Consider the following 144,179-nt stretch of genomic DNA (forward strand, 5'->3'; position numbering starts at 1 on the left):
ACTGACGATACTGACGAGTCATGTGACTAACGACTAACGACAAAATAAGTCAACATTACTTTTAGTTTGGGACACAAACACTGGCCCCCTCGTTGAAAGTCTATCTGACTCACGCTATTAGTACTACGTCACTTGCTCCGGCCATAAAACAACGCCGGGGGTGGGTTTACATTGGACTTAGTTGAAATGTTGGTTTGTCACTAGTGTTGCTAAAGTGTGCCTCCGTGCCTCGGTTTCAGATGTGGAGGGGCGCTGACCAAATTATGGTATTTGACGAGTTGGGAGTGAGAACAGGTTCTCAATAGCGACCGCAATTTTTTTATTCACTCGACTAAGGTTTAAAAAAAATGACAACCCGCAAAACTACGCCGTACAGTTGACAAAGTGCAGATGTTCCTCTGTCTGGGTGCCGATGAAAGAATTCAGCGATTGTTGGGTTGAAGATTTTGTCACAGCTGTTTCCCGCGGCAATGCTACGCCAATCGTATTAGAATCCCGTCTACACTGAGGAGGTACTATCCACAGTGGAAAACAACATAGAGAAAGGACCTGGTACCAAAAGTGAGTTGAGTCCAGTCGAGCTGAACCATGCAGAGGAAATAAGGCATAACTGGCCTAATCATGGTTCTTTACGAATGGTGGAAAAACAAAGTCAGAAAAGGAAACTTTTCATTTAGGATTTTATCTCTCAGTTTCTTAGGTTCCTGGAACTATTTGGTAGAAAAGACACTGATATTTCTAATTTTTATGAAAAGGTAATAATTAGTCAATAAAGTCTTCTATTTAAGACACACTGGTAGTGACAGGTGCGATGCTACAGCGTTATCAGTGTATATATTTTGTATGCTAAATAGGAAACAGCTTGATATATAATAGGCTAATGTATTCAGTGTTTGAAAGGTGAGACAGGAAGAGAAGGGGAGGATGGTATTTTAGGATCTACAAGAAGGTGAAATAGCTTCGACCCCAGTCATTTATTGCACTATACCTTTCTGCTTCCAGTACATCTGCGTTCCCAGCAGTGACAGCTGGAGCACTGGGAGGACTGGTGTAGATGTGTGTCTGTCGTTTCCTCTACTACTGTACTCCGCAGGCCACTGCTGCACTGAAAATGAACTGAAAATAAGTCCACTTTAACAAAGCAAACATCTTCAGTGTCCCTGCATTAAATACGCTTTATTTCCTTAGTCTGGGTTCCTGGTCTTACCATGTTCTAACTTAATTCATCTCTTATACCCGAGGCTACCGTATTTGATAGCTGTGTGCAGCTGCACTAGAAGAGATTGGCCCGGTAACATATGTGTTATTTTCAGCTCCTTATGTGTGCTGCAGCGAGAAATGATTCTCAGCATATGCCAATTGTTAACTTTACTATTTATGAATAAAACTGTAATCAGTACAATGCCACTTTGTATCTTGCTCCTGATGTTTGCCTTAGGGCTCCACAGTACTGTTTACACACTCCGTTGTATGTGTGTGTGTGTGTGTGTGTGTGTGTGTGTGTGTGTGTGACTTTATCAATGACATTGCAGGGAGAACAATCGGTTCATACAGTCACATTATGGGGACTCATCTTCCATTTGGGGAAAAACAGCAGTTTCCCACATGTTAAACCACTATAGGGCTAAATGAAAACCATGGTTTATTATACCTTCACTTATATTCATAATTACTGAGATGTCAGACAGGTTGCAAACAGCCGGCAGTTTCGTGCAGTGATTCTCAAAGTGGGGTCCGGGAACCCCCAGGGGTTCCGTGGCACTCTGTCAGGGGGTCTGGAAAATAATTTGCTGGAAATTATAAAATTGTGCTGTAGCATTAAAAAGTGCATATCTACGGAAGGGGACCATTTGCGCCAATAATACTAGCATATTGTGTCCATTACTCCCACCCACGTTAGCTTTGGGCCAATAGAGACTATGATATGAGTTGGTCTGGGCAGATTGTAAAACTGAATTGTCCTTCTGGGATGAATAAAGTTGTCGGAATGATAGTGACACACAGCAATAAATTCATTATTTTGAAGTTGAAGCACTTACTGAAAGTCAGCTTTAGACTGGTACGTTTAAATATCTGGATTTATTAGGACTATGCCATTCTTGCTACTGTTCATTTTAATAAAGCTTTTAAAGGTCCCATATTAAACTGATTTACAGGTTCATACTTGTATTTTGTGTTTCTAATACAACATATTTACATGCTGTAATGTTAAAAAAATGTTTTTCCTCATTCTGTCTGTCTGAATAAACCTGTATTTACCCTCTGTCTGAAACGCTCCGTTATAGTGCATTTCAACGGAATTGCAACGGAATTGCGTTGCTAAGCAACAGTTTGGGTCCATGTTTACTTCCTGTAAGCTGATGTCATTTGCCTACACTGCAACAGGAAATAAACTGGGACACATTTAGAATGTTTACATTTAAAACTGTGTAATGGTCTAAGTATTGTATATTTGTGACATCACAAATAGACAGAAATCCTGACAGCTTGTTTCAAACGCACAATTTCTGAAAACAAGTTGTGTGTATTTCTCTATATATTGAGCATTTCGATACTTTCACAGTATTTATATAGTACTAAAACCTGCTTTATAATATAAAAGATATTAAAATCTTACTTTTTACAATATGGGACCTTTAAGATCAATTGAAAAAGTACAAATGCTGTCAAGTTGAGTCAATTTCAATGAAATGACCCTCTGTTTAAAAGTATACAAGTGGTATTAATATGACTCAAGTTGAAATGTGTTTCTGTTTATCACTATGAAACTGGTATTAGGTTTCATGGTGATTTTGGTTGAAAAGTTTTACAATACAAATAATTAAAATGGCATCTAAGAGTACAAATGTTTATTTGGTGTTATGATTATGAGGGGGTCCTTGGACGGAGGCCTGGTGTGCTTATATAATTAGACCTTTTACTGTATGTAGTTTATCCACAGTAATCTTCTGGAGTTTTAGTTTCACAAACTAATTTCCAGCCAGAGCTCTGGAGGCAGAAATGTTCTCATTGGTTGTGTTGCACCTCAGCAGGGGGGCCAAGGAATCACAGTTTCTCCAAGTACAAATTAGGCAAACTTGCATGGGATAAAAGAAACTCTGGTCATCGAATAAAGAGGAAAATACATTAAAAAAGACATCAGTGGTGCAAGACTAAACATTATTTATTAACTCTCCCTTCCCACTACTTCTCTCCTCTTCCGCTTTCCCTTTCTGCCTCCATCTTTACCCACTGCCCTCACTCACACCCTCCTTACGTTCTCCTTCCCATCTTTCTCTCCCTGCTGCCCTCATTATTTCATCTCAGGATTCACTTCTCTTACTCTTCCTTCACAACTTACTCTTCCAGACCCGCCACCATCTATCTTTTCTTCGCCCGTATCGCTCCAACCTCTCCGCCTTCCATTTCCAACCGCTGCTCTCCCCCATCCTCGGCCTCACCCATTCATCTCCACCATAGCTTTTTTTCTTGGAACCTCCAGTCCACTTCTCTCCCCCACCCATGATCCACTTTTGTGTAGCGCTCTTATTTCTTTGCCACCAATTTTCATCACCCACCCAAAAATCATTCATTTCCTCCTTCTCCTTATTCATCTCCCTCATTTCTCTCTCTCTCTTTTCTTTTCACGATCTGGGTCATACGCCCCTACACTTTTCTTTTTGTATGACAGAAAGGCAGACAGACAGACAGACAAGCCACACTAGCACATACAAAAAAAATTTTTTTCTCTATCTTCAAGTTTAATTCACACTTTAAAGCACTTTCCATCAGTATAAAAGCAGAGCAAACGTGGGATTGAGGACCTTGAAAATAAAATAAAGCCTGATACATCACTGAAGGCTGAGAAAAAAAGAAACTGTAATACAAAGAGTCTTTGGGCAGACTTAACTGCTTAAAAACATGATAACCAGACTGGCCCACACTTTTCTAGTCCGCCTCCACCATGGCACTCTGCAAAACTTTGGTTACATCCAACAGGATCCAGAAGAACCCAAGAAAGAGTTTGATAACATGAACAACTGGTGCCAGTTACAAACCTTTAAACAAATGGGAACTACAAATCTAACATATACAAATGCAATGCAATTTATCTTAACCTTTAGCCTATAAATGTCAATCAAAAAATTATGTAATTACAGTCACAAACTAGAATTACCGCCTCAGGGTTGTACGCCTCAGCCAACCAGTCGAGTTGCAGTTTACATCCATGTGTGTCCAAAATGTCATCACTTCACCATTTTATCTTGTTAGACATTTGTGTGAAATTGCCATAATTAGCATAGGAATTCTTGAGTTATGGCCAAAAAACTGTTTTGTTAGGTCACAGTGACCTTGACCTCCAAAATCGAATCAGTTCATTTGAGTCCAAATGGACGGTTGTGCCAATTTTGAAGAAATTTGCTAATGGTGTACCTGAGATACTGCATTCATGAGAATGGGATGGAAGTGAGGTCACAATGACCTTGACCTACCACCACCAAAATCAAATCAGTTCATCCCTGAATCTAGGTGGACATTGGTACCAAATTTGAAGAAATTCCCTCCAGGTGTTCCTGAGATATCAAGTTCATGAAAATGGTACGGACGGTCAGGCAACCAGAAATCATAATACCTCCGGCCACAGATGACGCCGGCGCAAAGGCATAAAACGTTCTTTCCAAGGACTTATTTTTGGCAAGCAAGGTAGTAGCCAAACGTTGCATCTAATGTATGACTTTGAAGTTACAACTGCTGAAGTTCAACATGAAAATATGTGGAAAACTAAATAAAGTAAAAGTAAGATATAAAGACTTTGACCCAGTGTGCACCTGACTGGCTGCTAAACACTTGGGTGATGCTGCCTGAGTTGCTTGAAGAACACACAAGGTCATGTTTTTGGCCTCATGGATTTCTAAAGAACATGTTCGCAATTACTTTTGCTGATTCATCACTTAACTTTCTCTATCTGGAGAATTGACATAAATATATAAACATGGGCGCTTGATTATCAAGAAACAGTAAGGCATTAAAAGAAAATCATGTTTATGTTCTGTTTATCAGTTTCTATAAAGCATTCCTTCAGAGAGTTAGAAGTACAGCATCTCCTACATGTGACGTCAGTCTGCGCAAACTTCGAACAAGTTGGCAAAGTTTATAAAAAGTAGAAATATATGTAGCCTCAAACCCTCATAGACCCTCACTAACACATGAGGCGGGATGGTGATATAAGAACAACTGAGTATTTAGGATTGCCTGACAACAAGGCGCCCCGAGCGATAGAAAGTTAATCAGCCTATAGCGGGGCTTCAGGGTTCGACGGCCACCACCGGTGTTCCTGTCAACGTGGCATTTCACACTGGCGGGCCTTGATTAGCAGTTCATATTTAGACACAGAAACTCAAAACAAAAACGTGAAACTGACAGAGAGAGCTGGTAACTTCAGACCTCTGCAGCATCTTTTTTTTTTTTCATATGGACAATCAGTAAGCTCCATAAGCCCGCACCTGGTGCCACCTATGCTGGATAAGGCTTGTACTTAATTTGTATGTAGTTCAGAATAACCAAGACAAATTGCCAAAAGATCTGATTGGTGATCTGGCCAATGGAGCAGGGTTATTATCAGTGGGCTACCTCCGGGTCTGAGAAGTGAAGCTACTGGGGAAGTACCATAAAATTTGCATTCTTTCTAATAGCCATCAGGGGGCGACTGCTCTGGTTGCAAAAAGAAGTCAGATTGTCAATGTTTTCATCGTAGAACTTTAACCCTTTCACAGTATGTTTTCAGTTCATGAAAGTTAATTATAACCTTTTTGGTCGCCTGAAAATGTCTTATTCAGAATTCAATCGTGCTTAGCTCCATCCACTCGTGTCACTTCTGGTTGCAAAAGACCAAGACGGCGACGGCCAAATACCAAGATGGCAAAGGACGAAATGCTGAACTCGAGGCTTCAAAATGCAGTCCCCAAACCAATGCGTGATGTCACAGTGACTACGTCCACTTCTTCTATAAAGTCTGTGATTGTTTTATTTAACTTAAACTGAAACGAAAACAAAAAATAAGTAGTGGAAAAAAAACCTGAAACTAAATAAAAAACTATATCCTTTAAGAAAACTTACAACTAAACAGAAACAATATTGCCTGGTTTTAAAAACGAATAGAAGTAGAATTAAAACAAAAATGATGTAAATTAATTCTGGTTTTAGTTTTTTTAGCAGTAATATAGCACTTCCGAAAAAAGGAGCCAGCATGAATTTCCATCAACTCTTGTGACATTGAACCACAGAAGCTGAATGAATGTTCAAGAAAAAAGTTGTATTTCTCTGTATGGTCATTCACATGATGTTGTCAGACACTTCTAATAACAATCTGAGTCAGTGGCAAAAACAAGCACTTTTAGAGGGCATAAACTGAGGGTGCCAGGTTGCCCCAAAGGATTACATTACAGCTTGTTTAGCGACTGACGGCTGCAGCGTTCTCCCTCAATACTGGACCAATTTCAAAAAGTGTTGTCCCCTTTAGTCACTTAGACACAAAACATAGGAAAATAGGGTCCAGGTTGAAAAATACAATATAATAACTAGAGGTGCACTCGGAATTATTACGGAAAAGCTCAATTCAAAGACCATAAACCACGACAAAAGATGATTATATACTTCATAAAATTAAGTTACAACTTGATCTGTGAATATTACACAAAGAAAGTCATAATATCATAATGAGTTCCATTAAAAAAAGATAATGAGAATTCAAATTGGAATGAAAGAGCGGTGGATGTGACATTTGGTGCAAGTGTGCGTGTCATATGTGTGTATATGCGTGTATTGGTGTGTCCGTGTGCATCCAGAGGGTGAGACAAGAAAGGAGACAAGGAGAACATTTGTGAAAGACTTCTCTTTTAAATGGATGATTACTTCAGTAGGTTGTAACGGTATGTCCTCTGTGCGTCATGCAACGTTTACTATCACTGAATAGGAAAAGGAAAAGAAAGAAAACGACCTTACTCTTCAAAATATTTTCCTTTTGTGTTGACTCTTTGCTTAAATGGGCTTTCACTATTTGGATGTCACCATCACACAGAACTATTCATTTTCTCTTGCAGCAAAACTTTGTTAAATTTCTGTGCAAACACATATCTCTTTTTCAAGGACACCATAACCACACAGAAAGTTTTATTGTAGATCGTCAACACAACTCATGGCACAGAAGCACAGAGTACTGCGGTGCAGTGAGGAGGCGGGTGGGATAGATCAGTAGCTTACATTGACAGACAGCTAGCCTGATGTTGTCTGTCAATTCAGATGGCTCTTTTACAAAGAAGTATTCATCTTTGCTCAAGGTTTTAAAACAAGGTTGGCCTATGAAACTTACAACTTCAATGAAAAGGCCGCAACATTAGATAAATGGTTGACTTAGTTCCACTCAAGGATAGCTCTCCCACACTACTGTGTTTTTTGTGCCAGTATGTGATTTCTTTTAAAGGGAGTAGGTTCCTCTGAGATCGGCTCAGTTTATCAATCCAAACTTCTGAACCATGGGAACAGGGGAAGTTGAAATTGTGAAAATGTGGCTAAAATGAGGATAGCTGTGTGTTTTCCAGTTTGAAACCTTGATTTAGCCACAAGAAACAGCTTTAAACAAGCCTAAAGCCCCACACACACCAGGAACGTCAGGAGCGTGTGGCAGCTGCGTGGCGTGGTGCCTGCGTGATTCACGCATCGGGCGTTCACACTGGCTGCATTTCAGCTGCGTGTCTGCTGCGTTTCTGCTGCTGTCAGCCCTTTCTTTCTACATAGAGTTTGCCTTTTAATGGCCATTTCATTTAATTATAATTTATTTTAGACCAAGAAAGGTTAAGAAACGTGTGGTAATTTGTAAATAATAGTAATAATCCACAATTAAAACTCCGTACTATATTCATTCATGAAGCTCTCCAAGTCACTGCATGTTCTAGAACACTGTCCGCCACATATTTCAGTATAATAGCCTTGTGGTAACAAATGAAGGAATTATGTCCACAGAAAAAAAGGTTGAGGGCTTTTATTTTGAAATGAAAGCAGAAAGTGTTGATTTAAAAATAAGTCTTTACTTTTTTTTCATCTCCCTAACATATTCTACAGATAGACATCGAAACTGTAGTAATGTAGCGGGTATGATGTTAATATACAGTCAATAGATCACCTTCACTGTCTGTGACATATTCTACAGATGTCTAGCCATTGAAACTGTAGTAATCTTACAGGTATGATGTCAATATACATTCAATAGATCACTTTCACTGTCTGTTGTTGCTGTGAACCGCGCGCGGCACGCGTCAAAAATAGGCGAGACCTCTATTCTCTAGTACAGACGCAGCTGAGACGCTGCTCTAACCTGTTAACACGGACGCCGAAATAAAAATCAACAGGTAACGCAGCCGCCACGCGCTCCTGACGTAAGAGTCTACAGCTACGTAAGCTAGCTGCTCTGTGAGGCTGTACTCAGGCACAACGCTGCTTTGAGCTAAATGCTAATGCTAGCATTGCAACATGTTCACAATAACAATGCGTACATGCTGATCAAAGAGTACAGAAGCAAAGAGACGAAACTCTGGTGTTTTTTTGACAACAGCCGCTGCCGCCATTTTGGATCAAAAACTCTTACTATATTTACAATATTTTATTGTTCAACAAAGGTTATTTTGATAGAACAAGACAATAGAACAGAAATACATTTGTTTTACGTTTGTACCGCACTTTTTAGATGGACGTTTTTGGCATCCGGTAGTCGCGTTCAGTCCAAAATGGCAGAAGCGTAGCTTTCGTGCTGGGCGCTGACGTTGCAGTGGAACAAACAATTAACTTTCTCTTCTTGGCAATATACGTTCTTTGTACTGATGTTTGCTGTGCAGCAGGTATAATGTTTACCACGTTCACCATCTTGGCATGCTAAAATGAGCAAATTGGCACTAAACATGATATACACCCGAGGCTGATGGAAATCTCATTAGTTTGGCATGTGTTTGGCATAGACTGTATATAAGAAGTCGACGTAGTCACCGTGATGTCACCCATTGGTTTGTGGACTGCCATTTTTAAGCCTTGATTGCAGCATCTTGGCCGTCGCCATCTTGGTTTTAGGTGCCATGTTGGCTTTTTGCAACCAGAAGTGACATGAGAGGGTGGAGCTAAGTTCAATCGAATGCTGAATAAGACATTTTCAGGCGACCAAAAAGGTTATAATTAACTTTCATGAACTGGAAACACACTGTGAAAGGGTTAAATTACTAAGAAGAAAACAGAAAAAACTCCCAGACCAGACAACACCGTGATAGCGACCTGTCAATCACAAGGTATAGCCACAAGCTAAAACATACCCTGCTTTATCGTCTATTCTACTCCAAATGGGACCATAATATACTAAATGAACATCATGCTGTATTGAAGAAGACTTGAAACTAGAGATTGAGACCATAAACTCATGTTTACAATGTTTACTGAGGTAATTAATCAAGTGAGAAGAAGGCTCATTTTCCCAGAGACTTCTATACATTCAGATTTCTTTTTGCAACCAGAGGAGTTGCCCCCTACTGGCTGTTAGATAGAACGCAAGATTAAGGCACTTCCGCATTGGCTTCACTTCTCAAACCTGGATGTTGTCCACTGGTATTTGGTCATACATGTTGACCTAATGGTGGCATTAGATGAAAAAGTTAAGGGATCACTAAAATTACAATTTGCACCAAGTTCCATTTTCAATCCATCCAATGGTTGTCAGGATGAAGACCAAAAATGTCAACCTCATGGTGGCATTAAAGGAAAAGTCAGTAGGATTCATCCTCTGGGGACCATGACTGTCTGTAGACAATTTCATGGGAATCCATCCAATTGTTGTAGAGATATTTCAGTCCCGACTAAAGCGGCGGACGGACTGACAGACCGACATTGCCAGCAGAGAGCTGCGCCATATCATGACTAAAAAGATAAGCATTATCGGCATTAGTTTACAGGTTAAAAGAACGATTAAGTTGGCCACGGAAAGAACACCATTACAGTATTACAGATTTGAAACCTCTATCAATAACTTCATCCTACATTCTCTGAGACTGGTGCAACTTTCTGACCACTTCCTTTGTCCAAATTGGTGCAGTGAAAGCTGACATGGCTCAGGGAGTTACAGTGTACCCCACACAATACATAGTACACAGTATACACACACACATGCAACCAGAAAAGCTTAAGATTTAAACCCACAAGCAGTTTTGCACCCTCTGAAAATATTGTTAGGAAAAAGTAAAACCAAATATAATTTAGTCTCCATTCAGTCGGTTTGTATTGGCTCAATTATAGATATCCCGAGGGAAATATGCAGATGCTGTGCAGGCCTGGAGTGTGTACATTTATGAATAGTTATTAAGAACACTTTGTTAAGAAAATAATTTGAAAATGTATTGCACGAGAAGTACTTCCTACCCTTATTTAAAGCAGAAGGTTCCGGCTATGCAAAGCACTCCCCACCTTCTCCTGATAAGTTTGTTGCTATGCCAACTACTGAAAAGACATTTCTGAATCATCCGTTTTTATTGTGGTACTGTACGCTCCATTATGCTGAAAAAGACTGACGGCACATTTTGAAGGCCATATTACTTAAGGGCGGCTCTCAGTGCAAATCAGTAATGATTTTGTACTCTTAGACACAAACAAACAGTCTCACATATTGCCGGTCTATTTGTGTTAAAAGCACATTTATATTGCATCTATAGTGTACAACAGTGTACACACTAAGATTGCATTTTATAGGTACAGGTTAGGATTACTGTCAAGAAGCTCAAGACTTATGTTGCCTCAGTCCATACTGAACCTTTATCTCTACATATATCAAACTTTGGTTTGTGACTTTTAGGCATTGCACACCTTTGACGCAGCAGGGCATGGGATGCTGTATGTTGCACAATGGCAGTAGTAGTAATAAGAAATTACCTGGAAATGATTTAAGTATTTAAAAAAATATGAAAAACATTTTTTAACACTAACACCCACCTCAAGTAGTCAAACTTTTAATCAAAGTGCAGCGGTGAGTCTTTTCAAACGGCAAACAAAAGCTGAGTTGCCTGAGAAGGTGAGAGCTTTTGTCAGCGTCTGACTCAGAGGCTGTGACTAATTCCTGGAAGCAGAACATACCAGTGTAGCGAGGTACATACCCAAATTTGAAAAAAAGTCTCAGAAGAAAAGATTTGTTAATAACTTTTTTGCCAGCACTATTTACCATCTTTTTTTTTATGGGCCAGTCGACATTTATTCATGCCAACAACTAGGGAGGCAAATTATTACATCATTTTATTATCATGAACACAATGCATACGAACAGCATCCAATTTTTGAGTAATATTTGTCCCCCCCACAAAAATGTGTTACCCCAGTGTGTGTGTGTGTGTGTGTGTGTGTGTTGTTTGTGAACATATGTTTCAATAAATATTAGGGCTGTCAAAGGTAACACGATAAAAACGCGTTAACGCAAATTTGTTTTCACGCCGCTAATTTCTGTAACGCATTCACGCAACTTCCAATTTTTAGGCTGTAGTGGGCTCAGTTTTAAAGCTATTGTGAAGATACTGGCATCATAATAAACTAGAAAGGAATCTATTGGTACCAACCATGCCATACTAGCTTGTCGCGAAGGAGGCTAAATAACACTCCAAATTACGCCAAATTTTGGTGAGGAAAAACTGGCATTTTCAAAGGGGTCCCTTGACCTCTGACCTCAAGATATGTGAATGGAAATGGGTTCTATGGGTATCCACGAGTCTCCCCTTTACAGACATGCCCACTTTATGATAATCACATGCAGTTTGTGGCAAGTCATAGTCAAGTCAGCACACTGACACACTGACAGCTGTTGTTGCCTGTTGGGCTGCAGTTTGACATGTTATGATTTGAGCACATTTGTTACGCTAAATGCAGTACCTGTGAGGGTTTCTGGACAATATTTGTCATTGTTTTGTGTTGTTAATTGATTTCCAATAATAAATATATACATACATTTACATGAAGCAGCACATTTGCCCACTCCCATGTTGATAAGAGTGTTAAATAATTGACAAATCTCTGTTTAAATCAATTGACAGCCCTAATAAATATAGAATTTTGAATTTGAAAACCTTTATGGACAACAAAAAAATCCCCTTACAGCGCAGTAACTGAGCTTAAACAACATAGAGATGAGCACATGCACACCCATGGTGAAAAGTGTTTAAGTAAGTAAATTTGCAAACTTCTCAAGAGACATAATTAGACTACTGTTTGACTATCAGACAACACCGTTGTCTCATGAATTAGTCTCATGTTCCAAAACAAATCCAAAATCAAATTGATTGATTACGTTGTGGTTATGACAGTATTAGTCTTTTCTAATATTATCTTAGCATAAAGAAAATGAAACTATCAGGGGCTAACGTTAACGTTAAGTTAGTTGGCTCAGATGACTTTGGCTGAGGAGCTCAATCGTCTGCAAAATGGTAACGTTGGTAACGAGTAGTCCCAGACCGCTAACGTCAGTATGGAATTTGAATTAACAAGAACGCTTGTATCATAACACTACTGTAAGAGATTCTTACCTTAAGGTATGCAGGCAGTCAAAAACTAACCTCCCCGCCAAATATCAAAAACTCATCGTAAGTGCACGAATCGCTAAGGTGACCTATTTTGGATTCAAAACGGCACATTTTGCCCAAAGGTGGCAAGTTTGCATACCTGAATTACTTTTCACTAGGGCTGTCAGTCGATTAAAATATTTAATCACGATTAATCACGATTGTCCATAGTTAATCGTGATAAATCGCAAATTAATCACACATATTTTATCTGTTCAATGTGTACCTTAAAGGGAGATTTGTCAAGTATTTAATACTCTTATCAACATGGGAGTGGGCAGATACTTACACTTTCTTTATGCAAATGCATGTATAAATGGTATTTTTGTGACACAATCAGATACAGATAGTAGCTTTGTGTCAAATGACTCCTCTGATATCAATAAAATAACTTCTAACGTCCATTTTAGCCTTTTTTTTGTTTATTTCAAGACTCAACGTTCGATTAGATCCAGTCATGAATCCAGAAAGCTATCAGACCTAGCAGCCAACCCAGCAGTCCCAGTCAGTCTGTCTGAAGTTCAGTATAACTGTCTCTCTCTTGTGTGGCGTGCTATCATGTATTCCGCATCTTGCCGTTATCTCACCACATGCAGCAGCGCACAGAGGCTGCTCCCTGCTACGAGCAGACATTCATCGGAGGGGTACTTCGGGGTGAACGCCAGAGATTTAGCTTTTGCGAATATGCATAAAATCACTTCAATAGACATAAAGGGAAAGAGGGGGGGAGACAAAGACATTGTCTGCATAGCTGGCATAGATTTCCTCGGATAAGTCCGTCTGTGGACTTTTGTTTGAAGGTTTAGACTGTGGGTGTTTGGGGAAGCAATCATACCAATTACTCTCTGTGTGTGTCTTTGTGTGTGTGTGTGTGTGTGTGTGTGTTATAATGAACCCGTTTGTTTTAAATCTTTTGCTCGTTCATAAAATATAGATGCTACAGATTCCCATTAGAATTGCAATGGTTATTTATTATTTCTGCGGGATGAATAATTCAGTTTTCGTTTTTTGCAAATGCAGCACTCAAAAAGATGAGAAGATAATAGTCGTCATTAACAGCCACTCTCTCTCCCTCTCTTTCTAACTCTCACTCTTGTTGCTGATGTGACACAAAATACTATCACTACCACTGGCCTGTGCCCAGTTTTGTATCGCCCAGTGAAAATTTTGCAAATGAGAAAAAAAAAATTGACCATTTTCCAATAGACGTTAATTACATACATTTTTTAACATTTTGCTGGGACTGCACTTGTTTGGCAATTTGCAAGAATTTTGTCCACAGAAAATTTCAAGTAAAGTATAAGAGGAAGTGACAAGTTAACCCACAAAACATAAATTTGTTATAGATGAGATCAATTTTCATTCCCTTATCCAGTTCAGAGTTCTGGGTTATGGACCTTATCACGTACACTCATATTAGAGTTTCAACTGACTTGCATAAGTTTATTTCTACCAAAATCAAGATGGTGGATGTTGGAAAGAATAATCAAGACGATTATGGTGAGTTTCTTTTTGTTTCTGTCAAGTTTGAATGAAGTGTGTTTCTTGACACCAGCTGTATTTTGCTAGAGTTAAAGCAGCAGTGGGTAGAAATGGAGCAAATATGATAAAAAAAAAAGTTATTTTTATAAAACGGTCACTATATCCTGACAGTAGTGCATGAAACAGGTAATCTGAAAAAAAAACAAAAAAAAACATGTGCCTCTGTATCCTCTGTATTCTCCTGCAAGATTTCACAGACCGGAGGAAAACAACCAGTCAGAGCTGATCTGGATTCTGTCGTCCAGCTGATGTCTGTGAGAGCCACGAGTCAATCACTCGTAAACTCCGATCAAGCGTTCAAACTCGGCCGCGCTGATCAAATATGAATCAATGTTCTGTTACTGTAATGCCTATTTCTTGCCTCAAATGTTTTCAGAAACATCTTGTAGTGTACTGTTTAGCTGTAAAATGAGAACGTTTGTGACCCGGCAGCCATGTTGAGATCTGCTGAGGAAATACCAAGCACCGCCCACCAGCCAGAGCACAGCCAACCGAACTGAAATTACCTGTAATTGATCAAAGTCTCCCGTCACGGGCTAGATTTTTTTAAATCCTGGAAACAGAGCCATGAGGAGGTGCAGAAGTCTAGTTTTCTCTCAGAACACTTGAATTACAATATGCTGAAATGTTATTTTTGCCCAATAATGCCAAAAACGTGTTGCCTACTGAAGCTTTAAAAGGCCTTTTTCTTGTGTTGAATGAAATCATGTGACAATGCCAAGAGCTTCTTTTTGGTTTCTTTTTTGCTACTGGACACAGGGTTGTGTAAAGCGCTCTGTACTGGGGAAAGTAAGTAGTAATAAAATGAATGAGCTACCCACACATTGTTATTAAATTATGTTAATTTAAAGCAGCAGTAGGCAGTATATTGTTGGACTCATTGGGCAAAAATTGCATGATAACCTTTCAGCATATTGTAATTCAAGTGTTCTGAGAGATAACTACTTCTGCTCCTCCTCATGGCTCTGTTTTCAGGCTTTCGAACATCTAGCCCGTGACGAGAGACTTTGACCAATTACAGGTCATTTTATTGAGAGAGCGTTCCTATTGGCTGTGCTCCGGTCATGTGACTGGAACTTGGCGTTCCTTCACCAGATTTCACAATGGCGTCACAAACTTTCTAATTTTACAGCCAAACTTTGCACTACAAGATGATTCTGAAAACATTTGAGGCAAGAAATAGGCATTAACGTAACAGAATATTGATTCATATTTGATCAGCGCTGCCTAGTTTGACCGTTTGGTCGGAGTTCGTGAGTGATTGACAGCCGGCTCTCATAGACGGCAGCTGGTCATCGGATCTCAGATCAGCTCTTACTGCTTGTATGTGAAATCTTACAGATGCCGTTAGGAGCACCGAAGGACACCGGAGGACACAGAAGCACATGGTTTTTTTCAGGTTACCTGTTTCATGTACTACTGTCATGATATAGCGTTTATACCGTTTTATAAAAATAACTTTTTTTTAAATCATATTTGCTCCAATCTCGCCTACTTCAGCTTTAATAAGAGAGTTCATACTGGCGGGGAATTGGGGAACATGTTCGCTGATAAAATTTATTTGCGATACGCTAATATTGGCCGATAAAATCGTCTGACCGATAAATTGGTGGGGCTCCAACGGTCACAGTTCTTCTAGCAATGGTACACATAAAAATGGCCGCCACTCTGCCCATCCTGCTATGCTGATTTGAATGGGAATATCCATTCTATTCTGATTCTATTTCTTTGGTTATGACCTTTCAAAGTGTGTGTGGGCTTTTGATATCCACTGTATGTCACAATCCTCAACACCTTTCCTTTCTCTCACCGGTGTTAATGAAAAACAGAAATTCAAAATGCCACAAAAATCACCCTTTAAAAAGAGAGATGAAAGGCTATTGCAAGTGTTACCTGTGATGCTGTGACAGTTGCAGAGACAGACGCTTCATTCATACTTCTAACAAGGAGCGCCAACAAAGACAGATCAGAGATTCTAACGCGGCATCAGTAACTGTGATTTTTCCTTTTGTTATTCTTCTCCTGTCTATCCAAGTCTCACTCACCTCTTAGTTGTTTTGTTTTTTTGACACTCTCTCTATTCTTCATTCTCTGTCGTACTTCCCTCACTCTCTTTGCGTCGGTATACGACCGGTGAGTGGGGAATTGGAAATGGGATATCTCAAAGAGGCCACTCTGACACTGGAGGTTGAATACTAACAACACAACCCTGAATCTCTGCCGCTCTGATCTTAACATTTTTGCTATCCCATCTCACTTTTTTCCTATTTATTCTTCTCAGACTGCCACTCATGTAGCTACTAAATGTATGTATGGTGTATGGCTGTAATCATATACTAAGGTGCCAGCATAGGCACCCATTGGTCAATTTGCTCTAATAATGGCTCAATGCAGAAAAAATAATGGCACAATACTTGACAACAAAGTAATGCTATAGTGTGGGTCAATTTGATAGGTAAAATGGAAAAATTGGAGGTATATTTGTTCATAAATTGAATTAACTGCAAGTCTGTAGACTGTTGTGTCGTCAGCTTTTGTTTCTACCTGTTGGGGACTGTAAATAAAGACACTCAGGAACCATGAAATAATGCACAAAATACATAGTTAAAGCATAAAGATGTGCGCTTACTTTCACATTCCCTACCTTTATCTTTTTTTTTTTCAGCATTACGTGTGAAATAAATTACTTATTCACATGCCTAAAAGCTCTGTCCTACGTCACTTAAAGGTCCCATATTGTAAATAGTGACATTTTCATGACTTTTATATTATAAAGCAGGTTTAAGTTCTATATAAATACTGTGAAAGTATCGAAACGCTTAATCCACAGATAAATACACACAGCCCGTATTCAGAAACCGAGCTTTTGAAACAAGCCATCAGGATTTCTGTCCATTTGTGATGTCACAAATCTACAATATTTAGAGCATTTCAAATTTTAAACTTAAACATTCTAAATGGGTCCCAGTTTATTTCCTGTTGCAGTGTATGTGAATGACATCAGCTGACAGGACGTAAACATGGACCCAAGCTGTTGCCTAGCAACGCAATTCTGTTGCAATTCCATTGAAATGTACTAAAACGGAGCATTTCAGGCAGAGGATAAATACAGGTATATTCAATCAGCACGAGGAAAATAAAGTTTTTTTTAAACATGTTCAAGTAGAAACCCAAAATACAAGTAATAACCTGGAAATTAGCATGATATGGGACCGTTAAGAAAAGACTACATAAGGTTAAAACACTTTTCACCAGATGAAGGCTGTGTACAGATAAGGGACTCATCGAATTGGTGAGATCTCTTACAGAGGTCAAAAACAAGCACATTGAGCCAAACATCCCATTTGTATTTAGCTGAAAGGTGAAAATGGGTGGACGTTACACCAGTAACTGTTTGGCTAGAAAGACACAACAACTAACGATGGATCATGATTTGTGTTTCAGAAACGCTATCTGCGTGTCTGCCAAACTTCCGTTCCAGTATGAACACAAGCAATGGTCCGACAGCACTGGCTAAACTTATGGTCAGTGGAAAAGTTGCTAAGCTATCTAGCGACATGTTCAGTGACTGTATGAACCATAGACATATAAAAGATCTTTATAGAGTTAGTCTGTATATAAAGATGTTTAAATGCAGTAAATGTTTGAAATAGACAATCACTGTTATGAAAAGTTATCTCCTCTCGATGTTCCTACTCTACGTACAATTTCTGAGCCTCCAGCTCCACACTCAGAGCAGCTGTCAATCACAGCTGTCAATCATGACATCACACCCCCTTTTGATAGCATAAAAAAAATAATAAAACCAAAGTTATTAGAAAAATTAACACTTGGAACATACACTGATCAGCCGTAACATTAAGACCACTGAGAGGTAAAGTGAATAACATGGATTATCTCGTTACAATGGCACCTGGCAGTGGGTGGGATATACTGTATTAGGCAGAGAGTGAACATTTTGTCCTTGAAGTTGACATGTTGGAAACAGAAAAAATGGGATAGCGTAAGGATGTAAGCGACTTTGACGAGGACCAAATAGTGCTGGCTAGACGACTGGGTCAGAGCATCTCCAGAACTGCAGCTCTTGTGGGATGTTCCCGGTCTGCAGGGGTCAGGACCTACCAAAAGTGGTCCAAGGAAGGAAAACCGGTGAACCGGGCTGCGTAGCCGCAGACCGGTCAGGGTGCCCGTGCTGACCCGTGTCCAGCGGCCAAAAGCACCTACAATGGGCACGTGAGCATCAGAACTGGACCACGGAGCAATGGAAGAAGGTGGCCTGGTCTGATAAATCACGTTCCATGTGGATGGCAACGAGTTGGAGGTGTTGACTCGGCCTCCAAATTCTCCAGATCTCAATCCAATGGAGCATCTGTGGGATGTGCTGGACAAACAAGTCTGATCCACGGAGGCCCCACCTCGCAACTTACAGGACTTAAAGGATCTGCTACTGACGGCTTGGTGCCAGATACCACAGCAGACCTTCAGAGGTCTAGTGGAGTCCATGCCTCAACGGGTCAGGGCTGTTTTGGCGGCAAAATGGGGAACTTCCCAATATTAGGCAGGTGGTCATAATGTAATGGCTGATCGGTGTACATCAGCGTGATAAGATCTAGGCCTACCTAAAATGACATAATGTTTCTGACGAGTACTTAGATTTTTTAGTTTGGTCCCATCAACTAACATGGAGGAGATGGGCTTTATGACATATACAGGAGCCAGCCACCAGGGGTCAATCAAGACTTTTTTTCATGTCGTTCAGCTTTCCATACAGTCGATTATTATTACCTAGAGGAGTAACGTAGCATTACCTCCAAGGTATAGAGTCAGCATACAATGAGCTAAGTTATAATATTCTCATGTATGTAAACATCAAATCCATATGTTTTGTAGTGATCTCATTTATACAAGACAATGACAAGAAATATTAAAAAGCCAGCCAGAGGCAGTCTTCAACCAACTCACAGAGTTACTGTTAATTAGCTAGCTAGCTGCAGCTAATCAAATCTGCCAGCAAAAGTTGTCATTTCGGCCTGAAACATCCACTATATTGAAATGAGAAGTCTGCTACTGTCTACATCTTTGTGCTGTCAGGGACCAGGGACCTTAATCACTTATCAAACCCTCTTTATTTCCCCCATGTTAACAGGAAGTTCCACAAAATATTCTTCCTTTATTTATCTTTAATCTTTTTTCTTCTCCAAGGCAAGGCAAGGCAAGGCAGCTTTATTTGTATAGCACATTTCAACAACAGGGCAATTCAAAGTGCTTTACAGAAACATTCAAGAAATAATTAAAACAGTTATAAAAACATTAAAACATTAAAGATTAGAAAATAAAAACAAGCTAAAAATAAAAGCTAGGATAAAAGCTAAAATTGCATAAAACTCAAAAGAGTAAAAGTTATAGTGCAGTGTCAGAATAAAAGGCACCCGCAAACAGGAAAGTTTTAAGCTTTGTTTTAAAAGAAGTGAGAGTTGGAGCGGTCCTGCAGGTTTCTGGGAGCTTGTTCCAGATATTTGGTGCATAAAAACTGAACGCTGCTTCTGCATGTTTAGTTCTGACTCTGGGGACACTAAGCAGACCTGATCCAGATGACCTGAGAGGTCTGGAAGGTTCATAACACAGCAGAAGATCAGAAATGTATTTTGGCCCTAAACCATTTAGTGCTTTGTAAACCAGCAGCAGTATTTTGAAATCAATTCTCTGAGAGACAGGCAGCCAGTGTAGAGACTTCAGAACTGGACTGATGTGATCCACTTTCTTGGTCTTAGTGAGGACTCTAGCAGCAGCGTTCTGAATCAGCTGCAGCTGTCTGATCGATTTTTTAGGAAGACCGGTAAAGACGCCGTTACAGTAGTCAAGTCGGCTGAAGATAAATGCATGGACTAGTTTTTCCAAATCCTGCTGAGACATCAGTCCTCTAATTCTTCTTATATTCTTCAGGTGATAGAAGCGTTGTGTATTCAGCCTTTATTTGTGTGAAGCCGGATCTCCGCTGGCCTTGATGATGAGTCGTCCACTGCGGTTGCTATGAAATCACTGATGTATCTTTAAAGCCTCGATACAGACTATGTGAGTTCTGCTCTTCTTTCAGCTGCCAGATATTGTAAGGGGCTTTTGAGTTTTGTTCTGTACTGCATTGCATTCGAGAGGGAATTGTCTGCAGTGGTACTGTAGGACAAATGTACGGGCAGAAATTGGAAAAAGATACCAGCATCCTTCATGCTATGTTTCTTTAGCCCTTTCAATTTCTTTCTTAAAGTGTTCAGATGGAATACAAAGTGAGTTTTAGAAACAGTGTGACTGCACCATAGGTCGACGGAAAGTTGCAAGTGGACCCAACCAGTGATTGTCCAATCACAGCTAAGAAACCTTAAAGGCACAGTTCACCCCAAAATCAAAAATGCATACTATTGTATATTTCCTCTTAAAGGTCTCATATTTTGCTCATTTCCAGGTTCATAGATGTATTTTAATGTTGCACTAGAACATGTTTACATGCTGCAATGTTCAAAAACCCCTTTATTCTTCTCATACTGTCAGCCTGAATATACCAGCTCAGAGGCTCTGTTTGACAGAGGCTGATTCAGAGCCTGTCTCCTCCCACTCTGCTCTGATTGGTCAGCGTTTCTGTCAATCAAACGTCCTCAACAACACAGCACTCTCTCGCCCTCCCCTCACAGAGAGGGAGAGAGCGACCTGTAGCTCTGCAGGTAAAGGGAAGCAGCTAGGAAAAGTTTATAAAACCACTTTAAAGTTTATAAACCAGAAACTTCACCCAGCGCAAGTTCCCGGAGGAATCTGATCAGAAATCGGCAACAAATGATGAACATCTGCGGTCCAGACTCCAGGTTTTCCTGACGGTTTCTCTCAGGTAAATAATGCTATTTATATCTCTGTTAGTTAACTCAGTGTTTACCTCATGCATCAACTCTGTAAACCGTAAACATACACTCTGTTTTACGTGTGTCTTTACAGATCCATCTGTGAGAAATGACCGACAGAATCATCCCAGAGGAGAGCAGACAGCTGAGAGCAGACAGCTGAGAGCAGATAGCTGTGAGCAGATGGTTCTGTTTGGAGATACAGAGCTAACCCGTTAGCATGTAGCTACATGCTAACGGGTTAGCTACATGCTACCGTTATGAGACGGTGTGTAAACACAGCGACCATCAGGGTGGAAAATAGAAGATGTGAAACAGTAGTCAGTTCATTATTTCTGGTAAAAGACACCTGATAAATGTATGGAAGATCAGAGTAATGGTATATTATTTACTGTAGAAGCTGTCTCTGTGTTACCATGACTACAGACCACCGGAGCTTAGCTTACCGGAGTTTACCGGAGCTGAAAGACTTTCAACATAATATTTTCATAATACTTTCATAATAACATATGACTGTCAACATAACTGCAGGTGGGATGATTACAAATGCTGTGTATAATTAATATTGTCATCTGTCTACTCAAACAAAGTTTGACTGTGAAACAGAAATGTGTTGTGTTGCTTACAGTCACTATTTACTACCTGTACTCTTCTACATGCATGACATCAAATATATATAATATATAAATATCAGCTGTTTAAACAGTGTAATTACATAAAGCCTTTGTGAAAGAACATGTTATATTTAGATGATGGGAGTAGATGAAGCCTGTTCTGCTGGTTCTTGCAGACTAACAGAAGGAGCTACTTTGGTCAAGTTCGGTTGTGGATTACACAGAGTGACGCGCTGTGGGGCGGGGTCACCTAGCTGCGCGTTCTCTGGTTCAACCAACCCATGGCTTGCAATTCTCTAATGACATCAGAAGAGAAAGGAAAAGCTGCAAAGTCATTTTCGACACCCATTTCCGGACAAACGGAGCAGGAGAAAAAGAGAGAGGATGGTCTTTTATGACACTATGGTGACCTGTAGACACACTGGGGACAGATATTGATGTTTAAAAGACATGTAAAAGTGCATTTTGCATAATAGGTGACCTTTAATAAATCTAGATTGTTTTTGTGTGAGTGGCCGAGTGTTAGAGATATTGACCATAGAGCGGTGTTAATTTTGGCATCTTTTTTAAATTTTTGACTTAGTCTTGAGACGAAAATGCTTAATATTAGTCACATTTTAGTCATTTTTATCTTTCATAGTTTTAATCGATGACAACTCAAAACATTTTAGTCTAATTTTAGTCACCGGAAAGTCATCACATTTTAGTCAAAATGTTTTCTCTCTTAATTGTGTCAGCTTTTTTTTATTTTTATTTAATCTTAGTCCTGTTAAATCATCAGATTATATTGAACATTCTGTCATTATAGTCATTCTTATTTCACATAAAATTGTTTCTTATCATTATCTGATGAAAAACACAGGTTGAATAAATAAGAATGCAGCTTTGCAGTAAGTTTGAGTCCTCCTGACTGAGCTCTTTAACGATGCTCGGTCAGTCGCACCCACCGGTCCGTTATGAGAGCCAATCTGCCTGCCCGACATAAAAATATGCATTACTCAACCACCTGAACCCGACCCACAAACCAACAACTTTATGTATTATAGTAGCACAATCATCAGGATGGAGGACTGAGACGAGAAGGACAGAGACGGACTGAGCGCAGCTTTCGCAGCGTGTTATGTGTGTGTTTGATAGAGAGAGACAGAGACAGAGACAGAGAGAGGGGAAGAGAAGGTGGAAGGTGACAAAAATAAAGAGAGATTTTGTTAAAGTTGTTTTATCTTTTTAAAATACTTTTAGTCTCGTCTTTTTTCGTCAACGATATTGAATGTTTGATATCGTCACCGTTAGTGTTTAATGACGTCGGTGCCGTCTCGTTCTCGTCATCGTTTCGTCTTAGTCATGGAAAAAAGGTCGTCGACGAAGATATTTCATCACAGTTTTCGTTAACAAAATTAACACTGCCGTAGAAATGTCTGCCTTCTCTTGAATATAATGGAACTAGATGACACTCAGCAATCCAAAAACTCAACAGCAATGTCTCTTTCCAGAAATTATGACCCGGTTACTCAAGATAATCCACAGACCTTGTTGTGAGCAGTTTCATGTAGGAGCTATTTTCTTTCTACCTCGGTGATACAGTTGGAGGTTGTAGTTTGTACTCCAAAGCCAAGGATCATGTCATCACTGTGGAGTATTTCCCCACTGCGTGGAAGCCCGTCCTGAATGATATCAGAGTCCAACTCATGGAGCAAACTCTTTAACTTTTAAATTAAGCTTTATTTAAGTTGTACTAACTGTCAGTTAATAACTCATTTAGTGACTAAGCTAGTTGGTCAGAGAGAGGCTTTACTCACTGACATTAAGAGGCGTGAGGGTTTGTTGGTTCCTTTCCCTTCCGGCCACTTGGTCTGTTTCTCCCACTCTTTCGTTGAAGATCGTGAAACTGTATCTCTCTCTCACGAGGACAATGATAAGAAAGGACACAAGGCTTCCAGTGGCATGAGTGAGTGCTGAATGATACATATTGTTGCATGTTAAAGGTTAATAGACCAAGGAGGGATCCACTGCTGCACATCATAAAAAAAAACAATCAGATCATCATTGTGAAGGGCAAGTTGATCACATGGGACACCATGTGAGAGGTAAACTTTATCATAAAGTCACATAATCTTCAGAATATTATAGTAATTCTTTTAAACACACAACTGTTTTTGATAATTACCCATAATCATCTGTGAAAAGGGGGTATGAACCACATAAATACATGTATAGAGCAATGAAAACCAGCCACAAAATTCCTTTTATGTCAACACATACTTGGCCAATAAAGCTGATTCTGATACCTATGAACACACTACAGTATAGGAGTGTGCACACTGTGCACAATGTGTTTGTGTGTGAGATAGAGAGAGACAGACAGAGAGAGAGCATGAAAATACCCTGTAAGTTTCACTCCAGCGCCTCTCATCCTGTCAGCCCTCTTGCAATGCCGGGTCACTTCAGGGTCAGCCCGTTTCTGATTATCCCAGATGATTGGCGGCTCTGTCTGCGGCCATGGGTGAGTGCCTCGCTGTGACATCAAGCCTTATTGGAGGAGACCTGAGTTCAGGGGCGGGGGTCAGAGGTGACTGAAGACCAGAGGAGGGAGATGTTAGCTTATGATTGGTTTATGAGTGACGGCCTAACGCAGCCAGGTAGGCTGAGAAGAAGAGCGGAACAAGGGGGGTCAAGGTATCACTCGTATGTTGTATTGGATTAGTTGCCTTGGCAACTGTAATAAGGTTACTTTAAATAAGTATTAGCATCATCAATTTGTGTACATGGAATAATATGACATGCTCAATGCTGCTGCTTTATTTGAAAAAGTACAATTGGATAAACTTTACATGCTCATGGTGATGTACAACATGGAAATCCAATTACTATTCAACAAGGTAGAGTTCGTTATATCACAACAAACCGACTGCTTTCATTTCAAATCTACTTTCAAGTTGCCATCATTGAAGTTAATGTGCTTCAGAAAATAGTCTTTTTCTGCTTTGATTGAGTGCTAGTAGTCAAAGAAACAATTGGTCAATCAAAAGTGAAAAAATCCCCCCCCCCCGCACACACACACACATACACACACACATACACACACATACACACACATGCTGTTTGGATTTCTGTCCATTTGTGATGTCACAAATGTACAATATTTTGACCATTACACAGTTTTAAACATAAACATTCTAAATGTGTCCCAGTTTATTTCCTGTTGCAGTGTATGTAAATAAAAACAGCTGACAGGAAGTAAACATGGACCCAAGCTGTTTCCTAGCAATGCAATTCCGTTGCAATTTCGTTAAAATGCACTAAAATGGAGCATTTCAGACTGAGGGTGAATACAGGCATATTCAGGCAGACAGTATGAGGAAAATAACGTTTTTTTTTAACATTATAGCATGTAAACATGTTTTAGTAGAAACGCAAAATACAAGTATGAACCTGAAAATTAGCATAATATGGAACCTTTAATAAATTAAGGCTGATCGCCGCCATGTCCCTTCAGTCATCCCCAGTCCATCACAGTGGCCGGATATTGCTTATCCAGACATTTCTACATATTTGATTGAATCCCGTTAGGCTAAGTGTTGTCTGTAAATAGATAACGTGTTAATAGCCAACTGTTTGATCTATAGGATGAGATTTAGTTGAAGACGACAGTCTGATGCTGCAATAACGTTAATGTATGACGAATTACTGCAGCAGCCTCCGACTCAAGCTAATGTTAGCTAGCCATGCTAGTCACTGTCACCAGCATCATTTAGCCATTTAGCACACTGACAGTGAATATTCATTTATCGTATGTTTCTCAAACCTCAGTGAGAAACCTTGGTTAACCCGCTACACAACAGCTTTTCATCATTTTCTCTCCTGTGACAGCGAGTTTCTTTCCCCCCAAAAGGGAGCGCAGCCTCAGTGATGACGCCATGCTGGTCTGGTCTATAGCTTGGAGCCACAAAACCCCTCTATTATATGTTTATTAGGACATGACAGGAGAACAAATCAGAGATCAACGTTTTTGGTATTTATTGTTGGTGCAACCAACTACACAGCAACTCTTCAGCAACTCTTCAGCAAAGCATTATTACTATCAGCGGTTTGTATAAAGTAGAAGTTTGGAGACAACTTCTTCTCTTTACTCGATTACCGTCTACGAGGGACACGGGATTGTTTAATCGCATAAGGGGTTGGTGGTCATGCGAGCCTACTCTGGATGACGTATTGCCGGTCTGATGCATAGTCAACAACCTTTGGGTAAATAACAGTTATATAAAGTGTTATGTACATTTCAGACGTGCGAGCTTCTACAGTGTCAAGAACAAGTGGTGCAGCTGCCTCTCCTCACTCACCTCCCTCTCTCATACTCTTAACTGCCGCTCTTAATTTATCCTCTCTTTCTTAATCATTCCTGCACTTCAGCCCTACTTTGATACGCTGCCTCAGATCTCCACCTCCGCCCACGCTCCTCTTCTTTAAAGCCTTCATCCTCGCGTTCCTCTCTCTCCGTCTCCGCTCAGACTTGTCCCTCTTTCCGCCTCTGTCTCTTCGTCTCGCCCTCTCCCTCTCTCTCTGTCCATCTTCATCTCTGTACACTATCTCTCTTTCCACCCTAGCTCTCAACCTCTCACTAATCAGTGTCTCATTCTTAAAAGCTTCTTGTTACAGCTGGAAAAAAAAGAAAAAAGGCTGAGCTGCAGACTGGAGAGTGAGCATGAGGCCAATCATCTCCACTCTCTCTCGATGGTCCATCTCAGGTAAGAGATCAAGTGCTGCTAAGGGCTGTTCACATCACATCAAGTCCACATCTAACTTCACCCCAGAGACTGGTTGAAATAGTAAGACTCTTATTAAAACTGCCTGAGCACACAGTCAAATGTCAGAGCCCTGAGTCTGCAAAACTTTGGCAACACATTCTCCATGAGTCCATATTATAGGCTGACAAGAGAATGTCAGGTGAAAGATTAGATGGATTATTGAGCTGACCAACAGCAGCCAATTCAGACAGAATAAATGTCATGTAGGTGATATGAGATGAATGAAGCAGTCTTAGGAACCTCTTCCACTCCTTGAGGGCGCCGTCGCCTACGGCCGACTTTACTTTTTTTCAGAGTCTGTAGCAGGCTCAGTCTTAGAGCTAGAGGGAAGTTACTGTTATCATATGAAACTAAAAAAGAAATCCATTGCCCTACCAGCATGTCTGGAAAAATGCGAAATAATGCTTCGAAGTTACGCAAAATTTTGGCGAGGAAAAACTGGCATAGCGATATTTAAAGGGGTCCCTTGACCTCTGACCTCCAGATATGTGAATGAAAATGGGTTCTATGGGTACCCGTGAGTCTCCCCTTTACAGACATGCCCACTTTATAATAATCACATGCAGTTTGGGGCAAAAACCATGACGTTTTTTGAATGCAGTATAATGTGTTATTTTTTCGCCTATTCTAAAAATGGTGTGTTTGAATATTTCTGCATACGGGGGTCCCTTAACAGTCTTGGAATTACATAAATTGGGTATCGCTATAAAGCTGAGACTCTTGCGGATTCAATGAGCCCAATTGTATTCATGTGTGATGATGTTAGTCCTCATAGTAGCCATTTCATTGTAGTGAGCATATCTTTTGAAATTTTACATCACTGTATAAAATGACCTGCTGTGACCTCTAGGATAATCACAGCCTCATGAAACTTTACAGCCACAAAGTAGAGACCTAGAGCATTCAGAAGATGGATGGCTTCTCTAGGTAGATTGACAATAAGGGGGTTTCTGAGCAGTTTCCAGAACAGAAGTGCTCACCATCCAATCACTGAAAAAATTAAATTCTTGCAGAAATCTCCAGATGTCAAAAGTTTTTTAAATCAAATCACAGCATGGCTTTTTTCTATGGTGTTCCTCAAGGTCTTGGTGTCTTAATGTGGTATTTTGGAGGGATTAATGATCGGATTTTTTATCAGATTTTAGATTTAGATTTTTATCAATTCTCGAGTGTTAAAAAATGGTTAAATTTAGCACCAAATCTGTGTAACAAATGGTATCAACCCAAAATATTGCTGCAGCCAAATGCATTATGTTGTAAATTGATTTCTTTGAGATTGTCCACCCTTTTTCGTAAAGAAGCTTTGTAGTTCATAGAAAGACGGCACCGGAGAGAGCACAGGTTTCAGAAATCTAACATCTACTGAATTGATAATATATCACTACGCTATACTATTAGAATAATGATGGTCATTTGAGATTCCCTTTTTACTTTTGAGAGCAGCGCAGCAGCAGTATGAAATGTGTTGCTACATTCATTCATGGTCCCAGTCGCCATTGATGAGCACTTGCAATGTCAGTAAGTGGGCAGGAGATTTTAAACCTCAATAGGTGGGTAGCTCCGTTTCATAACAGACAATTTAGTCCAAAAAATGAATGTTGGGGGGGAAAAAAGAAAAAAAAGAAGGTAATAATCTCAGTTCCCGGCCTTTCAGAAACATGTTGTATTGTACTGTTTAGCTGTTAAATGAGAAAGTTTGTGACCCGGCAGCCATGTTGAGATCAGTTGAGGAAATACCAAGCACCGCCCACCAGCCGGAGAAAAGTCCGCCTCTAAAGTGCCGTACAAAAATAAAACAAAACGTTCTATTCTTTTGTCATATATTTCATGTGTCTACCAAAATGGCCTATGTTGCACAATACAGATATTATAAATATGCATTCTATTATAACTATTTACTTACTTGCTTATTTATTTATTAAACTTTTTGCCCGGCTGCTTCCCAGAGGAGCATAAAATGAGCAATGGACATAAATTGAAGTTAGAAAAATCAAACACACAGATTTTTAGAACAATCTCAAACTATTTCCTGTCAAGGACCTACAAAATCAACAATAGACCACAGACCATGGATGTAGAAGAGGTTGTGTCCTGTGCTTTCGTCCTGCGTGTTAGTAAATAGCCTACAACTAAATTCTGTTTATGTCATGCTTCTAGCACTACTAGCTACTGGCCGATAGCCGGTTGTTTTGGAACAGGGATGTTTGAATACATCCACCGTGGTACAGGCTTACAGCATACAGCCCATGGGTGTATTATAAGATAATAAAAGTGATGAATTACAGCCAATATATCCATTATTACAGCCGCATACAGCTAGCAGGAAGCTGGCAGAACCGGATATGTCATATTGAGCGTGCAGGGCGGTGCAGTCCCGTGGGTCGGATGCACGTTCATCGAGGCGAGGAAAATAACTCTGGATTCAGCTATTAGTGAACTTCACAACATTTAGGACATAACAATTTAAATGAGGGTTATTTAAGTGTTCGTACTGGAAAGTTGATTTACCTAAAAAAAAAAATGATCCTCTGATTTACAGACGTCTCTTTATATATTCATGGCCACAGACTCATTGGCGTTTTCAGTCCAAAATGGTGACAGCGCTACTGCAGCGCCATCTAGCGGCTGTTGTCAAAAAAGCACCAGAGTTTTTGTCTCTTTGCTTCTATGCCCTTTGCTAGAGGCATGCCTTATGTTCTGCTAGATCTGATGTAAGCGAGGGAAATAGAGGAAAAGTCAGCCGTGTTTGTGCCTATCCACGCTGCTTCAGTAATAAAAAATATTGTGATAAATTAAAGAGCAACAGGCTGAGACCGAAATAGACGCTAAGTCTCAATTACATTACTTATTGTTATTCTGTACTTGCGAAATGATTGACAGCAGCCGACTTTACCTTGTTGCCTGGCAACAACAACAAAAAGACACTTGGAGCACCTCTGCCTGTGGCTTTTCAAAATCAAGGCCTTAAAAAGCGTTTATTGTGCCTAGTTCCAGGACACTGGATGAAACTGCACTGAAACAAAGCAAATGAGATGTTGTTGTGGCATGAATGCGAGGCTTGAATATGAGCGCCAACCTTCGCTCCACATGCTCCCATCTCACTTTAAATATTGAGTATTTCTAATAAATATGCTGCTGGTCTCTCACACATTCACACACTGCAGGGCTTTACCGGAGAAATGTCAGCTCACAGGACGGTCAATATCTGATAACCTTTTTATGCTTGATCAGAATATTTAACAGCGACTACCAGGTTAGGCGGTGCTTAAAGCAACACTCCAAAATCTCTTTTAAAATATCAAACGAAGGGTGGCTTTTAAAAGGTTTGTGACTTGAGGAGGGCAGTGGCTGTAGTCGGTGCCGGTGACCCAGTTTTACGCTGATAAGAAAGTATCACATCATAGAAAGTTCTCAAACAGTCCTGAAGCATAATTCACTTCTCATCTGTCCATATATGCTCTGTCAGCCCCTTCTCATTCCCAAGTCGTCAAAATATGGCAGCTTGGTCAGTGGTCCTATGCTTCAAACTATGATCCTCTACGTGGCCATAGTTATGGTGGAAGTAAAGGCCTTTACACAGCGGGGGGGTGACGAATAAACAACATGAAAATGGGATATACTCGCCTGCTAATATTAAGGAGCCCTTTTTCTGTTGGTAAACCTGATGACATATTTTGTGGACGAAGTGCTAAGTGTTAGTGTTAGTGTGAGAAAAGTTAGCATTAACCAATGGGACCAGATTAGCCGACCCCTACACCTCTGGCAGACTACTGTTACTTCAGGAGGAGAGGACGACTGGCTAGTTAGCTAGCTAGCTAGCTAGCTTGTCCAGAGACAGACAAGAAAGCTAGCAAATGCCTGCTCTCCCAGGGAAGTAGTCTCCTGGCAGTTAAGAGTGACGCACTGCTGCTGCCACCAGTCCGCTGCTGGGTTCATTTTCTGTAACTAGTGTTGCACGAAGGCATGGCGGAATTAACAAGCTAGCTAAGTAGCCGGCCGTCCGACCAGCAAGCTGGTGGCCAGCGGCAGCACTGTCAAGATAGATTGAGGGCGTATAAATCTTTGAATGTCTATAGATATCTATGCTGCAGTAAAGTCAGTCAAAAAGAGAGTCGTACAATATAATATAAAGTTTCAGTGATGGAGAGAAAAAGCTGCTAATTAGCCTTCTGCTAACAGCTGCCCTGTGGTCAGCAGAAGGCTAAACTATTAGCAACATTTTTTGTAGCTTGCTAGATCTCTATTGTACGTGATATTGATTCTGGCACCCAACCACACAGCAAGATGACATTTTCTATGTGCAACTTTAGTCCACTGCTAGTGTTTGCCTCCAGTCTTTCCTTTGTTTCACCTCTAGCTAATCATCATTGTATAAACTGTCATGGCCATTTTCAAAGGGGTCCCTTGACCTCTGACCTCTGACCTCTGTTCTATGGGTACCCATGAGTCTCCCCTTTACAGACATGCCTACTATATGATAATCACATGCAGTTCGGGGCAAGTCATAGTCAAGTCAGCACACTGACACACTGACAGCGGTTGTTGCCTGTTGGGCTGCAGTTTGCCATGTTATGATTTGAGCATATTTCTGGACAATATTTGTCATTGTTTTGCATTGTTAATTGAGTTCCAATAATAAATATATACATATATTTGCATAACGCAAGCATATTTGCCCACTCCCATGTTGATAAGAGTATTAAATACTGCATTTTGAACAGAAAAAATGTATATAATCAGTCCAGCAGAGAGACAATGAAGAGGGAGAGGTAAGGTGAGTGTCTCGAGTGAACCAGACAATTTGCGCCAATAAAACAAGGATATTGTGTCAATTACTCCCACCCAGGTTAGCTTTGGGCCAATGGAAACTCATGAATCAGTCACTTCACTCAGGGTGCAACAAACCATTCCTGCTGCTGCTTAGCTTAGCTTATTAGCCAGCTAGCTAATTGGCGAGCATGGAGAAATATTTGAGTCAGTCCATATTGTCAAGTGACACTAAGACTAAACTAACTAAATTGAGAAAAAATGACGACAGTTATATTAAACGACAGCGGTGGGAGACTAAAATCCTTATTTAGGTTGAAAAGCTTTAGAATACAAATAGTTCCAATGGCATTTAAGAGTAGAAATGGTAGTGAGCATTATGCTTAATCGGTGTTACGATTATGAAGGTGTCCTTTGGAAAATGTTCTCCCCTTAAAGGGGTCCCTGGCCCCAAAAAGTTTGAGAACCCCTGCCCTAGAGGGTCCGAGGTCCACCCACCACAGTCTCACACAATCCTGTGGGAAGCACTATAGTTGCCGAGCACATTCATGACTCCACATCCAAGAAAATCCGTTAACCTGTAGTTCCTTTCATCCAACATTGCCATATTATTGGGTAGAATGAGCATTGGAGGCTGTCTGAAGTAAATGGTAAATGGACTTGCATTTACGGTATATAGCGCTTTTCTAGTCTTCCGACCACTCAAAGTGCTTTACACTACATATCAGCATTCATTCATTCACACACACACATTCATACACTGATGGCAGAGGCTTTGCCCATCAGGATCTAATAAATACTCATTGACACACCGATGGCACAGCCTTCAGGAGCAGTTTGGGGTTAAGTGTCTTGCTCAAGGACACTTCGACCTGTGAATGGAGGAACATGGGTATCAAACCGCCGATCTTCTGATTGGTGGATTGTGGCTCTACCTCTGAGCCACAGCTGGCCCAGTCTAGTGTGGCTTCAAACTTTTAGTCACCACCAGTCTGAGACAAGAAAAAATAATCCAAATACCTACTTTAATCTTCTTTTACATGCATATTACATTATTTTCCATTGTCCTGACTTAGCATTAAAGGTCCCATATCGTGCTAATTTTCAGGTTCATACTTGTATTCTTTGTTTCGTCTAGTACATATTTACATGCTGTAATGTTAAAAAAAAACGTTATTTTCCCCATACTATCTGCCTGAATATACCTGTATTTATGCTCTGTCTGAAACGCTCCGTTTTAGTACATTTCAATGGAATTGCAACGGAATTGCGTTGCTAGGCAACAGTTTGGGTCCATGTTTACTTCCTTTCAGCTGATGTTATTTACATACACTGCAACAGGAAATAAACTGGGAATCATTTAGAATGTTTATGTTTAAAGCTGTGTAATGGTCTAAATATTGTATATTTGTGACATCTCAAATGGACAGAAATCCTAATGGCTTGTTTCAAACGCACAATTTCTGAATACGGGCTGTATGTATTTCTCCGTATATTGAGCGTTTTGATAGTTTAACAGTATTTTTATAGCACTTAAACCTGCTTCATAATATAAAAGACATGAGAATCTCACTTTTTACAATATGGGACCTTTAACAGTTTATTTGTATCAATCAGAATGAACATCAACACTGTGATTTCATAATTAAGGTCATGCAGAAGCCAATATGGCAGCAGTAACCGCAAACTCATGCCCGCCTACTGTACAGTCGTATCTAATACATAAAACACACACGTGAAAATAAGCATTTAAAGGCATTAACTGTCCCTCCCTCCATCCATCCATCTATAGCTCTCTCTCATGCAAACACACACACAAGTGAAACACACTTTCCTGTCCACTAACTAATGCATGCTTTGAGGGCTGCTCCTCTCCCTCTCCATCATTAATGCTCATCTGATGTCTGATGTTCAGTGACTGATCAATCTCAGCGTGTCAGAAGCCCCATGTCTGATTAGCACAGACGCGCACACGGTCTCACATACTGTGATTGACATTTCACTGAGGCTAATGAAGGAGACATCTCAGTGGCGGGGGCTAATAAACTCATTGACAGAGGGTAGCAGGATGAGTTATTTAACACCTCTGATCCTTCCATTTGGGCCTACAGCACTGCTGGATCAAGATGATGATTATTTTGGATACACGTCGAGATCACTTTCAAGCAATGGTGGTTAATTTATCCAAAATGGGATCAAATGTGTTTGTAGTAGGGTCGTCAAAGTTAACGCTTTAACGCAAATTTGTTTTAATTTCTTTAATGCATTGACGCAACTTGTGATTTTTATGTTGTAGCAGGCTCAGTTTTAAAGCTAGAGTGAAGATACTGGCATTATATGAAACTAGAAAAACCTAAGGAATCCATTTGTACCAGCCATGCTTGTCACGTGTTTGCCATGTTATGATTTGAGCATATTTTTTACGCTAAATGCAGTATCTCTGAGGGTTTCTGGACAATATGTGTCATTGTTTTGTATTGTTAATTGATTTCCAATAATAAATATATACATACATTTACATAATGCAGCATATTTGCACACTCACATGTTGATGAGGGTATTAAAAACTTGAAAATCTCCATTTAAGGTACATTTTGAACTAATACAAATAAATGTGTGATTAACTTGCAATCAATCAAAATAAAATATTTCGATCGATTGACAGCTTTAATTTGTTGGGTTAAAAAAACAAAAATGGCAGACCTGCACATGCATCCATGTGTGTACAATACTTATGGAGGCAAGAAAAAAGTCTGATGAAAACAGGGTTTTAACTCTAGAACCCGCTCATTTTTGGGCACACTTTTTACACCCTTTATTTATAAGCTTTTGTCACTACATGTCTTAGCAAGGAATTCCAGATATTAATATTTTCAGGATAAAATGGGCAACCCAGAAATGTCACCAATTTACTTGTGAGTTGTACTATACATGTTATAGGACAGCTTTAAGGTAAAAATATGATTAAAAACAGTTATTTTTATGAAATAGTCACTTTATCCTGACAGTATTGCATGAGACAGGTAATCTGAAAAAAATGTGCATCTGTGTCCTCCGGTGCATCTGTGTCCTCCGGTGCTCCTAATGGCATCTGCAAGATTTCACAGACCGGAGGAAAACAACCAATCAGAGCCGAGCTGGCGCCTTGCCGTCTCTGAGCAGCTGTCAATCACTCACAAACTCCGATCAAACGGTCAAACTAGGCAGCCCTGATTAAATATGAATCAATATTCTGTTACTGTAATACCTATTTCTCGACTCAAATGTTTTCAGAATCATCTTGTAGTGTACTGTTTAGCTTTAAAATGAAAAAGTTTGAGACCCCGGAAGCCATGTTGAGATCAGTTGAGGAAATACCAAGCACCGCCCACCAGCAGGAGCAAACTTTCTCATTTTAAAGCTAAACAGTACAGTACAAGATGTTTCTGAAAACATTTTATGCAAGCATTTGAGTTTTTTGCGAGTGATTGACAGCTGCCTCCGTTGAATGAACAGCCAATAGGAATACTCTCTCTCTGAAATGATCTGTGATTGGCCAAAGTCTACCATCACGGGCCATGAGGAGGTGCAGAAATCTACTTTTCTCTCAGAACACTTGAATTACAATATGTTGAAAGGTTATTATGGAATTTTTGCCCAATGATGACAAAAACAGTCTGCCTAGCCGCGCTTTAAGCGACGTGTTAGCGGTAAAGTTAAGTTGGGTTACTACCCTAACTTGTCAACTGAGCCAGACTGAGGGAGAGAACTTCATTAGCCTGTTTAAGCCGAGAGGAAGAGGAGAGTTAAAAGTTGAGATAGTGTGGGAGGAAGAGTTGGGGAGGAGGAGGTGAGAGATGAGGAGGAAAGAAATGGTACATATTAAAAATGAATAGCCCACCATCCGTCCCCTCCTCTTACTCTGTCCATCCATGAATCCATTTCACATCCAGTCCACCATACTGCTCTCACTCGACAAGCCCTAAACACCCGATGCATAATTCCCTTCCCTCCCTCCTACACACACACACTCTCAAAATGTACAAAATGTCGATAATGTGCAACTTTAATTTCAACAGTCTGTATTTTTTTTTTGACATGACATAAACTTGGATGCGATTCTCTGATATTTACCTTGAAGATGCTGTAAAAAAACAACAGAATCCATCCTTCTGGAGGGCTTTTGATCTGCTTGTTATGCATCATATCACACTTCAAGGAACGTGTGACTGAAGTGTGTGTTCAATTTATGCGCTAAGAACAACACGCATCATTAGAACAATGAGAGCTTATATGGTAATATCATGTTGGGAGAAGTTTTTTTATGAAAAGAGCTCGACAAGCCGCTGATGGAAAGAGAGAGAAATGATAAAGAGAGCATGTAAAAGAGGCGGAAGGACGGAGAGCGTCAGAGAAAAAGGCAGAAATAGAGAGAAAGAGAGGGCAGATCAAAGCTGTTTTTCTCGCTCGTTGCAGCTCTTGATTCGGAGCAGCGGGAGGTTGTGCGAAGCGAGCGGCTTCATCCCCCAGTCGTAGCTCTCTGGCTTTGGTGTCGTTCAGGGAGCTTCACTGTCCCCCCTGGGCTGCATACATGCCAGCCAGCCAGGCAGCCAGGCAGCCTGCACAACCAGGCCAAGCAAGGAGAGAGAAAAGTTTCTCCTCGTACAGTATCTCGTTTGCTCTCTCACACGCTCAAGTCGTTTTTTTTTTTTTTTTTCTTCCTCTATTTCTCTGCTGTCTCTAATAGTTTATCCTTCTGCTCTCCTCTCCTCTGTCTCTGAACTTTCTTATCTTGAAATCAATGTTTTCTTTTTTTTTCTTATCAGGAGAACTTTTTGTCCTCCAAGGACAAGTGCACAGCACACTTGCAAAACTTTATTCGCAGCCAGACAGTTTGCAGCACAGCGGAGGTGGTAGCACTTGTTATAAAACTTTTAGGTGTGAGTTTGTGAGTGTGTGTGTGTGTGTGTGTGTGTGTGTGTGTGTGTGTGTGTGTGGGGTGATTAAAGCTACGTTTGCTTTTATGCTTCGCTGAGCCTCTCTTGCTTTTGTCTTTTTTTTTTACTCTTCCTCACCTTTTATTCCCCCTCTCTTTTTCTCTTCATGCCACACCATACAGCGGGCCGGGAGTTTTTTTTCTTTTTTTTCTTGTGTTCTTCAAAAAGAGCAATTGGGGGCAACCAACAAAAGGCGCCTCTCTAATAAGCTGCCTACGTATCACAGCGGAGGGTGAGTCCCGCGTTGCGTTGGCAGGATGATTAAAAGTTACCTGTGCCAAATGATTACTGCTGCGGTGCCCCGGGTTCAGCTGCGCTGAATGCGAGGCGGCCTTTTACTTAGCCGGCGCTGTTTAATTAAAACAGTCAAATGAGATTTTGCCACAATAAGAGACGATAATGGGTCAGCTAACTGATAGGGAGCGCTTTATCCGTTCTCATTAACCACTCCCTTGATAGCATTCATGTAATGGAGGAGTCCATCACCGCATCTCATTTGGGAGGGAAGAAAGGAAGGAGCAGAGGAGGGGGGGAAGGGAGGGCAGTATGTTGGAAATAATACAATTAAGAAAATGCTAACACGTTTGAGAGTTATTATCCCTGTAGGCAGACGTCATGGGGGTGCAGCATGGTAGTTTTGAACAGAATACATCACCAGAGCTCTAATTGCTATCATATATTTCGCTGGACTCCCAATCCGCTGACACTGACAGGCCCCAGAGTCATTGCCTGTCCAGTTGACACTTAACATAACCCAATTGGACCCAATGACTACACACAGTAATTGAGAGAAATACAATGTCATAGGGAGTAGAGAGTGTGACTTTCCTCCCCCCAACGTCGATACCGCAGCCCGATATCATATTAGACGAATCACACCTCATAATTTCTATCCCAATTTAAGTCAGCGCCAACGTAGGATGTAACATGGCATAAATGTGGTGGTAAAGAGAGAAGCTAAAGCTCACAGATCACAGTGTAAAAGTGAACCATCACATCACCTGGCGATTGAGACAGAAGACAACGAAATTGAAAAGCAACACTGTTCCTGTAATGCCGGGTCGGTTTTCATTCACTGTTACAATCATTACAAAGCAAAAGAAGCACATTCAGTATACCTTTAATAGCTAGCATAGCATAGTGCTAACACTATGTGCTAACACACTAGTAGCTCCACAGGTTTTTAAGTCAAAACTAGGGATGCACTGATACCGATACCAGTATCGGGTATCGGGTCCGATACTATGCTCATGTACTCGTACTCGTACTCGCAAACAGCACCGATACCACTTTACGGTGGTGCGCCCGACCCCGCTGGGCCGGCAGCCCACCTCAGCTGGCGCGCACCAGCCCTCACTTTCATTGCGCCACAGGGTTTTGCTTGCACCCTCTGCTCTGACTCGCGCGTACGTTAGACTCCTTGGTCCGTGTTTCAAGACGGGTCAGGTGGGTTGCCCACATCGCCGCAGACTCCTGGCGCCTTTTACGCGGGCCGAGCCCCGATCTGGCAGCACGACGCGGTTAGGGCGCTGTAAAGCTGCGGCTGCGTGCCACCTTCTTCCCGAGCCTTTCCAAGTCGACTTATAGCCGGTCGCGGCGCACCGCCTCATATGCGGGACTCCCCAGCCTGCCGTGTGTCGCTCACACCCTCCAGCTGGCTGTTAACGAGGGTCTTTTGGCACGGAGAAGTACTTGTATCGGTACTCGTATCGGTGAGTACCCAAATGTAAGTACTTGTACTTGTACTCGGTCTGTAAAAAAGTGGTATCGGTGCATCCCTAGTTAAAATACTTCGTAGTAAAACACAGTTTGGACAACATACAGTTTGTTCATAGATTCTGAAAGCTGGACACCTCAGCTTTTCAAAACGGTATGGCATGAATATGGTCTATAAATAGATCATCATCCATCGCGACTTCTTTGTAACTACGCAACACAGTACTACTCGTTTCAACCCGGTACCGAGTCCGTCGGGCTTAAGAGGTTCATTAAAGTTTATGGAGCAGAGCCGGATAGTTCTGGGACCCCGGTTGAAGCTGGCCGACATTACGATATGATTGGCCAGTCTGCGTTCGAGGGGCGGGACTTAGCAAAGGGTCAATAGGTCCCTGATAGCAGAAAGGTAAGGTAGCATGTATTGAAATGCTTTCCTATAGGTTTACAATAACTTTTACAATGAGAGCGGAATAAAAACCTTGCAACTCGGAGCATTTGGTCTTGAGTGAAGTTAGAACTTCAGATAACTCACGTTGAAAACACTTTTTTGAATCAACCCAAAACATCACAAGTCCTTGGCACTTTAACAGCCGACACAGAACAAAACACTTTGTCTTTTCAGAACATCATGTGATCCTTGAGACTGCACTTGGTGTTGGCCTTCGAACGCCTCTCATTCACGAAACCGCTCATTGTGTACACATGGAGGGTCACTTATGACACTGACCTTGGGCAAATGCTTTGAACAGGGACAAATGAATGATAAGGAGGTTCGGCAGATTTGTAATTGGCAAACACTGAAAGGGGATGGGGAGGTTGGAAGGAGAGTGGAGTGAGTGGAGGCGGCGGCCTTGGGCACGAATCCTTGAAAGAAACAGAAAAATCGACGCTGTAAAAACCCCACAGGAATTATTTAGCCGTACATTAAGTGTTAACTTTTTTTGAAAAGTGCCTTTTAACTTTTTACCAGTAATATCTTGAAATAAAGCAGATCTCCGGTAGTTTGAATTCGTAAATAATATGTTTCTTTCTCTATATTCCTGTAAATAACTCACCAAAACTCAGACAACGTAATATTGCACTGAGATATTGATAGTAGGAGCTTGATAGTGGAAAATGTTTCATAAACACTATTCAGTCTGTCTGAATACACCCAGACTCACCATTTTACATCAGTGTTTAACAATCACACAGGAGGAAATCCATTATTTATTTTGTTTATTTTGTTTTTGCTGTTATTTGTTCCCCCTTTGTGCCAGGGAAACAAAGGCATCTTCATTATAAAAAAAGAACTGAGCTGTTTTAAAGTCATTCAGCATTTCATTACACGGTCTTTGAATGAGCACAAATTCATTCATACAAATTTATGAAACAACCTTTAATATAACCGTCCTTCACTTCAAAAATATTATTTTTTATAATATTATTTTTAGCTGCTATACAACTACCTCCTCAATGAGAAGAATGTTTAAGTACACAAAAAAATGTAAATGTAAAAATGATTAGAAACATGGGCAGTCTTTTTTATTTATCGCATTACGCACACACGAGGTTCGTGAGGTCGAAATTGACTCAACTTGACAGCATTTGTACTTTTTCAATTGATCTTAAAGGTCCCATATTGTAGAAAGTAAGATTTTCATATCTTTTATATTATAAAGCAGGTTTTAGTACTATATAAATACTGTGAAAGTATCGAAATGCTCAATATACAGAGAAATACACACAACTCGTTTTCAGAAATTGTGCGTTTGAAACAAGCCATTAGGATTTCTGTCCATTTGTGATGTCACAAATATAAAATTTTTAGACCATTTCGCGGTTTTAAACGTAAACATTTTAAATGTGTCCCAGTTTGTTTCCTGTTGCAGTGTATGTGAATAACATCTGCTGACAGGAAGCAAACATTGATCCAAGCTGTTGACTAGCAACGCAATTCCGCTGCAATTCTGTTGAAATGCACTAAAACGGAGCGTTTCAGACAGAGTATAAATACAGGTATATTCAGACAGACAGTATGAGGAAAAAATGTTTTAGAACATTACAGCATGTAAACACGTTCTAGTAGAAAACCCAAAATACAAGTATGAACCTGAAAATGAGCATGATATGGGACCTTTAAGCTGTTGTTTACTGCTTAATTCGTCATTGAACACAACAACGTTCTTGTCGCAGATTTTTCTCCGAGACAGTGTGATACTCCCACACGGACGACTTTTTCTTTCACTTTTATTTGTAAACAAACCAAACGTGTGCACAGTGCACGGCACCCGCTGTCATGCCAGACTCATGTCCAGCCATTGGCTTCTTCTCTGAATCAGCAGCTGGTTACGGTTGTCAGAGACCAACCGCAAATAAACAACACAACATTTAGCCGGCGCAAAACTGATGCAACACAATGGATAAACATTGGCGAATGTCGTCTTATTTGCCGATAGGCCGATGGCGGTCAACAAGGCCAATAATGGCCGATACCGATGTTCGGCCGATAAATCAGTTCATCCCTACAATTTGAATGTGATCACAATTGGTCTTATCATTGACACATTGCGACATGTTGAAATATGTACGTCATGACTATGTAAAGCAGCAACACATAGCGCTCCACATTACACAAAACAAATCTGGATCTGTCTGATACAGTTCAGGTGCCAATGTTTGATCACATCATCTGCTTGCTTGTTGGTAATTAATCAAAGCAGTATGTTGTGAGGTCAAGTAAAATAATCCAAAAGTTATTGAAGTAATCAGTCATATTTAGGCAGGTATGCATGAGGAGAAACCCATCACACAAGCAGAGGAACACAAACATCACAAACAAACGTTTTTTAAAAAAGTATCAAAGCCTAACGCAGAATTTTCAGTGCAATCTGCAAAATAAATTGATTAACATGGTTCTTGGGTCGAGGCTCCGCACTGTTGTTTTAGTTTATTCTACCTGAGAATATGAGAAAAAGGGAAAAGAACAACTGTTACATGAGCGCACATCATTGTATCTGTGAGCGTCGGTATTTCAGAGCTAATTGTTTGTACTAATTCTCTTTCTAATTCACCACCCCCTGCCTGTTATTATCAGAATCATTAAGCAGAATCATTTAACATTCGCGAACAGCATGCCTACCTTTGTGTGAAACAACTGCACTGAACTGCACTGAAATCTACCCACTCGTCTTGATTGAGTGTCAGTGAAGTGATTTTCAAATTAAAGGACAAAAAGTTGATGTGATGAAGGTTCCGGGTGTTTGTATGCCGACTGATTATTATCCTCTGCTCACTTCTCTCCTTGAAAAATCCAGTGTTTATCCTACTAATGATGAACAGGCATTGTGTTGTCAATTAAATAAGATCATTTCACTTGTTTACACTGCAGTTTAATTCCTTTTATTTTCCACTGCAGTTGTGGTATAACTTATAAATTAATTATATTTCTTACTATCGTGGTGAAAAAATCCTGAAAAGGTATCAATTTTGAGCTTTATGTAAATATTTTGCGCTGTCCTGGTTCCGAGACATCCACAAGAAAAATTGCTCTTTGTACAGTATTTGCTCCCCTTGTCTTTCTGTGTGAGGCAGATTCCCTGTGCTAGACTACATATAATGATCTCTGTGGGGAGATTTCTTTGATGGAGCAAAGACAAAAAGATATAAATAAAACCACACTGGAAAACTAGTGCAGTCTTCTTTAAGGTTACAGACATACAGTATATGGGGTGTTCCACAACTAAACATGCGCGACAAGGCTCGACATTAACGCTTGCCCGGGGCAAGTAAAAACTCTGTGTTCTGGCAAGTGGAAAGGCTCATGCAGATGTACGATCCGGCAAGCGATCTTTATTAGGGATCAGCCGATATTCGGTAAAAATACGCAATCTGGAATCCACGTTGAAATCGGCAGAAGGAAATCTAGTTAACGTCAGCTGTTAGAAGCCGTCGGTTAGCACAGTCCTGCTCGGCCAAATAACAGAGCTTAAAAGCTAACGTTAACGGAGGTTGCATTGAGTTACATCATGATGCGCTCACGCTCTATTCGGTAAAAATGATTATTGGGCGACGGTAAATTATAACGTTATCATGACGTGTTCATATATAATCTTGTAAAATGTAGTTTTTGGCAAGAAACTTGAAGAAATCCAGTTGTTTGTAGGAGATGTTTTCACAAAAGTATAGAATAGAAACTAGAAGTGCACTCGGAGAGCGCAGACCTCCGCCAAGGCAGGTTTCATGTACGTCGCTGCCCCCCGCCGTTCAGCTTGTGCCATCATCCACATGTGTTTTTGTTTATGTTGAGATCAGCTGTACGTCGCGGAGCAGTGGAGCATTGTAAAATCACTTCAGTGGAAGTGGACAGAAACAACATAAAACTCACCTAAAGTGTCGTCGTCACTCTTTGCAACAGTCACCAAGTGTGCCTTGGTCGAAGTAAACTGTAATGTCACCTGGCAGAAGGAGAGAGCTGGGTGACGCGTTGTGTGTTAAAGCCTGTGGTGTAAATGCACAGGCTGAGCGGAGTTATTAAAAAAAAATCCCGAAGCCGGATCATGATCCGGATCACTACCAAAATCTAATGTATTGTTCATTGTGCCACACCCCACCCCTCCAAAAATGTAATTCAAATCCATCACGGACTTTTGGAGTAATCCTCCAAACGGACAAACCAACAAACAAACCAACAAACCAACAAACCAACGCCGGTGAAAACATAACCTCCTTCCTAGGCCTTCGGCCTTGGCGGATGTAATTAGAGAAGGAATTATGACCTGTTTATCTTCCTAACAATCTAAGCAGCACACTAAGTAGCTTATACAGTGGAAACCGCTTAGAGAGATCACGTCTGTCCAGGTGAAATAGATTACTATATATGCATGAATATTATAACCGAATGTTTGTTGTTGTGCATCATCGCAGACTAGCACCAGTGTGTGTGTGTGTGCCGCAGAGCCGGTTAAGGATCGGTAAAGTTTCACTTTGGGGGCATTACGTGACCAGGCATTATCAATCCACTTGACGAGGACGGCCTCAACCACAGAGCTTTCCCAGTGCACATTTGTTTTTGCAGAAAAGATGATTTTCTTTTTCCTGTTATGATATCAATGTGCACGCAGCATCAGCTTCAGGTATCGAGCCGGAAAGGCTCGAGGTAAAGGATCAAGAGACAAGTAAAAAAACAAATCAAAAATTCAACTAATAGCAGTCTCATATAGTTTTAAAATGTTCTTCCATATGTCGTCATGTATGAAAAGATCCACAATGAACACTGTAAGCGAACTACTTGATTACTATAAGCAAATTACTTAAACAGCATTTGTACAGGAATGATTCTGTCCCAAGCTTTTTGATCCATCTAAGCAGTTGATGACCGTAACCGTGATCACTATACGCGGTTTCCAATATACTAAATAATTAAAACTACTAATGTCAAGCTTCTCTACAAATTAACCAGAGTTGGTGAATGTTGAAACAGTATATAGACTAACGCAGACAGTTTTGATGAGTTTTATTCTGTTTCTGTCAAGTTTGAATGAAGTGTTTTACAGAGTTCAGCGAGGTAAAATTACTGTTTCTGTCAATGGAGTCTGGTGGCTTTGAGGAAAGCAAAATAATTGTATGTTTTGTAGGTTAATAAATTATAATAATTGTCCAAATCACTGTTGATTTTACTACATTTTTCATTTCAGAAAAGTTAATTTGGCTCTCAGGCAAGTAAAACGTGTCAAGTCCTGCACTATATGTCACTATACAGTATGTGTTTGTAGGGTTAGTTCAACCAAAGTAAAAAAAAAACATTTTCAACTTCTTTCTACTGGTAATGCTCAACAAGCCCCAATGTGTGTGAACATAATGTAACTTGTATTTGGTTAGTAAAGTTGTAGCATTTATGCTGTGTACTCTCCAAGTAGTATAGTAAGTATTTTTATGTCTGAGAAGTCATTCAGTCAGCAGTCAATTTCGAAATTATGGAAACGTGACATCTGCTAACAAAATCTGATCCATGAATATAGGCCCTCTTCGATATAATGATAAAACACAGTTTTATAATTAGTTATAGTTTGACTGTACAGCCAGTTGATGGGTTAAGTAGTAAATGGAGCAGACTCATTAGTGGTCCTCTCCCCACAGTGGCTGTCTCATCAAGTCAATTAACACTGAAGGCTCAGGCCTGGACGCCCCAGTTAGGTGTCTGCAGACGCCTTCCACAGGGAGCTATTGTAACACACACACGCATGTACACACGCACACACACACACACACACACACACACACACACACACACACACACACACACACACACACACCAGTATGCATACTCACACACAGGCAGGCCTGTACGCAAACACCCATATCACACAAAAACATACATTCTCTCCGACAAAAGTATCGTCATACATGCAGTACCTTAAAGCAAAATATGGCATATTCAACATACTCACATACTCTGAATGAAAAACAATGTGATGACTAGCTTATATAGTTTATAGTAGTCTCAGTAGTTACTTGTGAATTTAGTAGGTTAACTAATATGTAAGTGCAGTAACATGGAATTAAGAGTAGTTATTAGTGCTGTGCTGCTCGACAGCAAGAACGTCAACAGTTCATACATTCACAGTTATCTAAACAATAGTCATTATACACTGTTTCATTAATATATCATTTTGATGTTCTCTTATTTTTATACGGCTTTTAGTCCTCGATTAAGAAATAATCAACAACTACTGTACCTGACAGTGATTCATTAGTTCAGTTACTGTTAGTTAGTTGCTGAATTCTTTCTTACTTTGTAAAATGTTGCGCACTGTATGGGGAAGTTTAACAAATGCAAAGACTTTGCTTCAGGGTGCCTCTAGGTCCAATGGCAACATTAAGTCAAGTCAATTTTATTTGTATAGCCCAAAATCACAAATCACAAATTTGCCTCAGGGGGCTTTACAATCTGTACAGGATACGACACCCTCTGACCTTTACGGTGTGACCCTCTCATCTGATAAGGACAAACATGTGCGAGTATGTCCGGTTTACAAATAAAGATGTTAACAAAAGGAACTGTTTATACAAAATACATATATGGAAATATGACTGATTGGATTATATTCACCAGAAGTATAAACGTTATTTGTTGTTTTATAAATTAAAAAGTCTAATTTGTGAGGGAAATGTCTTTATTCTTTGATTTTGAAAAGTAATTCCTGACAATGACTGATACATTTGACTTCAGGACATCTCTGACTACATACATGCTGAAAATCAAACACTCTTAATGTATTAATTTAGATATATTCCAAAGTAAAAGTCACTAGAAGTGTATGATTCAACTTTTTCCCATGGTCTAGTGTTGAAAAAAGTTAGCAATAAATCGCAATATCGAATCGCAATACATATTGAATCGGCACCCAAGTATCGTGATAGTGTTGAATCGGGAGGTAGGTGTATCAGCCCTAGTAGATAGTGTACGTGGTGGGACGGCACTGTGGTCCTGGTAAAAAATAACCTCACTGTCACACTCCCTACTTTCCAGACCAGGTTTCATCATCAGAACCTTAAAAACCACAATAGGAGCGTTACATCAGATCCTGTGTGCGGGGAAATGTCACATCAGCAACAGATTTGTCATACAGTACGTTTAAGATGAGCCATATGTAGAACGACTGTAAATAAGCCTTATCAAGCTGACAGGGCTGGCTGCTGCCACTGCTGCTTATTACATTCACATTAATTAGATTTTTAATTAACTGTACCTCTGACTGTAATTCACTACCAAGGCTTACACATTGACGTTGTCAGGCGAAAACCACGTATCTCCAGAAAGTCTGCATCCAGGGAGCTGTTAAAAGCTTGATGACAACACACTTTTGCAACGGCTTTATGAGAGACCAAGACCAGATCTGAAAACACGGTAATTACTAAACTTGGAGATACAAAGTTTTTTTTTACTGACGAGAGACGGGCATTCACACATACATGTACTCAAATATTACGCCCACATAGTCATAGTAACAAAAGCCTCTGACGCACACTCGCACTCACCCTTTGCCAGCTGGGTGAGTTACATCACAAGTTTTACGCTCCCTCACAAAAAGTTGCCCTATAACTTCGATGTTACACTGTCAGCACATTTCTTTATAGCAGAAGATGACAGGACAGCCAGAGGGCCGTCAGCTGCTTCATTAAGGATCTCGGCATATCCAATTACAGAGTTACGACTGTTTGGTTAAGGGACAGAAAGCTTGGGAGAAAGAGAGAGAACCATAAAATGAGGGAAAGGAAGTGAAGGTCAGAGAATGTGTTGGATACAAAGAAAGTGAAGAAGAAAGAAGATAATGTGACAAGTAGAGAAAATAACAGAATCCAATAGGGGGTGGTAAAAAAAAATTTATTCATCTATGCGTCGCAATTTCTTTTTTACAATTTTGGAATTGATTTTTTAATGACAGAATCAATATATTTGCTTCATTTGAGTCTATGCGAAGGTAGAAGGAAGTTACCGCTTTTATTGCTGTAGTCTGAGTAACGTGACGTCATATCCGTTCCGTATCCGTCAACCAAAACAAACCGCAGCGAGCCGAAACGACAAAGTAGAAAATGGCGGAGGGTCTGCGTGGATACGACCTGCACCCTCACATGTTAAATCCAGCGTGGTAAACACTACACATCCAGTAAAGGATGGGAACACTTTGGGTTTCACACATTGCTAGGAAAAGCAGAGCTAGACATCACGGCTAAAGCTGCATGCTAACTCTGTCACGGTCAGGTAATGTTATCGTATTGCGGTAACGTGCGGTCAAGCCAGCCGTCACTCTCATCTCCGTGATCAAATGGGCCGACGCTACAACAGCAGTGCACCCATATACTGACATTTATGTTCTCTGCATTCAATCGGCCCCGATGGAGCTGACCATCCATGGTCAGCTCCATCGGGGCCGATTGAATGCGAGAAGCGACGGACTTGGCGAAGTTAGAGGAAGTATACACGTGTGACTACATCCGATTTTCAAATAAGGTTTTAACAGAGGGAACAACATAGGGAAAATACATATATGAAAATAAGATTGATTGGATTATATTCATCAGAAGTATAAAACATCACATGTCCCTTATAAATTAAAAAAAAAATAGCACTAATTTGTGAGGGAAATGTCTTTATGCTTTGATTTTTGGGTTGCTGGAAAAAAATGTAATAAGTAATTCCTGACAACAACTGATATATTTGACTTCAGGACATCTCTGACTACATACATGCTGAAAATCTAATATTTTTACTTTATCAATTTAGATATTTTCCAAAGTAACAGTCCCTAGAAGTGTATGATTCAATTTGTTCCCATTGTCTAGTGTTAAAAAAGTTAATAAAAATCACAATCATTCGTAAAATTGAATCGCAATACTTATCGAATCGACACCCAAGTACCGTGATAGTATTGAATCGGGAGATAGGTGTATCGTCCCAGCCCTAGAATCCAATATTAAATCATACAATCTAATAGTCCTGTAATGATAAAACACACTGATTTTCAAACAGTTTTAATAACTCAAAATATAACCAACTGTTTGATGTCTTGGTGTTTGTGGAATAACAATAGCCCATTTACTGCTTCTTATCTCCAGTTTGCTGCACGCTTCATTTCGCCCACATGGATTTCAACGATGAAGAGCAAAGCCAGTAAGGGACATTCAGTACTCTCTGCATGTCTGGCAGAAAAACTGCTTCCACTATCACAGCTGATACTAGAGAAAGTGATCTCAACCATGATAGCACGTTTAATAGTTTTCAGTCAGGTTTTTAGAACTTGCCACAGCACTGAGAGAGGCCCTCAAGGTTGCCAATGACCTTTTGAAAGCTGACAGAGGTGACTGTTCGGCAGTGTAGTGCAAGTTCACACTTCACAAGAGCTATAGCTCAAAGTCCACTTCACACAGATTCAAATGAACTAGTTCACGTTCACAGTTCACAATTTTGAACAAGGTCCCAAAATTATTTTTTTTTCCAATTTTTGCTATTTTTGAAACTGGTCAGATGCTACGGCGTTTAATTAGTCTCAAAACCCTGCGCACATAAAAACTAGGAGTGATACAAGCACGCAGAACAGTATCCGTGAGTAGAAAAGCATCCTCGCCATGGATGTATAAAGAGAACATTCCTCGCGAGGGAGCATTGTGCACAAATTCAGACCCACAAGCTCAACGCTCGCAACTGCTCAACACTCTCTCGCTTGTCAAGTTGATTAAATAGGCATTATCGGCCGCTTTAAGCCCCATAGATGTGGGTCTTTATGGGACTACTACACCCACTCGTAGGTTTTATCATCTGTTCACATAGTAAATCACTGAAAGAAGGTATAAAACAACACGACAGTGACCTCTAGCGGCCATAGTAATTACGACAGGAGCAGAAGCGGAAGTGAGGCGCTGTAGTATACACGCTGTATATACACGCTGTATATACACGCTGTATATACAACTCCATATAGGGTGGAGGTCGAGGACGAAAAATGGATGTGGCCGGGTTTCACATCCCGTGTGAAATGAACACTGTGTTGTTGTCTTTGGGTTCACAAGCGCTAAATTTCACTTTCACTTTTGAAACGTGGTGATTTTAAGCCAAAACACAATGTTTTCTTTAGTTGTAGTTTTAAAGAAGCCCTTTTGTTTGTGTTCAAAAAGTAATGTTTCATTCAGTTTTACACTGTGTTACAATGTGTTGCTTTTAAGTTTCGCTTTCACTTATATACAGTAGGCTATATGGTGTTTTTTACAATGGATAATGCCTATGTACTGGCCTGACAACCGTTGAATTAGGTGATTTTTGATGCTTTGGAGCCGGGGATGAAATAGACAGTGGCTGATGTCTCTACTCCTTTGATTGCACTAGCCATGGAGTCCCTTGACCTCTGACCTCCAGATATGTGAATGTAAATGGGTTCTCTGGGTACCCATGAGTCTCCCCTTTACAGACATGCCCACTTTATGATAATCACATGCAGTTTGGGGCAAGTCATATTCAAGTCAGCACACTGACACACTGACAGCTGTTGTTGCCTGTTGGACTGCAGTTTGCCATGTTATGATTTGAGCATATTTGTTATGCTAAATGCAGTACCTGTGAGGGTTTCTGGACAATAATTTGTCATTGTTTTGTGTTGTTAATTGATTTCCAATAATAAATATATACATACATTTGCATAAAGTAAGCATATTTGCCCACTCCAATGTTGATAAGAGGATTAAATACTTGACAAATCTCCCTTTAAGGTACATTTTGAACAGATAATGAACAGTGTGAATCACTCAACCAGGCCCCCAAAACTCAGAATCAGAATTAAGAAAATAAAAAAATGCACAGACTCAATACATTTCATCTGCAACAAACTGCAGTATCCAAACCGAATGTGGCGAAAGCTGCAATTTAGTTAAATCACACTGTACAACATGAGGTAATATTTAGAGGCTTTCGCAAAGCAAACATGAATTCAGAGTCCATGGAAACATCCTTTCAGGGAGGCAAAAGGATGCAGGTCTGCATGAGGTGGCACAATTTTAGGAAATGTAATTTTCACTTCAGATGAAAATGTTTCAACTTGAACAAAAAAGTTTCACTTTCTCCCCACAGTGTACAACAATGAATGTCATAGCAGAAAAAAGTAGGTCTGGAGAAAGCAAAGTTAGGAGTTCCTGCTGACTTTTACAGCTTTTTATATTATGTTGTTTCACTCCCACTGCTCTCTTCCACCATGTCACAGCTTGGGAGTACATGCACGGTGGTCTCTCACAGCCCTCCACCTCAGACCTCAGCTTCAATCACACCTACATGAAGTTTCCTTAGGTCATGAGGTCATCATGTGTCTGAACTCTCCTGGTAATACAGTGGTGGAGAAAGCTAATAAGACTCCAGGACCTGTCAAGGAGGGAATGAGCCTTAGGCCCTGTCTACATGTATACAGATATTTTTAAAAACTGATATTTTCCAGTGTTTTGGCCTCTCGTCCACACGCAAACAGAGTTTTGGGTCACAAAAATAGATTTTTTTGAAAACGCCTTCTAAGATGCAGATTTTTAAAAACTCTGGTTACTTTGTATCGTTGTGGACCATGGATGTATTAAGAGAACTGGATACAGCGTTGGCGGCGGGGCCCCGTTCATATCTATGAGAGTTGCTCAGTGCTTTGTGTAATGTGCATGCGGCAAAAACAAGAACAAAGATAGCGGACTACTGGCCTTATTACGTTTTGTTAGCACTTCTCGTACTAATTACTACTTTACATTTGAAAAATGTTCCAGTCACAGGAGGCCAAAGCAGGGAGGGAACACATTAAACACCAAATGGTGATTGAATGTGCTTTTGGGCGATTGAAGGAGAGGTTTGGAACACTCAGAAGGGCTATGGACATAAACCTAAAGGACCTAACGTAACATAATATTGATTCATATTTGATCAGTGCTGCCTAGTTTGATCGTTTGGTTCGGAGTGATTGACAGCTGGCTCTCATAGACAGCAGTTGGACAGCAGAACTCAGATCAGCTCTTACTGCTCGTTTTCCTCCGGTCTGCGAAATCTTGCAGATGCCGTTAGGCCCACCGGAGGACACGGAGGCACATGAATTTTTTCAGGTTACCTGTTTCATCATATTTGCTCCAATCTCACCTACTACAGCTTTAACTTGTGATCTCACTTGTGGTGACGGCGAGCGTTTGGATTCACTTTTGCATTTGAGTGTGGATGGAGATATTTTGTAAAACGAAGGTTGTATGGAGAGATTTCTTTTATTCAACAGAGAAGACGATATCTGTTTTTAAAAATATCTATACAGGAGTAAACAGGGCCTTAATTGTCACTATTGTCTTTTGTTTTCTGTTCACAACATTCTCTCTCTCCCTATATTTCTGTATATATATATATATATAGTTCGTTATAGGCTTGAGCTTTGATTTGAATTTGTTGTTATTTTGGCACATACCTGTATATTGTGTGTTCTTTCAAAGTAGCATCCACAGGTTAATGTGGTGACTGGAGCCGGCGGCCAGTGCCAGTAAGCTGGCAGCGCATTTCCAATCCAGCTTGGCAGAGAGCCTGGCATTGGCAGCGTGCCTTACCTGGCCTGCACAGCAGAGCAATGCGGTCCAAATACCCACATAGCCCCCGAGCAGCTGAACCTCATATTACCAGCCAGCTGATTAGCATAGACGCTTTGATATAAAGAAGCACATACTGTCGTCCCTCCGTCCCAGTCACTTCGCTATACTTGCTTTTAGTCATTCCAAATTCTCCATTTGGCACAACAGAAGAAAACTGTGAGAGTAACATGGTGAAAACAGAGTATTATTATTATTAAGTATTTGATCATTTGTAGCCATAGATTATTTAAAATACTGAATCTGCTTTTAATTATTGTACTGATTCACTGGATATTTTATGGTGGGGAAAATACAGCAATATTCAAATAATCATTGTGGAGAATTGGCAGCATTAACACTTCACATTTGTCATTTAATTTCATTCGTCTTAATTTTAATGTCATTTGAATCTCCTTCAAAAACTAAATATTTTACCTGATTAGAAGATTAATCTTGTTTGCACTCGTGGATAAGCATAGAGAGTTTCACATCTATGTTAGGCCGTGGTTATACTTGACTTTTCATTGCAAATTTTGTCATCCAATCATGCCTTGATTAACTGTTAAGTCTGTACGCTCCAAGATCAGATCAGAGAAACATACACACATACATTTCCATAACAATTGTAGTATAAGTAAATAGATTATTCTGTATTGTTGATGCACTTACCCTGTTTAATTCTAGTGTCTTTTTAGGAGAATATTTAACTGAAAATATAAATATATTTTTTTGGTTTTGTTCATTCTTTTGGCCTGTAACTTTTTCTCCTGAAGCAATGTCTGCAGGTATTCCTCTGAAGCTGCGATCTTCATCAGTAAGGTAAGGTGGCCTGTATGTAGCATTAGAGGCTGTAAGTGTGTAAAGCCCTCGCTGCTGCTTGTTAGTCCTATTGCTTTGAGTGCATGGTAATAACTGAAGGTGACTCAGACTGGCTCAACATTTTGTCAACTCTACTTCTCTCCTATGTGGACTACAGTGGCTGGACTGGATAACAGGTTCAACATTCCCCATGTAAAAGACACGATAAAATAATAATCTGTTATGTTGTAATGATTTTAAATGGCTACACTTTGATCAGTAAATATGATCTTTATTGTAACTCAATATAAAATGGGAGAGGGGATTTTTTTCCTGGACTGGCATTTACTGAACCACATCACACCATAAACCAGGGGTCAGTAACCTTTACTATCAAAAGAGACATTTTATGCAAAAGAAAACGGTCCGGAGCTGCAAAACATTTGATCATTGTGATGAAGGTAACACAGCCTATAGTCTAAGTGTATACAGTAGTATATAAGTCTAATGTAGTGAGGGCCAAAGTGCAAATGTACTACAGAGTATTAGGGCCACATTGAGGAAATAATCTTAATATTACGAGAAAAAAGTCATAACTTTACGAGAAAAAAAATCGCAATATTACGAGAATAAAATCATAACTTAACGAGAAAAAAAGGTCGTAATATTACGAGAAAAAAGTCATAATTTTACGAGAAAAGAAAGTTGTAATATGACGAGAAAAAAAAGTAATAACTTTACAGGAAAAAGAAGTCGCAATATTACGAGAATAAAATCATAACTTAACGAGAAAAAAAGTTGTAATAATACGAGAAAAAAAGTCATAACTTTACGAGAAAAAAAAGTCGCAATATTACGAGAATAAAATCATAACTTTACGGGAAAAAAGAAAATAACTACTAAATTACTACTTTATAATATGACTTTATTCTCATAATATTACAACTTTTCTCTCTTAAACTTCTGACATTATTTTCATAATATCACGACTTTATTCTTTGAAATCTCAGATTTTTTTTTTCCTCAATGTGGCCCTAATACTCCGTCATACCGTCATACCATAGACCTACAACAATGATAAATAAAAATGAAAATGTAAACAAAAAACAGTTATTCATTTCCATTTTTAAACCGCAGGTTGCTGACCCCTGCCATAAACAGTAAGAAAGCATGTATCGTGCTCTTCCAATCTCACCCAGTATATTCAGATCACATGGGAGGCATTAAAACCTTTCCTGTAATGACAGCACTTCCTGGCCGTGTCGGTGCCTCTGATTCTCTGTGAGAGATAAAATCTGCATGAGTGACAGAATCAACAGCGCAGCCGTCAGCGTCATTATACAACTCTTTCTGCCTGTCTGTGTTCCCCCTCTTTAAATCGCAGCTCTGCCGTAGACTGATGTCTCCTTAATTATTTGGCAAACAAACAAGTTGCTTGTCATCCCGTTTTAGTCTATCTCTTCATCTACCTCTTCTTCATTCCCTGCTCCGTTGGCAGATTGCTGAATAATGGAGCGGCTCAGTCTAGTAGCCTGAGTGTGGCGGAGTGTGTGGGGTTTGTGATCATGCTAACATTTATATGATGTGTTTGTGTGTGTATGTGGTAGATGCCTGAGGGTTGTCTTGGAGCTAATCTCTAGCGACCTGCTCACAGGCCCCCAATAACACGCACGCACGCACGCGCACACACACACACACACACACACACACACACACACACACACACACACACACACGTGGGGGCAGAGAGAGGCAGGTGAGAAAAAAAGGGAAAGAGAAAGTAAATGAGAGACACCAACTCCCAAAGGATCCCCCAATACATTATTTAGCTACAGTGTCAAAATATCACCAATACACACTGGATTTTCAGCATCAGTTACCATAGCAACATGAGCTGATGAGACACAACAAAATGTTCAAAAGAATAGGGCACGTTCTTCATTTAAATCAATGAAGTCCCCTATATTTGTGGCTCTAAAGTCTAGTATGCCTCTCACTTAAAGAGTGCTTCCTTACAGCACCCCCTTGTCATGCAGGACCACCTTTTCCAGTCACACTGAATATGGTGATTTAGGGTGCTTTCACTTCAGGGACCCGGGCCCGGATCCGAGTACACTTGTCCCCAAAGTCCAGTTTGATTAATTAGTGTGAACGCTCCGTACCGTACTCGGGCACGGTTCGTCGATCCGTATTCCAGTCCACTTGAAAAGGTGGTCTGGAGTACGGATCATGTGTACTCGGGTACGGTTCGCATCAGGTGTGAAAGCCAACCGTACTAACACACAGAAGTGGACCGCTATTTAACACGAGTAACGTTAGCAGTTAGCGAGTAGTTTTGAAAGGGCAGGCTTTTTTCAACACCGCCGGTCTCCTCAGAAATCTGTATACATAAAACTGTTTAATATCTATGTCTGTATCTGCGGCAGCATGCGCCGATATCATCCTCTGGACTACATGGATGATACAGCAGGAAGGCCGGCGAGAGGTTTCATTAAAATATAAACAATAGTGGGCGATGAGGTTGAGGGATGTTTGTTATTTAATTTAGCTGATTTAATGGTCTGTCTGCGAAGAACGAGAGACGCTCAGCTGCTCAGCGGGCAGAGAGAGGGAGAGACGGGGTGGGGGGAGAGACAACTTGTAGAATCGGCCTATTTTCACATTAAACTCTGTAAAATAAGAGTTTATTTCGACCAAACCAGAGTTGGTGATTGTTGGAAATACTAACGACGACAATATTGGTGAGTTTTATTTAGTTTCTGTCCAGTTTGAATTTGAAAAAAGTGTTTTACGATGCTCCGCCACTAGAACAGCTGATCTCAACATAAACAAATACACGTGGATGATGACGCAAGCGTACTCAGGTACGGAACAACTTTACTAACGTGAAAGCTGAGCAGAGAGGAGGGGCAATCGTACTCGGGCACGGTTCAGATCAATCGTACCTAATGTGAAAACGCCCTTTGATCTATTGGTTTATCACAACTATAGTTCCTCCTTCCGGCGCCAACGCGAGTGACAGCCTTTCCAGTAGCTCTGTCTGTATGGTTTGCTTTTTCTTCTTTTTTAAACTTTTTCTTAACTTTTAACTTTTTCCCTGCACATCTTATTTTTTATTTTATTTTACTTTATTATATTCAATTTTATCTCATTTTAATGTGTATTGTTGTTGGATGTGTTGTTTAAGCTACTGGATGCCTAAATTATCCATCTGTCTATCGATCTATCTATCTATCACCAGACATGAACATCAATACTGGATGAATCTGAAAAACCCCTGATTCTGTTCAATGGCAACATTTTTCAAATTCTCTTTCTATAAAGTCTGCAGCCCTGGCAGCTATGGTATGGTTGGGGGGAAATTGGGGGGGTGACTTGTGGCAAATAAAGTGTGGTTGTATTGTTAGGTTTAGGTAACTGAAATACTTGTTTAAGGTTAGAGAAAGATTCTGTTAGCAGTTTGTTTAAGAGTAACTAAATCCCCAAACCACTCAATGTATATGGGTATTTAGTAGTGCTGTTGATGGATCCAGGTCCAAATCTTTACATTTTAGTGCAATGTATTCTACATATTGTGTTAGAAATATGCATAGTGAGTGCCCTCTACTGGTTGAAACCCAACTATTGCAATTTTACCATTGGTTGATCTGGAGGCAGGTGACGTATATGGAGGCAGCTTTCGTCTCCAACAAACTAACCAACCAACCAACCCACCAACCCCCTTTATCCGTTCAAAATGGACCTAACAGGGAGATTCGTCAAGTATTCAATACTCTTGGGAGTATCGTAACATGGGAGTGAGCAAATATGCTGCTTTATGCAAATGTATATGTATTATTGGAAATCAATTAACAACAAAACAATGACAAATATTGTCCAGAAATCCTCACAGGTACTGCATTTAGCATAAAACAATATGCTCAAATCATAACATGGCAAACTGCAGCCCAACGGGCAACAACAGCTGTCAGTGTGTCAGTGTGCTGACTTGATTTTGACTTTTCCAAATCTGCTTGAGATTATCATAAAGTGGGCATGTCTATAAAGGGGAGACTCGTGGGTACCCATAGAACCCATTTTCAATTACATATCTGGAGGTCAGAGGTCAGGGGACCCCTTTGAAAATGGCCATGCCAGTTTTTCCTCGCCGAAATTTAGCGTAAGTTTGAAACGTTATTCAGCCTCCTTCGCAACAAAGTAGACATGGTTGGTAACAATGGATTCTTTAGGTTTTTCTAGTTTCATATGATACCAGTAATCTTTGCTCTAGCTTTAAAACTGAGCCCGCTACAACCTGAAAATCACAGGTTGCCTTAATGCCTTAAAGAAATTAATGGCATTAAAATGAATTTGCGTATCTCGTTATCATCATGTTTACTTTGACAGTCCAAAAAAGTATACAAGCCTAATAACTGACCAATGCCAAATTGATGCCTGACATGCATCAATATTCAATGCAATACTCAAAATAATACATATCAGCCGGAGACATATGAATTAGTCTTGTAATGTCTTTAAGCCATTCCTTTTTGTTGTTGTTGACCTCTTGGCTTCATTTACATATAATAGAACGGCCCCTTCCACCCTTGTGCCTATGGTGTTTTGTGTTATATCAGAAGCTTTGCACTTTGAACATCACTTGTGTGACTCAAAGTTTTCTATCGATTTATTTTCTCATATTATGTCAGCATAAAGAAAGGTTATTTCTTGCCACATTTTCATTTTATAATGCAAATCCAGCGGATTTTTGCATCATGATTGCGATTAAATAGTTGCTTAATGTTGCATCGGCTCTTCAGGAAGGAAAGGAGCCGTACTGAATGATGACAGTGTTGGCCTGTAACAGGCCAGATTCTCTGATGCATCCCATCACCGTGGCAGATCTTTTGTTTTGGCCCCTACTCGGTACTGTGTGTGGGCTATGCAGATTCTGCTGCAACAAGCCTTCCTTTTAATGACCAGGAGCCACCAAACACGCATAATTTTCTTGGTTTCATATGCAAATGATCGGTTGACTCACGTGGTTCTCGTTCCACAGCTGCCAGTGATTCATCATCGCGTTTCATCATTGAAGTCAGGGGTGAAATTTCACTTCAGTGGTGGGAGAAAATGAATCAGACATGTTAAGCGTCTGAGCAGCATTTCCACAGTAGATTATGTGCTCTTTTGCACAATACAGTAGCTTAATGAGGGCAACTGATTTGATGCTATTGAAGTGAAAAGTGATAGCTGTAAAGGGCAAATGAGGTTATTATGTGATATGAGTCATTTCGTGGCTCTAGAATATTTTTCTTTCTCTTCTTAACCACCCACAATGTAGCCTTGGAAAAAGTTGAAGCATGTCAGGTGCTTCGTCACCAACAACATACACATGTGATACAAGCTGCGCTGTTTTATTGGGAAAGTAGGGCTGTCAATCAATTACAAAATGTAATCGTGATTATCGCATGATTGTCCATAGTTAAAGGGACTGTTTGTAAGAATCAGATATTGCTTGTTAACAGCGACACGTGTCAACGAAAGTCAGTGTCCTGTTGCTCGCGCTTGTGCTCGCTCTACATAGACATGAACGAGCATCGCTCAAAACAGTGAGGCGACACACGTCAGCTAAAACCCCAATATCACTCTATATTTCAGCTGCTTGGCAGTAATGTTAGCTGACCAGACGAAGGTCTCTCCATGAATCAGTGCTGATCCTAGTGTTGGCTTTTCCTGCCTCAGCCTCCCGACCGCGGCCGGAGGGAACAGGGGAGACACTGGAGTTTTGGTCGGAGACGATAACGTTTCTCTCTGCGGAGCCCCGTCACTTCACAAGACACGGGAAACCTCTGTTGGTCTGGAGGAGCTGCAGCAGTTATTTCCACTGTACATTCACTAGATATTCTCAGAGCTACTAACTCTACTGCAGTGTGTAGTACCAGTAACTTTGCGGATTTGGATCTTCCGTGTAGTTTGTGTTGGAGTGTTGTCTGAACAGCGTAGCCACACGCGAGCGTGCATGGGACACCGACCCACAATGATTTATACGTGTAAGAAGTTACAAACATTTTTTATTCACATATCTTGAGGTCAGAGGTCAAGGGACCCCTTGGAAAATGGCCATGCCAGTTTTTCCTCGCCAAAATTTAGCCCGTTTGGAGTGTTATTTAGCCTCCTTCGTGACGAGCGAAGTTTGACATGGTTGGTACCAATGGATTCCTTAGGTTTTTTTAGTTTCATATGATACCAGTATCTTCACTCTATAGCTTTTAAACTGAGCCCGCTACAACCTGAAATTCGAAAAGTTGCATTAATGCTTTATATTAGTGGCGTTACAACGAATTTGTGTTAAAGCGTTATTGTCGTGTTAACATCAACAGCCCTACTCACAACATTAGTTACAAGTTACTTTGTAGATTCAGATTATGAATACAAAATATACATCAACCGACACATTTTTTGAGCATTATTTAACGTCCTTGGCGACAAGCTAGCTCCACTCTAGCTTTAAAATTGAGCCTAAAAATCACAATTTGCATTAATGCATTATAGAAATGAATGGCGTTAAAACAAATTTGTGTTAACACATTATTATCGCGTTAACTCTGACAGCCCTAATTGGAAACCTCCTTCAGTGAATACAAAATTTTTTTTTTTGCCTTTACCTATTTTCTTTTCTTTTTTTTTGCTGGTTTCTACTTTGGATCTCCAAAGAGCTGCCCTCAAGACATCAGGCATCATGTTACTGTTTACTACTTCAGAGGAAAAGCAGCGTTTCAGCCGCTCCATGCATGCTGTTGATTATTCATATCAGCTCTGTGGAACGAAGAAAGAAGAAGTCAAGTGAGATGGCGTAGTGATGAAAGAGGACGAAATAACGAGATTAGAGGAGGGAAATATTGGTAGAGAGAGAAAATAAAGTTCAGAGAAAAAAGAGAAATATGAAGGGAATATGAGGAATATTAGATGGAAGGAAAAACAGAATAGAAGGAGAGAGAAAAAAAGAGAGGAAATGTATACAGAAAGTGAAAGAGGAGTGTACCTGTCAGCCCTGTGCTGCTCATCCTCAGGCCATCTGCTCCACTACATCAAGGGCTTTGCATTGATTAGCATGCCATTACACCCTTCACTTGGTGTGTGTTTGTGTGTTCATCCATACAAACTATAGTGTTTCTGTGTGTGCCTTCATATGCTTGAGTGAGTGTGATGTATTAATGTGCATGCATCTGTGAGCTTGTGTTCATTCACGGATTCTAGCTTGTGTGTGTGTGTGTGCTCATTTGTGTCTGACTGTGTTGGTCCTGTGTGTACATATGGGACTTGTTTGGCCATAATTACACCAGTGCATTGAGGTTTCCAGTTGAATGCTAGTGGGAGGTGGGTGACGGCCTGAGTGGAATAACCAGGGTTACAGATCAACAGGGTTTCCCCCAGGGCCTTCACCCTGATTATGGCTAGACGTGTGAAAGAATGGCAAGCTGGGGCTGCCTGAGACTGTTCTCACTGTAGCTTTAAAATAAAAGATTCCTGCCAATTGAGACACTTGCAGAATCTCACTGCCTTCCTAGAAACCAGTCATGGTCAAGGCTGGGTATTGAACATCGAAATGTTTTTGGGCATGGCTTGCATTCAAGTACTCACGTCTGATCAGATTTGTAGCCTTGTTGTACTGTTATTGTTCTCGGGCAGCTTGGCGGAGGTCTGTGCTCTCCGAGTGCCATTCTAGTTACACAGATGCATTTCTTTCCTTAATAAAATGTAGCATTAGAACACAATCCATACAAGCAACACGTCTTTCAAGGTCACGTGTGAAGCTGCGGTGAAACATACTGTAGCATACACTCTGGTGTGTTTTATGGCCGAAATAAAAACTGTCTGGTGTTCAACTATCGTGTCCAAAAAAAAAGATCCAGCTGAGGAAGAGAACTGGGTATTTTATTACATAATTAATATTTTGAAGTATAATTTGGTCACAGCTCAGAGTGCTGAGTCCGACAGACTGTTCACCACGTCACTGCTAACTAATCTTTATATCACAGTAAAAACTTCCCATCAGAGCAGAGTGATTGAAGAGCGGTCCCCACCTCCTAATTATGTATAATCTGAACTCTAATATATCTCTGTCCTTAACAACACCTAATGTGTATCTTGGAAAATGATTATCTATAGCTCTTATTACAAGCAATCAGGAGGAAAGGATGAGACCTTTATTATTAGAAGTAGGCTATTATTTAGATCCAGGCTTTTATTAACTGCACTTATTACATCATTATGCTTTAATTAAATTAGAAATGACTCTGAGCGATGATCAGACATCAGTTTGATTTAGAAGCGAGAGAAAATAACTGGCTGGCAGCAGGTTTATACACTTTTTTGCACCGCTGCACTGTGGAGTTACTTTCACATGGCAGACCTCAAATGTTTGATGCTCTGAATATTTGATAGTGAAATAAATCCCTCGGTGCCGCTGGTGGTCGGTGGTTTTTGTCTTTTGGGCAAGTGTGTGTGTGTGTGTGTGTGTGTGTGTGAAGTGAAAGCACACACTGGTAGAGCAGTAGGTGCTTTTTTCTTTTTTCGTCTAGATTTGAAGCCGCTCCGATCACACACAGACACACAAAGACACACACGCGGTTGGCAGTAGACAGCTTGCCAGCGCGCCAGCTGTAGCATGAGGCTCCAGATCAATCTCAAGCCAACAGGATCAGAGCAGCAGGCTCTCTCTCATGACAACACACACACACACACACACACACACACAGTCAGAGGGGCTGTGAGCGATACCTTTAGCTGGTGCGCTGTTGGGTCGCTGCAAGGTTCATGCATGAGATATCGACACAGGCCACAGGGAGGAGAGGAGACACAGAATCAAGCAGGCGTAGGGGTTGAAAGCGCAGTCTGTGATTGCAATATGGCGCTCCCACTTTACGCTCCCACTTTACGCTCCCACTCACTGCCGTCTCTGGTGAGCTCAAAGGTGGTGATGGATCAATGTTCCAACAGCTGGAGGGAGGCCCGCAAAAGTTCCAGTGGGATGTAAGAATTAATGAGGAAGACCGAGTAGAATATTATTAAAGGGACTGTTGGTAACTTCTTACACTCACACTCTTATAAATCATTGAGGGTCGATGTCCCATGCGCGCTCTCGTGTGGCTACGCTGTTCCAACACAAAACTACACGGAAGCACCAAAACTGCAAAGTTATTTCTAGTGAAGCCCGTCTTGCAAAACAGTGTCAACTCTTCCTGCTCCAGCCCCCCCGACCGCGGCCAGAAGACACAGGGGAGACCGTTGCTTTGGTCTCCAGGGCCAGAGTCTCTGCTTCTCTGCCTGCCTGCCTGCCTTCACTCACACATAATGAATATATACATACATTTGTATGAAGCAAGCATATTTACCCACTCTCATGTTGATAAGAGTATTAAATACTTGACAAATCTCCCTTTAGGGTACATTCTGAAAAGATAAAAAATGTGCGATTAACTATGGACAATCATGCGATTAATCCCAATTAAATATTTGAATTGATTGACAGCCCTAGTTGTGAGATAAATGTAGTGGAGTAGAAGTATAAAGTTGCATAAAATGGAAATACTTGAGTAAAGTATAAAGAAAAACCACACACTACGATTTTATCACCCTTGATCAGCCTAGAATAGATTCAGAGAGTCCGACTTGTTCCTCAAGTATTGATGTCCAAATCATCGCTATAGTCAGCTCTTCAATCGTTAATGTTAACAAGTGTTTGTAAAAACTCAAACAAAAACGTTTCAAAGCATCCATAAACAGGCTTAGATTATCTCACGACTCCACCTTTAAAACAGGGAATGGATATTGTTTAATGGGTACACCATTAAATTCCATTTCTTTTCATATTCAGCCCCTATATTTCATGTTTAATGACCGCACATGTGACCTAACTGTAAAGTCTGATGAGACAAGAGAGCCAGCAAACATAATGATGTGCTGGACAAGGCACTGGATTGCCTGGAGGCCAATAGAGCCTTGTACTAAACAGTTATTATTGATTAAGTCTTAGCCTCTAAATGAGTTGTTGTAATAAGATCAATCTTAATTTTATCTGGAGACGCTGGCCCCCCTGCACCCTCATCAACATGAGCTCAGTATGGTCATTTTGTTTGTTCGGAAGAAATTTGACACATCAGGCACACAAAGTTTGTGCATCTAACGGAACAAAACAAATACAATGCTTTAGCACAATCTATCCCCTGTAAAACTTATAAAAACTCGTAATCTCTGAATCATTTTTCAGTCTTCATGGGCTGGCAAGAGGGTGGCATGGAGAAATATTTATACATATATACATGCTGATTTAATCCCAAACAATTACATAATATGAATTTGAATTCCTGCATTAAAAAGGTTTACAATTAAATTATAATTCCTGTTAATTTTGAAGATTTTTTACCAAGTTGTTGGTGTAAGATTTATTATTTTAATAAAAAATAACGTAATAAATAAACTCAAGTGTGATGTTGTCTTACATAAAAAAAGGATGATCCCAGTCACTTCCACACAGTGAGGCATACAGCTCATTTATTAAACACTGGTATCAGATCTGTACTCGGTATCGGCCGATACCCAAAGCCCAGGTATCGCTATCGGTATCGGGACTGAAGAAGTTGGATCGGTGCATCCCTATTTTAAACTGACACAAATCAGATGGAAAGGAGTCAAATAAATTAAGCAATGAGTCAGTTAAAGGATAAAAAAAAATTAAAAAAATAGTTTATTGTTCTTGTTTATTTGTCTTATGATCATCTACTGGAGTTGCGTATAAATAACCAATAACCAAATTGTATAGATGCCACTGTATCACTGAGCTACATATGACAGTTTACCAAGAGAAAAAAGATGGATACCTTTGTCGTAGGGCACATTAGGGTGCTACTCTGCAACCTGATGACTTAAGTTCACTACAGATATACTGTGAACTATGGTGTGCTTATGGAAAAAACTAAATAACTACAAGAGGCCAACACACACATACATGCTGTAAACTTTCTTTTAAAAGTTCAGGTTGGACGTGCAGTCCAGCCTTGACGGTGGGCTGAACACCCTGGTCTCTGGAGGCTGAGATGTTGAGTGTTTTTTTTCTCAGTAAATACGGCATGTCATAGGGTTAAATACCACCTATGGGAACAATGGAATTGAAAGTGAAGGCAATTAGCAAATCAATAGCTGTTTAGAGCTGGCGGTTTCTAGGGAGGTTAAACATCATCATTCTGGAGGTGGGGTTGGCAGCGTTGTTTTTTTCCCCCCTCTCTCCATTCTGAAACTTTTTTTTTTTTTTTTCTTTGTTACCCATAATTAGCAATAAAATGCAACCCCCGCCCCCCCACAAAAAAAAGCACTTCAGTGGAAAATGGAACATTGATTTTATTTATGTTTGCATCAAGGCGCTTTATAAAATATTGAGGCGGGTAAAAATGCCTCAAATTGATTTGGGCAAACAGGGAGGAAGAGGTTCGACAATCTAAATGATAAAGTAGAGGTTGCTCCGACTAAAACTTTTACATAAAGGCTTTTAATCTATCACTTTGACTGTATCAAGGATGAGAATTCTGAAGGAGAGCATTGATTTTTTTTCAAAGCAATTGCTCCGCTTCCAATCCATGGAAAAGTAAGCTTGTGCAGAGAGCACTCTAAACAAGTTGGCTATGGCAAGTCATGACAATGAGAAGTGTGCAACATAATATGGAGTATTTATATTTAATAGGGTTGGGACGATACGCCGATCTCCCGATTCAATACGATCATGATACTTGGGTGCCGATTCAATATGTATTGGGATTTTTAAGTATTGTGATCCAATATTGCGATTTATGTTAACTTTTTTAACACTAAACCATGGGCAAAGGTGAATCATACACTTCTAGGTACTTTAACTTTGGAAAATATCAAAATATCCATCCATCCATCTTCAACCGCTTATCCGGGATCGGGTCGCGGGGGCAACAGCTCCAGCAGGGGACCCCAAACTTCCCTTTCCCGGGCCACATTAACCAGCTCTGACTGGGGGATCCCGAGGCGTTCCCAGGCCAGAGTAGAGATATAATCTCTCCATCTAGTCCTGGGTCTTCCCCGTGGTCTCCTCCCAGCTGGTCGTGCCTGGAACACCTCCCAAGGGAGGCGCCCAGGAGGCATCCGTGCTAGATGCCCGAACCACCTCAACTGGCTCCTTTCGACGCAAAGGAGCAAGGACTCTACTCCGAGTCCCTCACGGATGACTGAGCTTCTTACCCTATCTCTAAGGGAGACGCCAGCCACCCTCCTGAGGAAACCCATTTCGGCCGCTTGCACCCGCGACCTCGTTCTTTCGGTCATGACCCAACCCTCATGACCATAGGTGAGAGTAGGAACGAAGATTGAACGGTAGATCGAGAGCTTTGCCTTCCGGCTCAGCTCTCTTTTCGTCACAACGGTGCGGTAAAGCGAATGCAATACCGCCCCTGCTGCTCCGATTCTCCGACCAATCTCACGTTCCATCGTCCCCTCACTCGCGAACAAGACCCCGAGATACTTAAACTCCTTCACTTGGGGTAAGGACTCATTCCCTACCCGGAGTAGGCAAACCACCGGTTTCCTGCTGAGAACCATGGCCTCAGATTTAGAGGTGCCGATTCTCATCCCGACTGCGTCACACTCGGCTGCGAACCGATCCAGTGAGTGCTGGAGGTCGCAGACCGATGATGCCAACAGGACCACATCATCTGCAAAAAGCAGCGATGAGATCCTCAGCACACCGATCTGCAAACCCTCCTCCACCCGACTACGCCTCGATATCCTGTCCATGAATATCACGAACAGGATTGGTGACAAAGCGCAGCCCTGGCGGAGGCCAACCCCCACCGGAAACGAGTCCGACTTATTGCCGAGGATCCGAACACAGCTCTCGCTTTGGGCGTACAGGGATTGGATGGCCCTGAGAAGTGCCCCCCTCACCCCATACTCCCGCAGCACCCCCCACAGTATCTCCCGGGGGACCCGGTCATATGCCTTCTCCAAGTCCACAAAACACATGTAGACTGGATGGGCATACTCCCAGGCCCCCTCCAGGATCCTTGCGAGAGTGAAAAGCTGGTCCGTTGTTCCACGGCCAGGACGGAATCCGCATTGTTCCTCTTCGATCTGAGGTTCGACTATCGGCCGAACCCTCCTTTCCAGCACCTTGGAGTAGACTTTACCAGGGAGGCTGAGCAGTGTGATACCCCTGTAATTGGCACACACTCTCTGGTCCCCCTTTTTGAAAAGGGGAACCACCACCCCGGTCTGCCACTCCTTAGGCACTGTCACCGACTTCCACGCGGTGTTGAAGAGACGTGTCATCCAAGACAGCCCCTCCCCACCCAGAGCCTTCAGCATTTCTGGGCGGATCTCATCAACCCCCGGGGCTTTGCCACTGTGGAGTTGTTTGACTACCTCAGTGACTTCCACCAGGGTAATTGATGATGGTCCCCCATCAGCTTCCAGCTCTGCCTCTACCATAGAGGGCGTATTGGTCGGATTCAGAAGTTCCTCAAAGTGCTCCTTCCACCGCCCGATTACCTCCTCAGTTGAGGTCAACAGTGTCCCATCCTTACTGTACACAGCTTGGATGGTTCCCCGTTTCCCCCTCCTAAGGTGCCGGATGGTTTTCCAGAAGCACTTTGGTGCCGACCGAAAGTCCTTCTCCATGGCTGCTCCGAACTCCTCCCACACCCGCTGCTTTGCCTCCGTCACGGCAGTGGCTGCTGCTCTTCGGGCCCGTCGGTACCCTGCAACTGCCTCCGGAGACCTCCGAGATAACATATCCCGGAAGGCCTCCTTCTTCAGTCGGACGGCTTCCCTGACCACCGGTGTCCACCACGGTGTTCGAGGGTTGCCGCCCCTTGAGGCACCTAAGACCTTAAAACCACAGCTCACCGCCGCAGCTTCAGCAATGGAAGCTTTGAACATCGTCCACTCGGGTTCAATGCCCCCAACCTCCACAGGGATGCCAGAAAAGCTCCGCCGGAGGTGTGAGTTGAAGATCTCTCGGACAGGGGCCTCCTCCAGACGTTCCCAGTTCACCCTCACTACGCGTTTGGGCTTACCAGGTCTGTCCAGAGTCTTCCCCCACCCTCTGACCCAACTCACCACCAGATGGTGATCAGTTGACAGCTCCGCCCCTCTCTTCACCCGAGTGTCCAAAACATGCGGCCTCAGATCAGATGATACGATTACAAAATCGATCATCGACCTTCGGCCTAGGGTGCTCTGGTACCACGTACACTTATGAGCATCCTTATGTTCGAACATGGTGTTCGTTATGGACAATCCATGACTAGCACAGAAGTCCAACAACAAACGACCACTCGGGTTTAGATCAAAATAAATACATTAAAATATTTGATTTTCCGCATGTAGACAGAGATGTCCTGAAGTCAAAGGCATTATTTATACACATTTTCCAGCAACCCAAAAATCAAATAATAAAGACATTTCCCTCACAAATTATTGGTATTCTCTTTTAATTAATAAGGGATGTGATGTTTTATACTTCTGGTGAATATAATCCAATCAATTTTATATCCATATATGTATTTTGTATATACAGTTCCCTTTGTTAACACCTTATTTTGAAAAACGGACGTAGTCACACGTGTATACCTTCGCTAACTTTGCCAGCTAGCTCTCCCGTCACATCCGTTCTCTTTATACATCCATGGTCAGCTCCATCGGAGTCGAGTTAACATAAATGTCAGTATATGGGTGCTCTACAGTTGTAACTTCGACCGATTTAACCACGGAGATGAGAGTGACGGCCGGTTTGACCGCACGTTACCGCAAAATGATAACGTTTCCTGTCCATGACAGAGTTAGCATGCAGCTTTAGCCGTGTCTAGCTCTGCTTTTCCTGCAATGTGTGAAACCCAAAGTGTTTCCATACTTTTATTGATGTGTAGTGTTTACCACGTTGGATTAAAAATGTGAGAGTGCAGATCGTATCCACGCGGACCCGCAGCGGCTCGCAGCGACCGGCTGCGGTTTGTTTTGGTTGACGGATACGGAACGTGTATGATGTCACGTTACTCTGACTACAACAATAAAAGCAGTAACTTCCTTCTACCTCCGCATAGACTCAAATGAAGCAAATATATTGATTCTGGCATTAAAAAATCTATTTCAAAATCATAAAAAAAAAAAATTAGATACATTGGTGAATTGTTTTTTTTCCCCCAACCCCTAATATTTAATAAGAGTAACATATTTGCAGTAGGCTTCATCAAATTAGAGCAGGAACATCCAACCTAATAACTGTGCTACAGACATTAGCTTGAATTCAATGTCATAGATCACATCTCAAGTACAAAGCTGTGTCTTTACAACATACACCACGGTGGCTCCGTGGTGATATTCAGCCTGTTTGTTCAGCGCTCTGTACTTTCAAGCAAAGGGGACTACAGTGTATAGCTGTCACCAGACTTGGTCGGACCTGACAGGCCGGCGGGATGTTGCCCGTTGGTGTTGCTCTGCGAGGATGCCGCTGGGTCGACGTTGGGCCGACACCTCATCCATCTCAGCCTCCGTGAGCCACCTGAGTCTGCCCCTAACAAGGAGCCGGGGGAATCAGGAGATGGGAGGGGGATGTTAGGGGACGTGGTGAGGGGAAAAGGGGTGAAGGGGATGTAGTGTGGAAGGGCAAAGGGATGGAAGGACGAAGGAGAGGAAGGGAGGAGGTCAAGAGAAAGAGAAAAAGGGGAAGAGAGGGAGGGGGATGCCCCAGAGGAGGACAAAACAAGTGTTCTTCAAATTTAAAAAAAGAATGTATTGGAGTGAGGGGTGGGGTGGGGGGGGTTGGTGGGGTTCCGAAATGAGAGAAGAAGGGGAGAAAAAATAGAAGAAAAAAGGGGGAGGGAGACCGAATCCCTGGTCAGCGTGCCTGCTTGAGGGGCTGTCGTTATATTACAGCTCCCAAAGGCATTCTATACCTTCAGAGACGACAAGGTGACTTTTTGTGCTCAAGCAACGGAACAAACCAACTGTCAATTAGTGTTATCACCAACCGATGGCCTTCACAAGTTGAGTTGATGGGTCCACCATGGCTTCCTTTTTCTTTAACTTGGTCTCTCTGTTCTTTATGGCATTTGGCCACAAGCGTTGGGTTACTCTCCATCAGGAATCCAGAAGATCTATAATCATATCTTTTATTAGGGGTGTAAGAAAATGTCGAAAAAGACGAATATCGGGATATTATGTTTAATGATACTGTGTTCTAAAAAACACTATTGATTTTTGATGAATAGTTTATATCGCCAGATTCTTGCCAATACACAGCCCTATCTTTTATGGTGGAAATAAATCCATTTTATCTCAAAATGATGCATTTCCCTTTTTCATGTTGTCTTGGTACATAGACAGTTTAACCAACTTAAATTAAGTGTAACTAACTTAAAGAGTAACTTCAGTATTTTTCAACCTAGATCCTATTTTCCCATATTTTTGTGTATAAGTGACTAATGGGGACAACATTGTATTAAACTGGTCCAGTATGGAGAGATAACGCTGTAACAGGCAGCCGCAAAAAACGAGCTGTAATGACAAGTGAGCAGCGTTAATGTAATGTCGTCCACTAAAAGTGCTTGTTCTTGACATTGACAAGCTCAGATTAGCCTTTCAAAAACAACATTTTCACTGCGGTCACGCACGGAGCAGCTAACGTTAAAGGAGATTCCATTGAGTTACATTACGATGCGTTCAAGCTCTGCTCGGTACAAATGAGTATTAAGCGATGGTAAATCATATGCGTTCGAATGTAATCTTGTTAAATGTAGTTTTTGGCGACTTCACAGCAATATAGAATAGATAATAGAGAGGGAATTTTGACCTGTTTAACTTTCTAACACTAGCTCTAAGCAGCTTACAATATATAATTAAAACTACTAATGCCAAGATTTTCTTTAATCAAAGTAAATATTTAAATAAAAATACACTTGAATCACTTGAATTGTGAGTTTTTATGTAAATAACCACTATAGATAACAATAACAAAGTGAAAGGATAACATTTAAAATTGTTGACGGTTGGAATGTAGCACAACATGGAAGTGAAAGCAGTGTTCTGTTCATTTAAGTGTGAAATTGCAATACAAATATTTAGTCCCTAAAATCGTGATAAATAATCGTGATTTCAATATTGATCAAAATAATCGTGATTATCATTTTTGGCCATAATCGTAAAGCCCTATCTCAAAGTATTATAAATCGCTGTATAGTGTTTGCCTTCAAACTTGGCATCTTAGTTTTTATGTTGTTTTCTCACCAGTACGTACCAACATCCCCCACATAACCGCAGACCCTCGCAAAGCCATCCGTCGACTTAGTTGTATTCAGCCTTTTGACCTCTACTACATCACCGTAGCTATAAAAGTGAACCTATGAAAGTAAAGTCTATGAAGATAAATTAAGCATTAAGCGTCCTCTCCAACTCCAGGGCCAAACTGACTCCACTTCAACACTCCCTCCCTCCCTGTGATTTTACTCCACTATTCTCAAGAATCTTCTCTCTCCGCTACCCTTTAAAACACTCTCCCGCAAACCCGGAGTCACTAAAAAGCCCTTCCACTATCATTAATTAATGCAGAGTTGATTAGTTTTCCTCACTTGCCGCTTCACAACCCAGTTGACTTTTTTCGGCACGCTTATAAAATAGAGAGAAGCAGCGTTGCGGTGTTGAAATGTGGTCGATCGCGGCTGGAAATTAAAGTCCATTGAAAAGTGGACTGAGTGGGTTCAGTGGTGCGTGGGGGAAGGCAAGCCTGAAGGGTGTGTGTGTGTGTGTGTCTGTTAGTGTGTTGTAGGAGAAAACATGAGGAGTGTGTTGATACATAAAGCATCTACAGAGATAGAGAGGAGGGATGTAATAAAACATCTGTGAGATGTAATGCAATTAAATAGCTGTGCTACCAGCTTATAATCTTTTCTCAAGCTGCAGTTTTTTGTTGTTGGTCTCAATAGAAACTGATTATAAAGCTTCACAAAGGTTCGGATGACATTATATCGCAAAGGTGTTGCTTTTATTATGTTTAAAGCCTGCAGATATTTCTATCACCTTTGCATACGTGTGTCTTTTTCTGAATACTGTGCACATTATGAGCTCACATGCATGTGCGAGAGCTTGAAGGAAAGACGTTGCAGGTGAGAGAAATGAGCGAGAGAGAGCAGGAGATGGAGGGAGGGAGATATCTCATAGTAAACACACAGCCTGGAGCTCATTAAAAGTGTCTCTCGGAGGGCTTCAGAAGGCAGCAGCAGAGTTGGACTCGGTCTAGCCCTTGTCCTCCCGGCTCAATACTAAACAGCCTAATTAGACTAAGATTCTCCTGAGCTCCCTAATGATACCGCTTCGCAAAGACAACATAAGGAAATACAGCACGTCGGGAGCCCTAATCTGATGCTCTGGTTATGCTCTCTCGCTCTCTCTCTCTCTCTCTCTCTCTCTCTCTCTCTCCCTCTTCCGCTCGCACATCAATAATGTCAGTTTATTCACTTGTTTCTGTTGCCGCAGTGGAATTGTGATTGTGTTCAGGGGATTGAGCAGTTCAACTGTTAACGCTTGTTGTTTTATGCTGTTTTAATGCTCGGCAAATTGACTATATGGCTACTGAAAAATGCAGCATGATAGCATGACAAATGACTTGAAGCTGAAGAATCATTCAAACATTTTCAAACTAATGCACCCTTATAGTCCTGTTCTGCTGTGGTGTTCATTTACAGGCTCATTCACTACATGTCTTAGACAGGCATTCCAAATATTGTTAGTTTCAGGATAATTTACACAACTCTGAAATAGCATCAGACCATGGTAACATTATACTACCTGTTTGCAATATTCCCAAACCATAATGGTTGGAAGCGTAGTGCCAAAACTCAAAACGGTTAAATCCCTAATGGAAATATAAGAAAAGTAAAATCACAGGTGCAATAAAATCCTTGAAAATTATCTTTTGTTTTTCATCTTACATTACAAATACATTTTTAATCAATTACAAGGTCTAGAAAGTCCCAACAACATGGTTCATATGTCCCTGAAACACAGACACTCTCGCATTCCAACACATTCTCACTCCCAACTCGTCAAATAGCGCCGCTTGGTCAGTGCCCCGCTACATCGGAGACCATCGCACGGGGTACCCCTCTTGTGTTACTTTTGGACGGACCAAGGACTGCGTGTCAATATATGCTTGTTACATACATAGTGTCATTTCAAAATAAACTCCCGCTTTCACAGGAAGTTAGGTTTAGGCAACACAACCACTTATTTAGGGTTACGAAACGGTCGTGGTTGACGTTAACTTCGCTGACTAGCGACGCATTTAGTGACTCACGGTATTGACGATACCGACGAGTCACGTGATTAAAGACTGACGTGACAAAATAAGTCAACGTTACTTTTAGTTTCACACGGGATACAAACACCGGTCTCATGTGTTTGTTTGACCCATTCACCACCCTTCCCACCCGCCGTTTCTGTTTGTCATTGTGTCATGTGACTTGTTGCCGGAAGACAACGGTGGAAACTTAAGTGAGAGTAGAGAGAGGAGTACCACGGGACACCGGTGTTGTCAGAGTTTGTTGTGTTGGACTTCAGAAAGTGTAACTTAGTGTTATCTATAAGATTTTCAAAGTCTTGGCTGAATATTTAGCTGATTTTGACATTGTGGATGTGATGCGAAATTTCAGAGCGAGGCTTCTCCGAGCGACACACACAAAAACAAACAGACCAGATTAAGCGAAAGGCAATATAAGTGACTTATTCAACCAGCGTGTAGGAATGATTGTGTCCCAAAATTTTTGATCCAAGTCATTGCTGTATAACGTTGGGTAACTGGACGCAACCGTCACTAATGCTAAGATGCTAACATAGCTACTCAGGGATTGAAGCAGTTATTTTTCTCATTTTGCCAATCTCACTGGTGACAACACACTAGTAAAGGTTGTGAGGACTATGGCTGTTGGTAGCTGGTTTTCTTTAAATATGCCAAATTGTAATTTTATGGGTTATTATTGTTTTGATAATTAAGCTAAGAAAGCTAATATGTGCTAACATCAGTTGTCACTTGTTGCCACAGTAAACATTCACTTATTCTGCAGCCTGATGGAGACATCAGTGTCAAACTCAGTGCCACTCACAGACACGCATTCATGCAGTTTTGTTTTAACACATGCCTACTTTATGATAATCACATGCAGTTTGGGGCAAGTCATAGTCAAGTCAGCACACTGACACACTGACAGCTGTTGTTGCCTGTTGGGCTGCAGTTTGCCATGTTATGATCTGAGCATATTTTTTATACTAAATGCAGTACCTGTGAGGGTTTCTGGACAATATGTCATTGTTTTGTGATGTTAGTTGATTTATAGTAATAAATATATACATACATTTGCATAAAGCAGCATATTTGCCCACTCCCATGTTGATAAGAGTATTACATATATATATATTATACTTGACATCTCCCTTTTTACATTTTTTAATTGATTGACTGTCCTAATTAATTTACAATCATAATAAGTTTTTTGAGGAAAAGCCATACTTTTATTCGGCACCTTTCTAAAAGCTGTGTGGATGTATTTATTTTTATGTTTTTAATTATTCATCTACATAAAAATGTTATCGATATAACCTTTAAATGTTGATAGAGTTTCTGTACTTGGCTTTCTTTTTTATGTTAAGCCATTAGGCACTTCTCCTGCTAATTATCTAGTGCTTCTATTTCTGTAAATAAGCATTCGTATGAAAATGTCAACTGTGCCTCTCTATGTTCTAATTACTCGTGTTTTTTAGATGAACCACTCGTGCCCACAACATGGAGACAAAACATGTGACATGAGTGCAGAAACAAATAATGCAGGCAGAGGGAGCGAATCGCTGACAAGAAGTCAACTAGAAAAGGGCAGCAACAAACAGAGAAGGTTTTTCAATATTTGTCCTTTATCCTTATCAGACTAGCAGCTATACCCTCTTTCATTCGTCTCTTCATGCTCCGCAGCTGCGAGGGAGAACTGAAACAGCGAGCTGAGGAGAGGCGATGAGGAGATGAAGAGGAGATGGGTGCAGGGGGTTGAGGAGGAGAGCAGAAAATTGAACGATCAGCTAACAGGCTTTGTTGAAACAAAGCTTGCTGGGGGCATCGAAGACGATGGGGAAGATGGGGGGGGGGGGGGCAAGGGGGACAATAAACACTGTAACCCCAAAGGGAAAAACAGGAAAATGAGGATGAGACAAGAGTTCCAATACGTTGCCGTTACTCCCCAGCTATCATGTAGTTGCAAAGAACACCAAGTACGCTCTCAAGGCTACAACAACACACACACAATTAACATAGACCTAACATATGGTACATGTAAACACTTATGTATTCTTATCAGCCCTGACACACTATCATACAGGGGGCCCAGCCCTCCGCAGGCTCACTCTGACATGCAGGATTACAGTGATTTGCTGTGATTAAGCAGCCGACAGTTAAGTTCAAGCAGGTTTTTGTAATAGTTTAATTCATGGGCAAGGAGACGGGCTTGGATGAGATTGTAGAGTGTGGTCGATTAAGCTCATTAGGCGTTTTGAAGAGGGCAGCCTTTCTCGCATCCCTCTTTTCCTGCAATCAGATACAGGATGAAAATGGGAATTAATTAGGAAGAGAGGCTCCTGCTGTCCTGTCCCAATGTGTTATGTTTTGTGTGTGCGTGTGTGTGTGTGTGTGTGTGTGTGCGTGTGTGTGTGTGTGTGTGTGTGTGTGCGTGTGTGTGTGCGTGCGTGTGTGTGCGTGGCCTTGAGGCTCACTGCTTTATCAGTCTCAGGCCTGACCACCATTCTTGTACTAAATCCACATTTATACCTGGGTAGCTAATCCACACATACAGTATACACCATGTATAATAATAACCTTTCAGCATATTGTAATTCAAGTGTTCTGAGAGATAACTACTGTAGGCTTTAAAAAATCTATATAGGCTGTGCTCTGGTCATGTGACCGGTACTTGGCTTTCCTTCAACAGATTTCACAATGGCGGCCACGTCACAAACTTTCTCATTTTACAGTTAAACCATGCACTACAAGATGATTCTGAACATATTTGAGGAGAGAAATAGGCATTAATGTACCATAATATTGATTCATATTTGATCAGAGCTGCCTAGTTTGACCGTTTGGTCTGAGTTTGCGAGTGATTGACAGCCAGCTCTCATAGACAGCAGATGGACAGCAGACCTCAGATCAGCTCTTACTGCTTGTTTTCCTCCGGTATGTGTAATCTGGCTTTTTTTTGCAACCAAAGGAGTCGCCCCCTGCTGGCCAATGGAAAGAATGCAAGTTTAAGGCACCTCCGCTTGGCTTCACTTTTTTAGAGGTTGCCTACTGGGGCTAACCCCCTTCACTTTAATCAGCTGGCGGCTGGCAAGCAAGACACGAGAACGTTACTGTTAACTTCATGCTCATCGTCACACACAAGCTCTCTCTGTCGACCGAACACCGGAAAAAATAATAATAAAAAAAAAAATTAGCATCCGGAAAAAAGTACATCCTTATTCATTTAATAAAAAAAAAAAAAGACTTAGATTTCGAAGCAATAAAAACGATGTACCACTTTTACCCTAACTTCTGTTTTGGCCGCTGCAGCCTATGTTTTTACACCGGTCGGGTACGAATCAGATAAGCCAAATGTACAACAAGGGATGTCACAACAGTAAAATGTGTTAATAGTGTTTCAGTCCCATTAGAATAGAGCGATACCTTTCACCGCTAAGATATCAACATTTAAATGCCTGAGTCCTGTAATTACCCCTTGTGGCAGCAGTACACACAACAGGTACTTTTGCAGGTTGTACTTGCAATACAACATTTTTAACAACACAGATGTCAGACCAAGATTTTCCAAGTATTTATTTTCTTTTGCATCCTCATGCCTGTTTTGATGAAGTGCTCACAAATGAAGTGTGCTAACTGGACCTTAATCATCAGGCATTAGGGTAATGGCAGCACTTTACAATGTGCATTAATCAATAGGGAGCCTCCAACTTAATAACCTTGCAGATCAAAGTGGTATTTAAAAAAAAAGTAGAACAAAAATGTCAGCGCTGCAGAAACTGACCTGAGTGTGTTGCCACACTTGGCTGTGTTCAGGTGCTGGGAGGCGTAAGCTGAACCGGCTCAGGCCCATGTGGATGACTAGATTTGGGTAGGTGTTCTTCAAGGTGCAGACATCGGCCTAATTGGGATGCGAAACGGCTGCAGATATTTAACCTCCAGCCACCTTTCAGCCACTGTCGACACTCTGGATCTGGTCAGTGTACCTGGACCTGATCTGCTGCATCATTCATCAACAGTCAGCAAGGATTCTGGCTGCCAGCTGTGCCAGATTTAGGCTGCTGTTGGGAGATGCCATTTTTGGCTTGACTACCTGGGAAATCGCTGGATACTCCGCAACAGAAGCACTGGGATCCTCCGCCTACTTATGTTCAGGAAGTTACAAGACAGCAGAAAAGACTGAAACAGGTCAGTACAAATCCTTTGCAGCCAACTGAAGGAGCAGTTTTGCAATTCTCTAAGTATTGTGATTCAACATCACAATTTATTGTGATTGTTTAACGCTAGATCATGGGGAAAAGTTGAATAATACACTTCTAGGAACTTTTACTTTTGGAAATATCTAAATTGATACAGTGAAAATGTTTGATTTTCAGCATGTATGTAGTCAGAGATATCCTGATGTCATTGTCAGGCATTATTTATTATTTTTTTTCCAGCAACCAAACATTTAAGAATAAAGACATTTCCCTCACATTTCCCTTTTCTTTTTAAAGGTCACATATTATGCAAAATGCACTTTTCCATGTCTTTTAAACATCAATATCTGTCCCCAGTGTGTCTACAGGTCACCATAGTATCATAAAAGACCATCCTCTCTCTTTTTCTCCTCCTCCGTTTGTCCGGAAATGGGTGCAGAAAAAAAAATCGCTTTTTTTCCTTCTCTTCTGACGTCATTAGAGAAATGCAAGCCATGTAAGGGTTTCCTGGTCGAACCAGAGAGAACCTTCAGTAGCTGACCCCGGCCCACAGCGCGTCACTGTCTCTCCTCCTCAACCTAACTTGAGCAAAGTCTGCAAGAACCAGCAGAACAGGCTTCATGTACTCCCATCATCTAAATATAACATGTTCTTTCACAAAGGCTTTATGTAATTACACTGTTTAAACAGATGATATTTATATATTATATATATTTGATGTCATGCATGTAGCAGAGTACAGGTAGTAAATAGTGACTTGTAAGCAACACAACACATTTCTGTTTCACAGTCAAACTTTATTTGAGTAGACAGATGACAATATTAATTATTCACAGCATTTGTAATCATCTCACCTGTTAGTTAGTTATGTTAACATGGTACAGGAGAAAGTCTTCAGCTCTGGTAAACTATGGTAAGCTAAGCTCCGGTGGTCTGTAGTCATGGTAACACAGAGACAGCTACTACTGTAAATAATATACCATTACTCTGATCTTCCATACATTTATCTTTTAGCAGAAATAATGAACTGACTACTGTTTCACATCTTCTATTTTCCACCCTGATGGTCGCTGTGTTTACACACCGTGTCATAGCGGTAGCATGTAGCTAATGGGGTTAGCTCTGTATCTCCCATCTGCTTTCAGCTATCTGCTCTCCTCTGGGATGATTCTGTCGGTCATTTCTCACAGATGGATCTGTAAAGACAGACGTAAAACAGAGTGTATGTTTACGGTTTACAGAGTTGATGCATGAGGTAAACACTGAGCTAACTAACAGAGATATAAACAGCATTATTTACCTGAGAGAAACCGTCAGGAAAACCTGGAATCTGGACCGCAGATGTTCATCATGTGTCGCCGATTTCTGATCAGATTCCTCCGGTAACGTGCGCTGGGTGAAGTTTCTGGTTTATAAACTTTAAAGTGGTTTATAAGCTCTATTCTAGCTGCCTCTCCCTCCACTCCTCTCTCTCCACTCGTCTCTCTCTCCAGAGCTTCTCCGGGAGGGAGGGGGAGGGTGACGCTGTGTTGTTGAGGAAGTTTGATTGACAGAAAACGCTGACCAATCAGAGCAGAGTGGGAGGAGACAGGCTGTGAATCAGTGGTTTTCAGACAGAGGCTGAATTAGGCTCTGAGGCAGGCAGACTCAGGCTGCAGTATGAGAAGAATAAAGGGTTTTTTGAACATTGCAGCATGTAAACATGTTCTAGTGCAACATTAAAATACATCTATGAACCTGGAAATGAGCATAATATGTGACCTTTAATTCATAAGGGACATGTAATGTTTTATACTTCTGGTAAATATAATCCAATCAATCTTATTTCTATATATGCATTTTACAGTTCCCTTTGTTAACACCTTATTTTGAAAACAGGACGTAGTCACACGTGTATACTTCCTCTAACTTCTCCAAGTCCGTCTCTAGCTCTCCCATCAGCTCCGTTCTCTTTATACATCCATGGTCAGCTCCATCGGGGCCGTTTGAATGCATTTAACATAAATGTCAGTATATGGGTGCTCTACAGTTGAAGCTTCAGCCCAATTGACCACGGAGATGAGAGTGACGGCTGGCTTGACCGCAACGTTACCGCAATACGATCCTGTCCATGACAGAGTTAGCATGCAGCTTTAGCCGTGATGTCAAGCCCTGCTTTTCCATCCGTTTCCATCCTTTACTGGATGCGTAGTGTTAACCACTTTGGATATAAAATGTGAGGGTGCAGGTTGTGTCCAAGTGGAACCTCCGCCGTTTTCTACTTTCCCGTTTCTTCGTTTGTTTTGGTTTTTGACGGATACGGTCACATTACTCAGACCACAACAATAAAAGCGGTAACTTCCTTCTACCTCCACATAGACTCAAAGGAAGTAAAAATGAAGCCAGTGATATGTTGGTTCCAAATTGCTGAAAGTAGTGACACCATTGGATATTTATCCCTCTCTCTGCCATTGTTCAAACTGGGGCGAGCCAACACAATGCCAAGATACTGAAAAGAAAAGCCAGAGTGCCCCAACTGTGGATTGACCTTCAAGAAAACTGCATTCTCCAAACTTCTCACTTCTATTTAAATGCCGGATCATTTGGGATGTCTCTATTCATAATCATTGCTTTTTTTATGCTGTTAAATAGCTCATGTGTTGGGACTATTTTTTTTTGCGAGATAGCAAATAAGCACATTTCACAAAATGTCAAACTATTCCTTTAAAAATAAGAAATAGCAGCGATGCATTCAAAGTGGTTTGAGTCCCGATTTTTGTATATATGTAAACACCAAGTAGATCTACTACAGGTTTTATGCATACAAATACAGATTTCACTCCAAAATTGTGCATATACAGCCCAGTATCCTTGGAATTACATTCATATTGGATAACCTCCAACCTCAATTCCTAACCTCGAGATTTGGCAACCTCCAGTGCCAATGCAGGAAGTAGTGTGCCTTATTTGTAGCTAGGCTTAAATCATCTCTTCGTTAAACATTAAGCCATGAGGAGAAGCAGTGCTCTGGAAGTGTAAATAGAGATTTGGTATTCCCTTTGTCTCTGACTGGCCTGCCACAGCCACTTTTATGTGCTTTAATGTTTACATTTACAACCCTCTGAGAGTTCCCCAGATGAAGACAAATGATATTCATTGCTGTTAATTATTCAACATGAATTCATAAAGGATAGTTTAGTGTGATAAATACATAATTTAAGAGCAGGCAATCTCTTTGAGAAGCCTCTTTTCAGAGAGGGTTGTTACAGACGCATTTCTACTTCAGTGCATGGTTGGTCACTGCAGATTGACAGGAGCGAAGACAACATCACAAGCGCTCGGTATGCTTCTCTGTGCATTGAACCATCAGGAGGCCCCGGGCCCTCACAAGTTTGCTATTCACATCCTCCAGAGGTTGTGTTATGTCTGATTTTTGTTTAATCTATCCACTTTGAAGTTAGCTTTTTGAAGCTCAGTTAGTTCTTCTTAGTTTTAACCCAGCGGAGCTCTTTTTTAGTCAATAGAGGAGCTTTCATGGGCAGTTAGCTCCACCTAACAGCAGTTAGCAACTATTATTTTGGTATATTCTCCACATATGACTGATTTTAATAGTGTGATGAATACAATTCCAGCAGTAGTAAACTCATGCTGTGTAGCCAAAATAATTCAATGCATTGGTCATCCCAAAGTTTCCAAAGATACCAAAAACAATGTAATGAAATCATGACGTCTGGAGCATTTGATGGAATAGTGCTGTCATAAAAGGTGTGGATGGAGGATTAACATAAAATAGCTTCAATGAAGAGCTAGAAGAAGCCCATAAGAATATATTAGATACTGTCAGGCAGTTTGGAAATTAACTTTAAAGATACTTGGAGGCAAACAAAAGAGGTAAACTGTATGTTAGGGGGCTGGAATGAGTACTCATGACCAGTCTTGGTAATGGTAAAGGCTCCAAATCTGTCAGAACTCAGGCTGTCAAAGTTTTAACGCCACTAATTTCTTTAACGCCTTAACGCAATCGATCTTTTGGAGGTTGTAGCGGGCTGCTTTAAAGCTAGAGTGAAGATATGACATCATAAGAAACTAGAAAAACCTAAGGAATCCATTGGTACCAACCATGTCATACTAGCTCGTCGCTAAGGAGGCTAAATAACACTCCAAACTTGAGCTAAAGTTTGGCGAAGAAAAACTGGCATGGCAATTTTCAAAGGGGTCCCTTGACCTCTGACCTCAAGATATGTGAATGAAAATGGGTTCTATGGGTACCCACGAGTCTTCCCTTTACAGACATGCCCACTTTATGATAATCACATGCAGTTTGGGGCAAGTCATAGTCAAGTCAGCACACTGACACACTGACAGCTGTTGTTGCCTGTTGGGCTGCAGTTTGCCATGTTATGATTTGAGCATATTTTGTATGCTAAATGCAGTACCTGTGAGGGTTTCTGGATGACATTTGTCATTATTTTGTGTTGTTAATTGATTTCCAATAATAAATATATACATACATTTGCATAAAGCAAGCATATTTGCCCACTCCCATGTATTAAATAGTTGACAAATCTCCCCTTAAAGTACATTTTGAACAGATACAAAACATGTGATTAATTTGCGATTAACTATGGACAATCATGCGACTAATCAAAATTAAATATTTTAATCGATCGACAGCTCTAGTTATAATATTCCATTAATATTAAAAAATACATTCTGTCATAAAATCAGTCTTATGGGATAAAGTTCAACTAGATAATTGCAGTTTGTATGTCACACAGTTGTTCAAATCTGTTGTAAAATAAGTGATATTATATGAAACTATATTACAGTACTGATGCAAAGGGCTATTTATTCACATTCTTTTTTGAGCTGTTTGTTTGAAATAAAAAGCCACACTATGCCCTCAACTCTGCCTGCCAACCTGCTAAGCAACAACTCTGCCTGACAACACTGCAGCCTCACATATTAATACATTCACACTCATCATCGAAAGTAATTACACCTCCATTTTTAAGACAAACCTTTGTATAACCACTTTGTGTAACCACTTTTGTCTCAGCGAACATCTTGTGCATCTATTCCACAGCTGTGCAACACAGACCCCGCTTTAACGTTACCTCGACACTGTGGATTTATTAGAACATTTATCACTGGTAATGAATGAAAATAATCAAGGTAACTGACAGCCTTGATCGTTTTATCGTTCAGTTATCATCAAACAGGAATAATTGGCTAAAAAATACTTCTGTGGATCCGTAGAGATGTTTCACGAGTGTTTAAAGGGCATCAATCATAGACCAGCCTCTCCTTTTCATCCTGTTTTTGGAGCCTAACCCCCCCCTTAAATGTCTTTCTCATGGCACATTTTGGCGACTCCACCCTGTGCTGCTGAGCCAGATGTTAGGAGGAGAAACGGAGCAGTGAGGGGTGCATGTACACACACACACACACACATATCACATATTATATATCTAACTGGGTTTAGGTGTTTCCAAGACCAAATCCACATACTGAAATGGCGAAGTAGGTAATTCGTCGGTGCTCTCCAATGGTACGATTTTTCCAACCCATTCTCACTCCCAACTCGTCAAATACCGCCACTTGGTCAGTGCCCCTTGGCATCAGAGACCGACGCACGGGGTCGCTCTTGCGTTACTTTTGGACGAACCGGGGACGGCGTGTCAATATATGCTTGTTACATGCATAGTGTCCTTTCGAAATACACTTCCGTTTTCACAGGAAGTTAGGTTTAGACAACACAACAACTAAGTTAGCGTTGGGAAATAGTCGTGGTTGACGTTAACTTCCCTGACTAACGACTCATGTGACTCACGGGACTGACGATATCAACGAGTCATGTGACTAAAGACTGACGTGACAAAATAATTCAAGGTTACTTTTAGTTTCACGCGGGACACGAACAGCGGTCTCCTGGTTGAATGTCGTGTGTGTGTTTGACCCATCCACCCCTCCCGCCGACACTTAGCGGACTCTCACGCTACTAATAGACTTGCTCCGCCCGCCGAATAACGCCACGGGTGGTTTACATTGGAGTTAGTTGAGAGACCTACTCGTCACAAATGGTGCCTCCGTGCGTTAGTTTCCGATGCCGAGGTGCACTGACCAAACGATGGTATTTGACGAGTTGACTTCACTGCCTCCAGATTGATTATTGCTCTCTATATAGGCTACACTATTTATTGTAAAATCTGTTTTATTGTTGACTAATGTAAACATAATATGATTTACTAGATAAGTCTTGAAGTAGGGTATTTCTCTGTTCTCGGTGCCCTGTCGGACATTCAAAGGTGCATCAGAGAACACTAGGCATTGAAATATCAACTAAGGATGTTAATGATTAACCGTTAACCGACATTAAGAATTTTAACCGATTAACGCTATCGGTTAAACGGTTAAAAGAAATATTAATAATTATTTTAAAAGCTGAGCAAAACTCAGAGGAGCGACACGTCAATTTAATGAGAAATACTGGTCCACCTTAACAGCCCACCTTAAGAGAGTCTGAGCCGGAGTTGCAAGACACAGGAAGTCGGCTCCGGTCTCTCTCGAGCTAGCTTGAGCTGATGAGTTGTAGCATTTATCAACCGACAAATAAAGTGTACACACACACACTACACTTACGTTCACAGCTATAACACCACCGACAAACCCACACTCACCGCCGCCACACACACGCGGTCTGTCGGACACTCGCTATCGTTACGTCGGGCAGACACACAGCTGACAATCTGCTAAACTAAATGTGCGATGGAGAAAGGGGCTGCATATCCGCGACACTACACGCAGCACCGTGGCTGCTAACGCTCCTAGACGGGTGAACTGGTGACTCAGTTGTCTGTTGTGCTCATAGACTGTAGCTGGCGCACCGCTGCATGCGATGCACTAATCTTGTCGGTTAACGAGGGTCGGTTATCGGTTACATTTTTTTTCCAAAATTAGCATCCCTAATATCAACAAGTTTTTCTGATTCCTCTCACCATCAGTGGATGAAAAGGATAAATCATTCAGCGTTAGATTGGGGTTAGAGAGAAAATAAAAGACAGTAGTTCTTCAAAAGAATTGTTAGAAACTTCAGCACTTCATTACTTGTGAACGCTGATGTTTGTAATGTATTATTTATTCAGCAAACCCATCGCAAATGCAGCGCTGTTTACAGTATTTCTTTACAAGTCGTTCAAAAGTGTAAAGACGTGCTTCGGGCTAGAAAAAAGCATTTCATCATAGCATGGGAGTTTTCCCTCTACAATAAAAAGAGAGTTCAGAGACAAAGAGCTTTAGTGAGCTGGTGCCGGGGTTACCTGGCAGTCTGCATTACAGGAGAAATAGTGCTGTGTGCTTTCTTAAAGCTGCAGTAGGCATACTGGAGCAAATATGATTAAAAAAAAGTTATTTTTATAAAACAGCCACTATATCCTGACTGTAGTGCATGAGAGAGGTAATCTGACATTTTTTTTTTATTTTCCTCTGGTGTTCCTAACGGCATCTGCAAGACTTCACAGACCGGAGGAAAACAACCATTCAGAGCCAAGCTGGAGTCTTGCCGTCTCTGAGCAGCTGTCAATCACTCGTGAACTCGGATCAAGTGGTCAAACTAAGCAGCGCTGATCAAATATGAATAAATATTCTGTTACTGTAATGACTATTTCTCACCTCAAATGTTTTCAGAAACATCTTGTAGTGTACTGTTTAGCTTTAAAATGAAAAAGTTTGTGACCCCGGAAGCCATGTTGAGATCTCTTGAGGAAATACCAAGCACCGCCCACCAGCTGGAGCACAGCCAATAGGAACGCTCTCTCTCTCTGAAATGGCCTGTGATTGGTCAAAGTCTCCCGTCAGGGACTAGATTTTCTAAAGCCTGAAAACAGAGCCGTGAGGAGGAGCAGAAGTCTCTCAGAGCACTTGAATTACAATATACTGAAAGGTTGTTATGGAATTTTTGCCCAATGATGCCAAAAACGTGTTGCCTCCTGAAGCTTTAATGAATGGCTGTTTGTTTTTTTTTGTCCAAATTATTAAATTAAGACAGAAATTATGTCTTTCTTGGTAACAAATCAATGGATAATTATGTGTATCAACTCTAACTGTCCTCCTTAAAAGGACTCAAGAAAAAAGTTTCCTTTCATCTCTCTCTGTCTCCCTTCTTTTCTCCCAACTCTCCTCTTTTTCCCCTTTTCCTTGCTCTCATCGCCCTGAGGCAATGTTCCTCCCTCTGGCTTCCTTGGAATACTCAGCGGTCAGCATGAAGGCTTGTTGTAACCATGAAGCGATACCTGATGAAGATGTAAAAAAAAAGCAGAACATCATCTCTTTCCTTTCGTGCTACGGCGGCTGGAACAGAGCGAGGGAGCAGAGCTGGCGGTGGATACGGTCGCGTCGTAATTACCTCTAATTACCTCGTCTAAAAACAGACACATATCACACATTCACACACGGGCAGATAGACTCGTGCTCCACAGCATGTAATGATGCTGCAAACATCATAATACGTTTTTGGGTATGAAAATGCCATAATGATAGAGTCCTAACAATAATTTTTTTCTCTCCTGTGTGTCCTCTTTTGATGCACCCCCCTGCACTTAGATCTATTGTAAGACTTGTGAGACTTGTACTGAATGGCATGATTTCATATTGAGGTGGGTACAATGTAAAATGGTTGTCTCATTCCCTGTGTGTCTGCGTGGAGGGACGGGTAAACAAATAGCCTCACAAGAGTATGTAACAAAAAAATAAAAGCACACAAGAGACCCTTGTGTAGGTGCACATGTTTGTTTTTGTTTTTCTCTCTGTCTCTCTCTTCTTATTCCTATTCCTATCACTCACAGAGATGCCAACACACTTAGGCAGACACCGCGAGAAAACTCACACTGAAAACCTGAGTACACACCTACATAGGTGCACACACACTCGAGCCAATGGCACTGGTAAATAAGCCTATTTGGACATGCTAATACTATTCTGCCTTTTGCCGCATTAGGCCGCATTTTGCCTCCAGGCTGTGGATTTGACTGCTTTACTTTATTTACCATAAAGGCTGCTAGTTGTGAAAAAAAAAAAAGACATGTAAGCATGCATCTATACAGATAAATGTGAATATAGATGCAAACATGCGGACTACACACCCAACCATGCTCAAACAGAAACTAATGACATATCCATACACAAAAAGTGAACACACACGCACATACACTGCCACACACATCTTGCAAGTGAAAATCAAACTGAGGAAATCAAACCAGAGTTTTGAAGTCATCTTACCCTGGGGCTGTTGCCCTGGCAACCTTGTCTTTGAGCAAGAAAATTCCTGCCAAGGATCCATAAACAGGGTGGAAAATCACTCGGAGCAAAATCAATGGAACATCTATGGTTGTGTATTAAAACGACAGCGTTATACAAGAAAACATTTCTGTTTTTTCGGTGTGAAGTTAGTGCCGTGAATTAAGGAAATAATTGAGAGCAGTCTGGAGAGTGTGTCGTATTTGTTGTCGGGGAATAAAACATAAAGCACTGTTTTAACTTGAAATTGAAAGAATATGTGCTCCTCCATGGGGTTGGGAGAAATCTATGATGCCAGTCGATAAACTCAAAACTGCAGCGGCTGTCAAGGACAAACAAGGATGATTTTGCAACTTTTCGACTAGTTGACATCACGAAAACGTGATTGCTTTTCCCCCCAAATGCAACAACAAAAAAACAGTTTCATCAATTGTAATTAAGGCTGTCAATTGATATATTTAATATATAAATATATAATATTTAATCGCGATTAATCACATGATTGTAGTTAATCGTAATCACAAATTAATCACACATTTATTATCTGCTCAAAATATGCCTTTCAAGGGAGATATGTCAAGTATTTAATACTCTTATTAACATGGGAGTGGGCAAATATGCTTTATGTAAATGTATGTATATATTTATTATTAACACAAAACAATGACAAATATTGCCCAGAAACCCTCACAGGTATTGCATTTAGCATAAAAAATATGCTGAAATTATAACATGGCAAACTGCAGCTCAACAGACAACAACAGCTGTCAGTGTGTCAGTCAAGCCCCCAGGAAGAGCGCCGGTCGTTGATCCCAATTTTCGCAGTGGCCAAACGGCGGTACTGCAATTTCCGTGTCCATCATGTGATGCAATTGGGCCCAAAAAGACTTTTTCCCAGAAACTTAAATTGGGAAAGAGACGTCTGTAACTCAGCGGATATTTTTTTTTTTAGGTAAATCAACTCCCGAGTACGAACACTCTAATAGTCCTTATTTAAATCATTAGGTCCTAAAAGTTGTAAAACGGACAAATCCAGAGTTATTTCGCTTCCTCCGTTCATGTGAATAAGACCCATAGAGTGACGACAGCACAAGCCATGACTATGACGTGACGTTGGGACCCCGAGACCGGGTCATGTAACCGAGCGGACGCTACTGCGCATGTCCGATGGGCACGATGGCTGTGGTAGATCCGGGTACTTTTCCAGACGAAAGTCGAGTCATTTTGGCTTCATGCGCCACTGAGTAACTTTCATGGGAATGAACGGGGCCCAGCCTCCAACGCTGTATCCAGTTCTCTTAATACATCCCATGGTGTCAGTGTGCTGACTTGACTATGACTTGCCCCGAACTGCATGTGATTATCATAAAGTGGGCATGTCTGTAAAGGGGAGACTCGTGGGTACCCATAGAACCCATTTACATTCACATATCTTGAGGTCAGAGGTCAAGGGACCCCTTTGGAAATGGCCATGCCAGTTTTTCCTCGCCAAAATTTATCTCAAGTTTGGAGCGTTAGTTAACCTCCTTCCCGACAAGCTAGTATGACATGGTTGGTACCAATGGTGTCCTTAGGTCTTCTAGTTTTATAAAATGTCAGTATCTTCACTAGCTTTAAAGGTCCCATATCGTGCTCAGGTTCATACACGTATTTTGGGTTTCTACTAGAACATGTTTACGTGCTGTAATGTTAAAAAAAAACTTTATTTTCCTCATACTGTCAGCCTGAATATACCTGTATTTACCCTCTGTCTGAAACGCTCCGTTTTAGTGCATTACAACGTAATTGCAACAGAATTGCGTTGCTAGGCAACATTTTAGGTCCATGTTTACTTCCTGTCAGCTGATGTTATTTACATACACTGCAACAGGAAATAAACTGGGACACATTTAGAATGCTTATGTTTAAAACAGTGTAATGGTCTAAATATTGTATATTTGTGACATCACAAATGGACAGAAATCCTAACGGCTTGTTTCAAACGCACAATTTCTGAACACGGGCTGTGTGTATTTCGCCATATATTGAGTGTTTTGATATAATAACATATAAAAACATCTTCAGTATTCAAGGGTCTGTGATTCCAACAATTCAAGAACAAGGAATACGATGCCTTGGAAAGAACTATGACAGCACCCTGAAGGACAGCGGCAACCTTAAAGACACCATAGCCCAACTAAACATCTGGCTCAAGGCAATTGACAACAACCAGCTGCTTGGAAGGTTTAAGGTATGGTGCTTCCAGTATGGCATCATACCCAGACTACAGTGGCCATTCCTGTTATACGACTTCCCCATGACTCAAGTGGAGGCAATGGAGAGACTGTGCAGTAAATTTGTGCGTAAATGGTTGGGTGTTCCCCCGACTTTCAGCTCGGTCAACCTGTACAGCAAGACCTCCAAGCTCCGCTTACCAGTCTCATCAGTGGTGGAAGAATTCAAAGCCACCAAGGCAAGAGCAGTCAGCACACTGCTACTGTCTGAGGATGAGAAAGTCAGACACGCCAACAAGACCGTCAAGTGTGGCAGGAAGTGGAAACCTCAGGAAGCGGTAAAGGAAGCTGAAGCATACTGGAAACATCAGGAAATCGTTGGGGTGGTTTGTCAAGGAAGGTTAGGACTTGGAAACTACAACGCCAAGACGTGGAGTAAGGCCAATGCCAAAGGCAGGAGAGGTCTTGTGGTGCAAAGAGTCCGAGAGGCAGCAGAAGAAGACCGCCGCGTAAAAGCGGTAGGGCTCGCCTCCCAAGGACGGTGGACGCAGTGGGACCAGGCACTCGAGCGTTCGCTGTCCTGGAAGGAACTCTGGGGTACCGACCAGGGCAAGTTGTCCTTCCTGTGGCCGATCTCCTGCCAACCCCAAACAACCTAAAGATCTGGGGCAAAGAAGAGGACCCATCCTGCAAACAGTGTGGAGCAACCCTCTGTACCCTGAATCACATCTTGACTGGATGTCCTAAAGCTCTGGGTGAAGGCCGTTACAGGTGGAGGCACGATAAGGTCCTTACAGAAATTGCAAAATGGACAGACCTACAGAGGGTTAAAGCCAACACACACCAGGCACCACCACCACCCGGAGTCATCGGTTTCCAAAGAGAAGGAGATAAGGTTACTAAGACAAGAACAACTGCCAAGAACCCACCATCCATTTTGCATCGAGCTTCTGACTGGGAGATACAAGTGGATCTCAAGAAGAGGCTCGTCTTTCCAGAAGAGGTGGCGGTAACCTCACTCCGACCGGACATGATTCTTTTATCAAGGAGCACAAAAACCATCTTGGTAGCCGAACTCACAGTGCCCTGGGAGGACAGGCTACCCATTTCTCACCAACTGAAAAAGGCCAAGTACCAGGATTTGATTGATGAGGCCCTAGTCAAAGGTTGGTATGCAGCCTTATTCCCCATCGAAGTTGGCTGCCGCGGTTTCCCAGCAACATCAGTGCGCTACTTCTTACAGAAGATTGGTTTAGAACCCAAACAACTGAAGAAAGCCACTGGGGAAATAGCCACGGTAGCCGAGAGTAGCTCAAGGTGGCTCTGGTTGACAAGAGCCCGCAGTTGGAACCCTTCTGCAGGTGAAGGCTAATGTAGTCTCCACTGCCCCACTCTGGTGAAGCGTACAGGCTAAGGGGCGAAACGCTTATGACCCTGAGATACCTGCTGAAGATGCAGAAGGGTTCCCATCAATATGAATGCTCTGACCACCTTGCCACCAATGAATGTTATTTAGAGGAGGACGTGCAACACCATGTCCTAAGTTGCTCCTGCAGTTTCTGCTTGTAGCAAAGCATCTCTGATGTTTATTTCACCACAATGTTAAAATGATATTAATTAATATAAAAGACATGAAAATCTCAGTTTTTACAATATGTGATCATTAAAACTGAGTCTGGTACAACCTCCAAAAGATCGATTACGTTAATGCATTAAAGAAATTAGTGGCATTAAAACTAATTTGCGTTAACACGTTATCGCATTCATTTTGACAGCCCTAATTGTAATTCATAATTTGACCGTTCCTCTTTTTTCAATTTTTCCCAGCTTAGGTGCTGAAACCCCCACTGTGATGTTTTTGGGAGATCATACTGTATGTTACGTGTGTGCAGAGCAACTTTGTATGCATCTGGTGAGTGATGTCAGGGAGGTATGAATGTCAAATGGTAAACGGACTTGCATTTATATAGCGCCTTTCTAGTCAAAGTACTTTACACTACATGTCAGCATTCACCCATTCACACACATTCATTCACTGATGGCAGAGGCTGCCATGCAAGGTGCCAACCTTCCCATCAGGATCTGATCTAAATACTGATTCACACACCGATGGCACCATCGACCTTCCGATTGGTTGGCGACCCGCTCTACCTCTGAGCCATAGCCGCCCCCATGACATCACAAAGTAGGGTGGGACCAAAGCAGGCAGCAGATTGAACATTTCAAATACTAAATTGAAGTACAATAAGGCTGTTAAGGCCATAATACAGTGTTTCAGAAATGTTGAAATACTGGCATGAATTAAGGTTTCATTATTAAGTAGGCAGACAAATAGGATTTAAAAAAAAAAACACGATCTACAGTTTAATTGCTCATTAAAGCAAAGAGCAGGAGTAACTTTGTTACGGAGAAAAAAAAACTGAATTAAACATGATTATAAAACCACAACTTCAGTTGCACGGCTGTTCTGTCAAAGTTATCGGACAAAAAAACAGTTCAAACTACATACAGAGCAAAAAGGAATAATTGAAAGTGAATGAAAATAAATAACTAAATGAAATGAATATATGCTGTTTGATATGACAGAAGTATCAAATGTATAATGAATATTATTCCACAGCCTGCAGTCTTCTGTTGCAAAATGAATACTGGCCTGGAATCAAGGCACAGACAGAATGGTAACACCGGCTTCACCAATAACGCCGAGCACCAACCACTGTCAAAATACTGAAGGGCGTTAAATAAACTTGAAAGATTTAATCTAACAAACAAGAGAAAGTGATTAAGATTCAAAACTACATTAACCAATTTTATTGGATCACCTTAAAAAAGGCAAACATATGCAACATAAATATTAATATTTTAGCCAACAGTTGCCTATTCACTATCGTGAGATGCAGCTTATGGGGAGATCAACATGAGAAGTTGTTTTTATGCCGTAAAATGCACAAACGGAAAAGTAATGGGTGGAAATATTCAATATATCAAGAAGGAAAGCTGCCTGTTAGCTCAGAGTGCAGAATAGCTATTGGCATGTAGTGATCTGGTCAGAGCCAGAGCCAAACTTGGTCTGGACCAGGACCGAGTGACGGTTCTATCTGGAATAGGGAAGAGCAAAAATAATAGGGAAAAGAATAAGCAACAGGAAATAGCAAAAACAATAGGGAAAAGAGTAAGGAAATATAAAGGGATACAAATTAATGAAAAAAATAAATAAATAAAAAATATACAGAAAAAATAAGTAGTTTATATGCAATAACTATATATATAGAAAATGTATGAATAAATATATACAAAAAAAGTGAAAATAAATAAATAATAAAATGCTTATAATTATTCTTTTATAATGTATTTATACTTTATATTTCCACATTTATTTATTCTTTTATTTCTCTTTATATTTTCTTTTTTTAACTTACCTACTTAAGAGACACTCCTGCTTGACTTCTCAGTAACTGCAAGAGCAAACTGTGTGTAGATCATTATTAGTGCTCAGAGTAGCTCTGCTGTCAGCGGCTACCACTTCTCACTGGAATTCCACGTGTTATGTTATGCGTGAGCTGATAGATGTCTATCAATGTAAGGATGTAGGAAACGTGAGAAAGAGTATTTCCCTTCTAAAAAGTATTTTTACTGCTTTCCAGCAAATTGCTTTCAAATACTTCCACATTATACATTGTCATTTCATCCACAGTGTTTATGAAAATATGGATTAACGCAGCTCAAAGGCTTGAGATAATTTGTAAACGCGTACATGATCAAAGTGAGGTGCAATTTAATCTGCATCTCCATGCTCACGTCATTACTTCTCCATTTCTCTTTACATTCCCGCTTCCCTCATCGCCGTTAAGTCACATCCAGATGTTCTGATGTTCTGAGTTCAACGGAGTAATAACGGTGTTATGAGAGATGAGAGAAAACTAAGAAGAAATAGAGAAAGAACAGAGTGTAGTGGGAGTTACCTGCCTGTGCCTTGTTCTGATGGATGGCCTTGCCTGCAGCCCTACCACTTTTAACACTCTGCTTTAAAGAGCTGCTGTCTTGCATGAACACACACACACACACACACACACACACACACACACACACACACACACACACACGCACACGCACACGCACACACAGAGTTTGAATTGTCTGAACTACTTCTACTGTATCTCGTGATGTGTTTGTGTCACCTGAACACACTTCTGCAGAGAGCCAACTCAGCTCTTTTCCCATTCCACACACACACACACACACACACACACACACACACACACACACACACACAAAGAGTCAGTTTGTATTCTATATTGCAGCGGCTCTCTTCTTTAATATCATGACATTCAGAGGTAATATGACAGCCTCACCAAAGCAGAGTGCCTGTACCTCAATATTCATCTCACCGGGAGCTGCACACGAGGCAGTGCTGAGTCCTCTCACCGTAAAAAGCTGTATTTTTGAATCAGCACTGAGCCCGGAATTATTGTCAGCGCTGCTTTTGTGTGACAACATTTCTCTATTCACACCATTGTGCTGATGGCTGGTACTAAAGCTGCTACGAGTCCCGAATCAGTGTTAGAGACGCAACCATTTTAAGTACAGGTAGTCCCACTGGGAATGCAAACCGTAACCCTGACACACCCGAAAAGAAAAGAAAAGAAAAGAAAAGGGGAAGCGTACAAAGAGAAGTTTCTTCATGTCTCCTCCTCTTCCTCTTGGAGACTTCTACTGTGCTACAGCAGGGAAATCCTTAAGCCTACACAACAGATGGCAGTGATTGCCTTTTTCTCAGTTCCCACCCAAATCATGAGCTCGGTGTGTTTGTATGTGTGCGAGTGTGTTTACACGTGGGTGAAACATGGGGATGGAGGGCAGGGAAAAAAGGTGGCATCGCATCCCATGAGGGACTGTGACAAGGCATTGTGGGCCGCGGCGCGTAGGCCCTCCCTTCAGTCTGTCCGTCTAGCACCCCACCTGCCTTGTCCGAGCGTCCATCTGCCCATCGCACATAAAGCCCACTCCATCCAGCAGCACGGCTTTAACAATACATTACACTGTTTTAGCTCGCTGATAAGCACTTTGGAACCACACTATTTTATTTTACACAAAGAAACGGCGGTTCCGAAGACATACAATTACAACTGAAATTCACCACAAATGGCTGAACAGCAGGAAGAAGTGTTATCGGCTCTCACCTGCCGAGGTATTGTTCGAAGTCAACATCATGCGTTGAAAGCAATTTACCACAACAAAACATGCATATATTAAATGCAAGACTACCAGGCTTTACAATAGACATTTGTCAACATGGAAACCATGATGTCCAACAGTTATATTCTGGTTTATACATCTGGAAAATGTATTTAAATCTTACAGTACTTAAAGGTCCCATATTGTAAAAAGTGAGATTTTCAGGTCTTTTACATTATAAAGCAGGTTTAAGTGCTATAAAAATACTTTTAAACTATTAAAACGCTGAATATAAGGAGAAATACACACAACCCGTATTCAAAAATTGTGCGTTTGAAACAAGCCGTTAGGATTTCTGTCCATTTGTGATGTCACAAATACATAATATTTAGACCATTACACGGTTTTAAACATAAACATTCTAAATGTGTCCCAGTTTATTCCTGGTTGCAGTGTTGTAAATAACATCAGCTGACAGGAAGTAAACATGGACCTACACCGTTGCCTAGCAACGCAATTCCTTTGCAATTCCGTTGCAATTCCATTGAAATGCACTAAAACGGAGCGTTTCAGACAGAGGGTGAATACAGGTATATTCAGGCTGACAGTATGAGGAAAATAAAGTTTTTTTTTAAACATTACAGCATGTAAACATGTTCTAGTAGAAACACAAAATACAAGTAAGAACCTGAAAATGAGCACGATATGGTACCTTTAACAATTTCCAAGTAACTATAAGATTGATTTTCAGGCTTTAATAAAAACAACACTAATTATGGATTATGGTTCCTAAACTTCATCATCACAATCGCATTTTTTTTATTTTGTTGTTACACAAGTTTCAAATTCTTTATAATCATGTGAACAACAATTACAGTGAGGCATTTTCCCTCCAACAATGCTCATTGAATGTGCAGGCTATAAAAAAAAAGGAAAATCACGCAAATGAAAGCAAAATGAGAATCTAAGACATAAAGTAGTGGATCAAAGTGGATCTTTTAATCTTGCAATCTTGCATCAGATTTCAGTACAGAAATGCCAAACTTATTTTTGAGATCATTTCGAAACAATTTCTCTATAACATTACATTATAATTCTAACATCAGAGGGCACTTATTTTTTTTAACTGTTGAATGTCCTGCCCAGCATATACAGTATCTAAGGTGTCTTTCACACCTGTAGTGTTTTCAAAGTATCGCTTTGAGTTCTACAATTCTACAATTTCATTCAGCAGACGCTTTTGTCCAAAGCGACGTATATCTGACAATGTTCACACTGAGTTCACACTGACTTCTTAGAAACGTACCAAGAGCTGTAAACATGATGTTATATCAACTGACAGGTTACTCATTCATTCAACGGGTAGGAACGGTACAAAAAAAGAGGCGCTCATACTGTAATATTACATGAGGAGAAGAATTACTGTGTGGTTACTACAGTTTCTCTGGCTTTTTATTGGGGGATTGTTAAAATGCACGAAGTAGGACCATGGATGGAGTGGGACACAATGCTCAAAACACCTCTGGTTTAACTCCTTTTTACTTTTTGATGACACCATACATGGTCCTTCTTGCATAAATATATAGGCTCTATGGGACTCTATGGGAGATACAGATTAGGACATAAATTTCTCAATAATTCACAATCATCCATCCATCCATTTTATGTAACCGTTTATCCTGTTCAGGGTCGCGGGGGGGCTGGAGACGATCCCAGCTGACATTGGACGAAGGCGAATTGACAATCAACAGATGGTTAATAGTAGGGCTGGGATGATACGCCTGTCTCCCGATTCGATAGTATCACGATACTTGGGTGCCGATTTGATATGTAATTCGATTTTTAAGTATAGCGATTCTACAAGTATTGCGATTCAATATTACGATTTATTGCGATTGTTGCTAACTTTTATAACACCAGACCATGGGAAAAAATTTAATAATACACTTCTAGGGACTTTTACTTTGGAAAATATCTAAATTGATACAATAAAAATGTTTGATTTTCAGCATGTATGTAGTCAGAGATGTCCTGAAGTCAAATATATCAGTCATTGTCAAGAATTATTTATTTAATTATTTCCAGCAACACAAATTCAAAGAATAAAGACATTTCCCTCACAAATTAGTAGGTTTTCTTTATAATTTATAAAGATTATGTTAAATGTTTTATACTTTCTATATATGTATTTTGTATGAAATAAACCCACGTGTATACTTCCGCTAACTTCGCCAAGTCCGCATATGGGTGCTCTAAAGTTGTAGCGTCAGCCGATTTGACCACGGAGATGAGAGTGACGGCCGGCTTGACTGCACGTTACCGCAATACGATAACGTTTCCTGTCCATGACAGAGTTAGCATGCAGCTTTAGACGAGATGTCTAGCTCTGCTTTTCCTGCATGTGTGAAACCCAAAGTGTTTCCATACTTTACTGGATGTGTAGTGTTTACCACGCTGGATTTAAAATAGGAGGGTGCAGGTCGTATCTCTACGGACCCTTTCGCCGTTTGCTTTCTCGCTTTGGCTCACAGCAGCTTTGTTTTGGATATTGAAGTGGATATGACATCACGTTACTCCGACTACAGCAATAAAAGTGGTTACTTTCTTCTAGCTCCGCATAGACTCAAATGAAGCACTTATATCGGTTCTGGCATTAAAAAATCAACATCAAAATAGTAAAAACAAAAAGAATTGTGATACATAGGTGAATTGATTTTTTCCCACCTCTAATTAATAGTAGTTTAGCTTAAATCATATATCTATATCCCACAGTCCTGTTGATCTGCTTCGCTTTCACACCCTCAATAAACTGGACAAGAGCCCACTTGGAAGCAGGCCAAAGCCTCCTTTCAGGCAGTCTCAGTGACCAGAGTTTGACTGACAGCTTTCCCAAACTAACCCACTGGCTCAGTGGATGATGGGCATTGCGTTGGCTGTGCATTACTATGACTATGTTACAGTATTGATTATTCAAGTAATGCTGTCTTTTTAAAAAAGTAAGCTCCGCACAAGTTTTTCCATGGCAGATGGACAATTTTGGCACTGGGCTTCTAGATTGAGAAAAGAAGTTCTGTAGTGAACAAAGACGTATTATATGAGCACATTTTGTTCCACACAATCATCTCACACACTTCACACATTAACAGAGTTACTGCATTGAACCTTGTACTGCTTTAAAAGTCATGTGTACTGCACTACAAAAACAGAACCATAGATATTAGTTTCTGAAAATCCAGCACTGAAATATTTTCAGGCTAAAACTGTCGCTCTCATATACAACTGTTCGGCAGTTCGGTTCAAATCAGCGCTGTGTGATGTGATGCCTTTACACAATTTGAAATTCATGTTATAATAATGTGAAAAACCGATCCTGATTAGGCTGGGAGAGCCCCGGGGTCTGAGAGGTTAGACAGACACAACTTCTCTGTGTAATCTGTGCATACTCTACATCAGCCTGAAAGCGCTGACCTTGTCAGCTGATGATAGTAGTGGGCGGACGCCTCGAGAGTCTTGTTTGCACTGCGCAGATGACCTTGTGTTGTCTCCAATCAGATACAGTAAGAACACAAAGTCTCCAGGCGATCGAAGCTGTCACACTTCATAAAAGGAGTTGTGAATAAAATCCACAGACAGAAAATGAAGAAAAAAGTTTTTTGTCAAGTGGAAGAGTAGCCTCTACATTGACTTCTACCGTCTGAATATCGAACCGAGTGTATAAATATCCTCCAAACTTTTCTAACTAAATAAACTAATACATACAATAAACTGCCGTCTATGTTGCTTAAGTTCAACTTTTATGAAGTGGTAGAACATGTGGGTGGAAAAACAATTTGTGTTTTTGACCTCAATGGAAACTTTGTCAGACTTTATAGTTATCGAGAAACTCACAGAATTGCAAAAACTAGATCCATAAACAACTTGTCTAAAGCAAAATCAATAGAAGAATCCCTTAGTCCATTACATAGCTGTACTTAATAAATAGGTGTTCCTTAATCACAGGATTTTGGAAATCAGTACGCACAAGTAGCACAATTAGCATATATCTTTTACAATAGGGCAGATAATTGTGCCACTGCTTTATGTACGTTTCATCTCATAAAGGTGCTAAATTTGATATCCAGAGCATTAATATAGCATTAAAAACAACTATTTGCTGTGTAAAGATATAGAGGAGTAATATCCACCAGAGCTGAGAATGAAGTCACTCTCCCTCTGTGTGTGTTGTAACCCGAGCTTTTCCGTGCTTTGTTGACATCGCCGGGCCGGCTGCTCATGCCTTTTAGTGAGTGCCCCGCTAGCTAGCTCACGGCCAATGCTCTGCACTGCTCTCATACAGCAGTTATAGCTGCTAACGCCGTCCTGACCAACAGCGCCATCGCCACCCATTCTCCGGTCCCCCCTCAGGTAAATACTTATCTCTTGTCAGCACTTTCGCCGTTGTTTGCACTGCAAGACCCGTTAGCTGCGAGCCACCGGCTAGCTATCCGACCTGCACCCTCAACACTTTGGGTTTCACACATTACCAGGAAAAGCAGAGCTTGACGTGGCTAAAGCTACATGCTAACTCTGTCATGGACAGGAAACGTTATCGTAACAAGCCAGCCGTCCCTGTAAAACGGTGATAAACACATTTCATTTCCTATATTCTTCACAATAAAAGTCCCCCGTTATTTTGTTATTTAAAAGCTTTTATAATGAAGCAGCAAAATCAGGAAATGTGGAGTTTTCATCAGCAGCAACTAAAAACGACTCCTATGCAGCTGAAAAGCAAAACGGTAAAATAAATGAAGCGCTTTTTCTGCACCTTTTTATAAAGGTAGCGCCCTGTGTTCGTAAAACTTAATTCCCAGGTTGGCTTTAGTTAAACCCTTATTCCTGTTGTTGCTTTATTTTAATAACCCATAATTATTTCCTCCCTATTTCTTATATGTCACTGCACTGTGGTTATGTTTATACCTAATAAAAACCACATAACAAATATGTCCCCAACAATTTACTCAATTTATTAACTAAAAGGGAATGATATCAAAAATATGTAAAATAAAAAAGGTTCACAATACTCTCAATAATAGTATACCAAGAAAATAGTACTTTGACCTTTCACAGAGATAGAGTCAGTATTAACCCAAGTCAATCTTCTATGTTCCTTTAACCTTCTGGGGTCACTAGCATGTATGTTACCCTTTAATGTACTTGGTCTAGCCCAAAATAACATAAAGCAGTACCAAAGGATATGCAATGAACTCTTATGGTTTCTTTTACTTTCACCAAAAATAACCTGGTGGGCCCACACACACACTCTCACAAACACACACACACACACACACACACACACACACACAAGCCGGCAAACAGAAAAGGACCATTAATGAAAACAACCCCGTTGCAGGCCTGGTCGATTGAATGTGGTGGCCAAAAACAGTTGAGGCCCATTCACTCTAACAGCCAAATAAAAGCTGAGTACTCACGGTAGCGTAGCAGAGTTTGTATCACAGAGTCCTAATGTTGCACCTCCAGTAGTGCAAAAAGCTAGAAAGGCTGATAGCTGACCATGGCAGTCCGATGGGTGAAACCTTCTTTCTCCCGCATTGCCAGAGGAGCTACCAGGCTTTTATCCAGGTCACCTGGAGGCTACCTGGGCAGTCCAGAGTGTCCTTTGGTGGTAGTTAGCTTGACTGGTTAGCTGGAAAGGCTAGCGGCGCAATATCAGCTAAGGCATTGATAGCCACTTAACTACTTGCAAAGTATACATACGGCTTTTCACTGGCTTGCAGTCCTATGCTCTAGTTTCTACAGCACTATAACTTACAAACACACTTTAAACCGTAAATCTCTAATTACTACATCTCTTTTCATTCTACTAGCTTCTCTCCAACCTCTCAGTTGCGCCGCTCCCTCACTTCTCTCGCTGGACCACCTGCTCCTTGCTAGTCCCGCCCCACAGCCAATCACAACCAGGTAAAGTGACATGACACATAAACAACCAATTACATGTAATAAAATTAAACAATGTAGGTTGTACTCAAAGTAAACCACATGCTCACCAAGTACACTGCAACCAACCTATTTAAAGTGACAACATACTGTATGTGTATATTGAACTGAACATGTAAATATTAACCAAAACATATTTATTCTGAGCAGAACCACCAGGAAACTGGTAGTAGACCAGGAAACCAGCCACAATGGCACTCAGGGGCAGAACAAATTGCCCTGGGGCTACATAAAGATATCTGAAAGTATAAACAGTGAAGTCAGAGATTCAGTTAGAAGCTACAAAAGTAGTGAAAGCTGAACACACAATGTCCCTCTCTCTGGTCTCCTGCACGCTTGTTTGAGGGGAGAAGGGGGGTCATTGGCGATTCTTTGGTTTTAAACCAAACGAAAAAGGAGAGCCAAATAACATGAACAAAGTGATTTGTAAACTGTTCGATAAACAAGTTGGGACTAAAGATGGAAACGCCACAAATCTCTGCCACCATCCAAGATGCACAAGTCTGTCACCGGCTCCCTCCACAAACAGCAGCCGGACCAAAACTCCTCCCATGGTGAGCAATCAGCCCTCAATCAAAGGTAACAAAATATTAACGGTGGCGAGAATGTACGATGCAGTTACTAGTCACCAGCTGATTGATCTGATTTATTGATCTCAGCATGTCATTGTGTAAAATAGCGCTAACTGTCTATACTTTGTGGCCACTTATGTATTGCAATATATGTGTCTCCAGTCCATAGATATTTATCTATGTTCTCTGTTCACCTTTTTTTGGACGATAATATCTTGTTATGATATCACCCGGCAGTCCAGCTTTTCCCAGTGTTTCCTCTGTTTCCCCTGCCCTTTTGTCTCCTGTGTGTTCTTCCCCTGTCTGTCTAGTCTGTCTGTGTGTAGGGGGGTTGCTGCTGGCACACCTGACACCAATCATCCTATCAAGACACCTTCCTGCAGTATATCAACTCCGGTCTTCCTGCCAGACGTCGCCAGATCGTTCCGTCGCCCTCAGTGGTAGTAAACGTTTTCAGGCCAAATTACCTTGTGTACATTTTTTATTTGACTTTGCCAGTTTTTTGGATCCTGCTTAACCCTGCTCTCCTCTGTTCAGGTCTGCCTACCTGCCAGCTGCCTTCGCTCCCTGCTACTTACCTGCCTGCTCACTCTCCGACGCCATTCCCCCTCCCCGGATCACGATTCAGTTCACCTTACCTTCGGAAGGAAGTCTGGAGCCCCTTCTTCGTGCCCCTTCGACCCCCGCCTCCTCTCGTAGACACAAAGCCCTGCCAAGCCAGACACCCCAAGACCCCAGCCCCGTTAAAGGAACATTATTTTTATAATAAATCCTGTTGTTCTTACTTACCTTCCCGTTGTGTGCTGCATTTGAGTCCACGTTTGAACCCAGTTCTTAACATATCGTATATTGTCTTTTTTTTTTTAAAGCAATATCGTCAGTGGGGAAATTTCCACCAACCCTACTAGCGACGGACTTGTCAAAGTTAGTGGAAGTACATGTATACAAGTGTGACTATGTCCAGTTTCCAACTAATTTGTGAGGGAAATTTCTTTATTTTTTGATTTTGGATTGCTGGAAAAAAATTTAATAATGCCTGACAATGACTGAAATATTTAACTTCAGGACATCTCTGACTACATACATGCTGAAAATCAAAAAATTTTACTGTATTAATTTCGATATTTTCCAAAGTAAAAGTCCCTGAAAGTGTATGATTAAATTTTTCTCCATGGTGTAGTGTTAAAAATGTTAAAAAAAAAATCATAATAAATTGTAATAATGAATCGCAATACTTGTAGAGTCGCAATACTTAAAAATCGCGATATATATGAAATCGGCACCCAAGTATCGTGATAGTATCAAATCGGGAGAAAGATGTATCGTCCCAGCCCTAGTATTTTGCACCTTTAAGCCCCATGCAGACTGGGTTTATTTCTTTAGGAGGAGTGGGGTGATTTTAACGTTACCTGTGCTGGTCAGAGATTTTAATGCTGCAGAGCTTATGTGGGTCAGTTTTCACTCCCATTCCAGTAATAATTACAGCAGAAGTTACTCACTATTATTCTGTGAACTGGCTGGACCTCTTGTAATTTAAATCCTGTGTAGAGTCCCGTCCTTGTTTTTTTTGCTTAAGTGGATCTCTGAGGGGTTTTTTTTTCTGTGTGACGAGCTGCTTGTCCTACTTTTTTTTTTTATTTATCAGCTCATTGTGAAATTTGACTGTTTTCTGAAAACGGAGCAAGTCAAAAATATTTTTGCTCATCTGATGGATGAAAAGATTGTAACACCAACATATTGGCCTATTTGGGAATCAATATAATGAAGCCATCAGGAGAGCAATACCCCATAAAAGCTCATCAAATGTGCTGTTGTAATGTCAGGTACAAGAAAATACTGCTATTCTCTTATGAGCCTGTATTTGTTTACATTCTGACAAGCTGGCAACATTAACGATATGGAGAATTAGCTATTAGCAGTTCCTGCTCGCAATGTTCCCATGTATGTACAGACAATTATCAGCTGCTGGTATTCCTTACGCGTAGTAGTTCTGTTTGAACTTGATTTCTAAGTTCACTTAGACACTCTATTATTATATTTCATAGTCTTTGCACTTATAATAGAATATGTTCCAATTTAAACAAATGTAACCTCCAAAATCTCTCAAAAACTTTCAAGGATTTTGTTATTTCCTTTTTCCTTTCAGCCGGCGATGCTCTCCTCAGTGCAGATCGAGATAGTTAATGCTCCGGGATGTGAATCAGATGGGGAGGGATACGTGTCAAACCACCATAATCTTTCTATATTTACATCCACGGCTCCCATCTCTCTCACTGTGTGTTTACCTTGGCAGCCGCTGTTCTCGGATCAGATCTGTGTTGCCTTGGCCTCTGCCCCCTTCCCTCTACTCTGCCCACTCAGGTTGCATTCCTGCCTGCTGCCAGCCGAGCAGACCTGTACCGGTGGCAGAGAGAGAGAAAGACAGACAGAAAGAGGGGTGGATGGAGAGCGAGGGCAAAGACAGCAGAAGGCAAAGAACATCGGGGAAGAAAAAGTTCTCTCTTCAATATGAGGAAAACTTTTGATATGAGCTGAAGTTATTGGAAACTGCACGGCAGGAGCACAGTTTACCCAACTGTAGCTGCCGTCATGCCAAGTTAGGGCAAACTTTTAAAGAGGCACACAAAATAAAACATCCCATTATCACAATGAAGCCAGTGAATAGGCTTGAAAAAACTAATTATGTGACAAAAAACATCTGCTAGAGAAATGAAAAGTCTTTCAAAGGCTGATTTTTATTGGTTAAGATGTTATTTTTCTTTGGTGGCAACTGCTGTTGGTTCTCATGAGACGCCGCCTCAAGATAAAAACAATGAAACGGTGACAATCTACTGTACCAACTAATGGCCTTACAATCACAAAAGACATGCAGCAAAGGTCTCTGAGCACTCAGCAGACTCAGAGTTGGGTCAGTACACCTCTAGGAGAACACTACCGTTACTACTAGTTCTGTTCATCAAATCTGACTGCTATCCATTCCACACTTACAGGGGCGCCTTAATATTACTTGAGCTCCTGGGGCTCCGGACGTTTTGGAGGCCCTCCCCTCCATTCACAAGATGCCACAGCAACTTTAATCATTATAAGACAATACGTCAACAAGAAGTCAAGACAAAGCTAGGTTATTGAGCCAAGATCAGAAGATCAGTCTTTTAAATTATAAACCCACAAACATCACAGGCAAAGAAGGAACCGGATAAATTTGGGTTAAGGGTTTGGGGGTCCTCCCCCAAGAAAATCTGAAGGTTTTTGACCTAAAACTATGCAATTTTACATCATTTAGGACCATTATTATTACTATAGATAACGCCCAAAAAGCTTAAGAACAAAACTTGCTACAGTAATTATTATATTATATATCACAACCTTCATATGAACAAAAATGTCCTCTTTTTTAACGTTTGCCATGTAAAATCATATTCTGTATTCTGTCAATAGAGCAGATTCAGAAAACTCTTAAATACTATTTCATTATTAATTCTATTGCATCAGGTGTGTTCAAAACATAATGTGATGAACATAGGCCTATGTTACTACCTACTACTGTTGTGTTATTGATCTATTTCCCACTGCTCGGAGAGCATTTAGATCAAATCCTTTGCAATAGTTATCTATACAATACCTCCTCATTTCACTACAAATATCACAAGATCGCCTGAAAGTTTCCTACTTGCGGTTGGCTATATTACATGTCCTTTCCAGTAAATATCACAATATTAAATATGTGTTTTACGTCAGAATATATCAAGTACTACTCACCCATCTTTTCAGTGGTCACGCCTGTAGTCTGATCTCGAGCTCACAGCTGATAGGTACGTGGTTTGTATACATGACATAACGTAATGCTTGCTGCTCTCTCTCTCGGTGGTGGAGTTCTCTGCCATCACTACGGTTGCTGTTGAATTATTCCTCGTTCAGCTTGACCTTTATGTTACATTTTATTTTCAATTAGTGAAAGTGACGTTGTGCGATTCCCGTTATGCAGTGCATTAAGTGCGCGTGAGGCAGACAGCTGCAGTAGTGCTGCACCTTTTTCAAATATATCAAATATTAATTTTCACATTTGAATATCGGATTTTTTCCACTATTTCAACATGTACTTGAATTTTGAATATTCGTTGACAGCCCTAATTCACAGTTGCAAAATAAGACTAAGTAGTAGATATACTGTTTCTAAATTTACCACAAACATATATTTGCAATATCAACTAGACGTCATATCCACGACCAACGCTGATCAGACGTTTAATCGACGTCGAAATGTCGTAAAGGCAGAATCCAATTTGTTGTTCAGACTAATGAGCTGATGCCTCTCAGCTAGAAAAAAAACGATGCTTTGGAGTTGAAGCTCAAGACAGGTTCCCCATGTTAAAGTGAATGACATACAAAGATCATGGAATATTAACAGAATATTAAGGTAATAATAATCAAATTATTACGCTGTCTTGTGAAGTGCAGAAATGTTACAAAAATATCAGCAGCAAAAAAGAACAATTTATGATTTTTTTTTTTATGTCTTTGTGATTCTGTATTGTTATCTGTAATGACCACAGAGCTGGAGGACACACTCACACACACACACAACCAGAGAACACACACCACAAGCCAGCAGTGATGGCACCAAACTTGACATCAGAGACTAGGGAGCATTCTCATATTCATAAGAATGAAATATGAATGAGTGCTGCATGCATGAATACTATGGTGCAGTTACACATTCAAATAAATTAAACATTCATATTTACATTTGCAACAAAGTGGATATTGCAGTTCCACCAATGTTGAATATTGTATAAAGGCCGTTTTTGTTCAGGCACACATTGATTCTGTTTGAATCTGATGGAGGCCACAGCGTTTCTAACAAAGGCCTTGAAATATTGGACAATTTCAAACCAACATATTCTACTCATTCACTGTGTGTCCACTCATACAGTACACACCATATTTCTCTGCTGCAATCCTTTACCGTTTTTCCTTTCACTTGACCGGCGTCAGTGAAAGTTAGTCTTATGCTACATCTCTAAATGATAAAGACACATATACAATAGCATACTACTAAGTCTTGTAAACGGAAAGGAGAGAAGTGACAAGTCAGAAAAGAAATCCATGTGTTAGTTTACAGTACTATGCTTAAAGTAAAAGGATATTGTTGTCTTGAATCTGCCTAGAATGCATTGGTGAACAAGTAGAGAAAGTCATTTAAGTTATGCTTGTTGTTTTCACACAAACTGAAGAACAATGTGAAACACCAATTTCCTGGTACAAGTGCTCCGTGTCCTCAGACCACAGCTGATATTATTGGGTCTCTTGCCATCAGACCAGCTGAAGCAAATCACGTACCCGTCACTGTACCTATTGATGGAATTTGTCCAAAAGCAATAACACCTTTGATTTATTACCACTTCACATTTTTTGGATATTGTTTAGCACCTTGGTGAGGGACACGCCTGCATGATTCTTATGCCCTCTTGTTTGAAAATCTATCTCGTACTTGTTGTTTGTCCTCTTTGTACATTTTGCTCATATTTTTTGGGCTTGTCTCTCCTTTTTTCTTTTATTTGGCAAAACGCTTGTGCTTTCTTCCCAGACGTGTGACATAGAGCAGCTTCTTTGATCAGTAACGCTGCGAGAAGCGTCCCCGCAGTGCAGACGCATGAGCCGTGATCAGCAAAGGGGTACGCTCACAGACAGCTTTCCAGAAGAATTCAAACTCCACTGTTTTTCCATTGAAGATTTGGAGAAAATGAGCCTTTCATAAGTAGGTGTAAAGTGGTGAAACTCAGTCATTTTAAGGTGATTACCTTACGAAAGATACTGTACGGGTCCATTACCATTATGCATTCTTTTGTATATTTTATACGTCTAATGGATTAAGTATATTACAAGATCAAGATCAACATAGGTCCTAATGAAAGTACTGAAATAGGTCAACTTACTGACATTTATGTCAAACAATATACAGTATACAATACAATATGAACTAGAATTGCACTCGGAGAGCGCAGACTTCCGCCAACGTGTGACTTTAAAAACAGATCACAGATCACAGCTCACAGCTGGCGGTACAGTGAGGTGGTCGGTTTATTATTAACACGGTGTGTTTCCGTGTAAGATATCGGCGGATGCCTCTCTCATTCAGCAGCCTTGTTATGTTTGTATGACGTTACACTACGTTGTCTGTCATCCCGTCATCTCCCGTTTTTTTCTTTCTCACCACGGACAGCCAACAGCTTCCGCACACATATCCACACACGTATCTCTCTGCTTGAAGAAGGATGCGGGTCACGCATCATCAGTTACACTGCACATGTGTTATACTCTGTGGTTTTAATGCTCAAGCTGATCGGAATTCTTATCATGATCCGGATCGCCACCAAATCGAATGGATTGTTTATTAAGCCACACCCCACCCCTCCAAAAAAATTATTTTAAATCCATCGCAGACTTTTGGAGTAATCCCGCTAACAGATAAACAAACAAACAAACAAACAAACAAACCAACGACGGTCAAAACCTAACCTCCTCCCTAGGCTATCATTATCGAGTTAGCATGCAGCTTTAGCCGTGATGTCTAGCTCTGCTTTTCATGGTAATGTGTGAATCCCAAAGTGTTTCCACACTTTACTGGATGTGTAGTGTTTACCACTTTGGATTTAAAATGGGAGGGTGCAGGTCGAATCCACGCTGACCCTCCGCCATTTGCTACTTTCTCGTTTGGATTCGCTGCGGCCGACCGCTCGTTTGATTTGGTTGACGGATACAGAACGGATAGGACGTCACGTTATCAGACAACAACAATAAAAGCGGTAACTTTCTTCTAGACTCAAATAAAGCAAATATATCGATTCTGGTATGGAAGGTTTTATTGATGATAGTGAAATATTTGGAAATCATGGTACACATTTGTGGAATGTCTTCTGTGGATTACAAGTAATAAAGTCCAATAAAAACGTCCATATTCTGGCATTAAAAAAATCTATTTCAAAATCCCCCAAAAAAACAAAATCACAAAACATGGGTGAATCGAATTTTTTCCCCACCCTTAGAAAATACAGAGATATACCATGTATCACGAGAGATACTACACTTTTGGTGCATATCGCTCAACCCTATATGAAACTATTGACTAAAGCAGCTTTAAATAAAGTGTTGCAAAAATGTTGCCAACAGCTTCCTCTCCTCATCATCAACAGACTGCTTGACTATCTGGACAGACAGATGTAGTCAAACGAGGCCTGTGAAATAATGAATGTACATGGGCAGTTTATTATTAATTCCAAGAATGAAGCCAATGTCAATCTGTCTAGACGTGTTGCTGTGTGTGTTTGTTTTCTTGAGAAGGTCATTCCCTTTGTGACAAACTCGGAGGAAACTATTCTCTGAACTGCTCAAACATTCCTCTGCAGTGTTGGCGCATCTTAAGTAGAGTGTATGACTTTATTAGTCAACTTCTCTAATAAAAAGACACCCACAGTTGTTTTTCCATCTTTCTGTATAAAAACAAAGCCTGTGTGTTCCCTCTGGCTTCCGTCCTCCGAAGATAAAGTCTCACTTTAGTAATTGTAGAGATATTTCACTGTGGTTCTACTTAACAAGCACGACTTAATTTTGTACGACACTGCAACATTGCCTTGATTCTGCATTCACCAGTGGCACACAGGCTTTCCTCTACCCTGGCTCTCTTTTATCAATAATTGAATAAGCAAACATGCTTTGTGAAAAGTGATCCACAGACCGAGGGAAAGCAGTCAATCTGCCGCAGTGTTTGAACAACAGATGTAGATATTTTTTGGCACAGTTCACATGTGACACTAGTGATTTGTGATAGTAAGTGTTGGCAGTGGATTTCTGTAACAGGCTCAGAATGAAATGCTGGGTCCAAACTGGTGCAACATGTTTCATTACAGGAGTTACCCGCAATTATTTATAGCAATAGTCAGCAACACCGTTAACTGCCGTTAATTCAACATGCATCAGCCCTGTTATCGCTACCTGTGCAGCCTACATAGCTAATTCTTAGAAATGGGACACCTATCTCCCGATTCGATACTACACGATACCTGATATGTATTGGAATTTTTAAGTATTGCAATTCTATAAGTATTGTAATTTGATATTACGGTTTTTGTTAACTTTTTTAACACTAAACTATGGGAAAAAGGTGATTCATACACTTCTAGGGAGTTTTACTTTGGAAAATCTAAAAAAATTATAATACAGTAAAAATGTTTGATTTTCAGCATGTATGTAGTCAGAGAAGTCCTGAAGTCAAATATATCAGTCATTGTCAGGCATTATTTACTACATTTTTTTTCCAGAAAACCAAAAATCAAAGAATAAAGACATGTCTCTCATAAAATTAGTGGTATTTTATTTTTTTATTTATAAGGGACATATAATGTTTTATACTTCTGGTCAATAAAATCCAGTCAATCTTATTTCCATATATGTATTCAGTCACATGTGCATACTTCCGCTAATTTCGCCAAGTCCGTCTCTAGCTCTCCCGTCAGCTCCGTTCTCTTTATCCATCCATGGTCAGCTCCATCGGGGCCGTTTGAATGCATTTAACATAAATGTCAGTATATGGGTGCTCTACAGTTCTACAGCTCATGCTGCCCACCAAATAAGAGGAAGCCTCAAAGCCACTCCATGAAGAAATGTAGATATAGGTTAAGTAATCTTCCTCTGCATTCAGGACTGAATATCAGTCTTTTTTCACGTTTCAGCACCAATATTGGTCTAGCAACATTACAGAGAGCACAGACAGACCAAAATCACAAAACACCTACAATTGCTGTACAATTTCACATCTATACTGAAATGTCCATACAAATACAACATTTAATGCAATCGAGAGAGCTTATAACAGGCTACAGTAATGAGGCTGACCTATAATGTCTCCTCGTGTCACTGAATGTAATACAGGTTTTGCAGAAACATTAAAAAGCCCATTGAAGTTGTGTTCGTTGCTTACAGCTGTTTGTAGGATTCCTCTGTGTCTGTTAACCTCTTCCACTTCTTGAGGGCGCTGCACACCAGATTTGAAAATGACCGCAGAAAGTAGCCAGGCCAATAAAAGGCAAAGAATATACCATTTTCATGAGGAATCCGTACGTGTCACATTTGCGGTGTGAGCATGTCAGTCAGTAAAAGATGTAACATCGAGCGCCAAGTCCACAGCAACTTTTTCACGGGACTTTCCGTCTGGTAGCAGTCTACGAACAAAGGAGGTAGAGTAGCCAAAAACAACGCTTAAAAGACGACAGTCTCTGTTTACCAAACTGACGAAGACGGCCGATGAAGCAAAGAGCCTTCGTTTAGTGCCGCACATTCTAACAAAACACAAAAAGCCCTTCGCCTATGGAAGAATTGTAACAGAGGCGATGACTACGGTGGCTGAAACGTCATTAAAGGACCATAAAAGTAAGAGAAAAATTATGTCTGCTATTGGCGATGTACAACTTCTTGCTTTTTTGTAGCTCTCAGCCACTTTAATTTTGTCAAATTAGCTCTCGATGGGAAAAAGGTTGGAGACCCCTCCTCTAGAATGTGAACCGTAAAAAACCTGGGACACACTGGGAACGTCAGGAGCAGCTGAGTGGCGTGGTGGATGCGTGAAACATGCGTCGGGTGTTCACACCAGCTATGTTTCAGCTACGTATCTGCTGCATTTCTGCTGCTGTCAGCCCTTTCTTTCTACATAGAGTTTGCCTTTTAATGGCCATTTCATTTCATTCTAAATATAATTTATATTTATTTTAGACAGAGAAAGGTTAAGAAACATTTGGCAATTTGTAAATAATAGTAGTAATCCACCATTAAACCCCGTACTATAGTCATTCATGAAGCTCTCCAAGTCACTGAATGTCCTAGAACACTGTCCGGCAGATATTTCAGAATAAAAGCCTTGTGTTAACAAATGAAGGAATTCTGTCCACAGAAAAAAAACCTGGACTTTTATTTTTAAATGAAAGTAGGAAGTGTTGATCTAAAAATAAGTCTTTACTTTTTTCATCTCCGTAACATATTCTACAGATAGACATCGAAACTGTAGTAATCTTGCTGATATGATGTCAATATACAGTTAATAGATCACCTTCACTGTCTGTTGCTGCTGAGAGACATGCACGGCACGCATCAAAATTAGGCGAGACCTCTATTCTCTAGAAGAGATGCAGCTGAGTGTGTGTGGCGTGCGTGAGACGTGTGTCAAAACTCAAAGCGCCCTCTGCTGACCTTTTTCCATTTTATCACAGACACACATACACTGAACAGTCTGGTTCTGTCACTGGCACAAAGAAAATAGTAAACCTACAAAACGTCTATTTTCAAATCAAATGCATTCAGTGTTTTGTAAACCAGTCTTCACACTGGACTATTACATTGATCAGAAATGCATAGTTTAATGGTATAGTAAAATGGTATATTAACGCTGTATGCACCCAACCTGCTTGAGAAGTTTTAAGGAGAAGACAAATGCTGAAAAGTTGCTGGATGTATACGTGGAAATATATCCCGTGATCTCAAACGCATCATTCATCATGAAGACATGAATGTGAGCTGTCAGAGTACAACTTTCTCAGTGGGTACTAAGATTAACACCTGTCTTTGAGACGGAGGCAGTTAATATCAGCCAGGGCCACAGACCGACAGTGATTGAATCAAAATTACACATCCGTCGCAGATTGGCAGTGCATTAGCTTGCAAATGAGGCTTTCAAAATGTCTTTTCCGACAGCGAAAAGTTGCGGTGAGGAGCAGCAATTCTGCCTCGACATCATCTCAATATTTTCCCTCCTCTAGTGGTTTTCTAATGGTGCTACTTAAGTAAGACCTCGCGCTGCTTTATCATACTGAGTGTCGCAGTGCTGCCTGACAAGAAAGGACATTTCTATTGAAGTCACCGATGTCAGCCATCACTGCTGATAGCATTCTGTCATGTGGAGAAGTACAGTATATGAGCACAAAGCACAGACCGGGCTTGACTTTTTCACGAATACTATATTTTTTGAGTTAGTGGACACGTATCAGCAAAACCTGTCCGTTATTCTTATTCCTGAGACCACACGAGTGCTCCATTTTGAATTACGAGGCTGGAGCTGTCCGCTCGATCCAGTGTGAATCTATGCGGGCGGTCTGAATCACAGACAGGATGTCATCACTTTGTTTGGAGGAAACAACATTCTGACACCTTCGGAGAAGAGTGGCGGCGTGCCGTTGGTCTCCGGGGAGACATTTTCCTGGCAAACAAGGACACTGTCAAAATGCATGCACGCACACACACACATGGATAAACAAGACGGCAGACAATTTAAGCAAGCAGACAGGCTCGGAGACAAAGTATCCACACACACACATACAAAAGATTTAACAGTAGGCAATATTGCAGGGTCCAGGCAGCACTTTCACACCTCTCCGTCTTCCTCATCTCTCATTTGTCCCTCTTTGGCGATGACAGGGCCCGGTGGGGGAGTTGTGTGAAGGACAGGAGAGAGGGATGCTGTTGATGTGTGTGTGTCCGTGACTCTGGGAAGTGAATGTGTGTAAAAATGCATGACAGAGGCAATTCAAGAAAGTCATGACATTTTATTTTAGGATGATGAAGTCTTATTTGTTCCTATCCAAAATAAATGATATTGTCAAACACGTCTTACATTGGATTATTAAACTTTTTTGTACGTAAGATGTTGAATCTAAAGTTTCAGATTGTCATGGTCTGGCACAGTGCCAAGGACATTGGACTTTTTTTCTTTTTGTTAATAGTCTCTGCCCTGCCCCCGGGCCGTCCGTCCGAGTTTCCCGGTTCTGTCTCGGCTCTGCCCTGCCCCCGGGCTGTCCGCCTGAGTTTCCCGGCTCTGTCTCTTCCCTGCCCCCAATTCTTCGGTTCCTGTACCCTCTCGTCCCGGAGGCCCTCCCGACTCGTCCTGTGTCTTGTCTGGTTTTACTTCCTGCCTTTGTTTGTTTCCCGCCTTTTTGTGATTGTCTGCCCCGCCCTGATTTGTTTCACCTGTGTCCAATCACCCTGATTCCCTGGTGTATTTAGTCTCTGTGTTTCCCCTGTTTCTTTGTCAGTTCGTCGTCGCTCCTGCCTTGTCTGCCATGTTACTAGTGTTCATTCTGCTTTGTCCTCATGTTAATCCTGCCTTGCTACTAGTGTTCCTCCTGCCTGTGATCCTCGTGTTTCGTGGTTTGTACTTTAATTTTTGTTCGCAGTTTAGTTTTTGTGCTTAGTTTAGTTTTTGGTGTATTTCCTTTGTACTTTGTTTTTTTCAAAAATATTTTCAAAATAAAAGCCTCGTGGAATTCTGTCCACAGAAAAAACGCTTGAGGGCTATTACTTTGAAGCTTAAGCAGGAAGTGTCTGTGACGTATTTTACAGATAGACTCATTGCTGGTATGATGGCAATATACTGTCAAGAGATCATTTTCACTGTCTGTATTACAGCGGCCACGTGCTGCTGACGTTTCCAGTGGGAATATCTGGGCTATATAAATCGAGGAATCATGATACTCGTATACTGGATTTTTATACTGGTTTCAAGAAATCCTAACAAGTCAGTTTGTGTGTGTGTGTGTGTGTGTGTGTGTGTGCGCGTGTAGCTTACGGATGTGTTCACAAATTCAAGTGCACTCACATATCTGCACTGTGTGTTTGCATCTGCATGCGTGCCTGGCAGGTAGCATCAGTTTAGCATTTAACACCTGTGTGCCAGCGTCACCTCAGAGCCTCTACGCTGCTCTCTGCCTCCACAAGAAGCCACTTTCTTCAACAGGCTGAAAATGAAGTTGACTCCAGCTGAGTCCCCACGAGAGAAAACACCACAGGTCTGCTGGGAGTATATTTCAACACTCCACATGAATAATAGCAGCACTTTGTAATATTTTTCTACCCTCCCCCCTTCTTTCTCTCACCTCTCTTTGGCTCTCCGGAGGCCTCAGCAGCTCACCGCAGAGGGACCTTTCTTTAAAGTAAAGACGTCGACCTTTACAAATAGAGGTGGACCACGGCCAAGACTGCTGCTCACTATCTGTGTATCACCATATGGGAAAGATGCAGCTCGGGGAGGCCCACTAAATGGGTTCACACGCTTTCTGTGTTTTTTCATCATCTTCCATTTTCCAGCCATTTTCTGGAGACTGGTGGAAATTGGCAAAGGAAATTTGATGACACAGGCTCAAACTTTTCAAAACGTAAACACCCGATGATGAAAAACACTCGAGCTGTGCTTGAAATTTATGAAAAAGCCTTCTGCAGAGTGTGAAGCTGAATAGCTTTGGTAAATATCTGCCTGATACCAAAGCTGCAGCACAACAGGAAAGCAACATCCTACTATATTTGTGATATTAACTTTCAGGGTTGGGCGACATGTTGAAATGTGATTGCTAGGGCTGTCGCGGTGAAGGAATTTCCCCTGCGGTGATAATGATCAGCTCAACTACGTGATATTCGATAATAATGCATCTTTTTTTTGCAAATTACTGTATTTATCTTAATTTTATTGCTAATTAAAAAAGCTATATCCTTAGGCTATTAGTAGGTATATTGTTGCTTTTTAAAAATAACAAATATGATAGTTTTAATTCAAATTAAATGCTTCTTTATTGTTAAATGCAGAACAATGAATGAAGCGCAGCATTTTGTTCAGCTGCGCTTTGGTGGCATCTGGTTGCTATGATACAGAATATCAAATTATCGGCACGAGGTAGAGAACTTGCTCTGGATGAAGGGAAGGCTGAAGCACGTATAGGGAGAGAGGACGGACCGCCGGTCTTTGTGTATTCATTTCTCCTCCATTGTTGTTGTTGTCCAGCACTTGTAGCCTACATGTAGGATGTGATGGTTGGTCATTTTGAAGTTTTTGTCCAAAGTTTTTTCATCTCTCGACGCCAAGAAAAAAAGCACCATAAGTGCAGCGCTCGGCGAAGAATAGACGCCCAGCCCCTCGTCACGCTGCTGCCGTTTGTAGCAAAGTGTAAAAATGCGGCGCTCCCATCCATCCGTACATCTGTTATCTGTAACCCCTTATCCTATTCAGGGTCGCGGGGGGTTGGAGCCGATCCCAGCTGACATCTGGTGAAGGCGGGGTACACCCTGGAGAGGTCGCCAGACTAATTCTAACTCCCATTGCAAAAAACTTAAAAAAGAAAAAAAAAACGTGAACATAGCGGTTGCTTGCCATCCCCTGTGGTTGACCTGTTAAAATTGCAGTTATTGCGACAGCCCTAGAAATTGCCGATATATTCATGCAGATGTGTGCGGTATGGAGCGAATCCCCCTCCCCCTCCCCTGCTGCCTAGTTTCAGCTGGATGATCAGCTGGACAATCAGCTGAGCGATCAGCTGGGCGATCAGCTGTTCTAGCAGCGGAGTATAGTAACTCAATTGAACCAAGAACATTAGGATGTATCCTCTATAGTCCATAAATATACTTAAATCGTTTTTTATGACAGATTCTCATGGACAAAAGAGTTAGTCGAGGAGAAACTGTGAGTGGCGGTGGTGCGAAACGAAAGGTCAGCGGGTCATCAGAAACATTAAGAGTCATTCTCCAGGGACCATAAATACACCGAATGCCTTGATAATCTGGCATGTAGTTGTCAAGATTCATTGCCCCAGCACTAGACAAAAGTTTCAGCCAACTCTGGTCGGGTGAAGAAAATAAGTCGGTCCACAGTTTGTTTCATTTGTCCGTACAGCACTCTGGATAATGATCGGTATGAAGATCTAGCACACTGAAGAGATACAACTCCTGATGTGATGATGTGACATACGAATGGTAAATGTAACATCTTTCTATCAGCTAAACATTTGACTTTCAAAGCAACAAGGCTTGCTTTGTTGATATTAAATGACTTGCCCTGATTGGTTTGACTACTTTGCATAACACAATGCTCCAGAACCACACAGAGCAAAGCAAAGCTGCAAAGTAAATAATCACAAACCTGTATTTGCAGATACAGTGCAAGTATCATTTTAGATGCACCCCGAAAATGTAATTAAAGCGTCTTTCTCTAGGTACAAGTGCAGTGATCCGTCTACTTTCAAATCTCTGACCTGAAATAATCTAAACTGAATGACATGGCATTTCAGTTTTTTATATTGTTTTAGGTGTAAACAACAAAAGTGGATTTTTTCTTTATACCACGACAGGCAAAAATGGCGCTTAAAGAAATAGAAAATTCAGGCTTAATGTGAGACCAAATTACTTTTGAAAATAGTTTAGCAGTAAAAAGAGTGTGACTGAAAGTTTTTCTCTATTTATTTCCCCCTCACACACACACACACAGACACACGCACACACACACACACACACACACACACACACAGACACACGCACACACACACACACACACACACACACACGCACACACACACACACACACACACGCACACACACACACACACACACACACACACACAGTAACAGTAACTGGTGCTGGTTTCCTGCCAACCAGAGCTGCCAACCAGCCTGCAGTCTGTGTCTTTTTTTGGTATGGCGATACACAGACAGGAAGCAGAGGAGAAAGGAGACAAACAGCCCACATCAAAGAGAAGCCCACTTCTCTCTCCTTGATCTCCCTTTTATCAGCATATTTCTGACTTCTTTCTTTCTTTTTCCTCATCAACATCACACTTTTCTTTCACGTCACACACTGAAATTCTGTCGCATATTACGATTCTTATCTTTACACTATTCGAAACTAAGGCTGGGACGATACACCCATCTCCTGATTCGATACAATCACGATACTTGGGTGCCGATTCGATACTAATTGCGATTCAACAAGTATTACGATTCAATATAATGATTTATTGCGATTTTTGATCACTTTTTTAACACTAGACCATGGGAAAAAGTTGAATCATACACTTCTAAGGACTTTTACTTTGAAAAATATCTAAATTAATACAGTACAAATGTTTGATTTTCTGCATGTATGTAATCAGAGATGTCCTGAGGTCAAATATATCAGTCATTGTCAGGCATTACTTCATACATTTTTTCCAGCTACCCAAAAATCAATTGCTCTCTCAAATTAGTGGTATTTTCTTATTTGTTTATTTTTTATTTAATGTTTCACACTTCTGGTGAATATAATCCAATCAATCTTATTTCCATATATGTATTTTGTATATGCAGTTCCCTTTGTTAAAACCTTATTTTGAAAATCGGACGTAGTCACACGCGTCTACTTCCGCTAACTTTGCCAAGTCCATCTATAGCTCTCCCGTCAGCTCCGTTCTCTTTATACATCCATGGTAGGCCTGCACAATATGAGGAAAGTCTGTGATGGCCGATAACATTGTTCAATATTGCGATGACGATATGACTTGTGATATATAAACAAATATTCAAGTGTGCATATTAGCTACACATTCTGTATGCATATATTTTATGTATAATTAGGCTAAATGTTTCTAGAGCAGCAACAAACGGTAATGTTTACAAAAGAAAAGACACCATATAAACTCATTAATATCTCACTGGAAACAATCTAAAAAGCTTTTATGCTTTGTCTCACCCAACTGATGAGTTTACAAGTAAAATATGTGGCAGACTAACCTAAACAGTCTGACTACATAGCCTACTGCTAGCTTTAGTTTTAGCTTGTGTAGCCAAGGTTGCTCATATACTTTATGAAGATAATAAATTAATAACACGGAGGCTCCGTAGTCTGCAGCGCATCACCGCTTCACGCCTTCCGTTCCACCCTTCACAATAAACTCCCCGGACACAAACACTAGATCACTGCTTATAGAGGGAAGTCATTCAAAGCTCAACTAAATAACGTGTTTACAATTCGCCGTTAGCCGCCCAGCTAACGCGCCGTGCTTGTGTAAACACAGCGGCGGTGGATGAGAGACTGCGGACAGAGGAGATTGAAACGTTGCTTTCTTACATGTTTAACCGTTTCATTGTGTTTATGCTGGTTGAACAGGTGTAATGATGACGTTTCTTGGCTTTACACTTCCAAAGTTTTATTGCACTTACTGACAGTAACGAGCGTAGTTTGTCGTCAACTCGTCTCCACCGCGGCCTCTCTCGCTGACTTTGCTGAGTGTGTGTTGATGTGTGTGGAGAGCTCCGACACAGAGCAGCAGGAAGAGGCTGCAGTGTGATGATACATAATACAGTCTGTGGCCCCCGGAGTCTATTTAATGACTTTCAGTAACAACACCTAAATAAAATGATTTTTCTCATTCATCGCGTTTCAGACAGCCTTTTGCGATTTGCTCATCGTGCATGCTCATATCGTGATGACGATGAAAATACGATTTATCGGTCAGCCCTAATCCATGGTCAGCTCCATCGGGGCCGTTTGAATGCATTTAACATAAATGTCAGTATATGGGTGCTCTACAGTTATAGCGTCGGCCCATTTGACCACGGAGATGAGTATCCATGTGAACCCTCTGGCGTTTTCTACTTTTTTGTTTCGGCTCGCTGTTTCGGTTTGTTTCGGTTGATGGACGTTGAACGGATATGACGTCACGTTACTCAGGCTACAACAATAAAAGCAGTAAGTTCCAAAATCCGATACAGAGGTGAATCGCTTTTTTTCCCCACCCCTATCCTAAACTAGGGATGTCAATAATTAACCGTTTAACCGTTAACTGACATTAAGCGTTTTAACCGATTAACGCTACCGTTTAAAAGAGATATTAATAATTAATTCAAAAGCTGAGCGGCTCAGAGGAGCGGCTCGTCACTTAAAGGAGAAAAGCTGGTCCACCTTAACATCCCACCTTAAAAGGCATAGTCGGAGTTGTAGGATACAGGAAGTTGGCTCCGGTCTCTGGCTCGCTTGAGTGGAGCGGAGGAGTTGTAGTTTCGTTGCATTTATTCACCGACAAATAAACTGTCCACACAATGCTACACCTACGTTCACAGCTAGAACGCCACCAACAACCTTACACTCACCACCCACACACACACACACACACACACGGTCTGTTGGAAACTCACTAAAGTTACGCAGACTACGTGTGCAGCGGCGAGCACAAAGCCTCCGGCAATGCTAGAGCTGCTAACGTAGCACAAATACACACTGTTTGCTGGACACTCGCTAAAGTTATGTCGGGTAGACAAAGTATCGTTACGCCAGGCAGACACACAGCTGACAACCTGCTAAACTAAACTAAATGTGCGGTGGAGACTTTTACTGGGAAAGTGACTGCATGTCCGCGACACTACACGCAGCATCGTAGCTCCTAAGTTAACGCTCCCGGACGGTGAACTGGAGACTCCCGTCAACCAATATCTGTTGTGCTCCTGCAGCTGGTACACCGCTGCATGCGAGGCACTAATCTTGTCGGTTAGCGGTTAATAATCGGTTAACGAGGGTCGGTTATCGGTTAAGAAAATGTATCAAAATTAGCATCCCTATTTTAAACCTAATCCAAATTCTTCATTCTAGCCCAATATATCCCCTTTTTCTATTTTCTGTTAAGTTCTAAGAGAATGCATGCGCACATTCAGTGATCCCGTCTTTCTCTCGGGGGAAGGAGGGATAGAAGATAGCGGGCGCCTCTCTAGGGTGTCCTTTGGATTAGGTTGAACCACCTGGACTCGCAGCACTTCATAGGAGACAGACAGACACAGAGGCAGACGTACAAAAAGTGGGAGGGATAGGCCAGCTGGTGTGTGTGTGTGTGTGTGTGTTTATGTGTGTGAGTTATGAGATATGCACAGCTCCTCATGCCATTCCCAGTGGGTTTGCTATCACAACACATTACACACTTTCTACCTCCCACTTCCTCCTAAATCCATCTCTCTTAGACTCTCGTACACTCACACACACACTCCTAAATGCACACACACTTCACTGCAGAATACAATACCAAACCACACACACACACACACACACACACACACACACACAGAGAGAGAGACTGTGCTCTATAGCTGAGTAAGAGTCAGAGACAGAGTGCGGTGGGAGGTTTGGATGCTGTCCCAGTCTTTATTGGGGAGGAGGCCAGCGGTGGAGTGATGCTGAGAGCCTTAGTGGACCCACTCTGCCTCCCACATGACATCCTCTTAATGTTGTACACACAGAATGGGAAAGCTCGGCGGTTATACTTTGACGCAATGAAATTCAAAAGGGGCTACTTAAGAGTTTTGCTCTGAATACATATTTTCAGAAAGCCCTGACCTGAAGTTCAGTAACATTGACGGGCGGGGGAATAATTCAATATCATATTATTATTATTAAACCTGTCGAAGTTAACGTAGTAACGCTTTAACGCAAATTTGTTTTAACGCCACTCATTTTTTTTAATCCATTAACACAACTTGCGCTTTTTAGGTTGCCGTGGGCTCAGTTTTAAAAGCTAGTTAAGATACTGGTACCAACCATGTCTTACTAGCTTGTCGGGAAAGAGGTTAAATAACGCTCCAAACGTGCGGAAAATTTTGGCGACAGAAAAGCTGGCATGGCCATTTTCAAAGGCGTCCCTTGACCTCTGACTTTAAGGGACATTTTGAACAGATAAAAAAATGAAAAATGTGCCATTAATTTGCAATTAATCATGGACAATCATGCGAGTAATCGCGATTATATAGATAGATAGATAGATAGATAGATAGATAGATAGATTAAATAATGTTAAGCAAGAACGGGCTTGAGCCACACAACACAGAAAATATAACAGGCTGGCACAATGACGAATGTGACGACACACCTCACCCCAAAATAGACTACTCACCTCTATATCCTCACACAGATTGAAAATGTAATAATACCACTGAACAAGACAAGATTGTATTGAAAGGTATATAAAGACACTTTGATAGAACGACATTTGGAGTAGACTGGTCCACTTGAGAGCCACAAGTGCATTGTCCACATCATTTTGAGAGGGAGTGCTGCTATTACAGAACCGTAGCAGACAATTTAATAATACTGGCAAATGCTATAGGGCACTGCGAAACAAGTAACAAAAAAGAAACTATCAAACATGCATGCGAGACCTGTCAAAGATGACATGCAGTTCTACAACTAACCAGACACGTCTCCTTTCCATCACCATGTGGGTGGTTCACAATCACATCTATCACACCCTCTGTGGGCTGTGTGAGCCCTGCTAGCCACCATAGCTGTCAGCCTAATATGATGGATTTTGATGAAATGCCTCCCACAAGATTAGGAAGAGGTACTGGAGCTGTCAAGGGTCATCCACTGTGGACGTCCGTCTGAATTATCTGCTGCCTTCACTCCACTTCATTCTAACTGGCTTTAAAACTGTTTTAAAAATTCTAATTTATGTTGATGAATCTTGCAGGCACCCTCTGAAGTAGCCAAACGCTGGCACACACTTCAGCACTTGTCACCCTTCATCCTGATATTATTTCAGCAGTTAATTCCAGGCATACCCCCCACACAGAGTAGGACAAACCGGGGTTTGGTTGGTGTTGGGGAGAGTCACCTCACCTGAGGCCAAATCTTGGGGTTAACACGAGGATCCCAATTCTGACAGGGTGTCAATACAAAGCAATTTACGGGACCCCATGAAGAATCGACCCCCTAGATAACAGGCAATTTCTCTGCTCTGCTGGTCACCACGGCCCGCAGAAGACCAAATCAGAGCCGAGAGAGCTAAGCAGAGACCGACAGAGAGAGAGCGAGAGATTGGAAGAAAGAAGTGAGGGGATGTGATTAGAACCATATACTACAGAGCATCAACACATGCCTACAGTGACGCCCTGGGTACGTTTACACATACACTCATACAGAGGCTTAAGCACACACTTACAGTACAATACATGGACACAGAAACCAGACACACACACACACACACACACAAAATGTGGCTCACACACCCACACGGAGCGCTTTCCTCCAACACAGCTGATATGGATGCGGCTCAGGAGAGGGTTAGGCTGTAGATAAGAGGCAGAACCAGACTGAGAGGAGGAGAGAAAATTAAACGGAGCAGGCGAACTCACACTGAAGGAAAATGGATTCTAAAAAACAAACGAATAACGTCATTAACAGAAAGACAAGTTAGAGAGATTTTTTTTCCAAAAAATTATATTCATAGTATATGGGCAACATTGACTACCTGGGCCGTCTTTCAAGGCTTGAGCTTGAGATGTTCCGATGCCATTTTCCGATACCGGTTCCAATACCTGAGATTAAGTTATTAGCCGATACCGAGTACCGATCCAATACCAGCATGATTAAAAAAATATACTGTATATCTACTAGGGGTGACCATATTTTCAAACCCCCTAACTGGGACACTTAAGTGTACTGCACATTCATGCACGCGCGTTCACATGTGCACAGGCATGCGCTAATGTGAATGCACCATAGGTGTTATCATCAGGATGGCTAACTTGGCGCACCTGTGGCGCATTTGAGCACGGAATGGGATCATAAAGAAGGTATTATTATAGGGGGGGGGGGGGGGGGGGCATTAGAGGCCGTGAGTGACAATCATGACTCATCACATTCACTACTTTCTACACCCTTTAATCACAGGGCTATCCACCTCATGACGCACTGACAGTTTTGGAGTCCTGTAGAGAGTTTCCCTCAGAGGATACGTATTGTTGTCTGGGCCTACGTACAATATTTTTCAACTTGTTTTTTCTCAGGCTATTTCAATTAAAATGGTGGAGCTCAGACGGAATTTAGTCAGGATGGAGACACCAGGTGAAAGACGGAACGGCCGGTCCTGAGGGAGTTATAAGCGGAGCGAAAAGCCTGTTCTAGCGTGACTACGTCCACTTCTACAGTGTATGTGTTGTAGCAGGATATTAACGGTCATGGTTTTGAAATGAGATGTTCAACAATGACATATGGGTGTTATGTGCAGGTGTCCACATACTTTGGGCCATATAATGTGTAGTGATTTACAGTGCTGCAGTGGAGAAAATACTGCAGAGCATGAAATCAAGACTGACACTGAAATGACAGTGAGGGAGACAGAGAGAAAGCGACCTACACAGAGAGCAAGGCAGAGGGAGAAAAAGATTCAAAGAACACACCACTTGAAGCAATGTCTCTTCTGACATCATCATGTGCGGTCTGACACGGTGCCAGGCATATGAAATGAAGTGCAAAGGATTCTGGGTAAAATCATAAATTCGCCTGCTGCCAAGGGTGAATCTCTGAACTCAGTCTGAGAGGCGAAGGAAAGCCGGTAAAGCTCCTCCAATCCAATCTGCTAATCTCCCCCTTTTTAACATCTTATTGTTTCTTCTTCAAAAGGGTACACATGCCCTGTGTTTGTCATTTTCCCTCTTTAAAAATTGTCATTGTTTTTTATTTTTATCAAAAAACTCAAAGGGTAACTGGTCTGATTCTTTTTTCTTACCCAATAGCACGAAATCTCCATAATATATCTGAATGGGTTGACAGGGTGGCTGATCAATACCAATGACTCAATGATTACTCCCCGAGGTGTGGGATTTTCTGGCATTTGAAACTCAAATTTCTCCTACCCATGACGCAAGAAAGAACAGCCAAGCTAAATGCTAACATCAGCATGCTATCAGGCTCACAATGACAATTTTAACATCCTGATCTTTAGCATACATACTGTTTACTAGGGCTGTAAATCGGCGGTTTCATCATGAGACCATATTATATAGATTCTTAGGACAATGATACAATATTTGCAGATATCACAAAGGCTGTATTCGAAACCGCACACTATACTAGTAGTAGGCTATGTACTGATTTGGCCAAAATGTATTGTGTAGTATGCAGTATGCAAAAAAAAGCAGAATCTACAGTAGGCCTATGCCAAAAATACCTGGATGTTGTACTGATTTGGAAAAAATCTCCAGTATGCATCAGACCAGTCTACCTCGCCTAGGAGCCTACTGTATCGCAAAATGCAAAGCTGGACGGCTACAGGCTACGGTTACAACAACAACAGCAGCCAAAACACGGCTCGTTTTTTTACATTTTTCGTAGCTATTTCATCACTAAATTCACTTCTGAAAAATTTTGAGGCGAGAAATCAACTGTGCAGATTTAGAATATTGACAGTTTTACGATATTAAAAAGTCGAACATTTGATCCACCGTTTTCGGAGTTTAGAAGCTCCACAAACTGCCGTGACAGCTAGCATTTATTCACCGACAAATAAACCGTAACGTACTATACGTTGAGAGCTATAACGTTACCGGTACTCGCCCTCTCTGTCTCTGTCTTTCTCTCTGTCTCTCTCGCTTTCTTGCTAACGTTACGCTGATAGTACCGCTCGCTAACTCTGCTCGCTAACTCTGCTCGCTAACTCCGTTAGTGCCACTCTCTAACCCCACTAGCATCGCATGCTAACCTTGCTGGCACCATTCTCTAACCCCGATAGCACTGCAAGCTAATGCCGCTAGCACTGCATGCTAATGCCGCTAGCACCACTCTCCAACCCCGTTTGCTAACGCCGCTAGCACGGTTTGGATGTTTAGGAATGACATGCGCTTGGACGAAAATGGTGACACAGATGTGCCGTGGTCAATTTCAAAATAAATATGCATCTTGAAGATGATGATATCGATACATATCAATGTTTTAATTTTGAATCGATGATATTGGATACTACTACTAGCTCGTACTAGCTTAATCTGAATCGATGCATCAATCCAGATCGACTGATCGTTACGCCCCTACTGTTTACCATGTTCACCATCTTCACTAAGCATGATACAATTTGATAGTTAAATGCAAGGTATAACTGAATGTCATAAAACAAAGTATTGGACAAAATGAAAAAAAGAGGAAAAGTCAGGGGATGACAAGAGTTATTACAATTCATCATAAAAGGGACATGAATGTAAAAAATCTTGTGCCTCATCATCCAGTAGATGTTGAGAATGATATCTCACTGGATAAGTGAAATGTAGATGAACGGATGGTGGCGCTAGAGGGAAATTCTGTGGATCACCAAAGTCATTAGGATTCATCATCTTGGCAACGTGGATGTCTGTCCCAAATTTTATGGCAATATATTCACTAGCTGACAATTTACTTAAAAACAACAATGTCAACCTCGTGGTGGCGCCATGAGTCAGTCACCAGAGTCAGTAGGATTCATCCTCTGGGACCCATGAATGTTTGTACAAAGCTTCATGGCAATCCAACCAACAGTTATTGAGATATTTCAGTCTGGAACAACAGACTGACAATACCAATACCTGGAGCAATGGTGCTGCTACATGACGAACCCTACCAAATGACTGCTCAGATGTGAGGACTGTGGAACAGAAATGCTGGCAGCCTAATGGGACAACACGGCATACATATTTGCAATGTTTTGGATTTTCTGAACAAAGTGGGTGCTGTGCTATTTTCAGGGCAGCCTGTCCACTCCTCCCTAAAGCTCAATTGCCAAGAATAACAATAAAGAATCCCTGCCTCACACGTCTGTTTGAGGGATGACCTTCAATTGGCTGCTTTCATGCACCCGTTACTTTACCTCTGAAGTTGTAATCATTACATTTCTTTGCCGTCTTTGGTCCAAATTACTCACTGCTGTTTTGTTTCTCCATCCCGATATAATCCTTCGCTATCTTAAAGTTATTCCCTTACATCTTTAGTCTCAACCCTAGACCCAGATCCTTCCCAAGAAACACCTTTAAACGATGAGGATACTTCTATTACATCTTTCAGAGGATGCTTATAAGATCACACACACATACAAACACTGACAGAAATAGGTAGAGCTTACAACTGTCAAAATGACTGAGCTATTTCTTCATCTTCCTCTTCTTTGATCTGCTCTTCCTCGCCTGCCTGTTTACTTTCTACCTCTCTTTATCTCTGTTTCTGCCTATGAACCATAAATGTATGAAAAAGAGCAGGAGCAGCCAGGTGAATGCACTGTGACTCGGTTACCATGGAAACGCAGGTAGCAACTCTCAAGGTGACGCTGTATTTAGAATTCTGCCAGGCACGCACGCACATGAACACAACAAATGTGTTTTTTGCTGGTATTGTCGTGAACACATGACTGACTGTTATTCATTTTCTTGCCGCTACCTGTCTGACCTTTAACCTATTGAACTTCAAAATGCAAAGTCAATGTTTTACGTCTGAGTCTTTATTTTTCAAACGTCTCAAAGTAGTAAATTAGTCTTAAAGGTCTCATATTGTAAAAAGTGAGATTTTCATGTCTTTTATATTATAAAGCAGGTTTAAGTGCTATATAAATACTGGTAAACAGAGAAATACACACGGCCCTTATTCAGAAATTGTGCATTTGAAACAAGCCGTTAGGATTTCTGTCCATTTGTGATGTCACAAATATACAATATTTAGACCATTACACGGTTTTAAATGTAAACATTATAAATAACATCAGCTGACAGGAAGTAAACATGGACCCAAACTGTTGCCTAGCAACGGAATTCCGTTGCAATTTCGTTTAAATGCACTAAAACAGAGTGTTTCAGACGGAGGGTAAATACGGGTATATTCAGGCAGACAGTACGAGGAAAATAAAGGGTTTTTGAACATTACAGCATGTAAACATGTTCTAATAAAAACACAAAATACAAGTATGAACCTGAAAATGAGCACGATATGGGACCTTTAAATGGCTCAACATTCTCAGTGCTGCATTTATGGTCCTACTTTTAGGACAGAGTAAAATCATTTTATCAACTTTTTAACGCAAGAAATGAGAAGTATCCTCACCTGGAGGAGAGACCTTCATTGATGACAATGAGTTTATTAAAAGATAACATTTTTGCACAAATGTAATCATTTTGCAACTGTCCTGGTGCAGGACTCAAAAAGGGAGCACATGCTGACTCCACAACCTCCTCTCATACAGACTGACAGATAATTCATTGATTTGTGACTGTCATCCGGCATCATCAGTGCTACATGGAACCACGTGGGGGAATCTGTCTTCTGTGGTGTCACAAAGGGCTCATCGAGAAATGACTGATTATATGCGTTATTAGTAGTATTAGTATTATAGACTGCATATCGACTGCATGTTATGAATAATGACCAAGAGGTAGAGACAGGACGAAAAAGAGGCATTTTGTAAAGCAAGTACACTGAGTAGGGTACGAGCAAAGAGTATAGAAGCAAAGAGAGAGCAAAACTCCGGTGCTTTTTTTGACGACAGCCGCTAGATGGCGCTGCGATAGCGCTGCCGCCATTTTGGACTAAGAACGCCAATGTGGCCATGGATGTATAAAGAGATGTCTGTAAATGAGAGGTTAATGTTTTTGAGGTAAATCAACTTCCAAGTATGAACACTTAAATATCCCTCATTTAAATCATGATGTCCTAAAAGTTTTAAAATTAACTAACAGCTGAATCCAGAGTTATTTTCCTCGACATAATGAGCGTGCATCAGACCCACGAGACTGCACCGCCCTGCACGCTCATATGACATATCCGGTTCTGCCAGCTTCCTGCTAGCTGTATGCGGCTGTAATAATGGATATATTGGCTGTAATTCATCACTTTTATTATCTTCTAATACACCCATGGGCTGTATGCTGTAAGCCTGTACTCTGGTAGATGTATTAACGTCCCTGTTCCCAAACAACCGGCTATCGGCCAGTAGCTAGTAGTGCTAGTAGCATGACATCAACAGAATTTAATGTAGTTGTAGGTTATTTACTAACACGCAGGACAAAAGCACAGGACACAACCTCTTCTACATCCATGGTCTGTGGTCTATTGGACATCGATTTTAGAGCTCCTTAACATGAAAAAGTTTGAGATTACTCTCAAAATCTGTGTACTGGATTTCTTCCATTTATTGTCCATCGCTCAATTTATGCTCCTCTGGGAAGCAGCCGGGCAAAAAGTTTAATAAATAAATAAATTAGAAAGTAAGCAATGGTTATTGTTCAACACAGGCCATTTCGGTAAAGACATTAAATATATGACAATGATATAGAAATTATTTTGTTTAACTTTTGTAGGGCACTTTGTATGCGGACGTTTTACTGGCATCCGGGAGTCGCTTTCAGTACAAAATGGCGAAAGCGTAGCTCTGCTGCTGGGTGCTGGCGTTGCAATGGAATGACCAATTAGCTTTCGCTTCTTACCAATATACGTTCTTTGGTACAAGTACAAAACACTGCAGTTTAAATTGCTTTTGAGGAAACCCCTGTACTCATGTTCTAAAGCGCATATATGGCACCATCATCACCAAATTATTTACACATAGACACCGCTTATACAGATCACTTCTTTAAACATCTCTTCCTGAACAGTTCACAATCAGCAAATGAATTAGTAGTTTAGCTTTTGAAAATCATGTTGAAACTACATAATACACAAAATACTGTGTTTGGACTGTTTGCTTTCAGACTCTTAGTCTCACATTCAGCATCATCTCGTAGGAGCTAAGGAGCAACTTATTTGTTCAAATGCAACTCTCTCTTCACAAATGTTACTTCTTTAATTCTCATGTTGTAGGCTTTAACTATTTGTCTTTCCGTTTAATGAATTGGCTAAGTTCTGCCAGTAGCAAATAAAGCTCTACCTCTCTCTTTTGTTGTTGCTGTGTGTAACTGCATTGTTTGTGAAAAGGGATTTGAAATATAATCAGCCATATCAATAAAGAAAACACTCTGGTTCTTTCTTCCTGTGCATAATTGACTATAATGATGTGGTGACCTGCCATCTTTCTAGACTGAAACAAGCATTTACAGTGAGTTATTATCTCTTGACTAAATTAAAGAGATTATGCGGCTATAAAAGGATATAGGCACCAGAGAAAATTATAATCAAATACTTAATTTAGTCTGCTATTTTCATCACTTCACGGGGATTTAACAAACGCTGATTACAACGGCGTGCTTTAATTGTTGCTATCAAAAACACACATCATGTCAAAGATTCAGAGGTCTAGTCATGCATATGAATGTAATTACATACATTTCTACTTTAGACACATTTAAAAAAGGAAACGTGTGTTTAAATGCGCATGCCGTGTGGCAACCACTAGGGATTTTGAGGCCAATGTCAAAGTTTCTTAAGCAGCAGTGTCATTGGAGGCCAAATAAACAAAGTAAAATATATATTACAAAAAAAATCTTCTAATTTATGGCTTTGTGGCAAAGTTTTATTATTCAAAATGGGTTTAGTGGGGAGTGTGCAGAAACAGATAGAACTAAAATAAAGTCATAATATTTTAAGAATTAAGTTTTAACATGTTGAGAATAAAGATGTAATAGTTTGAGATTCAGTCCTAGTGTTATTAGAAGAATAGTTTTAATATTTTCAGGTAATATTTCTAAATAAAGTCGCAATGTTTTGAAATAAAGTTGTAGTTTTATCTGAGAACGAAACATTTCAAGCAAAAAGAGCTTGAAATGATTAGTTTTGTTGCACCTGTTTGGGTGGAAGAGGTCATACCCTCCTTGATATAAAGCGGGTGGACAAAATAATAGAGACGGGGGGTTGGGAGCACAACTCGGAGGAGCGGCTTGGCAATAAAATGATCTGGTACACCTTAAAGCCAGCCCACCTTAGGAACCTGAGCCAAAGTTGTCGCCAACTTCGGGGCTAGCCCCCCCTTCACTTTGAATCAGCAGGTGCCAAGCAAGCCATGGCCAAGAAGACTCAACCCAAAACACTCAGTCGCCATCTTTCTGAGCTCAGCTGCCTGTTATACCATAGAGAGTGACCTCAGGTGGCACGTGCTGTGCTGTAACAGGCCTACAATTCTGTACATCACATCAATACAGCATCACAGAGAGCGGAGCGTCGGTATTGAAAAATCATACCGTCGGGATTTCTACATACCATAATACTGTAATACCGCCCAAGCCTAATCGAGACGCCTCTCTACATAATGCAATACATTTCTACAGCACCATAATCTACAGCCTCCAAAATGACCACAAAGTTGAATCAAAATCTCTCCACAGTTTCAACAAAACTGAAAACATTATAGCCTTTGTGAAAGTCAAATTTGCGTGCCTAATAAACTGGCGACTGAGTGTATAGCCTTCAAAAAAGTGGTGCTATTTCCAAAACAATATGACTATATTGTTGAATTCTCCAGTTTGCCTCAGAACAGTGACTCTAATACGGTAGTTTGTCCCAAATCCAAGTCTGCAGCGTACCTCTCCCATCGCTCTTCCTTCTGTGACTCTCTCATTTGTTTTCTCCTCCTTCACCTCACCTCCCTGCCATTCATCTCTTTCCCTCTTTTTTTCCCTATAAGATCTCTCAGTATTTGCGGCCTAATCCAGCCGTGATGTATGGCTCATTAATAAGGTGAGGTAAAGATATTGGATTAAGAGCAGATTAAAGACGATTAATGCTGCATAATGAGGACTAATCTGGCGCTCCTCTGTTCCACTCTGTGTTTTTAATGTGTGTTTTGCTCTGCCCCTCCTCGCGAGGCTGAGTCATCTGCCTCTAGGTACAGCTGCTGAAATATACATGAGATGTTGGTTTACTGAAATAAAGCAGATCTGTTAGAAAAGAGGCACGGGAGCTGTTTAAACAGGAAGGCTTGTGTCTCTTAAATCCAGCGGGAGTAAATTATTAGCACTTGTCAGACAATCTATTACCACACACACACACACACACACACACACACACACTACAGACTCAGATAGCCTTAGTGCTAAGAATCCTTGAACCCACAATTACACCTAACAAACAAATGCACACACACACATATCGCCATGCCACATTGTAATGTTGAAGGGCTTAAAGATACACACACACACACACACACACACACACACACACACACACACACACATAGACTATGACTGTGCCCTTGAACAGTGCAAGGAGAGGGGGAAGGTCACAGACAATCATCCCCTGGTCCTCTGAGGCCTCCCAGCATTCGGGACGCCACCTTTGGGAGTCCCACTCCCTCACCACCACTGCTCCTTTCTCCCCCTCTTTCTGTCTCCTCCCTCTTCACCCTCTTTCTTATACATCCCAAAGAGATATTTTTTAAGAGAAGGTTATGCTCTAAAACTATAATAATGACTATGAACTATTAAAGGGACTATTTGTAACTTTCAGAAATGCTTCTTAACAGCGACACCTGTGGCCGTGAAATCAACGAAAGTCAGCGTCGGGCTCGCGCTTGCTCGCTCTAAATATACATCAACGAGCATCGCTCAAAACAGTGAGGCGACACACGTCAGCTAAAACCACAATATCACTCTATATTTCAGCTGCTTGGCAGTAATGTTAGCTGACCAGACGAAGGTCTCTCCATGAGCATGATTTAGATCTGATCCTAGTGTTGGCTTTTCCTGCCTAAGTGCAGGCTGAGGCAGCGGAGCTCTCCAGCGTGTCTCCCTGCTCTCTCCGCCCGCAGCCGGAGAGAGCAGGGAGACACCGGCACCCGGTCGGTAACGAGAAGACTACGTAAATCTCTGTAGAGCTCCGTCACTTCACAAGACACGGGAAAGCTCTGTTGGTCTGGAGGAGCTGCAGCATTTATTTCTGCACAAACGTCCCCTGTGCATTCACTAGATATTCTCAGAGCTAAACTAACTCTTCTGCAGTGTGTAGTGAGAGCGCGTTCACGTCTAGAGGTGGAGCGAGCTGAGCTGTCTGAGTGAAGGAGAGCAGGCAGAGGAGGAGGGTACAGCGGCTACACGCAAACGCGCATATGCGAGCGCGCATGTGTGACGACCCGCTACATTTATACGCTTAAAAAAGTTACAAATAGTCCCTTTAACAGCTTTAAATAATGATTAATAAGCTGTACTCCTGAAAATAAATCTTCACAAGGCCGTCAAAACTTACATGTTATACTCAATGTCGTATTCTCATCTCTGTGGTCAGTTCTCAGGCTGGTGATGGATATCAAACACTTATGATTCATCACATGTGGCACAGGTGGATGTGTTTATAGATTCTCTAAAATTAACCTCACCACCAAAAAAAAGACTTCATCTTTGGCCGTGCGGGGGGGTGTTTGAGGTACTGGGGAAACAATGAAATATGATGCAGGAAGCCGAAAGAGATCTATGAGTTCGAAGACTTATCCAACGGATGCCAACAAGTCATCGAGCGTTTTAGTGTCAAGTGTGTATGTTGAAGTACATGAAATGAATTGTTTTAGTAGTCTATACTTGGGCGCTACCCACATAATCAGCTGTGCTGCTCATCCCACAAATGCATGATCCTAACAAGTTGGACATCATTGTGAAGGTAAATAAACAGGCTTTCCAACCATGTAAAATACAATGCCAATTAACATTGTAACAACAGAGAAATAATCCACCAAACACTAATTTACAAACTTTTTTTTCTGAGTCTATGACACAAAAAGGCAATTTATTATTTTGGCCGGTAAAAAATATGCTCGGCCGGTGAGTCAAAAAGTTAATTTCGGACATTGCTTTCAACCTATCATCTTGAGGAACTTATATGCCCACCAAAAAACCTTGTGGCTGTTATCAAATGTGAATTGAAGCATGTCCATGTGTATCATTATACAGTTTGGATATTGGCAGAAATGAATATGTTGGTAGTTCAGAGGAAAAGGTCTTTGAAAGCTATGCTGTGCTGAAGCCCGTTATTAGAAGAATGGTGTGAGCATGTTGTGGCCACATTTCATTAAAAAGAAGTGAAAGTACAGGTTCGGTGTGATGATTTCAAATAAAGGTTTTGATCAACATGAGAGCCACCTTTTTGCTTTTTTTTCAAGGACTCTTCTGCTATTTGCTGGAGGCAGAGCTCCCTGTCAAGAACTTTGAAAAATTGTACTAGTCTTTCCTCACATCGTATAATTGTGAGTTTTTACTGCACCCGAGCATTAATTTGCCCTTTTCCATCCCTCCTCCTCTACCTTTTCTGCCCTACCATCCTCCAGCCTGTCTTTTTCTCCCTCCTCCACCTCTACTTCATACTCCCACAGTCCCAATTCCCCATTTCCCTCCCAATCACAGACTCCCTGAGGATTTGAGGCCCTCTCTAGTCCTCCTCCTCCCATGAGACGCACACATGAGATCCTCATTCATACACACACACACACACACAGCTCCGTACATGCACACACAAACACCAATCTCTCTGCTTCATCCCTTTATCCTCAATCACCATTCCTTTCCCAGATGTGCCCCCATCCCAGGAGAGAATCCCTCCTCACCCCAAAATAATAAAATCAAATCCCGCCACTTTCCTCCCCGGCACCCTCCAGCCCCTTTTCTGTAAAGGGGGGAAAACGAGCCGATGAATGTGGTGGGGCAGACGTGGATGAGAGGAGAGCAATTAAAATCGTCTCTGCTCTCCTTTTCTCTCCAGATCCAGAGGGAAAACGAGGAGACAGAGATTGTGTCTGGCACGAAAGGGGAAAAAAAAAATCTATCTCATCTCAATCAAAGAAACCTATTTTGAAGGCTGAATAAAGACAAAAGAACCACTGGCTTTAATGGGACCTCTCGCATGCAGAATCAAGGGCGTGTAGGCCTATTGAGGACAAAACACTGGCACAGACTAAATGGAGCACATATGGAAAATCGGATCTGATGAATTTCAGGGGACAACTGTGGTGCAATTATTATGTGGAAGAGGATTCTTACCTCAAATCACACTGTGACTTGGGGTCCAAAATCTAGTCTCTATTAAAAACCATTTGGCCTCTTAAGAAATCAGAAATTGCTGAAACAGCGACACCTGTGGACGTTAAGTCGACGACGTCCTGCGTCCTGTTGCTCGCGCTCGTGCTCGCACTACGTAGGCGCGAGCGAGCAGCGAGGAGACACACAAGAGACTGAACGTGATTGGCGGCTAAAACCATAATATCAACCCCCCATCACTCCACTCAGCTGCCGGGAAACAAGACACGGGAAACCTCTGCTGGTCTTTCAGCAAAAACGGCAACTTCCACTGAACATTCCCTTGATATTCTCAAAGCTAAACTAACTCTCTTCTGCGCCGCTGCTCGCTCGTTTTCTCACACACTCGCCGCCGCTCTCTCTCTCTTGCTTCATCACTCACTTCCCACATGCACACACACTCCCATAACTCTAGTTTTCGCATGCCGTCGGTCACATTCCTGTTTTGCAATACGGGCTTCACTAGATATATTTTTTTTTGTGCTTCGGTGGAGTTTGTGTTGGAGTCTGAGTTGTGGAGGGGGCTGGTCGTTTGTTGGCGTTAGCGGAATCCATTTCTAACCGAACTTTAGCTACAGCTAAGGCACTCAGGAGCGTGCATGGCGTTACAACCTGTTCACACATTGGCAATAAAAAACAATTAAAACACGTTGAAATGTTAAAACCTTACATACAGTCCCTTTAAATATTCCCCCATTGGGCTTCATTAAAAGTTTTAAATATGTTTCTGAAATCTACTCTACAGATGTAACAGTATAAATATCAAAGCCCATTTAAAACCCAGTGAAAATAAAAGGAATTTATAATCTAACAATCAATATCCCCATGTGGAGAGCAGACCCATACTGTGCTTTATTCTGTGAAGTGCAATGCATGAGGCTATTTAATACAGGGTATGCATTGATGTAACTTTTTCACATGAAAACACTGCTCCCCCCCCCCCACCTGCTGAGGGGCCAAATAAGTTTGCTACGGGCTGCTATGAATGGAGCTGAAGTAAAGGGAGGAAAACAAACTAATGAACCAAACTAACAAAAGAAAAGGCCACAGAATCAACAATGATCGACACAACATAATGGATAGTCAGTGGTCTATCATGCTTAAGAGTTTCCAGAGTTTTTTGACACAGCGCCGGATTCATTCCACAAGTGGGGAGGGCAAAAACTGTGACTGTGTGTGTGTGTGTGTCACACACACACAGTCACAGTTTTTCTCACATTTAATGTTCATTTAATAACACAAGACAACTTTACTGCTAATTTCTTCTCTGCTTCGATGATCGCCAAACAGCCGATCCACTCGTAGCGCATCTCTCTTTCTCTGTCACTTGACCGCTCACTCGCTACGCACACATTACATTTACACTACTCTTATAGTATCTAATTTTACCAACGTAATATGTAAACATGTGGATCCCTGACGGTACCGTAAGGTAGACTGTGTTCAAATGTGAATTGAAGACTGTAATGTACTGTTTAACTCTAAAATGAGAGAGTTTGTGACCCCGGCCGTCATGTTGAGATCATTTGAGGAAATACCAAGCACCGGCCACCAGCCGGAACAAATTTTCTCATTTTACAGATAAACAGTACACTACAAGATGTGTCTGAAAACATTTTACGCAAGAAATATGCATTACAGTAACAGAATATGAATTCATATTTGATCAGCGCTGCCTAGTTTGACCGTTAAATCAGAGTTTGTGAGTGATTGACAGCTGCCTCGGTTGAATGAACAGCCAATAGGAACGCTCTCTCTCTGAAATGACCTGTGATTGGCCAAAGTCTCCCGTCATGGGCTAGATTTTTAAAGCATGAAAACAGAACCATGAGGAGGTGCAGAAGTCTAGTTTTCTCTCAGAACATTTGAATTACAACATGCTGAAAGGTTATTATTGCATTTTTGCCCTACAATGCCAAAAGTATTCTGCCTACTGAAGCTTTAAAATGTCCAAAAGTACGTATTCACAAAAAGGCTTATAGACTTTACAGTTTATTCGGTTCATACAGCATCAGAAACCGGGGAAGAGGAATATGCATATATCAACAGTAGAGAGCAATGCAATCAAAATTTGCATACTCTTGCCTCAAGTAATGTTTTGCAAAACACAGCAGAGCATTGAGCCACTTAGTTAAGATAAGACAAAATTCACATATCCAAACTGTGACATGCATGTGGTGTGCTTTTTTGAAGGAAACTCTTTCACTAGGTCTCATAATAAGGGTGTTATGTGCGAGTTTCCTAAGAGATCACATACTGAAAGGTGAGATAAGCAGATTTACTGGTACAATGAATAAGATACAAACTAGATGAATTAAAATTTGTTATTTTGTCTTTTCCATTCAAAAAACTCATCAAAGTTTGTTCTTAACAATCACACGGTGTATTGTTTTTAAGCTGTCAAATCATATGAGATAAACAAACTACTTTACATGATTTACATGAAAACCTTCTTTTTTTTCTTTTTTTTTAAAAGTAGCGGGTTCAGCCTTTTTTCTTGTAGAATGCTTATCTGGCCCAGTCCTATCATAACATCAACTCCAAACTCTCCAATCAGTGCAATCAGTCAAGACCAGTGCAATCACCGTGCCCAACAAATAGAGCTCAAATGATTGGTTTAGATTGTCAGTGTCCTACAGAGATGCTATATCTCCAAAAAACTACTTCTCAGCCACTGAGTACTGCTTGATTTTTATCCCAGGCAAGTTTCTTCAGGAAAGTCTAAGATACACTCTGCTGTCTGTTTCAAAGATATTAAGTTTGGGTTCTTTTTTTGGGGTTCTGGTTGTTTGTTCTGGTCCACTTAAATTAAAACTCCCACAATCCGTGCAGCCCAGCCAGGCTGGGATCACAGTTTTTTATAAGGTGGCTGAGTGGACAGACCACTTTCACACTGTGACCAATTAGTCTCCCAGCCTTGTTATATAAGCACATATGTCTGGACTGAACCATGAATAAAATGGTAATAACTTAAAATTAGATGCAACTTTTTCTACACTAACTAGACCTAAACTTTGTTGCTGAGTCCAGAGGGGATTCAGTGACTTTAGCTGTGAAGTTGTTCCAGACGAACAGCTTTGTGTGACGACGAATAGACCATGTATGGTATCCGAGACGCCAGGCAGAAGAAAATGCTCTTGCTCTGTACGATCAGCAAAAATTTTGAGGATAAAACAGTTCTATACAAATGAACCAAACATTTGTTATGTTTGTCCATTTATAGACACAAAAAAACTAGAATTACTGCCTCATGGTTGTTTGTTTCACTGCATAAGTGAAAACTTTGGCCTGCTAGGAACGTTCGATGAGAAGTCAGGGGATCAAAAGTCAGTAAGATTTATCCTCTGGGGGTCATGAATGTCTGTACCGAATTTCATGGCAATCCAACAAGTAGTTGTTGAGATATTTCAGTGTGGTCCAAAGTGATGGACCAACCAGTTGGCTACCTCCGGGTCTGAAAAGTGAAGCTAATGCGGAAGTGTCTTAAACTTGCATTCTTTCTAACAGCCAGCAGGGGGCGACCCCTCTGGTTGCAAAAAGAAGTCTGATTGTGTAGAAGTCTATGAGAAAATGAGCCTACTTCTCACTTGATTTATTCCCTCAGTAAACATTGTAAACATGAGTTTATGGTCTCAATCACTAGTTTCAAGTCTTCTTCAATACAGCATGATGTTCTTTTAGTAAATTATGGTCCCATTTAGAGTCAAATAGACCATAAAGCAGGGGATGCTTTAGGGCGTGGCTACCTTGTGATTGACAGGTCACTACGACAGCGTTGTCCGGTCTGGGAGTTGTCCGTGTTTTCATATTTGAACTTTAACTCTTTCATAGTGTGTTTTCAGATCATGAAAGTTAAGTATAACCTTTTAGTCGTATAAAAAAAAGTCTTATTCAGTAGGCCTGCACAATATGAGGAAAATCTGCGATGTGCGATAACATTGTTCAATAGTGTGATGACGATATGACTTGCAATAAATAAACAAATATCGATGTGTGCATATTAGCTACATATAGATATATTTTAAAATAACTAGGTTAAATGTTGTTACCAGAGCAGCAACAGTAATGTTAACAGCAGCAAAGTCACTACATAAACTCAATAATATCTCACTGCATAAAAATGTTAATAAAATAAATCATATTCCTGACATGAAAATACTGAGTGACGCTTAGAAAGCCTGAAGAACACCGACTTCAGTCAGTATAATCTTCTATCTTCTGTCTATCCTCTTCCATCTTTTTCTGGTTGTAAAATAAAAGATGCCGACGGCCGAAAACCAAGATGGATAAAATGCCGAACTCGAGACTTCAAAACGGCAGTCCGCAGTCGTCACGGTGACCACGTCCACTTCTTATAAACGACCTATGGGACCGACAGGCATTGCCATCTCTGGAGCTATGCTGCTAGCATGACTAAAAATATACGTTTTAAGAGCAGTTACGTGCTATAACTACATATTCGGGGGAACAGTGGGCGGATGCATTGACTTTGTGAAGTCTTGTCCTAACTGTGAGATTGCAAAGAGAACCAGCGGATAATACAGCAAGTACTGTAGGAGGTTTACCTTAAAAACATGGACAATCCCCCAGAACCACGTTTCAATTTCTCAGAAAAACTGATGAAATAAACCCTCAATGAGAGATTGCACTGAGTTACAGAAGCTAGTGGAACAGCGGCTATCCCGTATGTGACGTCAGGACTCCGGCTCCCTATACAACCCCTTGAATTGGCTTCTGCAGCTTCTAGTCTCACTCATTGTCCCTCTTCCTGCTTTTTCCATAAAGACTTTTACCTAGCAGCACTAATGTTGAAAGTCCCGTTGTTCTGGAGGTGTAAAAGGACGCCCTGTCCTACACTATGTAGCATACCACACTCTTTCTCCCCTCTGTCTCCCCTTTCTCACTCTCTCTCCCCCACAAAACAACCCCACCTCCCTCCCAGTGGGGGACTGGTGCCATGTGGTGATGAATAGTCAGATCTGAGGCAGGAGGACACACAATGTAGGTCGAGCTCCAGGGGTTGTCGTCTACTGGCGTGTGTACGTGTATTTATGTGTGTGTGTGCACGTCGAGGCACTTGGGGGGGGGCTGCTGGGTACATGCTGCTCTCCTGTGAGTGTGGTGGGGGCGAAGGAGAATGTGTATACCTGCGACAATATGATATATGGAGTGTCTGTACCCCTTTATACACCTGTTCCCGTTGCCTATTCTGTCTCTGACACACACACACGCATACGCGCGCACACACACACACACACTTCGCCCCTGCACCCCCACCCAGAGACAAGGTGTGGATAATCAGCTCATTTGTTATGGTGCAGTTAGATTAGCCCATGAACATATGCATGATGATGAACTGCACTGCACCAGAGCGACAACCTTGTTCCGCGGGAACACAAAGTCGCACATGGAGAGCAGCTAATAAACGACAGTGAAGTGAACTTCAATGACTTTGGGGTCAGAGGAAGCTGGGGTGTGCAGTGGTGCATGATGGGAGGCCAGGATCACAAAGTCATACGATTTCGATTCGATTCAATTCTGGGGGCCTGCAATCAATATGAGATGACATCATATCCCCGTTTAAGACTATCAGTTTATATCAACTCACAAAAAGCAACTAAAATATGATTTGTAGGGCTGTCAATAGATTAAAATATTTAATCATGATTAATTGCATGATTGTCCACAGTTAATCGTGATAATCACAAATTAATCGCACATTATTTATCTGTTCAAAATGTACCTTAAAGGGAGATTTGTCAAGTATTTAATACTCTTATCAACATGGGAGTGGACAAATATGCTGCTTTATGCAAATGTATGTACAGTATATATTTATTATTAGAAATCAATTAACAACACAAAACAATGACAGATATTGTTCAGAAACCCTCACAGGTATGCTCAAATCATAACATGACAAACTGCAGCCCAACAGGCAACAACAGCTGTCAGTGTGTCAGTGTGCTGACTTGACTATGACTTGCCCCAAACTGCATGTGATTGTCATAAAGTGGGCATGTCTGTAAAGGGGAGACTCGTGGATACCCATAGAACCCATTTACATTCACATATCTGGAGGTCAGAGGTCAAGGTATCTCTTTGAAAATAGTCATGGCAGTTTTTCCTCGCCAAATCTTAGCGCAAGTTTAGAGCATTGGAAGTATACACATGTGACTATGTCCGGTTTTCAAAATAAGGTATTAACAAAGGGAACTGTATATACAAAATACATATATGGAAATAAGATTGATTTGATTATATTCATTAGCAGTATAAAACATTACATGTCCCTTATAAATTAAAAAGAAAATACCACTAACTTGTGAGGGAAATGTCTTTATTCTGTTATTTGTGGGTCGCTGGAAATAATTTAATAAATAATGTCTATTATTATATATTATATATTTGACTTCAGGACATCTCTGACTACATACATGCTGAAAATCAAACATTTAGAATTTATCAATTTAGATATTTTCCTAAGTAAATATGCCTAGAAATGTAGGATTCAACTTTTTCCCATGGTCTAGTGTTAAAAAAGTTAACAAAAATCGCAATAAATCGTAATATCAGATCGCAATACTTGTAGAATCGCAATACTTAAAAATCGCAATACATATCGTATCTGCACCCAAGTATTGTGATGGTATCGAATCAGGAGATAGGTGTATCGTCCCAGCCCTATAGCAACCACAAGCACGTGTCAGTTGTTGAGTGCAGGAAGTGTTCCTGAGGAGCACAAAATCACCCTGAAGAACTACATTCACATACGAAGCAGAGCCGGATCTTCCCGTAAACCTGGATGTTCCCGTGGCATAGCACACTTGTACTTCAGGGAATTTTGCTGGAACACTTTTTTATTGTTCCTTCTGTTATTTCATTCACACCAATGAAACTACTCCTACACATTCACTCTGATTTTTCTCATTCTTCCACGTTTTCATGTCATCTCTCTCTTCAAACCACCACTTTGTGGTCCGAAACATCTTACAACAGTACGTCTTACTTTTGAGAACCCCCCAATTCCCCTACCCTTCTATCTCATCTCTCTTCTTCCTATCTCCTTCTTCTTAGTGCAACACTGTATTGAAGCAGCAGGGAGGCAACACCCCCAAAGCCTTTTCATCTTCTCCGTTTCTCTCTCTCATCTGCCTCTCTTGTGTAACGACCTCAATCTGTCTGTCTCTGTTAGCTATCATCTGCGACAATAATTCTGTGATACACTCAAGTGGGAGAACCTTGAAGTGGCGTCCTTCCTCTGCTCTCAGTCGTTTCACTGACTTTTACAGGCCGGACTATTTATCAGAAACAATATATGCCAAAAGCAGAATTCAAAATAAGCAACCGGGGGCAAGTGTGTAACAGAGTACAGACGCGTTATACGCTGTATATTTTAGCATGGATACATATGTGAGCAAATGTGTGTGTGTGTGTGTGCCTGCGTGCTGCGTTTGCACGAGCACTGTGGCGACTCTCAGCAGCTCTGTGTGTGTTCGCCGTGGTATCTGTGCCTGTGCCGGCCTCGTAGCAGAACAAAACAAAACAAAGCAGAGCGGAGCAGATCTGCGCTATCATCCCTCGGCAGGCCGCTGCTCTCTGTCTCTGTGCTCCGTTACCTGTTGGTCCTCATATAATTACGGCAGCCACACTCATCCATCACAGTATTGTTGTGGTGTACGCCGGGCCCATTCTTTTCTCTGGCTCAGCAGCGTTACATAAAGAAACAATAACAAAGTCTAAACAAGCACCAGGGGCAACAGAGAGAAGGACATAGTGCAGGGACACACACACACACACACACACACACACAAAAGATTATTATAGTATAGTGCAGGTTGTTTCTTTTTTGTCCCGGTTGGAAGTTTGTAATGACAACTGATACCACAGCGAGCTGGAGAATGAAATATTAGAAACACCTGGTACTTTTTCTGCAATAGATGGATATAAGGACGAGGTTTGATCCATGACAGAATTTTCACTTTAAATCAGATCTACCTGTGAAGGGCACAAGGCTAAAGAGGGATTGTTACTCCTGCAGACAGCTGAGGTAAGATCTGTGCAACATGGTGGGATGGTTGGTTCATATCTCAGATAAGATATCCAACTCCAAACTGGAAGAATGCAGCGACAAAAATAACACAATACGATTTCAATTTCTTTCTTTCAACCGTTTTAATCAATAGTTTTTTCCTGCAGAATGCAGCAATGATTGGAACATCATATTTAAGGTTAAGCATTTTGGGTCATCACATATAGACCTACAGACCGCGTGCGTGTGTGTGTGTGTGTGTGTGTGGCGGCGATGAATGTGGGTTTGTCGGTGGAGTTATAGCTGTGAACGTAGGTGTAGCAGTGTGTGTACAGTTTGTCGGTGAATACATTATACAACTCCTCAGCTCAAGCGAGCTCAAGACGGGAGCCAACTTCCTGTGTCCTGCGACGCCGGCTCAGTCTCTCTTAAGGTGGGCTCTTAAGGTGGACCAGCTTTTCTCCTTAAAGTGACGAGCCGCTCCTCTGAGTTTTGCTCAGGTTTTTAATTAATTATTAATATTTATTTTAACCGTTTTAATCGGTTAAAATGATTGATGTTGGTTCAACGGTTAATTATTAACATCCCTATTAGGTACCAAGCTACATTGGCAGGGACAGACCAAATTGGCACACCAGTTCAGTCGACTCTCGTGGCTTCACCTCGTAACCAGAGATGATGCCTCGTCAAAAAAAAACACAAACCCACAAATCAGATCAGAGTCACAGTCTTAATTTGGTATAGATTTGGTAAGGTGGTAGGTTATTTAATTTGGTATGGATCTATAATTTAAATAGGAAGCAAGAGAGAGACACATCTAAATCTAACTTAATCTATAGAGGAATCATTGATAGATATAGATATCGGTAATAGAGTGTTCATCTAGGCAATATTTATTTCATTAATGCAAAGACAAATAATGATTTCCTACGGCTACTATTTATTACTAATATGTTATTATCAGGACAAAATTAACATCATAGCCCACAACAAACACTTTGCACCATTTGGACTCTCATCTACCCGTCTATGAATGACATCTTGAGTACATGTAAAGCATTATACAGCAACATGTGGGGAACTTTAAGATTAAATCATCTCTAAAACCTAAAGAAACATTAAGTTTTTCACACTGTACTCTCTCTCTCTCTCTCTCTCTCTCTCTCTCTCTCTCTCTCTCTCTCTCTCTCTCTCTCTCTCTCTCTCTCTCTCTCTCTCTCTTTACACAAACACACACACACACACACGCAAACACGCACAGAAAAGGTAACACAAAACATACAACAGACATTCTGCATAAACACGAGCTATGGGGAGACTCTTAATTTGTAAATCTGTACATTACTGTGTCACTTCTCGGGCTCCAACTGAGTCATCGCCTGGTTTCTACTGTACATTAATTTAAAATAAAACACACATGAGAAATGTTTGTGCCCTGGGATCTACCCCACTTTAGACTAGACATTAATAACATCCTTTTTTCCTTCTGTCAACACAGACACTGTAATTAAAAGCAGCCGGAGTACTCGGACTGAGGTGAGGATGGTTGTAAGTAACAATGCAGATGAAAAATGGGACAGACGAATGAGAGGAGGACAGAAAGAGACAAAGAGATAATTCAATAAAACGCCTACTTTTGACCTGCCATACAACTACTTTGTTTAGATAATTAAATGTTTTCATTATTATTTCTGAGTATCTTAATCCTACTTTAACCTAATCTGCTTTTGAAATGATCAACTTCAATTAATGCTTCTCATTTCATTTTCATTTTCCATTTTCATTGAAAGAAGCTGGTGCTTGGTTGGGTTTTTCCAGGTCCAGGGTAGAAATATGAGTTAAAATGGGACTCTACAGTGTCAACCAGTATCACGCCTTCATAGGACCCCCGCAGGGCCTAAAACCACAACGCCTGCAAAGTTTTAATTCAAAGTTTCTTTCCCTGTCTCGACTAAATTGTCCATCACATGAAAAGCCCGGACTGACTCAATCTGGCGCACTCACTTTTGAAAAGTAATTAGCATAAAGGCAACGGGGGGAAACTTCTAGCCCTGTTCTTTTCAGACAGTTATTTTGCTGTAGAACAAAAGCATTCAGAACTTCACCTCTGAATTCGCCTTGGTCAGGCTGTCTTATCATTAACACAGTGAATGACGGCGCGTACCCGCTCTGGTTTGCATGTATTTAAAATGTCAGCCGAACAAATGTCTCACACTATAATATCCTCACTCTGCTGCTGGCTAAACGGATTGGAGTTTGAAAGTAATGGAGTGAATAACAATATACTGTATAAAGAGGGAGAGAGACACAGAGACACCGGTGTCGGTATACTGGTTTATGAAAAGGTGTTTAAATGTGCACAAGAAGCAAATAAATCAACTGTCAGTCAATCAAAATATTTAATCGTGATTGATCGCATGATTGTCCATAGTTAAATCTTGATTAATCGCAAATTAATCACATATTTTCTTATCTGTTCAAAATGTACCTTAAAGGGAGATTTGTCAAGTATTTAATACTCTTATCAACATTGGAGTGGTCAAATATGCTGCTTTTGCAAATGTATGTATATAGTTATTATTGTAAATCAATTAACAACACAAAACAATGACAGATATTGTCCAGAAACCCTCACAGGTATTGCATTTAGCATACAAAAAGCTCAAATCATAACATGGCAAACTGCAGCCCAACAGGCAACAACAGCTGTCAGTGTGTCAGTGTGCTGACTTGACTATGACTTGCCCCAAACTGCATGTGATTATCATAAAGTGGACATGTCTGTAAAGGGGAGACTCGTGGGTACACATAGAACCCATTTACATTCATATATCTTGAGGTCAGAGGTCAAGGGACCCCTTTGAAAATGACCATGACAGTTTTTACTCACCAAACTTCAGCGTAAATTTGGAGCGTTATTTAGCCTCCTTCGTGACAGGCTAGTGTTACGTGGTTGGTATCAATGGATTCATTAGGTTTTTTGTAGTTTCATATGAGCCCGCTACAGCCTCCGAAAGATCGATTGCGTAAATGCATTAAAAGAAAGTTAGCGAATTTGCGTTAACATTTTCTCATCGCATTAACTTTGACATCCCTAAAATCAACTTTTCTGAAATGAATTTGATGGCAGCATAAATACCATCTAGTTCACACCTACAAATTAAAACTTACATCTGCAAGGTAGGTGAAGTAAGTTAATTATCACTCCTCCTCAGATTTAACAGAAGTTATGGTGTTTTGTGTGTTTTGCAGGTGTTAGGTACAGCTGAGATATTTGAGGCATTCACATTTTTTGAAATATATTTCAGGGGAGAATGGGGATGAAAGAAAATCAAATTGAGTATTTTTTTCCACCCTTCTCATTGAAATTGCCACAAATCGTTGTCCATTGAGCTTGACTAACCAGGCTAACAGAGCTAAACTGACTGGCATACTACAGCGCTGCTACAGCTGATAGACAACAACTGGTGAGCTCCCAAAACTTTTCAGGAAACTCGCGCTCTAGAATATTCTGTTAAAACAAACTCCTCAACATAGGGTGTTTTGAGAATTACATAAAAATGACCAGGATGGACAATCTCTAATATAGGTACAGTAGAGATGTGTCAAGTCAATTTTATTTGTATTGCCCAATATCACAAATATGCCTCAGGGGGCTTTACAGTCTGAACAGGCTAGGACCTCTCTGTCCTTTACAGCAGAAGTTCTCAAACTTTTTTGGTTCCAGGGCCCCTCAAAGGAGAGACAGTTTTCCGAGGACCCCCTCTTAACCATAACACTGAATAAGCATAATGCTTACAACAATTTTTACTCTTAGATTCCATCGGAACTATTTGTATTCTAAAACCTAAATACCTCAGACCTGTTTGATAGTGATAAACAGAAACACATTTCAATTTCAATCATTTTAACACCACTTTGTTTTGCCATGATATTTTGTTATTGGATCTCGCTTTAGCTTGGCCGGCTTTATGGCTTCTTTCGCTAGCACCTGAAGACGCATGACGCATTTTAGTCTCCCGTCGCTGTCGCTCGATATAACTGTCATTTTTTTCAATTTAGCTAGTTTGGTCTTAGCATCACTTGACGATGATGTGAACTGACTCAAATATTCCTCCACGCTCCCTAGTTAGCTATCTAGCTGGCTAATAAACTAAGCCAAGCAGCTGCAGGAACGGTTCATTGGGCCCTGAGTGAAGTGACTGATTCATGACAGATGTTATGTGTCACAATCATATCAGAGTTTCTATTGGTCCAAAGCTAATGTGGCTGGTAGTAATGGACACAATATGTTTGTTTTATTGGCGCAAATGGTCCCCATCTCTAGATATGTACTTTTTAATTATACAGCACAGTTTTATCATTTATAGCTTATTATTTCTTGGACTCCCTGACAGAGTGCCACGGATCCTACTTTGAGAATCACAGCTTTACAGTACCACCCTCTGTGTGTAATATGTGCACACTCAGAACACTGAAACACTCATTCTCGTGTCACGTGTCGAAAGCTCTCGCAGCATATACATGTGAAAGTGATGATTTCCCGGACATAATTAACCTTTCCTTGGCAGCCATTTTATGTCTAATTCTGCCGTCACACATCAGGCCGTGGGCTTTCTATCCAATTAACTCTCTGACCTGTTTACCATGCCGCATGTACACATGAACCGCCATAACATGCGCTACGCCCGCAATCTAACAAGTAGCTAATCAACAACTCATTGGACACGGAGAGTTCAGGTCTGTGTCAGCAAACATGCCAGCATGCTCTTTTATAGAACAGCCATCGTTCATTGCCTGGAGAGAGAGAGGAGACATAAATATATGTACACGTTGTTTACTGATGGTACTCCGGTATGCTTAGGCTTAACCTTAAGTGCATCCTGAATATCAAATGTAACAGCAAAAGTGTCCATCCCGAGGCAGGAATGGGAGCGTTGACAGCTTGATTGCAGAAGTTTCTCTAGCCTTGGCCTTTACAATAGCCACACACCATCATTTCAATCTGCATGGAATGAAAGCTGCTCTGAAGGAGTGAATACAGATCGGCCTTGACT

General features: G+C 41.0%; 1 long non-coding RNA gene across 1 annotated transcript; it reads right to left on the reverse strand.

Moving 5' to 3' along the window:
* Positions 1-23,115: 23,115 nt before the first annotated feature.
* Positions 23,116-97,731, reverse strand: LOC141772171 (uncharacterized). The gene is made up of 3 exons (XR_012594869.1): positions 97,461-97,731; positions 24,030-24,189; positions 23,116-23,657 (listed from the first exon to the last, which is right to left on the reverse strand). It is a non-coding gene; the product is annotated as an uncharacterized LOC141772171 (long non-coding RNA).
* Positions 97,732-144,179: the final 46,448 nt, after the last annotated feature.

This window comes from Sebastes fasciatus, chromosome 8 (assembly GCF_043250625.1).
Source record: "Sebastes fasciatus isolate fSebFas1 chromosome 8, fSebFas1.pri, whole genome shotgun sequence".
Classification (NCBI taxonomy): Eukaryota; Metazoa; Chordata; class Actinopteri; order Perciformes; family Sebastidae; genus Sebastes; species Sebastes fasciatus.